This window comes from Pithys albifrons, chromosome 1 (assembly GCF_047495875.1).
Source record: "Pithys albifrons albifrons isolate INPA30051 chromosome 1, PitAlb_v1, whole genome shotgun sequence".
NCBI classification, from domain to species: domain Eukaryota; kingdom Metazoa; phylum Chordata; class Aves; order Passeriformes; family Thamnophilidae; genus Pithys; species Pithys albifrons.
In genome coordinates, this window is record NC_092458.1 from 71,460,968 (window position 1) to 71,586,913 (window position 125,946).

A 125,946-nucleotide genomic window follows, 5' to 3' on the forward strand; every position below is an offset into this window, starting at 1 on the left:
CTGTGTGAGGAGCTGCTGAGGGCACTTGGTGTGTTCTGCCTGAAGAGGATACTGAGGGGAGACCTCATCGCAGTTACAACTTCCTTGTGAGGGGAAGAGGAGGGGCAGGCACTGATCTCTTCTTTGTGGTGACCAGTGACAGGACTCGAGGGAATGCCCTGAAACTGTGTCAGGGGAGGTTTAGGCTGGATATTAGAAAAACGGTTCTTCCCCCAGAGTGTGGTTGGGCACTGAACAGGCTCCTCAGGGAAGTGATCACAGCACCAAGCCTGGCAGAGCTCCAGAAGCGTTTGGACAATGCTCTCGGGCACATGGTTGGACTCCCGGGGATGGTCCTGTGCAGGGCAAAGGGTTGGACTTTGGTGATTCTTGTGGGTCCCTTCCAGTTCAGGATATTCTGTGATCCTGTCAGGATCTGGGCACGTCGCGGCGGACGCTGCGAGTGCCGGGGCGGGGCTGAGGGCCCGGCGGTACCAGAGCTCTGCTCCCGGTGGGGCTCCAGCCGGGTAGGGCGAGCGCTTTTCCCCAGTCTTTCCTGTGTCCCCTCTGTGTCCCCTGTCCCCACTGTGCCTTCAGTCCCCTCAGAACCCCCCTCCCCTCCGTTTCCCCCCCGGGACGCCGTTCACGACAGTGTCGCGGCGGGGCTGCCGTACGGCCGGCGCGCGGCTTCCGGCGGGCTGTGCCAGTGGCGTCTGGGTCGGCGGCGAGCAGAGCCGGGATCGGGATCGGGAGGCGCTGCTGGCGCAGGTGGGGTGCCCGGCCCAGCCCGGCTTTGCCCCGCGGCTGCTTAGGCCCTTCCGTGCCCCAGGCTGGGTGCTCTGCGGGGTCGGTGCTCTCCCGGGGAAGCCCTGGCAGGACCCCTTGAGCGCCGAGCGGGAGCGTCACCAGGAGCGGCCCCGGGAGCGGCAGGGCGCAGCCGGGAGCTGGTTCCGTGCGTCTTGTCACTTGGGGCGTTGTTCCGCTTGGTTTTTCGCTTATTACGTCTTTCTGTGCTTACACGTTTGGAAAGAGCCAGGGCCGGTCGTCTTTGCACCCTCTCCTAGATTTTTGTCTGCATTGATGAGGTGACACCACTGCCGCTCCCTGGGCTTCTCTTCTCTAGGCTAAACAGCCCCAGCTCTCAACCTTTCCTTAAATGAGACACAACAGGCAACTCTTCTTTGTCTTCCTGGCTTGTTTTTCCTGGAGTCCGTATCCTTCCATTCCAACACTGGTCATGGAGTAGTAATAACTTGAAATTATGTGTGTTAAGAAGTTAATGACTCCTGTTTTCATGAGTCATTATGTTGCTTGGTTGGTTCTGTGTTGCTGTAGTGTGAGCCAAGAATTAGGAGGCTCCTACTCTCAGTTGCTTTGGTAGAGGTGCTGTGACTTGAAGGCCTCTGCAGATCCTGACCCATTTCGTTCAAAACCAGCCTATATGTGGTGTTTGGTACTTGTGCTGATTCTTGGTGTAACTTGTCGAGTGAATTCTGATGTCGTAATTGACACACCAGTTGGGTGACATGACTTGTTTTGAAGTTTGAGGAGTGGGGCATAACTACACAGAAAGAAAAGTGTAAGAGGAAAGCAGGGCATGGAAAAAGTAGGAGGTCACAAGGATGGGCTTTTGACAGAAGGAAGGTCAGAATAAGCGTCAATCAGATCTTACTGGGCAAAGATATTTTCAGAAAAAAAAAGGGAAAATGGTCTGAATAGCCTGAGGCTTACCTGACAGTGATGTCTTTTCTCAAGACAACACAGAGAGAGGACTTCATGTAAGATATCATATGGATGTCTCCCTTGTATAGTTGTGAAATGGTTTCTTGGCAATAGAAGATCCCTTCAGTGATTTCCCCCTTTTTGACAAGGAGCTGAAGGGAAATTCCTTTAACTTAGTTAGTCATACTAACTTGCAAAAGTTTGTTGATATTGTTGCCTTTGCTCTAGTTGAACTGCTGTATGATACATTTAAGAGTGCTCCTTTGCTCAGTTCAACCTCTTGGATGATCAGAAAATACACTTAACAGCAAAACTTAGGTAGGACACCATTATCCTACTTTACCTTTACCTTTTCTTCTCAGTTGGTACCATTTGTATTTGCTTAGAATCCTAGAGCAGCCCTGATTGGAAAGACCTTGAAAGATCACTTGGTCCAGCCCCTTGTAGAAAAGGGAGCCTAGATGAGATTCTAGTGCTCTGTGTGGTCGTGTCTTGAAAAACTCCACTGATGGAGTTAGAGTCATAAAATTGATTGGGTTGGAAAAGACCCCTGAGATCATCAAGTCCAACCCTTGATCCAACTCCAGTCCATTTACCAGATCATGGCACTCAGTGCCACATCCAATCTCAGTTTAAAAACCTCCAGGGACGGGGAATCCACCACCTCTCTGGGCAGCCCATTCCAATGCCTGATTACTCTCTCTGTAAAGAATTTTTTTCTGATATCCAACTTAAATTTCCCCTGACAGAGCTTGAGCCCGTGCCCCCTTGTCCTATTGCTGAGTGCCTGGGAGAATAGACCAGCCCCTACCTGGCTATAACTTCCCTTCAGGTAGTTCTAGACAGTGATGAGGTCACCTCTGAGCCTCCTCTTCTCCAGGCTAAACACCCCCAGCTCCCTCAGCCTCTCCCCACAGGGCTTGTGCTCCAGTCCCTTCACCAGCCTTGTTGCTCTTCTCTGGACCTGCTCCAGCACCTCAATATCTTTCCTGAACTGAGGGGCCCAGAACTGAAGGAAACTAAGGAAACTTTCCTGTCTAACCATCCAGGAGCCACTCTCGCAGTCACACTCCCACCACCTGAGACTTTCCAGTCTGGATCCGAAGCCCCTTTGCAGTGGGCGGCTTCAGTGAGTCGACAGGTGCCCTGCTTGGCTCCCTGCACACTACACTCACACAGTCAGACCTGGCTGCCCTACCGGCTCGACCCCAGGTTTCCCAGGGGAGAGTCTCAGATGTCTGAATCCTTAAGACAATTTAATGATGGAACAAAACACAGCACCAGGTTGAACCGTGTGCCTGGAACAACTGAATCCCTGGGCTTTTATACCCGTAGTCTGTGCATGAGGGTCTGGGGTCGTCCTGCTGAGTTCTGGCCTCCTGCTGTGTCTTTCAGTGTCCGCTGTCCTGGTTAGCCTCACAGGTCCCCATGCCCTTAGTTGTGCAGAGACTCAACACCAGTTCACAACCTCTCGCCTGGGGCTCTCACCATTTCCTGCCACCCAGAGCACAACCAGGAGCTCACAGTGCAGCTGCACACCGAGCTCTCTGCACCTCTCTGAGTGTGTTCTCAGCAGGGATTCCATCCATTGTCCTCTCCACATGGCTCCATCCCTGTGAAGAGAGAACCTCTATCCTCCTTAATAGGAACATTTTAAGTGCTGGAATACTGTGATGCATTTCCCCTCTTAGACATCTCTTCTCCAGGGAGAAAAGAACTAACTCCTTCAGCCTTTCCTCTGAGGGCAGGTTCCCCATCTTCCTGTCTTGCCTTTGGACACTCTCCAGTCAGTCTGTGTTGAACAGTGGGACCAGCATGGGACACAGTGCTCTGGTGCAGCCTGACAAAGGCTGAGTAGACTGTGATGATGGTGTCTCCATCTCGCTAAAGATGCTCCTGCAGATGCAACCCAGGATCTGATGTGCCCTTGTTGCTGCAGCAGTGCCCTGCTGACCGCCGTCAGCTTGTGCAGCAGAACCGTGAGATCCCTTTCAGCAAGGCTGCTTCCCAGACACACAGATTCAAACCTGTGCTGGGGTCTTGGGTTATGTCATCCCATGTGCAGGACCTTGCACTTACTTGCCTTTGTTAACCTTCATACATTTCTTGCTTGCCTGTTCTGCCAGCCTCTCCAAGTGTCTCTGTAGGTTGTCTTGCCCTTGTGGTGCATTGACCACCCAGTTTGATGTCATCATTGGTGAGGGTGCTTTCAGTCCCATCATCCAGATCATTTAGAAACATGGTGAGCAGTGTACGTCCCAGTATTGATCCTAGGGGACCTGACTTGTGACAGACTGCCAGCCTGAGTAAAAAAATATTGATAAATGGTTACTTTTTGTAAAGGTCAGATGTTCCTGCAGTAGTATGGGTGGTCCCGTGGTGTAAAGGAGAGCACTCTGGACTCTGAATCCCAAGGACCTGAGTTCCAGTCTCAGTGGGACCGTCCCCTGGCAGTTCAATGCCTCCCTGCCATCCCATCCTGTCAGATCTCGGATGCTCAGCAGGGTCAGCCCCGGTTAGTACCGGGTGCTGTGACAGTCCCGAGGACTTCCCTGTCACTGTCCAAGCTCGCTCGGCTGTGGCAGATGGACCTGAGGACTTAAACGGTGGGGCCAGTTCTACGCACGCTGTGCCTCACCTAAAAAATCCACTGTGCAGGCTGGAAGGGCACACCCAGGTGGGGAGAGCCCTGCCCAAATCTGCATTAGGGAAGTCTGGCCATACATACATACATACTGCAGTAGTGTATGAAATTATAATTTTATTCTTTTCTTACTTCCTTCTGTTTACATCAACAGTTTACATGAAATGATAGTGTTCTGTGAGGATGGTAAATAGAAATTTTGCTGTAACCTCCTCCTACCAAATCTTTGTGGATGGCTTTTACTTCTTTTGTTAATACCTCTAAAATACTGTTAATTTGAAGTAAGAGTATTTTACATGTATCATTAAACACTTTTGTGCAGTTTTCATAGTAACTGGATTGTGGCGTTAAATACGCTGCAATTTGTGTAAAAGGTAATGAATTTGTATTTAACCTCTCATTGTTTGTAGGTAAATCTCAATTTATGGAGGCAGGAAAGCTGAGGAGGGAGGTTTGGTGGCAGGAGAAACACTACTGCAGTGAGCCAAAGCTGCTCTCAGAGGAAGGGTTGATATTGGGGATGTATGTATGTATGGCCAGACTTCGTGAACGAAGGAAGACGAAGGAACGGAGGAACGAAGGGCACACGTGGGTGTGCCCTTCCAGCCTGCACAGTGGATTTTTTAGGTGAGGCACAACATGCGCAGAACTGACCCCACCCTTTAAGTCCTCAGGTCCATCTGCCACGGCCGAGCGAGCTTGGACAGTGACAGGGAAGTCCTCGGGACTGTCACAGCACCCGGTACTAACCGGGGCTGACCCTGCTGAGCATCCGAGATGTGACGGGATGGGATGGCAGGGAGGCATTGAACTGCCAGGGGATGGTCCCACTGAGACTGGAACTCAGGTCCTTGGGATTCAGAGTCCAGAGTGCTCTCCTTTACACCACGGGACTGCCTTATTGGGGATAAGAGCACTTCTTCATACTGAGAATGTGTGGGGAAAAGGGAGACAGGTTGGTTTTGGCCGAGTTTGTTACTAGAAAGCATGGTATCTTGAGCATGGCATCTCAGGAGTAACTGAACAGCCTTGGAGAAGGTGGGAAGAAAGGTCTCAGAGATGATCATGGTACAGACTGTTCAAGGACACTAAAGGTTTCAAGAAGAGGGCAAATAGGCTGAAAATAAGATTAATTTCAGAGAGTTCTGTAAAATTGTTTAGTGGGATGGAGAAGAGAATAAGGAATTGCTGTCTGCTGTTTCTTTGAACTCAAGAACTAGGTTGTATTAAGGGATTTTCAGGTAACCAGCTTAAAGCAGACAAAAGAGTGAACTTTCAGATGATGTGCAGAGAAGTTGTAGGATCTCTTGTATAGCATGTTGCAAAAACTGACACTGCCCTTCCATCCAGGCAATAATAGCCTAAAAGCAGAAACGTATGTTGGAAGTTATTGATTGAAAAGTTGCTAAACCTCAAATTCCTGGAGGATACAGGAGTGCTTTGAAGATGGCTCACTTTGGGCTTAACCTTGTATTTTGCTCTTGTCAGCTTCCATGGGCATTGCTGGATATTTTCAGGCTGGGATACTAGCTAAGATTCTTGAATCTTAGAATGTCAAAGCACTCAGAAGTCCAATACAGGGAAACAGAAGGGAGTATAACTTGAGAAATAATAGGCACTGTAGTTCTTCAAGTCAAATTTTTGTGGTGTAGGAAGGGATCTGAAGGAAATGACATTGTTTTCTACAGGTTTTAACCATCAAAGATACATAGTCTCTATATGACCATTGAGAAAATTCTGTGATGTGACTTTTCATCTTCTTACTGAAAGGGCACATTATAGAGTGTCTTATTTTTCCATGGTGTTATCTTTTCACTTCCAAGCAACCTAAAACTGAGTCAGATTCTCTGATTTTCAGGAATTCTCTTGGGTGCATTGGGTAGCAGTGAAACATACATTAATGGTCAAATGGTTTTCCTTGCTGTTGCTTGTAGAATTGCTGTGTTCATCATCTGGTGTATGTCCTTGAACTATTTCTTTTCCTTGTAGTAAGAACCAAACTTGAAATAAGATGAAGACATCTTGAAGGTTGGGAGTTTCCCCCCACTCCCTTTTCTGTATTAGAGTTTTATAATGTATTAGCAGAAGTGTATCATAAGCATTTTATCCTATGCAAGTCCATGTGGGACAAAGGAGTCTGTAGAATTTCCTTTATCTCTGATTTGGCTGATAGAGAAATTTAGGAATTAAACTTTTTTTAAAAAATTCATTGCATGTTTCCTTTTCCCATTTATGGACCTAATAACTGAATATTAAGCTATGTAAGGGAGAAACATTTTTAACACCTCTTCTGTAGTTACTCTGTTACTTTTGTGAAAAATCAGTTTATCATTTTATAACATGAAAGCATGAGGATGTCATAGTTGCCACGTCAGTGCTCTGCTGTCTCACTTTCAGAAATGGAACTGACTTGCTGTTACCCGTATAAGTGAGAACAGATTAATGTTTTAAGTGTATTGACTTGCTCTGCTTTACTTGGGTTGCTTTGATTTTGGTTTGACTGTGCTGCTGTAGTGGTGGAACAGCAAGCCCATTGAGGGAGGGGATTGTCCCGCCGTGCTCTGCAATGGAGCAGCCTCACCTTGAATATTGTGTGCACTTTGGGGCACTGCATAGAAGAAAGACATTAAACCATTATAGAGAGTGTCCAAAAGAGGGCAACGAAGATGGTGAAGGGCCTTGAGGGGAAGCCGTATGAGGAGCAGCTGAGGGCACTTGGTGTGTTCTGCCTGGAGAAGAGGAGACTGAGGGGAGACCTCATTGCAGTTACACCTTCTTGTGAGGGGAAGAGGAGGGACAAATACTGATCTGTTCACTCATGTGGCAAATGACAGGACCCAAGAGAATGGCCTGAAGTTGTGTCAGGGGAGGTTTAGGATGGATACCAAAAAAGGTGGTTGAGCACTGAACAGGCTTCCAAGGGAAGTTGTAACAGCATCAAGCCTGACAGAGCTCAGGAAGTGCTTGGACAATACTCTGAGGCACATGATGTGACTCTAATGATGTCCTGTGCAGGGCCAGGAGTTGAACTTGATGATCCTTGTGAGTCACTTCCAACTCAATATATGCTTCGATTCTATGACTGTGAACAGAACGGGGAGAAAACTACTGCAGTGTGTTTTGTCTGTCTTGCTTGCAAAAGCAGGAGATATGCAGGGACTTTTCACAGCTAGTGAGCATAATAAAGACAGTTACTTGGTGGTTGCAGTCCTAGAAGCTCCCACCTTTTACTTTGGGAAAGACATTTGGGCAGCTGCAAAAGTCTTTGCTTCTGATAAAGTGAGAAGTTTGCAGACATAGCTTGTATTTCAGCAAATCTGTTTCTGCCAAGATGAGATGTTCAACAAACTCACCTTGAGGAACTTTTTAATGAAATATTGAACATACACTTCTGTTGAAGAACCAGCATGCCACTGAATTCATTGACTGAGATTTCTCTTTTAAATTTTGAAAGCATGTTCTGTATTTGTATAGTATGTCCTCCCAGCTGCATTGGTAAAACTGAGCAGCTGGTAATATTTATGATAATGATCAGTAATCAAATAATTAATGTTGACATGCAAATTGTTATTAAGCTTCAGAAATAGCATCTTGTTTTGATGAGTGTGATAGTTCATGACACTGCTGTTTCAGTTTATAAATTTACAGCAAGATAATCTGATGGGTGTTTTGGTAGTTGCAGGGATGTGTACTTTTTCTAGACATGAACACTTCTCAGTAAAATCTATCAAGATTTCAATTTGAGTTATTCTTGCTTCTGTGCTATCATATGAGATGTCTTTATTTTAGGGTTGCTGTTCTGTTGCTTTTTCCATGGACTTTGATTCTCTCACCCTTTGGCCTTTGAGGGTGATAGGATTTGACCGTTCCTTGTGCAGAAAATCCTGCATTTTAGTTGTTAAGGATTAGTGACAGATTGCAAGTTTCTCTTGACAGTAGTACATATTGACTTAAAAAAAGAAGTTGAGTGTAGTATTTGCTGAGGTGATGAAAAGCTTCAGCAGTGTTTTATGCTTCAGTTTTCAGTGGAAAATTACAGAAATTTCTCCTTAGACTGAAATTAGCAGCCAAACATATATCACTCTAAGGGGTTATAGAGCTGTTACTTTTTGGAAGTTGCTTCTGTGCTGTAATACTAAACACCTCCTTTTTGTTGTTTCCCTTTTAAATCCTTTGTGAAGTGTTACATCCCTGACTTTCTATTCAAAGAAATAAATAGCATCAGCATTATTATACTCACTTAAAGCTGTGATATTAGGAGAGTAATGTATGTATGTATGTATGGCCAGACTTCGTGAACGCAGGATTGGGCAGGGCTCTCCCCACCTGGGTGTGCCCTTCCAGCCTGCGCAGTGGATTTTTTAGGTAAGGCACAGCGTGCGCAGAACTGGCCCCACCGTGTCAGTCCTGAGGTCCATCTGCCACGGCCGAGCGAGCTTGGACAGTGACAGTGAAGTCCTCGGGACTGTCACAGCACCCGGTACTAACCGGGGCTGACCCTGCTGAGCATCCGAGATGTGACGGGATGGGATGGCAGGGAGGCATTGAACTGCCAGGGACGGTCCCACTGAGACTGGAACTCAGGTCCTTGGGATTCAGAGTCCAGAGTGCTCTCCTTTACACTACGGGACCACCCAGGAGAGTAATAGCACTGAGAAATTAGTACTGCCTATTCTCAAAAAGTTTTCAGACTTTTGACAAAGCATCTCTGTATGCATTTTTTCAAGCGACGTCTTTGATTTAACAGACAGGTCATTTTAGAAAGTGAGCACTGAAGGCAGATGTCTTCATTGTTATACCCTGTAAGGCCTTCCTTGAGAGCTTGCTTTCCCACAGGAATGGAGAGGCCCTACACTAACATGAGATACCTGTCTACAGTTTCCTGGCAGTAGCTTTCCTAGTGCATCTGTTTATCTGTTATGTTTGCACCTGTACCAGCAGAAATAGTTACTGCCTCCCAGAGATTTCTGACTGAAGGTTTACATCTCCTACAGCCAGCTCTTTAAATCACCTCTGACTTTGCTGTACCGATTGTTGGTCACAAGAGGCTTAAATGATTCAAGTGCTGGTCCTTTCAGTGGCCTGTCTTCTGTGCCTTTTGGCAGGCGAAAATGGCAAAGAGCTGTGGCACAGCTGCGTCTGGAGGTGGTGCTGGTACAGGCAACACTCTGACTCAGTCGCCATGTGGCAAGTTGGAGTGGTGGCTAAAGCTCTTTCTTGTGTTTCCACTGCTGTCCTGTTGGTACAGAAAAATCATGAGTGAGCAATTCAGATCTATATAAGACCCTGTGAGACTGAGAGCAGCTGAGAATAACAAGGCCACAGCTGCACCAGACCATTGGAGGAGTTAGTAACTCCCTGGAGGTTCCTCATGAGAACTCCTCAGGTTTCTCACAGCACACCTGAGATGTTTCTGAAAACAGTTAGGGTAAGTTCACCAAAACATTGGACTTGTGAGATATGGTTTATAACCAATGGGGATTTGCAGTTATATGATGTGGGGTACAATTTAACTAATAGAACATACCTTTAACTATATAAACCGTGTAGTGTGAAATAAATGGCATTCACTTGATCACAATGGTCTGTGTGTGGTGTCCAGTTCCTCTGCCGTTTATTTATTGTTTACTGTCTTTCTTGGGAAAGCTCTGTGAATTTAACAATAATTGGAATATGAAGAGTAGAAAAACAGTCCAAGTATTCATAAAAATAAGTGTGTTTTTCACACAGAGAATTGGTATAAGAGCATGAGAACTGCAAGGAAGGGTATGTTCAGGCCCCCTCCAGGTAAGTACTTATGTAATCAGGGCTCTCTGGCTCTGAGCTTTTGGGTGATGATGGAAGCTGGGAGGGTAATACATGCCACAGCAACCTCTCTAGTAGCTGATAATCAAAACAATTAAATGAGTGGAATGTTTATGTGGATGGGAGGAGGTCCTGAAATTAGAAAGAAAAACTCACTGTATATACTTCGGGTGCCTTATGTTGATGTCTGAAGGACTAGGCTAGATGTTAGATTTTTTGAACTTTTCTAAGAAAAAGTTGTTGCTGACAGGAGTTTTTTCCCCACACTTCTTCCCCGAAAAGCACATTTTTCCCTTTGTTCCTTGTGCTTAAACTAGTAGCCTTGATGACCTTGCTAGAATGGGAACTTGTAAGCTTGATCTACAGGAAGCTGTACCTTGCTTTTGATGGAATTCATTTTGTATCGGGATGGTCCTTGAAGTGGCTTCCCCTGAGGCTGCAATGCAAGGGTAGGCTTGGTGCTGAGTGGGTAAGGAGCACTGCCCTTCAGTGACACAGCCAGTAGAGCAGCTTAGCTGTTGCTCTCTGTGTTGAGTGGTTTTGTCATGCTGTATTGGTCTGATGGGGCGGTCCCGTAGTGTAAAGGAGAGCACTCTGGACTCTGAATCCCAAGGACCTGAGTTCCAGTCTCAGTGGGACCGTCCCCTGGCAGTTCAATGCCTCCCTGCCATCCCATCCCGTCACATCTCGGATGCTCAGCAGGGTCAGCCCCGGTTAGTACCGGGTGCTGTGACAGTCCCGAGGACTTCACTGTCACTGTCCAAGCTCGCTCGGCCGTGGCAGATGGACCTCAGGACTGACACGGTGGGGCCAGTTCTGCGCACGCTGTGCCTTACCTAAAAAATCCACTGTGCAGACTGGAAGGGCACACCCACGTGGGGAGAGCCCTGCCCAAATCTGCGTTGGTGAAGTCTGGCCATACATACATTGATCTGATGTTGTGATACAGAGTTTCTTCTGGTTGCTTGTGGAGAAAAAGTGACTTTTTCTTCTATTGGATGAAGAAATTGACTATTGAAGGGAGGTGATTACTGTCTAAAGAACTAGAAATTTACCTCAGTTAAAGGTGGAAAATGGCATGGTCTCCATAGTGGTATTGAAAACTTTCTCTGCCCTTGGTGAGAACTGAAATGGTAAATAGAGTTGGGGTCAGGAAGGAGGGTTGGTCAAGGTTTCTGTGAGCTGATGAGGAAGATTTAGTCCCTAGGTAACATCCCATCATCTCTTCTGGACGTCTTTGGGGGAATTGTAGTGTAACAACTTCCATTTATTGTGTGACCTAGGTCTTGGTTGTTGGCAGTGTCTTTAATCTTTTCTGCTTCTTCCTGGTGTGGCATGGTGTTATTTTTACAGCTTTTGGTGTTTGTGTCTGCAGTGTATTACAGGCTATTTTGGAGCAAGTTTTATTCTTTGTTTAACAGATACTGTTGTCAGCAACTGTGTGGGCTGGCTTTTTTTGGCCTGCTTAATGAAAACTGGAAATCACTTTCCTTGAACTTGGCTTCCTCCCACATCCACATGGATCTGTGAAATCCAAAACCTTTATGCCTCCTTGTGGTAAAGACTACAAAGTTTGACTTTGTTCACCATGGCAAACATTGCCAAAAATAGTGCTGTAGAGTAGTTTTTGTTTTGATAGCACCTTATCAGTTTTAGACTTCATTGTGCTTGTTGCAAAGGAGATTTTGAACATCTTTATTAGTGTGTCACAGAAGTGTGTGGTGTAGCTTGATGCTTGTCCTTCTTGACAGGTTGTTGCTTATATTGGTCTTCTGTGTTCATGTATGTCATGCACAGTCATTTGCATAATTATAGTATTACTCTTGAAATAGAGGTATTTCAGAAATGTAGCATCCTGTATTTATGGAGAAAAAACTTAAAATATTGCAGTGATGACCTAACATATACCTCATGTTAAGTACTCATTTCTAAAGGGGAAAGGATAAATTATTGGATATATTTTGTGGTATGTTAACTATTAACCAACCTTAATGTGAATTAAAAGCTTGAACTCCTCTGGGATGACAGATGTGAAACTATTAAAATTGGCTGTCATAGATAGAATGGTAAGTCTGACAGGAGACATAATTAGTTTTTCTTTCTTTTCTACGTTTTATGAGATGCCAGTAAGCCCTGCATCTTTATAAAAGACAAATAGAATATAAAGGTAAGTTTTGAAGCTAATAAAGTAATGCAGACAGACTTTCTTCATCACCCCCACTTGAAATAATTGTATGTGTGAGGGGAAAGCATCACCAAAAATAAAAAATGTGTATTGTAACTTGAGGGAGCCTAGATAGTTTTTAGAGAGGGAAAGATTCAGAGGGTACCACTGCTGACTCTCTAGTCGTGGGCTAAAATGATAATTTGGGTTGAAAATATAACTTCTTTCATATTTTTAAATTTCTAGGCAACTTTTTTTTTTATTTTACATACATATATTTTTAAGAATCTTCTATATTTGGTGTACAAGGTCGTGAGTTCGAGTCTCAGTGGGACCGTCCCCTGGCAGTTCAATGCCTCCCTGCCATCCCATCCCGTCACATCTCGGATGCTCAGCAGGGTCAGCCCCGGTTAGTACCGGGTGCTGTGACAGTCCTGAGGACTTCACTGTCACTGTCCAAGCTCGCTCGGCCGTGGCAGATGGACCTGAGGACTTAAAGGGTGGGGCCAGTTCTGCGCACGCTGTGCCTCACCTAAAAAATCCACTGCACAGGCTGGAAGGGCACACCCACATGGGGAGAGCCCTGCCCAAATCTGCATTCATGAAATTTGGCCATACATACATACATATTTGGTGTCTTTGTTTGAGAAAAAACAACCTTTTGCCTGATGCTTTTGTTTCTGTCTTTCTCTTTTTAACAGTCTGGTGGTCATTCTGCCACTACAGATTCATCTTGCCCAATCCTGTTTCATTTAGTATTCAGGAGACAACAATCTGCAGTCATGATGATGATTTCTAGTCAATCTGTGTTCTAAGTACGTATTCTTCAGCCAAAATGATGATCCACCTCTTTCATTAGGACCATGTATCTCAACTACCTAAATGCTTGCCTTTATTTTTTCTAGTTTCTTTAGATCTAATAAAAAGTATAAAATCTTGTTTTGTACCTTATTTATAACATTAACCTCATTTTATGCAATGTTTATTTCTAACTTTGGTAGCATGAAGGAAATAGTAATTTTATTTAAAATATGCTTGTTATTATAGGGAAGGATAAGAGGCTAAATCTCCTGTGACAGGCAGAGTGCATATTCAGTGAAGACATGTTGACAAAGCTGATCTGATTGGCCTTTATTTGAGACCTTTATAGATTTACATGCCTGAGAGCTGCTGAAGAGTTAGAAGGGAGCTGCTGACTCCAGCTACAGTTCTTTCTCAACCAAAAGTGAAATGGAGTGTTCCGAAAGCCTGTCCTTTTCTCATCTACATCTTGTCAATGTGTTTGATGTTTACTTTTGGAGCAAATGAACTTGGGGTCTGTTTTTGTTTTTCTTTTAGTCCCATCTAGAACTATATTCACGTTACCTTTTATCTCCACTGTTTCATCTCTGTTGAGTTATAAGCTTAAGTTTGGAGTCTGTGTAGCTTGTAGACACTTTGTGAGTTGCATAGCTGAGGTTGTTACCTTCACTGATCCACAGACATGCCATGGTTAGTTACTTTATTTTAGTCAGATAAATATATTTTTTAGGATAAAAGGGCCAGGATCGTCTGTGGACTAGAACAGAAGATATCAGTCAGTGATTTCTGCATGAATTTTTAAGGGTGTTTTCCCAGGTGTTTTAGGATGGCCAGAGTTAGCCAGTGAGCTGTTTGGATCATGGAGGGATAGCAGAAAACACACCTGCATTTTTTGGAGTCCTGGATGGTTTTAGTGACTCTATATTATGCTTAACAACTCCTTCATTCTCACTGAATTATAGTCCTGCTTATTCTTTTGTTGTTTTGTTTAGTTATAAACAGGAAAATGATTTTTATATTGAAACAGATGTCTGAATGTGTTCTTAATTAATTCTTTCTTTATCCCTGCCTTTTGAATTTTAAGAGATATCATTCACATTCAGATGGAAGTCCTGGACTTGGTCTCTTTATTTGAGCTGATTTATGCTATTTTTTTGTTTGTTTTGCAATATTCCTGTGTTCAAAAAATTGTGGGTAGCAGCCTTACTTTGTTTGCATTTACATGTGTTAGAACATTTTTCACCTGAAGCTTCTAAAACAGTGGACACAGGCTTAAAAAGGTGTTTTGTCTGGGCACAGATGTGTTGTATTTTGATTTTTGTTGTTGTTATTTTGTTTTGTTTAGTTTTTTGTTCTTTGTATTGTGCCACTTTCAGTAGTGCTAGCGACAATGTTCAAAAATAGAACAGCAGTCCTACCTTGTGAATTAGCACTTTTAAAAAAATCCCAACTTTTAATCTTATTTTTCAGCATGTATTTTTGTTCTTTGAACCCTTACAGTATATTGGTCATCCTCCTGCAGACATCGTTTTCTGTCAGGACAAGAGCTGCAGATTTCCTTCTTGGCCTGTGGTAGGGATGTTACTGTCTTGTGCAGTGCACAGGCTTTTATGTAGAGACCTAATACCTGACCATGAGGAAAGATCTCAAGTGGCTGTCTAATCTCCTGAGATTTTTTGTTTAATTTGTTTAAATATTGGTCTTTTTAAAACATGAAAGTGTCATCTTGGCTTATGTTTGACAACAATTTCTGGTAAAACTTCCACAATTTCAGGATAAAAATTCCAAATTCCACCTTTAGTTTTTGTTTTGCTTTTAGTTATTTTAAAAGAAACCCCTCAAACAAGCAAAGAACCAAAAGCATGCTCAAATTTGGAAGACTTATCTAACACAAAATTAGGGTTGTAATAATATAAAATAACTTCCCTCCTGTTTAATTACTGTGTGATGTTTTGCATTTCGGGATGAAGAGTTTCCTAATGACAAGTTCTATTGAAGTAAACTTGCTTCTGAATGTCACGTTTCTGCTGAAAGTAATAGAGGGAACTTCAGAGGCTAAACCAAATATTTATGTGGCTTTTAAAAATCCTTTTCAGGAATTGAAACTGTCTGCAATGATAGTTATTTTTTTAGAACGCAGTAGTGAAAGTATTTCTGGTTTTATTTCCATAACCAGAAAGGGAGGAACATTCTGCAGCCCAAAATGCTCAGTCTTGTATACTTGTATACTCCTTCAGAGTATTTGTGGACTTCTGTAATTCCAAGCTTTTCATCTGGCTGAGATATTTCCAAAGTTGAATGTGCACAGAAATAAAGTTGATAACAGACAGTGATATCATATCATGTATTCAGTTCATGAAGGTTGCAGTAAGAGAAGGTGTCTCAAAATGAAGAAAGGAAGTCAAATGTCTTTGTGTCACTCTTACTTAGGATGATGGGATGAAATTGGTGATAGAGGAACTTGCAAAGCTGTAGCTTGAGGAAATTGAGTGTGTATTATGTTCTACCTGAATTTGCCCTTTAACATGTAATCCAGAAGTATTTTTGTTGATGTCTTGTAAAAGGAAAAGTTCTCAAATTTTGAGAACTTTTGAGAGGTGTGTCTGTAAGGAAATGCTACTGAACTCCACTTAGTTATTTTTCTTCTCTGTTCGTCTTAGGCCAAAACTAGTTCTGAAAAGAAGGAGCAGTGCAAGCTGCTAAAACATTTGCCAGGTGAAGATGCTTGCCGATGAGAACGAACACGTGGAACAACTAGAAAAGGTGATGAGCTGTCAAGCATTGAATTGGATTGTTAGCTTTTCAGCCTGTTTGTATGAACAGAAGGCTTTGAGGGCTTTAAGATGATCTCTAAAAACTTTACAATTTCTGTTTTCTTTATGCCACAATATTACCTTTTTTTAAGGTGGAAATAATTTTTTACTCATGAAGAGGAAAAATTTCTGTCATTCAGTTCCAGGTTTTATTTTTACCAAATGCAGAAGAGCAGGTGCTGCCAGAAATCATAGTCCCATGCAAAGAAATCTGGAGGATCCAAGGCTTCATAGCAGTCTTGTTTGTGGTCATTTACAGGAGAAATCTTAAGGGGCCCTCTGAATATCCCACCCTCTTAGTGTAGCCATCTGTGCACACATGTCAACAAAGGAAAGATGTGTATTGATGATGTAGTCAAACCTGAAGAAATAGATTTGACCACAGTAAATGTAATGTAGTAGATATTCTATATATAGTTCTCGTGCCTTAGTTTCTGTGAAAAATATACTGAGAAAAAATGATTATGGATGTGAGCCATGCCCTCCCTGCCTCCACCACCCCAGCCCCACCCATTCCTCCCCCACAGAAGAGAGACAGGGTAGTAAAGGTAAAATGTAGCTACGTGTGGTTTACTTTTTTTTTAGTAAGGTTTAGTAAGTAGGTTGTGATTACTTTTCTTGTATGTGGGTGATTTGATTTACTGGATCTCATTTACAAATATTTACTTGTAGGAACATTCTGTACAGAAAAAAAAGAAAAAGGATAAGCATTCAAAAAAATCTAAGAAAGAAAAGAAGAAAAGTAAGAAACAAAAATCTGTAAAGAAGGATGACTTATCTGATAGTTCTTCGGTAAGTATGAAATTTTAAAATCCTTCCAATTAAAGTCTTAAAACTTGAACCATTATAGTCTCTGTGGGGAGACATGGTTAGTAAAATTTAGACTCATTCTTACCGTTATCTGTTGGAAAAAAATGTGGCAAAATTTGTCCATTTTAATATACTGAGTATTTAATTAATTTAACATAGGCTATTATGTGAGTGCTTGTGAATTTTACAATATTGAATTCACTCATTAGGAACTAGGGGATTTGCAGTTTTTTCAGCAGAGATAAACTGAAAACAATCCTCATTCTGGATGTTCAACCATGGACACTCCCAGCAACATGAGTCTGAAGGACACAGGAATTTGAACCTTTACATAGAGTGGCACTCTGGCAAAACAGTATGGAGACTTCATTAGAAATCTGGATGCTGCTTTCCGGCCACATTGTGGAAAACATCCTCCCTGCATTTTGGTGTCATTCAGGCAGCACTTGGATTTTTAATTTTCAGAGTCAGAGAGTCTCTTTTATTGAGTGAAGGAACATGTGGCATGATGAGATTTATTTTTCAGGGACTGATATCAGAGATGGACTATGATACCAGTGTGGGAAATAACCTATGGCACAAATGTCCTGCATTTCACATGGGAGGCACCAAAAGCATTCAGGTCTCAACAGTAACTCCTAGGATACAGTACTATCCTTGCTGTAACTTTGATCCAAAGCCTGTTATTCTTGTGACAGGTTCATGCAAATAGCAAAGCAGCTGTTCAGTGGAGCACTACTTGCTTCAAGTGGCGGCCAGTCACCAGTGGTGTTCCCCAGGGGTCTGTGTTGGGTCCAGTCCTGTTTAACATCTTTATTGATGATTTAGATGAGGGGATTGAGTCCATCATCAGCAAATTTGCTGATGACACCAAGTTGGGAGGGAGTGTCGACCTGCTGGAAGGCAGGAGGGCTCTGCAGAGGGATCTGGATAGACTTGAGAGATGGGCTGATTCCAATGGGATGAAGTTCAACAAGGCCAAGTGCCGGGTCCTGCACTTTGGCCACAACAACCCCCTGCAGCGCTACAGGCTGGGCACAGAGTGGCTGGAGAGCAGCCAGGCAGAAAAGGACCTTGGAGTACTAATTGACAGGAAGCTCAACATGAGTCAACAGTGTGCCCAGGTGGCCAAGAAGGCCAATGGGATCCTGTCCTGTATCAAAAATAGCGTGGCCAGCAGGACCAGGGAAGTGATCCTTCCCCTGTACTCTGCATTGGTGAGGCCACACCTTGAGTACTGTGTTCAGTTCTGGGCCCCTCAGTTCAGAAAGGATATTGAGATGCTGGAGCGGGTCCAGAGAAGAGCAACAAGGCTGGTGAAGGGACTGGAGCACAAGTCCTATGGGGAGAGGCTGAGGGAGCTGGGGTTGTTTAGCCTGGAGAAGAGGAGGCTCAGAGGTGACCTCATCACTGTCTATAACTACCTGAAGGGAAGTTATAGCCAGGTGGGGGCTGGTCTCTTCTCCCAGGCACTCAGCAATAGAACAAGGGGGCATGGGCTTAAGCTCTGCCAGGGGAAATTTAAGTTGGATATCAGAAAAAAATTTTTTACAGAGAGAGTAATCAGGCATTGGAATGGGCTGCCCAGAGAGGTGGTGGATTCACCATCCCTAGAGATCTTTAAATGCAGATTGGACGTGGCGCTGGGTGCCATGATCTAGTAAATGAGCTAGAGTTGGACCAAGGGTTGGACTCGATGATCTTGGAGGTCTTTTCCAACCCAATCGATTCTATGATTCTATGATAAAATCTCAGTGCACTGTTAAGTGCAAGTGTGGGAAACTGGGTATGAAAAGAGGAGGCAATAGCACATACAGTACTTTATATTGTACCAAGTGACTGATTTACCTTTTTTAGTATAAAACATACTTAGTAATGAAGTAATGCATTTTTTTTAATTTTGTTTTTTTGTAATTCTATAAATGCAGTTGGTTTTGGTTTTATTCTGATAGTTTTAGCTTTAGCAGTGTTATGCAGATGAACTGCCAGTGTGAACAAGTGTTGCGTAATGTGATGTGCTCATGAAGTATGGCGGAATCTTTTGATCATGAAGGAACAATCTTCTGTGGGAATACAAATATTCTGCTTTTATTATCAATATTTTAAAATATTGAACAGTATTATATTAATAATGCTAATTAGGATTAATTTTGATTATCAGTATACTTGGTTAGTATTGCATTTTATCAAGGAACGTGTTGAGGTGCTGTTATTCTTTACATTAAACTCTCTTTTTAGGATTCTTCAGTTGAATGGGTTGAGTCAAATGTGTCACAGTCAGATGACACAGAAAAGGCTTGGAAGGTCGACAAGCCACCAGATGCTGTGAAAGAACACTTAGTGCAGGTGAGCAGGCTGATAACTACTCCAGAGATAATTCAGCATGACCAGCTGTGAAACACGCTTAGGTTTCTTGACAGCTCCTTTGCAGTGTGTTGAACAAAACCTATTTTACAGTCAAATGTCTTTGCTTAGCAAGGTAAATGCTACTTTTCATTCATTCGAAGACTTTTGTACTTAGTAGTTGTTAGTGTTTAACAGGGCACTAATCCTAATGTTGCCCAGCAGCAGTTCCTTTCATCATGTTTTGAGACTTTAACATAACAACTTGATGTTCTTGAAGAGTTCAACTTAAAGGCCTTGGCTGAACATGTTAGTTTTTCTTCATAATTTTCATGGATGTTCTGCAATTGAATGAATTTTTGCTTCTACGGTGCTTAAACAGATATAAGGAACTTCTCAGCAGTAAGGTGTATGGCATCAATACCTCTTTTGATTTTCTTGGGTGAATTCTGTGCCCGATAAGCAGTATTCTGGAAAAGGATGTAATACTAAAATGAACTGCAGTGATTTTAGTAACAAATGTAGTCACATGCCATGACATCCTTAGTTGTATGAAAATTATTTTTAATTTAGTCTCTAAATTATTTTTCTCCTGGAAAAAGTCCCTATTTCTCATTCTGAATTGGTGCACCTTGTTAAGAGAAATAAAACGGGACTCTGAAAACTACCTGAAGGGCAGTTCTAGCCAGGTGGGGGCTGGTCTCTTCTCCCAGGCACTCAGCAATAGGACAAGGGGGCACAGGCTCAAGCTCTGCCAGGGGAAATTTAAGTTGGATATCAGAAAAAAATTCTTTCCAGAGAAAGTAATCAGGCATTGGAATGGGCTGCCCAGAGAGGTGGTGGATTCACCATCCCTGGAGGTTTTTAAACTGAGATTGGACGTGGCACTGAATGCCATGGTCTGGTAAATGGACTGGAGTTGGACCGAGGGTTGGACTTGATGATCTTGGAGGTCTTTTCCAGCCCAGTCGATTCTATGATTCTATGATATCTATCTTCTTGGAAGAGTATGAAGTAATGCAGTGTGTATGTCTTGATAATTTTTACTGCAGCTCCCTTGTTTTTAAAGCTTTTTTTTGTATAGTGTATGACCTAGGCTTGTCTGGTTTTGGATGAAGAGTGTGCTTTTCACAGGAATTTCCTAGTCATCCTAGTCATACTTTTTGTATTTTAGCTTAAATTATGAAGACATCTTGGAATACATAAATCCATTTTCTGTTGAATTCAACTAAACTAGAAGATGTGTTCTCAAAGTGCACCTATGGTGTTCATGTGACCTGTCTTGGACTAGTCCACAATGCTTGCTTAAAAAAAACAACTAAGGGAAAGACAGAAACAAAACTAGAAATCCCCAAACCACAGATCTGAAGCCTAGATGGAGTCAGAGTCAGAATCAGGCTTGTTTCAGTGGTGCCCAGAGAGAGGACCAGAGGCAATGAGCTGAAACAGAGGAGGTTCCTTCTGAACATCAGGAAACCTTGTTTTACTGTGAGGGTGTCCAAGCACTGGCACAGGTTACCTGGAGAGTTTGTGGAATCTCCATCCCTGGATATATTTACAATCCATCTGGACATGTTCCTGTGCAAATGGCCCTGGGTGTCCTTGCTTGAGCAGGGATTTAGACCAAATGACCTCCAGAGATCACATGCACATCCATGTTTGTTGATGCATGTTGTTGGCTAATGTGGGCATAGGTATTATTGAATCACTTGAAGATAGATTATTTTTCAGTTTCTTCTCTTAGAGGAGATCTGAGAAGTGGCATGTTGTGTTTCACCTCTGAAACTCCCTAGTGTGTTGCTTAATATAATTTTTAAATAACAGTGAAAGTATGACGTGTAGCATCTGTTCAGATTGACAACTCAGACTTGAACCCTGTTGAAGATAGCAAGACTCTTCTGCAAGATGCTTCAAAATAGGTAGAATGTTGTCATTTTGGTTGCTATACTAGAATCATAGCATTGCTCCAAAGACTTATTTTTATAGAGTAATTGCTTATAATGTGTATGTCACTGCTTTCTTTTGAGGCTTCAGGTTTTGTGTGTATAAATGTTGTAGGTATAATGCCTCTTTTCTTTAGAGTAGTCTTCATTTTTAAAATCTCCTTGGTTTGACTTTGTAAATGCAGTTTTCTACCTGGTATCTTGGGTATAGTTCAGACTTTAGATGTATAAGTGTTGAACTTGAGGGTGCCGTTAATGCCCAGATATCCAAGGTATGAACTGTGCTCCATTACTGATTGCAGACTTCGTATGCACTAGAAGAGATATAAAGGTTGTGAGGTGTACTGAGATGTACACTCTTTGTTTAAGCAAATAATTAGAGGCCTGTACAATGTGCATATTTATTAGTGTCTTAAATATGTTGCGAAGATATATTTCAAATTATGGAAAGACATTTATGCAATTTACTTGTGTATTAAAAGGTTGAAAGGTTGGAGGTCTTAAAATTGTATTTGCTTTTCATTAAATTATTTCATACATGTTTGTAAAGCCTATAGTGTTTATTGTCAGTAACATTTATCAGTAATTGCACTGGTTTGGTTTTCACGTAAGCCATATTTTTATTGGAATTATGAACACTGATTCTTTGTGTTTATTTTAAAGAGAGAAGAATGGATGAATTTAGACTTCATGTCATTGAAAACAACATCAGTAGCAGCTGTCAAAGGTGAAAGGCACAAAGAAAAAGTATTGGAACGACAGAAAGCTCAAGAACTTGAGCAGGTAGGAGGAATTAATATATGAAATTTTTTCTGCATTTTGCTAATTGGTTCAAATATGTAAGTCTTTATTGTTATTTAAACTAAAGCCTGATGCATGGAGTCATAGTTATTTTAATTAAATTGGTCTTTTGGGATGGGAAAGCTAAATTTATCAAGCTTATTTTGTGGAGAAAGGCCTTTAAACTATCCTCTATGTAAGGAGAAAGTCAATTTTGGTAGTGCTAAGTTCTGTAATATTTGAAGGGCTCCTGGGATGTTATACTTAGTAACAGAGTGTTGATCTGGCTGCCTTCTCTATGGTGTGTGTGAAAGGAGCACCATTGTTTTGTGTGATAAAAGCTTACTGAAGTTGCTGTGTTAACCTGTAGAGTGCTAAGGCTTGTTTTTTTGAGAAGAAAGAGTTCAGAGCAGTTGTGCCTTTCATGTCTCAATTGCAGATGAACATGGAGTGGATCAGGGTCTGTCTGTGGAACCGGTTGCTGTCATTAAATGAGTTCTGTTTACATACAGTTGCTGGCTGTTTCATTTATTCATTCACCACCTTAAATGCAATTTAGTCTGGTCTGAAAACATAGTTACTGATCACTATCCAGTATTTACTTGTTCTCACATTTTATAGTAGGCCCTTTGTTCCAGTTAGTTGTGTCTGGGACCCAGATTGACCTGGACTACTGTTCTAGTGTAGTATGTGGTGCTTTGGTGGTTGTCTTTTGAGAAGGGATTCATCTTTTTGTTTTGTTCTCCACATAATTTTTTTACTGAACATTATTTCTGAGCTGTTGAAGGAACATTTAATGTGGAGATCTTAATCACCAGGATGTCAGCATGTATTATATGGTTAATGACAATTTATTTGTGTTCTTAATCCTGTAAGAATTTTATAGATTCTCCCACCCAACCACTTGCTGGCCATGCAAGTTTATACTCTTGTGTTTTCTACATCAGTGTCTGTCATTGTACCCAAAGCAGTGTGTACAACAGATACATAGAAGCATGTCAGAGTTGGAGATGAGTTGATGATGTAATACAGACTTCACACACAAGTCTCACAAAATTTATAAGATATGCTATAGAAGTACAAGCCATATGCAATGCACATATTAAAATATTTTTCTGGTTTAGGCCATGCTGTCTGAGAGAGAACTTAATCCCTATTGGAAAGATGGTGGTACAGGTTTGCCACCAGAGAAGGATGAAGCAGCCTCGGTTAAGAAATGTAAGCAGCAACTTTGGGTAATATTCTTAAATTTCTGTCTGCAGTTTCTGTTCTCTGTGTTGTTAACAAATTACTGCTAATGTTTTCGTAAGGGCTTTACAAATAATATATATATTGTTAATACATGTAATAAAGTAAAATTTGAATGAAAATTAAGTAGTGAATATTGGGTTAATATCATAGTATGTTGTTTTGCAGAATTTCTGTTCACTGGTTTTTAATCTTGAGTGCTTTGACCTTCAGTATCTTTACAGAAATTCTCCATTTGGAACTAATTAAGGGAAAGCATGATTTAACCAAGACAAGATAAATTGTTGTCAACTCATTTGGTTCCTTTCATTCCATTACACAAATTATAGTTTTAAAATATTCACCCACAGAAGACTGAGTCACATTAAAATGAAAAACATTACAGATGCAGTTTGTGAAAAATATTACTTCTGTAACCTTTTCATTTCTTTCCTTGCCCCAGGGTTATCCTGCCTGTTTCCAGCAAGCACAGTTAGAAAAACGTTTTTCATGATGTCATGAAGCATTTATTATGTGATAAGAAGGGTCCTTCTGTCAGCAGGGAAGAGTGGGGTCCATGGCTTTTTGAGAGCCTTTCCCTGTAGACAGTCTGTCCCCAAAACATTATCCTCTTGTCCACTTTAGGAGTCACAGGGATAGGCGACCTGTAAGAGGTGACAGGCGTCAGTGAGTGTATGTTCAGAGTGTTAAGACCTCTGCTCGCTTCTCAAATGGAAAGCAATTCGTCACTCATTCATTTTCTGAGAAGGGGAATTTGCTTGTTTGTGTGTAAGGGGTATGTCGGAGAATGGACACAGAAAGTGGAAACAATGAGAAGGTTCCTTAATATCATAAAACACCCCCCAACTTCTCATATACCACTTCTGTTTGTAAACTGCTAGTTGTGTTCTGTGATAAAGTAGAGAGGTATATGAGGTATAACCAGCATTAACTTCAGAAAACGTGTAACTGTGTTATTATATTAATTCTGTTTTTCGTTTGCACTCCTTCAATTTTTACATTAAATTTAGGTGAAGGTTTGATGTCACATGCAGAGTAAGGTTAAATAGGAATAATTACTTGATTTAAAACTACAGCCTCTCATTGTTTTCTACTTTAGTTACAATAGTAGAAGATGCTGGATTAAGTTGGCTGCGAAAATCATACCAAAGGATGAAGGAGCAGGCTGAGAGAGAGAAACGAAATTTTGAGGAAATTGTAGCTGAGAGATATGGGGTAAGGATCTTCAATTAAATTTTCCTCATACTAATAGATGCTTGGAAAAGATTACTTTCATGTAAAGGCACAAGTACTTAAGGTGTAGTGCAAGATATAAGGAAAGAAGCTGAAAAAACAGCCTTTGAAGCTTCTCTCATGATGAAGAGTTTAATGCTACCCAGGCTTTTATATATTTTTTTTTTGTTAAATGTTTTTTAATATATGGGATCCTACAGCAAATTTAAAATATACAGACAATAGCCCATTGTCTTAAAAGTGGTATGACTTTTTTATTCTTTCTTATAGTCAGTGGAGTTATTTCAGTCACGATTAGAAGAAGCTGAAAAAGCTGCATCCAGAAAGGAAAATTACCATAGAAGTGGAAGATGGAGGAAAACTGACTATTCTGAAAGTGAGAAAGAGAAGAAAGAACAGCATATTGAAAAGGCGACACGAGATGAAGATGATAGAAACAGGAACACATTTGGGGGCTATACTAGGGAGAAGTATGACAGGGGATGGGCACAAGACGACAAAGGTTACAGAAGAGATTCGTCTAGAGGAGACCAAGAAAGTGGACACAGTAGCATGGACTCCCTATTAAGGGGCTACAGCTCCAAAGCAGAAAAATATTCCAGTGAAAAACGAAATCAGGAAAAGAGTTCACCTCTAAGCAATATGAAACACAAATTTTTGAAACCCTCTGAAGATGATTTATCATCTTACGGTGCACGTAGAGACTACAAGTCACAGCAGTCCTCTTCCAAACTGCCAGTTCATAGCTCTTTGAGCAGCCGCTTCCAGAAACCTGATGAGGATACTACCCAGTGGACTAAAAGACACACAAAAGATAACAATGAGAAATTAATACTTGATGAAAAATCATCAGGTACTAGAGAACAAACTGATGGCAGTGGTTGGGAGAGAACTTCAAGTGACAAAACAGAGAAATTGCAACAGGAGTACCAAAGTGCTATCCCTGAGAACAAACAGACGTTATCTGACAGTAAAACATCATGCTCTAGGTATTCTGTGAACATCTTTACTTGTCTTTTTGTTGCTGTGTTTTTCATGGCAAAGTATAGCAGAAACTCTACCTCCTTTGTGGCATTATTAGAACTGACCCTATCAGATCACTTTAGGTTGGAGTGAAGGGAAGCTACAATGGACCACTGCAGGAGTAATGAACTTGTCCTGTCTCCTCAGCATATTTAAGAATTGCTAGTGATAGATATTTTCTGCTTGTATCTAATGGTAGTTCACATTGCAGTAAAATTGGCCACTTAGGCAAAAAGCCTGCAAAACAATATCTTAACTGTCATTGAATTTATAAAAGACACACTTGAAATGTTAGAAAATGCTGACTAAAAACTGAAATAATACAGCGGGGATAGATTTTCCACCTGTGAGATGAGCTCATATGCTAAAGTATAGCATATGAAAACCAGTAGAAGGTATTGATTAGAAATGGGCATTTTCTTTGGAGAAGGGAAATGTAAACTAATGGGCAGGAGGAATTTAATTTTTCCTGACTTGTTTTAGTGAAAGACAGCAAAGAGTAGTAAGGAGAGGTGGTCAGAAGAGTCAGTTGTAAAGAACTGACCTCTTGCTCTGCTCTGCTCTGCTGAAGGCCTGCTGTTCTCCAGTATGAGCAGCTTGCTGGTTCTTCCAGGGATTTGACAAGTGTGGTAATTACTGTGAATGCTCTCCATCTGCTCTTTCCAATAATACATAGGCATGTGCAAATGTATTTCAGCATCAGGATGGTTTTATTTAATTGTTTTGGAAACCTGGGCAAGTCATTATTCTTGGTTGGGGATTTGTTTGAAAACAGCATTTGATGAATATGATCAAATGTCTTCTTTCATACATGCTTATGTCAGTCATTTGCATAAAAACCTTCTTATGGTGGGGTTGTGAATTTACTTTTAATTAATTGTTAATTTCTAATAAGAAAATACCTTAAAATTATTTATTTTATCTATAATTTTTCCTATATGTAGTACTTGCAGATACCTCACTGTATGTTTCCAAAGAAAAAATGTACATTAATGAGTACTGCATGACTTACCAGCAACAGCCATCCTGGTCTACACTGTTCTTTGTATTACATATATTGGATATTTTTTCCAGACTTTACTTGCTATACTTTGATAGAAGCCAATGAAATTTAAATTTTCATTGATAGCAAGAAGAAAAGTTACTTGCATGAAGTTCACTTAATCTGAGTTGGTTTTTTTTAAATCATGAGCTTGAATATAGATCATGGCAGGAGAAATTCCAAATTCTAGCACAAACAGTTTTTACACCCTACAGGAAGTCCCACTCATAAGTGTTTGTCATGTCTTGTTTTATTCTTTATTTTACTTTTTGCCTTGGTGCTAGTTGCTGGAAAATGAGAAATATATTTTTATAGCTGTTTTGGTTACTCTGCAAGAAAAATCTTGTAGCGTTAAACCTGCGATGTACGAGACATTATTAGACATTGAAATTTAGTGGTCCTCTTTGTTTTCCTAGATACTGTGCCAGTAGTTGTTGCCCTGAAATGTCTGAAGTTTAGCACTTAAATGCACTTTTGTACACTTGTGTTTAGAATGATTCATGTCGTGTCTGAGCTGAAGCCCATGAGACTCCTTCAGCTCTTGAGTCCTGGTTTGTGTTTGACTTTGTTCAGGTACAGATTCTGCACCATCCATGGTTGTTTTCTGCCTGTCTTGAAGGGTAGGGACAGCAACGGGGGGTGAAGGAGAAGCTGATTCTTGCTTTGTGTGTGTGGTCTGTTGGCCCCAGCAAGAAGCTAAGCACATACCCAGCTGCTTGCTTATTTTCCATCCTGCAGAGGGAATCAGAAGAGCAAAACGGAGAAAAATTCGTTGTTGGATTAAGGCAATTTAACAAGTGAAGGAAAGGGGCAACAACATGTTATGCAAAGGCAGTCAGTCACGACCCGGTGTGAGCAGATTGATGCCCGACCAGTCTTTGAGCAGCAAATACTTTATGAAGACTGCACTCTCCAGCTTTTTTTGCTGAGCATGATGGTATGTGGCATGGGATGGCCCTTTGGCCCATTCGGGTCGGCTGTCCTGGCTGTGACCCCTCCCAGGTCTCTGCTCTCCCCAGCCTGCTTGCTGGGGGTGCACAGTAAGAACCAGGGAACACCTTGAGGCTGAGTAACCACTGTTCAGCAACAGCCAGAACACTGGTGTGTCATCAGCACTGTCACCAGTTCAGTCCAAAGCACGGCACTGTACAGGCTGCTGATCATGCGTGGATGGTTTAGTGTTGCTCAAAGAATCACCATCAAAGGTATTAGCAAAGATGGTTTTAATATGAATCTATAAAAATGCGACAACACAGCTGGGTGAAAAGGCTCACTCTATTATTTACTACGTGAGTGAAACATATGAAGGAAAATTGACTGAAAATTGATTTAAAATGATTTACACAGAGACCAAAGACACAAAAGGGTAAGGGAGACTCCCATTTTGTTACGAGGTTCTGAGTAGACCCCTCCTTGTCTTCTAACCTCCTGAGGGAGATTAGGTGTGGCTAGGTCCTATCTTAGTCTCAGACTTGATCAATGGTTTATATCTAAAAGATTACATCAATTAGTATCCCCTAAAGAACCACTGTCCAACATTCCAGCAAAAGGCGATCTTAGTATGATGTTGTAAAAGTATCACTTTAACACAGGTGAAATTTTTACATGGCTTCTGATATAGCAGCAGTGTGAGCTTTATTCACAATTTTAAGATGGATACAAGATTTTAGCAGTACCTGATCATTGACTAATTTAACATTTATGAAGTGAGTCAGTAGGATTTACTACAATCACAACAGTAACTCAATTACAGATCAGATATTCCCATATTCATACTGTACTTGCTGTAAGGTGTTTAAATGAATTCACGTGTGCACAGACCCAAAGAGATCTATATGTATATAAATGTATAAAAATATGTCTGTTAAGCATTCCTTTTGAGTTCAGTGCAATACTTCAAATGTCTTGGAATTTATCAGTGGGCAAGAGTTGAGCCTTCAGGAGTGGAGGGTTTCGGCTCAGGCCTCCTCATCAGCTTTCTGTGACGCTCCTCCAAACTTTGCAAACTGGAGAGTTGGCAAGTTCACCACCTCAATGCCATGGAAAATGTAAATTTCATCCAAGCTAGACCTAGTAGAACATGTAATCATTGAGCAGAAGTCAGTGATACCATTGCCTCAGTATTGTTCTCTTCAAAGAAACAGCTATGCCTTCACAGTCTATTAGTCATCTCTTTTTTTTTTTTTGTTGTTCATTATTTGGTGATTCACTTTTTTTTTAATTGCAAGTACAAGAAACTACTTTTTAGATTTTGGTTATGACATATAGTAAGTGCAATGCTAATTTTAACTGGACAAACTTCAGATTTTGGGAAATGAGATTGTGTACAGAAGTGGTTTGCTTATTCAAGTTCAAAAATTCAATTATTATGATAGAAGAGATCATTCTTTTCCTCACAAAAGAGAATTAAGCATAGGAACTGTTTAGCTGATACTTTCTTTTGCATGTGTTTTCTGTTTTAGTACTATTAAACCTAATTGCACATCTTAATATGTTAATTGCATTTCTTAGCCAATACAATTACTGAGCTGATTTATTACTAAAGTGGGGATTACTTAGGCTTGAAAAACCATAAAGCCCCTGCTTATTGACTTATTTCCAAGTTCTTTTAAGCTGACTTAACTTTGGAGATTTTGTCTGTTTGAAATACCAAATTACCTCTCTTCCTGTTCCATTCAGTGAGAATTGTGGTTTGTTTTTTTTTTTTTTTTGTAGAATTTTGTAGAAAATTCTGGCTTTTGGAACATTGCAGTTTTGGATATGTGCACTAGTTATCTGTTGAGAATAATTTATAAGCTGCTGCTTTCTTTTTCTTACTGAAGTTTCAAAACTTTTAATACATGTACCCTGTCAGTGGTGTTGTCAGTCAGTCAAAAGAAGTAAATCATCTGTGAGGTGAAGGCTTGAATTAAAGGTGTTACTGGTTCAGTTCCTCATCTCTCATGCTGAAAATACAGGTTTTAAATTTTATCCCTTGTAAAGCACAGAGGAAGTTTCTTCAGCCTATAAATCAAAGTGTTTTGGACAGTTATGACACAGGTTAATTAAAAGTGCTGATTGGATGTCCAAGGGATCTTCCCAGAGGAAAGGTCCATCAGCCAGTGTTTGCTGGAAGTAACACTTAATAATGAAACTGCTTCCAAGTTTAATTTGAGACAAGATAAAAAGCAAATCAAAACAATGTCTCAAGTCTCACAAAGTTCAGAGGATTATTCATGCACTAGCACCACATTAAAAAAGGATATATGAAGTAATAAACACCTCTTGTTTCCTTTATTGCAATAGTCTCCCTTGTTTTGAAAAATGCAGGTTAAGGAAAAGTGAGAACATAATATCTGAGGGTTTTATTTCTGGTGAGGTTAAGGTAAATTCTGCTGAGTTTTTTGGGTTTGGATTGAACATCTTGAAAACGAACAAACAAAAGCTGCTTTAATTTTCTCCGGACTGGGGAGACCTGGCAGTTAAAGATGCCACCATCTTCAAAGTTTTCCCATTCTTCAAATATGACAGGGTTTAAGTAATGGGTGAATTCTCTCTCTAATAGCAGGAACCAATTCTTATGTCTCTTTTGTGTTAGATACTTTACTTTTAGAATAATTGGCTTTAGTCTTTCCTAGGGTTAGAGAACAAAAGCTGAACTTGTTTGAAGCCTCTTCGCAGTATTTCTTAGAGACCTTATTTAATATCCTCAGAACTCCTATGCTGACCTTTTAATATTAAAATTAAGATACAATACTGTTTATTACTAGCTGTTGTTTCTGTAGGGAGACTTCATCTTTTTAAAATGGTACCAATTAATTTTCTGTGTAAACTCTATTGTATCAGCTCTGACATGATCAGAAACAGATTGTACTGAGAGCAGATAAATATGGGAAAAGAAGTAATTTTCAAGAGATGAAAGGCCATTTGGCTAACAGGACAACAACTCAAAAATGAACAGTTACGCTGGGACTGCGAAGTAAAAGCATGGCCAAAGCCAGGAAGGAGACTTAGAGTGGGTTGAAGTAACTCTTTCTGTTCCTCCTTCTCGTGCTTTTTGCCTGCTTTTACCTGCTACTGACTCTTGACTGTTTTTTCATGCTGGAAAAATGTTCATAGATAGTGCTTTTCATTTTAATTGATCTCAAAAGTAAAAGGAAACAAGACTCATAAAAATTTTATTCACGTTCTTTGGTTTCAGAGTCCCTGGCAACTTCTCACTGCAAATACATTTTTATAATGTGTCATTTTCAATTATTTTGATAGCAGGAGCATATGTACCAGTATAGAAGGCAAATAATACTTAATTCCACAGGTGAATACCACTACATTGTTTTTCTATGGGTTTAGTGCAACTGGTGTTTTACAGATCATCAAAGGATGAGCCGCCTTGGGTCCTTAGTGAAGAGGAGATGAACAGACTGGGAGCGAGGATTGTGAAAGCAGAAATCATGGGAGACATGGTAATGTCTTTGAAAAACCATCATGATTTACTGAAATTTTTCTGTAGACCAGTGATTTAATCATTTGTTTGTTTGTTTGTTTGTTTGAAGGATATTGATTCAAGCAAATAAAGACCTGCAGAATTTGGTAGGGTTTGAAGATATTGCTTTTACAGTAACTTTTGCTCTAAACGCAATGGTTCATAGACTAGAGTAGAGGATTCAGATCCCTAGGGTTTGTAGGATAAGCAGCATTTCCAAACCCAGCTGTTTTCTGCCTTTTTTATTAATAAAAAAGTAGTAATAACTTTTTATTAAGAAGGGAGCAAGTGAAAACTGTAGAGCTCCCTGTTTATGTGACAAAGTAGACAGTTTCTGGAGCTTTTTGTATTTCATCATCTTTTTCACAAGTAGGTGCCTGTGATCCTTAGCACTGCTGTATAACCATGCGTATTAAAAGTATGCTTATCAATTATGATACGGAGATATAAAACTGAAAAGAACCACATAGGCCATTGCATCCAGCTCAGCACTGAGAACAGGTGTGTAATGCATTGTTGTCAGCTCCACAAAATACCTGCCCTGGGCAAGACTGGGTCTGTGGAGCTGAGAAAAACAGCTGCATGTTTAATGCAGCTTTAGGTGGCTTGCTGGGGCGGTCCCATGGTGTAAAGGAGAACACTTGGGATTCTGAATCCCAAGGACCTGAGTTCCAGTCTCAGTGGGACTGTCCCCTGGCAGTTCAAGGCCTCCCTGCCATCCCATCCTGTCACATCTCGGGTGCTCAGCAGGGTCAGCCCCGGTTAGTACCGGGTGCTGTGACAGTCCCGAGGACTTCCCTGTCACTGTCCAAGCTCGCTCGGCCGTGGCAGATGGACCTGAGGACTGAAACGGTGGGGCCAGTTCTGCGCACGCTGTGCCTCACCTAAAAAATCCACTGCGCAGGCTGGAAAGACACGTGGGGAGAGCCCTGCCCAAATCTGCATTCCTGAAGTCTGGCCATACATACAGGTGGCCTACTTCATCCAGCAAGCTCATCCCAATGGATCAAGAATTACACTCTTTTGGAACACTCTAAACTTTGGAAGTATATACTTATATATGTTTTACTACACTAAGCATGGCTACAATGGGTTAATTCCATTCAGTAGTGCTGTCTGAAAGTCAGTTATATCAAGGTCGTAGTCTGTTAGTTTTTAAGCTGTTTTTCAAGTGCTTGCTCTGAATAGCTGCTTTTAAGGAACTGTTATCTTTTAGAACTGTTATCTTTTTTTAAAGATTAATTTTTCTTCCATCTGCTTAGTGTGCTTCTTGTGACATTTAAGAAGTAATTAATAAAACAAGTAGAACTTGAAGTGCAAAATTAATATTCCCTGAGAGCTGTTGATTCTTTGATTTATGGGAAGTTTTAGGATGTTTTGGCATTGTTGCTGGGTTAGGACATGGTGCTAATCTTTGTCAAAGCCCCTATCAGATAATTCAAATTTTCTTAGGAGAATGTTGCCATATTTTGTGAATATTTTCATTTCAAACTAATTTTATATTATTAATTCTTTTTCCACAGACTTTAGACATAGATGTGTGTATGTAACTTATATTTTAACATCTTTTCTGGAAATCCTATCCATTTGAAATCTTACCAACTTCAAATGTGAATTAAAAGTAACTTCAAGCAATGTATTTCCTGCTAAGATATAATGAGTGTTAATGATTTAAATAGATGTCTCCATGATTTAGTGTGAAGTTTTCCTAGTTAATATTAAAAAAATACACTAGTGATGAAAAATATGGTTATGAATGCAGTTATATGATAGATTTGTGAGGGACTGGTATAGTCACTTAAGATATTACTATATTGTTTAAAATATTGTCCTGCAGGGGAAAATGGTGGAAGCTCGCTATACACTAGTTGCTAAAGTGCTCCGGAGGGGAAAGTTTTCCAAAGACTCATGGAGAGCAGCAAAAATTTGTAAACTTTTTTTCTTTTTCCTTTTGCTCAGCTTCAATAGCATTACCCAAGCAGAATTTTGCATGTAAAAGTGTTTATTTTCTTTTCTACCTGACAGTAACTGTATATGAGTAATTTGACAAAAAAATTATACAGGTGTTCAGCAGGAAGAGTATAGCAACAGTATAAATAATAAAAGCCCTACTCCTTGCCTTGTTGTGTTATATTGTTCATGGTCTTCCTCTGCTCAGATTGAAAATGCAGCTTGTTTAAACAAGTTCATCTTCACACACCAGAACAGATGGTTATGTAACAGTATGGCTGGAGCTCAAGGTTGGCCATGTGGGACAAATGAACTCTGAGTCTATTTTTGTTACTGACTTGCTGCTTGGTGTTGACCAAAAGGCTTAATTTTGGGGTGGCAAGTATGGGCGTGACTGTTGGAGTCCACTGAGTAAAACTGGCAAAGAGGTCTGAGTATAAATGGTTCTATTTCACATAGGTTGATAGGTTGCCAGCTGGCAATTTTTAGCAATATTCTAAAAAACTTGTATTTATTTAATAAGCAGATGGATGAAAGAGCAGGACCATCAGAAACAATTTACAGGAGACTGTAAGCAGTTCTCCATTTCCACCTCTTGTGCATTTTAATACTCAGAATAAAATCTTAAGTGCAAAAGTTGTACATGCAGGGTGGAGAGTTGTGAAACTACATAACAAAAATGTCTGAGAGATACTGCCCTAGACCCACTGCGTGTGTGTGTGTGTGTGTAAATGTGTATGTGTGTATATATCTGAGCAAAGGATATGTAGTATAACCTTATAGGTTATACACCTGATGTGTTCAGGCTTCCTTATTTAGCTTCCTATAGATAAACTAGTATCTATACTTAGCTATGCAAAGCTTTTAGTAGCATAACTTCATAATGTTTAAGGATACTTCTTCTGGTCTTTTTATGGTAAATGTGTTTCTATACTTCACATGCTTCTATTCTGTACATTTTTCTTAAATTTTATATCCGATAAAGAATTGTGTGAATTATATTGATATGTTTTCTTTAGTATTTTGTGTCATTAGAGTTTAAAAAATATGAAAACACAAAAACCTGCAATGAATAGTAAATTCTGATATAAAGGCCTCTTAAAAGTTGCAAATGGTTGAACTAATGGAGTAATCACTTTCTTTGAAGGAATTAGCTTCAGAACTTCAAGCAGAACTTGACAATGCTCGCAAGTTGAGAGAGACTCATGGACAGATTCCAGCAAAGGTTGGCAGAGAGGTAAGGGGGAAAATATTCTCTTCTTTGCAATAACACAATGGTATGATACAGCTAGCAATTGAATTAGAGAACATCAAGTGTACTTAGGGAAATTAGAAAGTGTGATTTCATGTGAGTTACTGTTCAAATTGAATTGTGCTTTCTGTTAGTAAACAAAACTGTCTCCATTGTATGTTAGCAGCTTTTACTGGTAATGTTTTCTCAGCAAGGATATATATCTTCCATTACAAATGATACGGATACGTATTGTGTTGTTGACTGTGCTGACTTTACATAACTCTGATGTCTCTCAAGCAGGCACTTTACATGGTACTCCTTTTGAAAGATGGTATTCAAGAAATGAGTAGGAAGCATCTTCCATACCAACGCTGATAACAGCTACAAGGAAACAGGGTTAATATCCTAAGTTATGAGCTCTGTCCTCATGATAGAGAGGAAACTTTAGACAAAAACTAATGTTCTTACTCAATTTACTCCAGTTCCACAGTGAAAACTCAGCTGCAAATGAATTGAGTTTGAAAAGCCACTGACTTCTTTTTTTGAAAAGGCTTCATGTCAGACCTTATACATTGACTAGTACTTCTCCAGTCTTTAGAAGACAAACTGAACTGGAAGTTAATGTGTGGCCTGTTTCTGACAATAGTAGTAAAGTCTCAGACCTTGAATTCACAAGTATTTAAAATTACAAAAGCTCTGTGTAGGTAGACTGCTTTATTGCAGTGCAATTTGTGGATATGTTTTTCATGTATATATATATAAAAAAACCTAAATAAAGCAGATTAGAGCTGTGTAATTACACAGGAAAAATCCATTAAGATTTTAAAATTGGAGTCGAGAGTGTGTTATGGGTGGTCCTCAAAATGCTGATGGACACCTGTTCCTTAAAAACTGAGTCACGAATACCAATTCTGGTCAGCCTTGGTCTTAACCATAGTCTGATTTTTATCTTAATTTTTAATTAAAGCATTTTTAATACTAATAGTATGTAGTCATTGCAAAAGTAGCAATGTAAATACTTATGAATATGCCTTGCCTGTGCCTGTTTCCTGGCTTCCTCTAGCCTGTATTACACAGCTTTTGAGTGTGTGTGGTTCAGCAGAGCTGACAGATGCTCTGTCCTGTCTTTGTGATAGTGCCAGAGTAGTCTTACTGGTTTTACACCTTCAAACTTTTGGAGTTCTGGGTCACAATGTGTTTGGTACTCCTGTGTATTAAGGGCCAGCTATATCACACTGTGTGTCTAAACAGCCCAGATGTTCAGAAATCATCTCATAACACAAGAGAAGCTGATTTGTGAAGGTGTGTTTGATTCTGTATGAATTAGCCTTTCTATAGCATTGACCACTCAACTGACAGGCTCAGCCAGTTCAGAGAGATGCATTGCAACTGAGATACCTGAAGCGGTTTTCACAGAAATGGTTATCCAAATGGGTGTCCCATTGTTCCCAAAGTTTGATAGCTTTGCCTTCCCTACCAATAACAAACATGAAGTGTTTTGTTTTGGGTGGATCTGTCTCTGCTTCCTTGGAGCAGCATGGCCAGTGTCGTGCTGGGAGGTCCTGAAACGTGGCTTTGCCTTACTTTAATTTCTGTTGAAAGAAATGGGGAGATAAATCAGGAAGCAGTGAAAGCAATTTTGAATGCATCTCCCTGGGAGGTTTTTTTTCTTCTTGATTAGTTGGACATGGATCAATTTCCCAATTCAGTGATTCAGTGAAGACTTGGGCTAGTGTAAGGGTGTGTATGAGTGGCTGGAGTTTCTACAGAGGACAGGATCAATTCTTTTGGCAGTGGGTTATTCTGCCTCAAAGTGATCAAGAAACTACAGACTTAAGGGACTGTAAATTGCTAGCTTAAATCCTGGTTTAATTTTTTTTTGTTTGTAAGTGAGAATAGGCAAATCTAGCTTTTACAGTTTGACTTAGTGACTAGTTTTGTAGTTTGTTTGACTTAGACAAGAATTTTACTCCAAATACATGGTTTTGAAGTACAGTTTTCAAAACCTGATGTTTGAGGTTTAAAGATCTTGCATTTCTTGGCTGATATATTTCACCAAGTCTCAGCTTGGTTAGAGCCCCTCTGTTGTTCACTGCAGGCTGCCTTAAGTAGGTTACCCTATAAATTTTAGTGTAAATATGGTTAAAGTATCTGTTAATGAAATTTGGGGTCTTAATGGGTATTGCACTTAAATATTTAAGTCACAGTTATACAACTACAATGAATGCACATACAAAGATCGTTTTAAAATAATGAATTAAAATGTAGATTGTGTTTGCTTTGTCTTTCAATTTGAGCAGGAGGTGACCTTCAGAGTCTATGGAAATCAAAAACTTTTGATTTCAGTTGTGATAGAATGAAATTATACTTATTTTCAGATGCTTATGTCTACTTTGTCATGGGCATTTTGATAAACACAAGACTGCACTTTGATCCCTGGTGAAACTGTAAACAGAAGGCTGCTGTGTTTCTGATGAAAATGAGTACTTATTGAATGTAAGACCAGAGCAGAAAATTGTGGAGACTTCAGCATTTAGTAAACAACTTTTAGATATTCATAGTTTACCTCTTAAGTGCAGTTTGTATTTCTGTTACCTGAAAGTGCTACAAAACTGTAGATTTGAATACAATAGTTGTAAGGATGTCACCTCTGCCATGTGGCAGTACCAGTCACAACTGATATAATGTGTGCTTTTATTCAGTATTTTTGTTTAATGAAATATATCTAAAACATTAGCACTCCTTTGAATCATATAATTTTCAATGGTTTTTGATAGTACAAAAATGGGGAGGTAAAACTTTAAATGAGGAAGAGCCAGAATATAGAATGTATCAGTTGGACGGGACTTAAAATGATCAACTCTAGTCCAACAACCTGGTGGTGAATGAATAAAGTATAAGAGGATGCATCTTTTAAAACTGTTTTCAATCTCAAATGAAGTATGTTTTAGTAAAAAGCTTTTTAACTCTAAGTCTGTTTCTGTGTTCCATAGCACTCAATTAGTATGCAGGAAACAGAAAATAGTCTCTGCTGAGCAAATGCCAGAGACGGTTCTCAATATGATGGATTGCATTGAAAATACAAAATCAATACAAAATTGAATGAAAGCTAGAAGGTGGTTCTTTAAGCAGAATAACATGGTAGAGGGTATACTATCACAGAGTATTTAGAAGAAGAGAATTCTGAAAAATAAATACAGGCTTTTCTGTCATGCTTTTGAGAATATGTAGGGACAATATGAATAATTTCAGCATAGCACATCTTCATTTAAATAACTGAATTTTCTATGGAAGTCCATCAGCCCTTGGTCTAGTATGATTATTTTAATAAATATATTTAAAGGATAAGGAATAAAACAGTGATTGAGTTATATATATGTGTACACACATTCTCTCTTTTAAATGTATTCCTCAGGATAGAGAAAAAAAATCAGAAAAATATCTAATTTTTCTGCTGAAGGGTGTGTAGTGCCTCTGTTATACCTCTTGGGCGTACAACAGATCTGCAGAGCAATAGTCTTGAATTTTGGCAGGCACAGCATTTCACTTTACAGTAAGCATATGACTGTTATGATGCTGCTTTAAAAGAGAAAACCTGAGTACCTGTTGCATCTCTAACAGTTTCCAGTCCATTGCTTGGTCATGTGGGGTGAAGAAAATTTATAGTGCAAGGAAAATTTAATTTAGTGACTTTTATGGCATAACTGAGGCTCGTCTTTTAGTGAAAACCTTCATAATAGTAAGAGCTTCATGCACTTTAAATGCTTCTGCTATTTTTATTTAATTATACTTCTTGAGTATAAATAATAAGGATGATTAGGTTTCCAACACATCTTATCTGAACGCAAATTCTGATGGATTGAAGGTCTGATAGTTAATTTGGATCCTTGAAATGCGTTAGAGTCCAGACTTAGGGAGAATTCTAGGGAAGCTAGCTCAGTATAAATGATTTTTTTTAAAAATTCCTTTTGAAGAACTAACGTCATTTTTCAAAAAGGAAACAGAATACAGCAGTTCAGCTAATATCTGAAATCCTGTTTATGATAAAATTGCATCTATTGTATACCAGTGTGTAGAGTTCTTCATCAGGATACACAGAATGGAACATGCTGGATCTTTACTCAGAAAAACTGTTTGCAGCACAGTTATTATCCTGAAACAAGTAAACCATATGACAGTGGGAGTAGATGAGAGCAATCAGGTGTGGAACAAACCTGAAATAATATTCTAATAATGAAGACCGGGAAAAACAGGACTGTGTGGTTTTTTCATGTATTTTCAAGATTGGCATTTTCACAAGTAGCTTAAAAATGATAATGATACCTTGGAAAAAGCATTATCTAAAAGTAAAGTGGTGTGTCTGTGTGCACATGTTTGTTTATCTATATGTGTATATGCATATAAAATTTGGATAGTGATTACTACTTTGGAATAGGAAGTGAAAGAAAGAAGGAAAATAATCACTGCTTCTGTTGTGAGGAGTTTTTTATTAAAAAGAAATTCCCAAACCAATGCTAAACAAGCACAAAAAAAAGCAAAAGCCAAATCACCCTGAAAATTAACATTCAAAATTGCAGGTGTGCCAGGATGTTTAATTTTAGGTTTGGGAATTGCAACTATAAACACAGATGTTTTTCTGCAAGAAAAATATTTGGTTGTCAAAATTTACCCATATTATATTTTAGTAACACATGGTTGAGTGGCCTTTTATGCTGACTTAACCAATGCAGAACTGAAATACAGTTGTAGTAATGCTTGTAGACTTATATAAAATATAAAGAATCCTTTAAAAACTATTAAAACTGCTTTGCAGAAAAGTGTAGTTGAGGCACTTATATAAAAACTAGAAAGCTGGGGATTAATGATCCTCACTAAATGCACAGTAAAAATCTCTGATTTTATTTGGAACGTCACATGGCGGGGAAATACAGCAACAGCAACAGATGGCTCATGGCCAGTTTGCTCTCAGATGTTTTCAGCTCATCATAATTTCTGATTCCTGCTGTTCCATCACACTTGAATCTTGAGTGCAAGATGGCTGTGCCATTCCTTCTTCAGCAAAAGTTTGTGTTTTCCATAGGGAGTTGACTAGCTCTAACCAGAACAGGGAATAAAGAACAGCTGCAGAACAGCTTCAATATCATTAGTGCATTTTTAAAAAATAATAGGGACATGCAGTTATTGGTCAGTGTATATTTCCTGGACCTTCTTGTTGATGTAAGTAAGAGAAGACTACACAATTATTTGTAAGGCAAGAGTGTATTAAGACAAAGTGTTTTAGCTTCCTAAATGTAATTTATAAGAAATTGGCTTTGGCAATTAAAAAGTATTGGAGAAATTATATCAGTAAATGATGGAAAATAGTTTCAGTACATGTAAAAAGTATAGAAGGGCAGAGTGGCTAAAACTTTGTAAAGTCCAAACTGACAGTACAAAAGCTTTGAAGTATGCTTTGACACCAAAGCTGTATCCAAGTGCCATGCCATACTCTTCTGTAGACTAGTTCACTTCTGTGTTACAGCCTACTTTAGATTTTCTAATGCTTCTCTCCACTGTATTAAGCACAAGGTCCTGATTATGAAAGACCTGACTTTCTGATCTTGTGAAACCTTTTTAAAATCCCATTTCTCTATTATCCTAATACCTTTTGAAGTTGTAATAGTGATTCTTATTAATATGTTCACTGAGTCTTTCTTGAAATACTAGATTTTTAACCTAGTTAGAAGTTTGGTCTTGCTTTCCTTCCTCATGCTGCTATTTCTCTTAAGCTTATTTTTTCTGCTATAACAAACCCAAATCAAAGAACTTTTATACAGTGGACTGCTGTTATAGACCTCTGACCATTTTAATTTTATCTTGATGTGAGATTCAAACCTCAGTCTTGCTAAGGATAATGGCCTACCCACTGGTTTTATAAGCATTACCTTGAAGGTTACAGTGCTATTATTCACAAGTGGCAAAGCCTGAAGGGTAGCTTAGATGCTTTATATCCTGTTATGAGGACTCCAGGTACTGGCTACATCAGCTCCTCAGTGACAGGACACGGTGCCCTTACAAATAGCCGGCATTGAAGGAGGCAGACTGCTCCTTCTAGAGGTGATTGACTTATCCTTCTGATAACTGGTGATCGTGTGCGAACACAACCTAACAGAACCTAGCAGAAAAGTAACTGAAATGGGAGAAGGAGCAATGGAAAAGGAGGCAATGGATGGAAGAAATAGCTATGTCAGTCATGCTGAAAAGTATCTTCTAGACACTTACTCAATATTATAATGTAAGGTCAGACTTTTCCAGTAGAGGAATAAGACAATATTCAAAACATTTCCATCAGCTGTAGACTGTAAGAAAAGGAAACAGCTGGCATGCTTAGTGCAGCATTTAATTTGTCCATTTAAAGCATTTGGTTGTAGACGTTTGTTCCTTGCTGAAGACTGTTGCTGAGTTTTGTTATACCACTTGAGGGTAGGTCTTGATAAACATTGCAGACAGCTCTCAATTCATGCAGCATCCAGCTCTTTGTTGGCTCAATAATTTAAAAAAAAGTTTGTTTTTTTCTGGGTCTGGTTGTTCCCTACCTTGCAATATACTGACTGTTAAAATGTTATTTTATTCCCTTTAGCTATTAGCATTGAAAAGCAGTTCTAATTAAGTAGATCCTATCTGAGATGCTTGGCCTGATTACTCCCTTTGTTTATGTACTCCAGTGTCTGTTCCTCAAGTTAAGGTATGCACCTGGTGTGGCAGAGCTTTTCTACCTCCTCCTGCTGGGTTATGGAACGGGCAGCATCTCTGGAGAGTTCAAAATTTTTTTTCAGAACTGCAGTTTATTTATTTATATATTAAATGTAAAGTTTTTATGTTTTAAAACCAGACTTGTCTACTTTGTTTTGTTCAGTTGGGTGTGAATTGCTCTATCGCGGTTTGTACATTTGGTGAGAGCAACTGTGTATTTTGCATATTTAATTGGCCTGAAGTAAAAAATCATGTTCCTTAATTAATGGCAACATGCAATTCCTCTCTTATTCTGGAAATGCACTTTTTTTGTTCATGTCAGAATGTAAATTTTATCATTCTTTTAGCACTCACCACAAGATTCAGGGGTAGTGACTGAGGCTTTTCTCCAGTTTCAGCTTTAACATTTAGTATTTCAAGTACTTTAATGTATATTTTTAAATCTATGTTGTACGTATATAAATAGAGATATTATTTATCTGATGATAATTATTAAGTATTATATCACAACCACCATATAGGTGTTAGTTACCACATGCCATGTCATATAGTCACAGGAATGCAAATATATACATGTATAAAGAAAATACCAACAGATAAAGTGAGAGCATTAAGTATATTTGCAGTTACATTGGTATCCACACTCCTTAAATCCTTCCAAAAAGTCTATTACTTCTGTGAGTCATGGCTTTTTCCTGCAAAGGCCGTATCCCAGTATGCCATATTTGTTCAAGTGTGGAGGAATTTGGGTTTTTATTATACTTGTGTGAGCTTGTCCATTACAAATGTTAGATGCATGGCTCTGGAATACCCAGAATTAGCCTTTGGTACATTTTTAGGAGTTTATATTGTATTTTATACTTTACATTATTTTTGTACTAGGACCTATTAGAAGGATATAATGCATGCTGAGGGATGTGGACATTATATATTGGAATTCATTTTTGGGAGCCCTAGTAAAAATCTTTGCTTCCTGGCAGCTTACTTGAAAACTGCTTTTACTGATATTTCAATTTAAAGATGATTTCTAAAGTTTATTCTTTTTTTTTGGTTTATTTTTTTTCTATTTTTAAAAAAAGGTTGTTGAATAGAAAAATCTTATTTAGAACACAAATAACTTATTTAATACTTGAATGTCATCTGATAATGCTATAACCATTTGAGCATCTTTTTTTTTTCTACCAGAAAGCTTTCTGCTTCTGATGTGTTTAGAGGTAGCTTTAACAATTATTGTTAGTAAGATCCTCATAAAAATCAACTTTTGCCTTGCCTTTTTATGTTAATATAATTAAATTTCTATTGTTATGCTGTGTTTTTAATTCAGTTCTATTTAGACAGGGTTTTGACTTCTGAAGAGTGTTTTTACCTCTAATAATAATGTCTTCAATTTTGTGTATAATCATGTAGGTCCTGGATCCATTGGATTCATCTTGGTTCTTAGTATGCATTTACTGTTAGTGTCTAATATGACTGCAAATTAGTTTTCATTCTGTCCATAATTAGTTAACTTTTTCTGCTTTTAATTTCTCTTTGATGAACAACTTCTATTTTTTGTACCTTGTATTCTAAAGCTAAAAATTAATTTTTTACCTTTTCGTTTTCTCTTGATTATTAAATCTAAATATGTTATGGGCGGTTTTACATGCCTTGTGTCAGGACTCAGCACTCTTTGAAATTCAGGGGGAAAAAACCCCAAACCCTCAGAAAACACACAAAACCTTGTCAGCTGTAGACTTCTGACACAAAGAATTCATTTGATATAATATCTACTGCTCCCCATCTCTGTCCCTGTAACAACTCATTCCATGATTCAGAAGTTACTCTTCTACTGCCTGCATGTTAGTGTGTTGGCATGCAGAAATAAGAAGAAAAAAGAAAGTGCAAATGTTTTTAGGATCTAACATTTTGGAGCCTGCCTTCAAAGGCAGATAAAGTCTGACATGTAGAACACCTTGTGAATTCCATTGATTTTTGGAAAATACAGCCTGCACATTAATGGCATCCTTCTTGAAGTGTCTGTATTTTAAGAATTTTAGTGAAGACAAATCTTGAGGTGAATGTCTTTAAAAGGAATTAGATGCTTGTAAATTGACAGAAGAATCCGGTGTTTACTATTCATTGCAGTTGTTGAAGCACTGCTGTTGTAATATCTATTGGTTCTTAAAAGTCATGTATACAATGAGGTTAAATTTTAGAGACTGGAATGGAAAAGTCCATCGTTTTTCTTGTCTCAGCAACACAAAGATGTGGGGAAGGAAAGACCTGCTTCACCTGAAGACAACATCTTTTTGCAGACCCAATAGGGGCAGCAGACCCCTTTGCAGTGAATAATCTAAAAAGTAACCATTTCTGAAGGCTCCTGTTTATGTGAAATCCTCAATCAGGTGTGTCTTTGCATTCATTCCTGTTACCCGCTGCCCCTTCTGTGAGTGGATTTGACCAGTTCTCTTGGGAGAGCTGCTCTATCCTTGTTTGGCCACATCGTCCACATTTGGGACAAGGAGGTGTTTATCCTCTACAAAGGTCTGCTTTATTTCAAACTAATTAGCAATGCTCTGGATTTTGAGTTTGCACTGCACTTTCTATGATTGCGTCCTCAGCTTCCACAACGAAGAGAAAACTTTAGCTTATGTAGACACCTTTTTGGTCCCTAACTTTTACCTTCATCAGCTTGGAAAGGTAGACTTTTCTTGAAAAAATGTAGTTAAGCTGTTGAAGCTGGCATACTTCAGTATCTACAGATTTTTCATACTTTATTTGGGTTACTGAATCAGGCTTTCTGTAGTCAAAGATGGCAGGTATAAAGCAGTATGATAGAAAGTAACTTCAAATTCAGATTAATAAAGTTGTTTATAAGATGTGACAAAGACTGTTCTAATATCAGATTTAGTAGTGACTCCGTTATGTGCTCTAGTTTGATCAACTGATTTACCTAAACATCTTTGAAGTGTAATCAGGAAGTTTTCAGGCTCTGAAAAGTTTGTTAAATTATTCTTTTATATTTTAGAAAGTTAAATACTTTTCTGGTGCAGAATTTCTGTCTTTTTGTGTTGTGTGTGTTGTGTGTGTGTGTGTGTATGTATATTTATGTAAGTTTGAGAACACCGCTGTGAAGTGGGGCCCTATGAAGGGCCTTTCATTAGGACTGGTTCTGTGGTTTTTTTGAGGACTGAGGTGAGACTGGTCATTCTGTTTCCCAAGTGTTTCTTCTTTACCTTTTTGAGGATGACTGTGTACATTCACCTTTTCTCAGGAGCATCAGCCACTATGCCTCGGATGTGATCGGGAGAGACCTCTTTTCCCATGTGATATATGCATCTCATATAGCTCCATAAGCTAGCATATTTCAAGTTGCTTAACTGGGCTTCAAGCTGATCCTTTTGCAGGTATACTTCTGTCCTCCAGGCTCTGCTGGTGGGCACTGGGGCCTGAGAAGCCCAAGGACACACCTTGCTAGTAAGGACTGGCAAGGTATTGAGTGTCTTAGCCTCTTTCGTGACCTTTTCTCTCTTGATGGCAGACCTCTGTTGTCCTTGCTTGTCGGCAATTATGCAGTGTGCTTTGTTTTTTAGATTTCTTTCTAGTTTCACGTTCAGCTGTGGTTTTCCTAATTCTATCCTTCTATGCCTGGAAAGTGCTTCTGGGGTCCTCCTGGATAACTTCTCAGATTTCACCTTCTGTTAGCTTCCTTTTCATTTCCTGCGCTTTGTTTGAAGTTGCCCATTTAGCCAAATGGGGATAGTGGGTTAAATGGTCCCTTCTCATCCTCTGTAGAAGTTTTCCTTGAAGATCAACCATCTTTCTTTGGCATCTTGTCATTCATGACCATCGCTCATGAAATCTAGCCAAGCAGATTGCTGAATAAGATGAAGTCCATTTTTCTATAATCCAGGATTTTTCCTTTGTTCTGTTACTTGTCTTCCTCACTTGTCTTATAATCTTAAGCTCCACTATCTTGTGGTTGCTGCAGCCAAGGAAGCAACTGACTTCCATATCCCTGATTAAGCTATCTTTTCTTTGAGTAGAAAATCCAGTAGAGCAACACTCCTAGTTCGTTCATTCAACATTTGTCCTCAGTTCTTTTGAAATCTGTACTGCTTGTGCCCTATACTGAGTTGCTCTTCCAACGTGAACTAGTTGTTCTATTCCACCCTGAGGATGGAGGGTAAGCATGTGAAAGCTTCCCTTGTTGCCCTGTCCTGTGTGTGCCTCTTGCTTCACGTCTCCAGCACCTCAGGAGCTTGCTTTAGGTTTAGAAGATACCCTGCTCATGATTTCCAAGTTTCTTTTGGTATGTAGAAGCTGTAATTGAATACAGCTTATGTGAGGTTGATGGGTTTACCATCCAAAGGCAAATGACTTATTTGACATATGTCAGGTAAATGCCTGTTATTGTTTCCATATATTTTGGCACACAAATAGATGATTTAAATCATTTCGGCCTCAGTCTACAATTTAACTTGACCTAAATAATAACTGTACATCTATTCATCTGTTTCTTCATCACCGTAGAGAGAAATACTTGTGTTGAGCTGTTTGTATTTCCTGTTTTGCATATCCTACAATCAAGATTTAAAATAATTTCAGTATTACATTGTGATAAAAATGATCTGTACCTGGTGGTACGTGCAATGCAGGAAGCAAAAGTTTGATCTAACGGGAAGTGTGGAAAAGCAGTAGCTAATGTTTTGGCTAGTTCGGTAGCCAAGTTTTGAAACAAAACAAATACATTAAACACAGGAAAACGCCCCATACCCTTAATCCACACAAAACCTAGAAGTGCTCATATCATGCGGCTTTTCAGGTGGTTTTCAGGAGTACACTGGTATAATGATGGTGTTGTATTTTAATTCAATATTATCTGTTTAAGTCTTCAGAAGCATTGTATGTCTCCTGGGAATGAAGCTTTATGAGAAAAAAACAAATAATGCAACTTCATTATTTGGAAAATATTTAGTAACTCTGCACTTAACTAGTTGAATATATTTTTAATATTCTGTACTTTTTGAATATGAAAAAGAATGCCTTGTTAGGGTAATGCTGTCTGCTTTGAATTATAATGAACACACAAAATGTGAAGAATCTGTTATTTAATATTTAGGATTTAAAACCTTTATTTAATGTGGTTTGTCTGTACCATCTGTTTTAAAATATGCCTTAAAACCTGACACAGGCTTCAAGCCGTCAAGAAGATGAACAAGTGGTCCTTGTCAGAACAGATGAAAGTGGAAGGGCATGGCCTGTGACAGGAGCAGCTGAACCACAGGAGCTAACAGGAGGACGGAGAAAGCGACAGATGGTAAGTTTTACACATATGAGTATGAAAGTGTAATTATTAAATGATTTTGTAGTTTTATGACGCCATAATTAATGAGTGGCTTATCAGAATGTCCGTAGATGGTTAAAAAGTTCCTTTCAAAGATGATTGTAATTAAATGGTAGGGTACATATATATTGAGCATATATTAAGTTTATTTTCAGATTGTATTTCCCTAGGGGTCACTTTACAGCTTATTTAAATACACATTCATGGAAAAGTAGGTTTTTCAAGTTATTACAGTCTCTTAGCCACATAGTTTATATTAGTTTAAGTTATGTAAATAATGAAGATTAGCAGAGTTCAGTATTTCCAAAATAAGAAAGATTTTACAGAGATACTCAGGTCTCAGGGGCTAATTTTACTTTTCTTCTAATAAAAATTATGGCTGCTGCTGATAATAATAATCATGACCTAATCTTTGTAACAAAGTGCTTTGGGGAACAAGAAGCTTGGAGTGTTTTATTCTTAGGATAATTGCTTGCAACAGTAAATAAAGTACTATTTTGATCTTTTTGAGATAAGAGGAGATGACAGTACCTCATATTTCTAGCAAGCATGCCCTTGATTAGTAGGACAGATAATTTTGCAGCACTGCTGTGGAGGAGTGAAAGGTATGAGAGAGTGAGGAATTGTTGTCATTCTCCTATTGTTTCCGTTTTAGAAAATGCCATCTTGCTTTATGTTAATGACCATTCCTTAGGCTCCTTCAGAATTTAGTTTAGTCCTGATCTAAAGGACATCTCTGTTCTCTTGTGCACTCTGTCTGAGATAGCAACATTTCCCAGTATCGTACTCCTACAGGTTTTCAGTACTCTCTCTGATTACTGTGTCTCAGTAGTGTCTCTGACTTTACAAAAACTTGTAAATTGTCAATAATGAAAATTACTTTTTAGAGTATTTTTGTGAGCTTATTTACTGTTTCAGTGAATTACTGTACATGTTTCCTGAGTGGTAATGTTGTAGCTCTGATACCTTAAGGATGTGAAGGATACAGTGATTGTGGAAGAGGCTACATTTTTATTTAGATATAATGATGCAATTGAAGAAAGGGGAAGATACTCTTTTCTGTAGATGAAATGAAGCTGTCAGCCCAGTTGTTTCAAATGTACTTAGGTTGATTCATGATTCTTTAAACTTGTTGAAATTATTAGCATCTAAATTTTATACCTTTGTCATTAGGTTAATATTTATTTTTAATATGTTTGTTTCCAGCTCCCTACTCATGTAGATAAAGAGAGAGTAAGGTATTTTCAGGATGATGATAGTATGAACCTGAAGGATTTGGTCAAAAATGAGAAGATGAGGACAGCAGAGGATCAAAACTCACTGTTCATGCGTATGGCATCAAAGGTAACATGTTGTGTGTGGGTGTTTCTAATTAAACATGTCATTATTAGAAATATCAAGGAGGACATGAGGCCTGAGTCCTCTGGCTGTGTTGCTTTTGACTGAGAATTCTTACTGTCTGGAGTAATAATCAAGTCTGTTGTAATGACATCCTGGTAGATGTCCTCAAAGTGATAGAAACCTGCACGCAGGCAGGAAATGTGGTGTGTTCAGTTCCTTCATAGATGTGTTTGTGCTGTTCCTTTGCCTGTGGAATTTGTCATGGTTGAGGTGAACACTTTTAAAGCGCATTGTGTATGAATAGGTTATTTATGCCAGCAAAGCAGGTTTTCCCCAAATTAGTGATGGAGAAAAGCACCATTTTCTTTGTGTTTAAAATGTCACTTCTGTCTAGAAGTTACAGGAGTCATTGAGATTTGAAGTAAACTACCCGAATTTCAATCAGGATGTCTTGGATGATGAGCTAATTCATGCTTACAGGCCACACAGATTTATACAATACAGTTCCATGAGCGATTCCACTTTTAAGAGCAGCCAGCTCAGAGAGATACTGCAATGCAAATGGAACGATTACTTTCTGTCATCCAAACTGAGTAGTAAAGCATACTTTTTGTCCTTGATATGGCAGTGTTTGATAGAGATGATTCCCAATAGCTGTGAAATGCAGTTTCTCTAGCATGCTCCATATTTTACTGGATTACTGCCCCACTGTTTTGTGCATCATTAGGCAGTTTTTGAAAAAGCTTTTTTGCATGGAATTAGGTCTCATTACAGACAAAATTTTATTTTTCCTTTATTTAGAAGCAGACAAGATCCTGGGGAGTAGGTTTTTGTTTGTTGCTTTGGATTTTCTTTTTTTTTCTTTTTTTTTTTTTCAAAATTAGGCTTCTTCAGATGAAATAATTGTGAAAGTCATAATATTGCCCAGTAGAAAATATTTAGCCTGGTGCCATAAACCTTCTGACAGGAAATTCTTCTGGAGAGATTATCTGAACTTAGTGTAGTTTATGCATCTTTTCCCTCAACTGCCTCAGGTAGAAGTTCTCATTCTGTCCCACTGGCATACTAAAAGAATTGATGCCTTGGTGGTCCAGTTAAACAAACACATCTTCTTGCCAGGATTTGATTTCTTTCTTTACCTTCCTGTCCAAAAAACCCCAAACACAAACCCCTATTTTAAACACAAGGATTTTTCTTCAGGACTTGTGCAGTAATACAAACTGTTAGCTATAATTTACAACCATATCTGTCATGAAAACATTTACCAGTAAGTAAAAGCTTAAGGACACAATAAAACTTTGTACTGTCCACAATATATGATAAATAGCATAACAGAGGGGAATGCTGTTTTCTCAAGGACCTTATTGATCTGGTATTGTTTTGTCTTCATTAAGTATTCTCATTCTGAGGGATAACTTTTGTGATAAATGATGCTTGGGATGTGTGTGTATGAATGTCTATATTAAAATATAAGTGGAATAGATTTTAAGAAAATTCTTTGACTCAAATCTAAGCATTGAAGGTCAATTTGTAAATCAATATGAACATGTCTTTCTAAAATTATTATTAATGTGCTCAATTTGTTCTGTGTTTAGTGTTTTCATGTGGTTGCTTCCACTGAACAGTTTAGAGGGTGGCTTTTTGTGCTCTGACTTTTCAGAGACATATAAATAAAAGGAGGCTAATTTGAGCTTACTGAGTTTTAGTAATAGCAAGGGTTTGCATTGTCCCTATGAAGACATAGCAAGGAGTGCTTTAAAAGGAGAAATGTTTTTTTCTTGCTTCTGTTTTTTCACATGCACATTAAAGGCCAGTCAGACTTCTTTTTTTTCTGAGAAATCTGTGTATTTATACAGCAATCTGCTTGTCTTGCCCTGAAATTTCTAAACTTTTAAAAAACTATTGTTTGTGTATTAATATATTTATTGATTCCAAGTTTCTTCACTACAAACTGTAAAATAACTTTTGACTCTTAGAGCATTGAACTGTTGTTCAGCTGCCCTTGGTTTAATTTTTGTATTTTTGACAGTAGATTAAGTAACTAGTAATGCAAGAAAGACTAGGAAACTTGAAGGGAGATCAAACATTTCTATATTATTTTGTTTTGTATGTCTTCAAAGGAAAAAATTCTGATAATTTTGGGGGTGTTTTTGTTCTTTTTTTTCTATTCAATTTTGAAATGCTGAGCATTTTCCAAACTCTTGAGGACTGAAACACTTAATGCAAGAGCATCTATGTGAGGGATTCATTCAGCCCAATATTCTCTGGCTTGAGACTGCAGTGACTGCATAGGAGAAAGAGAATAAGAACAGATCACACTTCCAGTGATGCAGCTTGTACTTTCCTGGCATTGAGCAATCTGGAGGTTTTAATGGTACTTATCTGGCATTTTTGTCTGGTTTATGGATAGTTATGTGAATTGGGGGTTAGACTGAATATCCACTGTTACATCCTTTTTGTGGCTCCTCATCTCCCATTCTATCATCTGTACCTGTTAAAAGGCATGAGCTTTACTTATTGAATTTGCAGAAAGCAAATAACTGAATCCTGTATATGTAATGTCTTGGGTTAGCACTCTCATACCTGCAGCCAGTTCCTGGTTACTTGCACTATAAGGATTTCTGAGACAGTGGTAATACTTGATCAGTGTAGGAGTGGTGCAGAAATGGCCTGGTCCAGTATGTAGCTGTTTTAAAGCAAAAAATTCTGTACAAATGAGGGTGAACTTTGGGAACTGAGCTTCTGCATCCATGTGGTGTAATTAAATGAAAAGTAGCGTTTAACTTCTATGGAGAAGCAATTATGGAGAAAAGTGGAGTTTCTTTAGAGGGAGTTTAAAATGAGTACATAAGGGTAAAATGTTTGCAGATAGATGTATGTCACTGGTGAAAACATTCTAAGGAGGTGAACAGCCTCCCAAAACAGGATAAAACTTTGATTGGTTTCATTTAAAAATAAATCCAGGGGTGAGTAACAGAAGTCAAAAGAGCTCCTGGAGGTTGAAAGAAAAATCAAAATCAGAATCCAACCATTATTTAAAAAGTACTTCTTATGTCCATGTAAGGAGAATGAAAAAGAGCTAATCAGGCTCAGAAGTCAGCTTTGATGAGAATGAGTGAAAAATTATCTTGAGAGAATTTACATAATTATTTTGAGTTTGCTAAAAAGTAAAGAACTAGGAGTTAAATTCCTTGAAAGCAAGAAACCAGCAGGAATGTGGTGTTGAAAAACCTTATCACAGTATAATTAGAGCATTTAGGAGAAAAAAATACATGCTAGAAGGACTAATGAACTATTTGCATTCATACCCTCTATAGACGATATCAGAGTGATTGTTTTGCATGAACCACACGGAATAAGTGAAAAAACTGTCACAAGTTAATGGTGTCAGTAAAATGAATTTTAGTTCAAATTTATAGAAATCCATTATTTTAAAATGAAGGTTGAATTTGAGATGAATAATAACCATTGACTAAAACTGACAATTCCTCGCTTAAGTGAGGAAGTGAAAGAAGTCAAATGTGCCATTCTCAACTATGAACTGCTGAGTGGAATCTTTTTTCATCCCAAGGAGCAGAAGATGGCAAGTATAAGGGCAATATTTAAAAAGAAAACAGAAAGCAGGATTAAATAGTAAATTTTTATTATAAAAGGGGGTTACCTTTTATGTGGATTCATCAGGAATTTCTTCTGTTCAACACATGCATAAACCATCTAGAGGAAGAGATACTTTATGACCTGAGAATTGGTTATAGTCACGTAATTATGCAGGACTGACTAAAACTGTAAATCGTAAATTGTAGACTTTCAAACTACAAAGCTGGGATTTTTTGACATTGTGAAACATATCTGAACTGAAACTTAAGATTCATTTTAGAGAGTTTCTTGAGAGATGTACGTATTTTAGTGAGTCATCTGTCCTATTTTAAATGCCGTCTGAAAGACATTATGGGTATAAAAGGAGTTAAGATGTCTAGCTCAGACACAGGAGATTATGCTATAAACCTCTCAAATAAACAGAAAGAGATCCCATCATAGGTATTGAGGCAATAAATTTGGATGAAAGTCAGAGTTGAGAAACGAAAATGATGGTAATTGTTGAAGCTGAGTGAAGCCATGACTGTGCATATACCCAAAGAGGCTGTTGCTGTTTAAGAGTCATTGTGAGTCTGCAAACATCATCTCATTGCTGGTGTGATTAAAACAAGAAACTGAATTTTGGAGATGGTCAAAATTTAGGACTGATTTAAAGCTTATAAGGCTACTGTAGTGTATCCATGGTGCACCCATATCCTGAGTGCTACTCAAGCTGGTAGAGCATACACTGTGCTCAGAGGCACAGAACAGTGGCCATTTGAAGAAAACCAAAGTAAAAAAAATTTCTTCAGCTCAGGGGATGGGTAGCAGAAGGCAGCTGCTAGACTAAAACAATTAGCATAAAAGTTTAATAGAAAGCAACTAGTTTTGTTTCTCATAAGAGAAGTGGTCACTGAACACAGTTTGACATGAAGGAATGGCTTGGAATTTTTTTTGTTAAGAAGGAAATTGTAGAATTCATGCTGTAGAGCATGAGATGCTGTGGAGGCCTTAATTGTGAGTGGGAGCAAGAAAAGGTACAGCAACTGTAAAATACTGTTTCATTAATAAACACTACATAGGGAGATCTAGGTAGGCTTTTGGCTGTGGATTTCCACAGTGATATGCTGAGAGCTGCAAATGTGTAGCAGAAACGTCACCTCCATGAGCTTTGCTTCTGCTTTTCTTCATACGTTTCAGCCATTGCTGGAGATTGATTTTGCAACATAAAATGACCAGACTGGGTGAGCGAGCAACTTAATTTAGTATGTTCAATTCTAAAGGCTTTTTTCTTTTGTTTTTTACTTGTTTGTTTTGTTTTTTTAAGGATAAAATTCCTTAATAATGTTACACAAATGTTTTTCCTGGCTTATGCAACTGCTTTATTTAGTTTTAGAAGGCTCTGAAGTTCCTACTGACTTCAGTGAGCTTTGGGTCAGGTGCTCAATATGTTTCATTTGTTACTAGATAAAGATGTACTATATCACATTATTGTATTAGAACAAGCTTCTTGAGTGAATGCCTAGCTCTGGACTATATTTTTAAGATTGAGCTATATTATTTATTTACTAGCTGAGTGTACTGGAGCATGGTGCTCAAGGTAGATGTTTTGTTGATTACTGTTGCAATGTCCAAATTTTAATTCATGGTACTGTAGTCCTTCAGTCCCATGCAATGTCCCATTTAGGTTTTGAAGGTATTTTTATTTAGCTTTCATAAAAAGAAGCATCATAGATGCCAGTTCTTCTCTGTTAAGATCTGAAATGCTTTTGGTAGTTTCTGTACAGGTGATTCCCAGCTCTTGTCATCACAAAATGTGATGCTTTTCCCCAGATGGTGATTGTTTCTTGATCCTAAATTAAGAAACAGACTCCTAGGCATCCTGAGGTTTCCATGTCTTTCCATGCGTTCTTATTCACAGCATAACAAGATCAGTGTTAGCACTGAAGTGTTGGCAGCAATCTGAATAATTTGAGTGTGATCACAGATGTTCTAGATGCTTTATTTATGTACCTTATAATCCTATACTATATAGAGTATCTGCATTATGATCTGAGGCAGTGAGATAGTCTTCAGAATTCTTCCATCTCTCCTTAGTGTTCTCAGCAAGGTGTCCAGCAGGAAGTCAGTTGTCAGAAATTTGACACATATAAATTACTTTCTCTTTGTGCCTTCATTTGAGAAGTGGAAAAATCGACAAAAACTAATCTGTCGTATTTCAGAAGAAGAGCAGGAGGAAACTGTTGCAAGTCTGTAAATGATACTCTACCTAGGATGGATGGGAGAAGAGAGATCCTGTCCCTTAAATTCTGTTCAATAGTTTCATTCATCTTCTCAGTCTGAACTGATGGCAGCACTATTATTTCCTTCATGGGTTTTCCCGGGGCTTTTATCACTTTCCCAGACTATGCCAAGAAGAAATTTCCAGCCACACGGCTGAGTATGGAGGAAATTGGTGCTGCTCTCACAAATGGGAACAGAATAAGAAAGTCAGGCCAGCATGTTTTATAACTTCTAACATGCTCTGCTCTAGATGAGTGTTACTTTCCTGATACTTAGTGCTTTAATGGTATTTCAAATGAGATACAAGCTAGTTTTTATGAATCTCTGAAGATACTGACGTAACTGCAGTTTTTTAAAGGGAGATGGAGATGCTGAAATAGAAGAATTTAATTCATGAAAGGTTTTACTTTCTTAGATGGGACTTGGAAGAAATGTCAGTACACAGACCCAGAATCTGTTATTCAGAAAACCTCTGTCTAATCCCTTTGGCATGTGAAAGTCTATATAATGTTTATTTCATATGTGACTCCCACTTAGATTCACAGACTAAACATTTACTGTGATCAAGCCATACTCATTACGTCTTTTTCCCATCAGTAAAGTTTTTTTTCTCAAGAGTTCCACAAAATCAGATGGAGAGAATATGCCATCTCCTTGCTATTTGTTTAGCTGTTAGTCTTCGTTTTAAATTTAGATTCTGATTTAGGATTCCCCTGTCCATTCTCCTTTTCCTGGTCATGGTTCTGATACAACTCTGGTGTGCTTGAGGCTATTTCCTCTTGTTTCCTTTTGGCTTCTGTTCCGAGGAGGTTGATGTGGGCATCAGTTACCTCAGGCAGTTTGAAATACAACCTGTCCCACAGACATCCCATGCATGCTATTATGGCAAATTTATTAATATAATGAAAAAGGCCCAAATCTTTAATTTACAGTGACAAAAAAGCTTTTTTAAAATAAAAATTTAACAACATTAATCTTTTTGATATATGGAAAAGAAAGGAGGCCTCAAAGTCTGATTCTTTAATGTTTTACTGTTATGTCTAAAGGAAAAGAACATCTGTTTGAAGTTACTGTGTTTTTTCTTTTAACTTTTTTCAGCTTGGAAAGTGGTTTGGGTTCTCACTGCTTTAGAAAAATGACTATAGGATTCAAAAAAGTCAACAAAACATTTCAAAACTATTGTGGGTTTTTGAACATTGCGGTTTTAGAATACTGAGTATGTGTGAAGTCTGATAGCATTAAGTACCCTGTCTGTAGTTCCTTCAGCCCTTGACTGTTGTAAGTAGTTCAGTTTTCCCAAATTCACGCTGTTAAAACTTACGTAATTCTTTCTCTTATGTCAGTAGATGCTTGTGGGTGTATAGAGACTGATTTCCAGAACGTTACCTCAGTAGAAATTAACTTCTATTTGTATGCGTAAATTCTACTGAGGCATTTCTTCTCTTTTTAATTATGTTTTACTAAAAGAAACTGAGAACAGTTATTTTGTGTTGTTCATTAGGCCATTTTAATTTTGACCATAAAGTAATTTTTTTTAAAAATCTCTGCAGTAATCCCTAACATGAATTTCAGCAGTGAAAAATACAAAACTTTATTAGTAATGCTGACCTTCCTTTATGGATTTAGCCCAGAGATATGCTGGTATTAAAGGTTTGCAAAAAGAGTTTGCATGTTGCCTTTCCTTGGTTTTGGAGTCTGTAAAATAGAAAATTGGTTTCAGCTTTATCATTTTTCCTTGCTGTGCAAAGCGACCTGTTGCACAGCATTGCATTTCCATCACCATAAACCAAAATAATAGTCTAGAAAAAAAATGGGAGGCTAAAGTGAAAGATGTAGAGTGCTTGCTGTTGTTGTGTAATAAACCTTTTTCTGCTTTTTCTTCACATGGTGAAGCCATTCCAGTACAATATTTAATAGAGATGATAAAACTCTAACAAAGCTCTGGTGCACTGTTGTTTTTTACATTTACCTAGAGGTCATGTCTGTGGTGTGCTGTAAAAAAAATAATATGAAAACCCAAGAGAAAATAATTTCAAACACCTTGTTCTGTGTTCTGCTACATTTCAGTTCAATGCACTAAACAGTTTTCTGTGAATATTGAGTGGACACAAAGTTAAAGCTGTTCCTGCATGTGGAAACGATCAACAGTAGTAACAGCTGTGGATTAGGAAAGAAAACCAGGGAACAGTAAGAATTGTCAAGATGCAGCTTGTATTAAATGAGTGCATAAGCATTTAGCATTCTTCTGGAATTACGTTAAAATTACAAGATTTGTTGCAAATGAAGACTCGTGCATGAGTCTTTTCTGGGCATTAAAATTATGACCAGGAGTAACTGTAAAGTTAAATGATAATCAGACTTTAATAGCAGAATTCTATGGCTGAAGGTATTTTGTTTGGCTGACTCTTCAATTCATTGACTTGCATAGAAAGTATTATCTGTTCTAATAGCTAATTCTAGCAAAATCTGCAGTTTTAATTTCAAATAACAGAAACAAACAAAGGAGCTCAGTCCCTAACTACTGCACAGTAAGTACTCTGTTGTTTGTTCATTGCTTGACCTCTGCTGCTCAAAGGTGATCCTGAACTACCTTTTGCTCATCGACATGAGTCAGTGACATAGGCCTTAAAAGCACTCTGTGCACTGGTATGTCAAAATCCTTCAATACTATGTATTTAAAATACTGTTTATTTCACTGGGATGATAGCTTTTGGAAATACCTGTTTGCTGAATTATATGTTGAATTAAACCTACAAATTCAGATGTCTGTGCTCATAGTGAGATCAGAATTGTAATAAAGTTTACATTATAAAATTCTGCCTTGATTTGGCATAAGCAAATGCTATTTGAGATTAGAAAGACTTTTCAGAGGTGATTTTGTTGGTAACAATAGGTGCTAAATGCTGAATAAATTTAAGTGTGATGAGATGGAGTCTTATGTCACTCAGGTTTCTATTCTAAAATAATAGTTTATTCTTCCATATTGCCGCTTCCCAAAATATATTATGATACAACATTCCACAAATATTAACTCTGTCATTTGAAGTTGAAGACGTCAGTGTTGCCATGACAATTTAAACCCAAACTGATACGTTTTATACAATCTATAGACTTTTTTTCCTCACAAATTTTCCAAGCAGATGCACTTTTATTAGCTTATATGGAAGTAACTCTAGCTGTGATTGCGTTAGCAAGAAGACAGGAAAAGCAGAAGTTCAATAGTTGCATACAGAATGGAACAAGAAAATAAGCAGAAAAATAACAGTACAAAAAGCTGAAAATAACCAACCCTGGAACCATGCAGGTGTCTTTTGTTACTGTGCTAATTGTGTTTAATAGAATTTCCTGGTTTGTCCCCAAATTTCAGAGGAAATTTGAAGAGGGGGGAAAAAGTGTACTTGAAGTATTATATAGGTATAATCCCTGATGATTAGTAGTTGTGTCTCTTAGCGTTTCAGTATCACAAAGATATTAAATTTGTAAGTAGGGCTTTTTTTTCCAAAGGGCCACCCAAAGAGCAAGTAAAAGCAGCAGAGCAAGTGATAAAAGCCACAATGCCCAGTGCACTTCAAATGTGATGTGTAGGCAGCCAGCAGTGTATGAGACTCCAGGGGTTTTATGTGGAATAAGAAGAGCGGAATTGGTTTAAAATTAAACTATGAGATACAGTTCCAGTGATCTGAACATACGTTGGCAAAAACGTGAGGCTGACCTTACAGTATACCTAGTACAGGTCTGCAAGAGTTACTTTAGGAAGTAGCCCCATGCCAAGGTGCCTGATGGCTTCACTAACGTAACAAATTAAAAAGAACATCAATTATTTTATAAACAGAATGTTATATAATTAAATTATTCATATAATATATTCATATTATTCATGGTAATTACCATGTTGACGATTCAATTAGCAAATATAACATTGTAATTTTTCCTTCTCTCAAATCATTCTCATGTATGCATAGTCAGACGCTGATTTCTTTCTAAACCAGTTAGAGATCTCGCTCCTTTTCTTAGGTTTTGGCCACCTTTGCACTGTATTTCAGCTGGGCAAATGAGATCCCAAAGGGCTCTTAAGAGAAGTTTGGACGCCTTCCCTGACTGTTGTTTAAATGTTTGTGTAGTACAGGCCTTTCTTGGTGAGGGCAAGCAAAATTGTGGTGCTGCTCTGCTGGTTAAACCAAAAGTGCATTCTGGTTGTGGAAGACAGACCATTCTTTATTAGACACAGCGGGGTATGGATATATAGTTACCAAAGCTGAGGAAGACACTGAGGTACTTAACACCTTCTTTGCCTCAGTTTTCAACAGTAAGACAGGTCATCCTCAGGACAGTTGGCCTCCTGAGCTGGTAGACAGGAATGGGAAGCTGAATAGCCCCCTTGTAATCCGTGAAGAAGCATTTAGTGATCTGCCGAACCACTTAGATGCTCACAAGTCTATGGGACAAGATGGGGATCCATCTTAGATGAGGGAGCTGGCAGAAGAGCTTGCCAAGCTGTTCACCATCATTTTATCATCAGTCCTGGCTAACCAGGGAGGTCCCAGACTGGAATTTGGCCAGTGTAATGCCCATTCATAAGAAGGGCTGGAAGGAGGATCTGGGTAACTACAGCCCTGTCAGCCTGACCTCAGTGACCAGCAGTGTTACGGAGCAGCTTGTCTTGAGTGAGACCACACGGCAGCTACAGGTGCTGGGGGATCAGACCCAGTCAGCATGGATTTAGGAGGGGCAGATCTGGCCTGACCAACCTGATCTCCTTCTATGACCAGGTGACCCGCCTAGTGGAAGGCTGTGGATGTGGTCTACCTGGACTTCAGCAAAGCCTTTGACCAGTCTCCCATAGCGCACTGCTGGAAAAGCTGCAGCCCACGGCTTGGACAGGGACACTCTGCTGGGTTAGGGACTGGCTGGATGGCCAGGCCCAGAGAGTGCTGGTGAAAGGAGCACTGTCTGTTACTGTCAGTTACTGTCTGGTCACTAGTACTGTTCCCCAGGGATCAGTGTGGGACCCAGTACTGCTTAATGTCTTTACTGATGATCTGGATGAGGGGATCAAGTCCATCATTAGCAAATTTGCAGATGACACTAAGTTGGGGGAGTAGGAGGACTCTACAGAGGAACTTGGGCGGGCTGGATAGGTGGGCAGAATCCAATGGGATGAAGTTCAATAGGCCAAGTGCCAGGTCCTGCACTTTGGCCACAACAACCCCCTGCAGCACTACAGGCTGGGGACAGAGGGGCTGGAGAGTGGCCAGGCAGACAAGGGACCTGGGAGTTGTGACTGACAGGAAGCTGAACATGAGCCAGCAGTGGGCCCAGGTGGCCAAGAAGGCCAATGGGATCCTGGCCTGTACCAGCAACAGTGTGGCCAGCAGGACCAGGGGAGTGATTCTTTCCCTGTATTCGGCATTGGTGAGGCTGCACCTCATGTCCTGTGTTCATTTCTGGGCCCCTCAATTCAGGAAGGACATTGAGGTGCTCGACTGTGTCCAAAGGCAACAAGGCTGGGAAAGAGTCTGGACCACAAGTCCTGTGAGGAGTGGCTGAGGGAGCTGGGATTGTTTAACCTGAAGGAGGGTCAGAGGTGATCTTACTGCTCTGTACAACTACCTGAAAGGAGGTTGTATCGAGGTGGGGGTCGGTCTCTTCTCCCAGGCAACCAGCCACAGGACAAGAGGACGCAGTCTTAAGCTGTGTCAGGGGAGGTTTAGTTTGGACACTAGGAAGATTTTCACAGAAAGAATGATTGGACATTGGAGTGGGCTACCCAGGAAGGTTGTGGAGTCACCATTGGTGCTTAAGGAAAGACTGGATGTGGCACTTAGTGCTGTGGTCTAGTAGGCATGGTGGTGTTCTGTCATAGGTTGGACTCAGGATTGCAGAGGTCTTTTCCAACTTAATTGATTCTGTGATTCTGTGATTCTGTCAGATTGATGGTAGAAATGACACAGTTGCACAATTATGCTGTGTGACGTGGAAGGCAGTGTCATTTTGCCTGGTGCTAAGAGTCCTAAAACTGCCTATGTGTTAATTGGTGCTTGCCAAAAGAGAAGGGAAAGTTGGAAAAAAAGAGGGTTCATAGGAAGTAACAATGTGACACCTAATCCCAGTACAAAGTAAGTGAATTAGGAAAAAGAAGACTGGGGACTGTAGAGGTGGTCTGGCTTAAGAGCATGTCACTTTAGCTCAGCTCTTGACTTTGGCCAGTGTCTGGTAGAGAAACAAGAACTTCAGGTGCATTGCCTTTATAGATACCTGAATTTCCTATTTTAGGAATTTTAGACAATTCACTGATGTTTTGTAGGATATACCAACTTTAAACTGATACATCAAAGCGACTTTTTGCTTCTTTCTGGTCTCTGTGCAGCACCTGAGCAGGAATGACAATACCAGGCAATATAAGCACAATGAGGGAGCTACATACACAAATTCCAGAATGCACTGATGTTCATGTTTAGCAGGTGTGATGCTGCATTTGTGATGCAGAACAGCAGCTTTCCAGCAGCTCTAATACGTCAGCATGATTCTTTCTTTGGATGTGTACTAACTCTTGTCTTTTGAATGGAAGAGGATATGTATGAAAGAAATCAGTTTTTAAATGATTACTTGCTTTCCTTCTGGCATTTTGGAGAATGCTTTCTTCTTGTTCTTTCAATTCCCCTTTAACTTTTTTGTAGAGATTTATTATAACCAAATAATGCAATTGGCAGAACACATTGGCCACCTTATTGTACAAGTAAGTGTAAAAATGTTTTAAAAGAGAATTTCCATTTTCTCCCCGAATAACTTTTATAAAGAGGCCAGTAGTTAGATTAGCAACAGATTACTCTCTAATCTGCCATGGTAGCAGTTACATTTTATTTTATTTCATTTTTGACGCATTGATATTTGGCATTTGTAGGACTTGAGGGGTAATCATATTTAAGGAATTTTGGCCTTGAATTTTTTTTTGTTTTCCATAGTTGCTGACAAGGAATATGTCATGTTCATTGCTATTATTCCAGTATTGCAGACTTAAATGTCATTAGTGTTTGTTTGGTTTTCTATTTGTTTTTAAGACAGCAAGCTCACTACCCTGGACTTTGAGGGAGACTTTGGGCACTTTGAGGATCTGCTTGGTAGAGTACCATGGGATAAAGCCCTGGAGGGAAGAGGAGCCCAAGAAGGCTGGTTAATATTCACAGGATTACCTCCTTCAAGCATAGAAGTGGTGCATCTCAGCATAGAGGAAATCAGGCAAAAACATCAGGAGGCCTATGTGGATAAACAAGGAGCTCCTGGACAAATTCAAACATAAGTCTTTCTGAGGAGAAATACCTGGGGGGTGTGGTGTTTGTGGACAAGAAGTTCAACATGGCATAGCAGTGTGTACTTTGCAGCCCAGAAAGGTAACTGTATCCTGGGCTCTATCAAAAGCAGTGTGGCCAGCAGGTCAAGGGAAATGTTTCTGCTCCTCTGCTCTGCTCTTGTGAGATCCTGCCTGGAGTGCTGCATCCAGCTCTGGGATCCTGAGCACGGGAACAACATGGATCTGTTGGAGTGGGTCCAGAGGATGGCAATGAAGATATTTTGGGGGCTGGAGAACCTCTCTGATGAAGACAGGCTGAGAGAGCTGGTGGTGTTCAGGCTGGAGAACAGAAGGCTTCAGGGAGACCTTATAGTACCGTCCAGTACCTAAAGGGGGATTATAAAAAAGAACAAGGGGTGATGGGTTCATCAGAAAGAGAGAAAATTTAGTTTATATTTTAGGAAGAAATTCTTTACTATGTGGGTAATAAGGCACTGGAACAGTTTGCCCAGAGAGGCTGTGGATGCCCCATCCCTGGAGCGTCCAAGACCAGGCTGGATGGGCCCCTGAGCAACCTGGTCTAGTGAAAAAGGTGATCTTTAAGGTCTCCTTTAACCCATACTATTCTGCGGTTTTATGATCTGTTGGTCATGACTGTACCAGGAGAAACCAAATTGGACTTTCAACAGCACTTACTTTATCAAAGTTTGCTGCAGTTTTTCATATGAGAATTCTGTTTTGGGTTCCAGATATCATGTAGTATACAGCAATTTATCCATGTTGGAGAAAGGCATCTACCAGTATGTTTAATGAGATGGATATTTTATTTTATCATAAGGGAATCTGTGGAGTGCTTAGAAAAGTATTATTATTTAAAAGCAGTTGTGCATAACAAACCAGGAATTTCTGTGACTACTTCTAAGTGCAGTGGGGTTTGTGCTGCATGTGATACTCCTGATAGCCAAGGTGTTGTGATTTCCACTCTTCCTTTCCTTTCTAGTCTGCCAGCTGTTATGTTTCCTGTGTATTTCCATTCTCATAGCAGAGTTCTTTATTTAAAAAGCAAACCTTTACATTTGGTAATAACAAAATGGTGCTACTCTATAAGAAATGCTTATTGGTGTCTCTTCTGCTGAAAATCTAATTTTACCTTTTTCATACTTATATGAAAGAAGAACAGAGACTTGATTTTTGACTCCCAAAGGACTAAATATTTTTCCAAAGCTTAGGAATCTCCTGTTTATGTTAAATGTAGAATTACAGCATTTCAGTAAAACAGAAAAAGAATGAACTACTGAACTCTTGATTTTAGTCTACAGTGGCTTCCAGCAGGAAATGCACTGAAGCAGTTAAGTGTATTATAGATGAATAAAATAATATTAAGGACACGCCTCCTCAGTTGTTTGGTAATGACAGTACTGAGCATATTTAAACTAAGCTGTTGGTCTGTATTAGAGAACTGCAATATTTGGGAAAAGCAAGAGCTGTTGTTTGTGGTTTTTTGGGGAAATTTACTTACCTACCCTGCAAAATAAAATCTGTCTTATCAGATTTTCTACTCAGACTATGGCGGGGTTATTTGGAAGATTTTCTTTTATTTGGAGACTGCTTCAATTACGATAGCATACCTTCCAAATGCCTTCAGTTAACATTAGTCCTTTGCCAGGGCTACCCCAGTCAGTATTCTAAAATATATTAGGATTTGTTGTGAAGACACTTGTACCATTTCTTTACCAATTCTTGGAGCAAAACTGCTCATGCATAAATATGCCAAGATCCTGATGAACCAGCATTCCCGCTATAAAGAAATCTGTAAAAGCATAGTGGGTTTTTTGCCCCTGTCATTTTAATAAGTAGGTGACTGAAGCTGTTCAAGGTAAAATTACAATCAAATGTGGCATAAAAGTATTGCAGCACTGGAATTTCACTTAAAGTGAAAAGACTTAAAAATTTCTGAATGCTCTTTACATTTGTTTTACCTGTAAGTTTTGAGTGTTTAGGGTATTAAAGATAATTTTAAAGTTGTGTAGAATGGTCAAAGCAGAAAAAGGAGAAGTACTTTGCCAAGTCATTTAGAAAGTTAGTCTTTGTAACCATGATTTGCTAAGTCTTGATGTAGGCAACATGTCATGGGATTTGTTTATCCCCCCAAAAAATTATAAAGCCTAATTTTATACATATATATATATATGTTCTATGAGTTATGAAGCTTACTGAAATCTACTGTCATTTGAGTTTGAGTCCCATGACCCCCATAATTTCCTTTCCATTCATTGTCTTGCTTCTTTACTATGTCCTCTGTGTCATTGCGTCTCCTTCCATTCCTCAGTTTATGTTTATAGACTCCATCCCTCTTAAATGTTGTTTAGGTGAGGGGTGAGACATATTCAGTATGTGTGGGTTTCCACTATTAAGATCCTGTAAGATACCACTCACCCTAAAGACTGTCTTCATGTAAAATTTGGTATTTTCAGAGTTTCCTTTTACATGTGGCACATTTAACTAAAATATAGCAATAAATGAACAAACACAAAACCTGCAAATCACTCAGCCTTGTTTCTAGTAATGTGCTAGTTGTGTTTGTTATTCATATTTAAAAACAAGTGCGCTCAGAAAGACTCAGTATAGAAGGCAAAGACATTGCTTCACAAAGTGACTTAGTACTGTTCACTTGATAAGAAAAACTGTTGGCATATTTTCACAGTGTGAATATGAGGTGCAGATTCATGGTCTGTTCACAAAAGATGATTTAATGGTAGTTGTAATAGGAGAGGAGGAGGAGAAAGGAGAGGAAAAGATATATGATAATATACAATAAAAAAGAATTGTGCATCTATTTAAAGATAGCTGAAGGTATGTCAGGATAATATTGAAATACCTAGGCCTTAACTTGAAATGGAATATAGTAATATACTCTTCTCACTGCTCTCACACATCTGCATTTTGATATCTGTGCTGTCTGACATTGTGTGTGACTTCTCTCAGGAGATGTACCTGGTGATTGCTTCTGCTGCAGCTGCCATATGAGGGGAAGAGTTGCTACTGCTTACGTACTTTATGCTTTTCTCAGTAAAGGATACTACAAAGAGCTACGTATTTTTTCTTGCCTGTTTATATATATGAGGAATTTTTCATTGTATCTTTTCAGCTCATGGAAAAAACTGACAGAGACTACTACACTCTGGATGACATGTTTGTTTCCAAAGCAGCCAAAAGAGCACGTAGTGGGGAAGAGGAAGAAATACAAAGAAAAAAAGCAATACGGGAGCACCAGCAGCTTGCTGCACGCATGGAAAAGTGCCCATACTGCTTTGATAGCAGTGAACTTTCTAAACATCTTATTGTTGCAATTGGCACCAAGGTAAGAAAACAGCAATTTAACACAGGGGTAGAAATAAAAAAGAAATTATGTTAAGAGTGCTTAAAATTAAGAAACAAATCAATTCTATGGAATTATTTATGGTTCTTCATCTTATTTTCTTTGCTCTTCCAATTGATTCCGCAAGTTCGTCAAGGGTGAGGGAGAAAAAGATACAAATCTGTCATGAATCTTAAAGCTTATCTTTGATACCAGAACTTCACATTTGTGAAAGACTGGAGTAATAATAAAAGATCTCGGTGCAGAGATTAGACTGTAGGTAGATTTATAGAAGACTAAATCACACTTTACTGGAGGAAATTTGAACTGGTGAAGAACTATATCTTGATATCAAAGAAAATTAAGTGGAGAATTCCATTTTTAAGCTTAAAATCCTTTGACATAGACAGAAGTTTGGTTTGGAAAATTTCCTATTTCTCCTAGTGCTTTTAAAAGTTGCATAAATACTTGGATTTGTAATCCCTGAAATGTCTCAGTATAGCCTTTTTTGTAATTTTTTTCTCCAAAATTTCTATTCATCATTGATGTGTTCATTTGATCTGAACCTCTTTGTAGACCAAGGAATTAAATGCATCGATGCATATTATGGCACATTGTGTTTTTTTTTTAATAGAGATTATATATATATAAATTCATACAGATCTATGTGCATATGTATGTATGTAATCTGTGCTTATGTATCTAATATATAAATACATGGAGTGTCTTGGTTTTGGCTGGGATGGCTGGTTTTCTTCCCAGTAGCTGATACAGTGCTGTGGTTTGGATTTAGGATGAATATAATGTTGGTAACACAGTACTGTTTTCAGTCATTGTTAGGTAGCAGTCGGGGACTATTCACCTTCTCATAGTGCCCTGCCAGTGAGAAGGCTGGAGGGGCACAAGATATTGAAAGGGAACATAGCTGGGACAGGTGACCAAAATTGATCAAAGGATTATTCCATACCATGTGACATCATACTCAGTGTATAGATGAGGGAGAAAGCTTGCTGCCAGGGTCCACTAGTTGGAAAGTGGCTGGGCACTGGTTGGTAGGTGGTGAGCAATTGCATTGTGCATCACTTGCTTTGTATGTTGTCATTATTGTTGTTGTTATGATGATTATTTAATTTTCTGTCCTTTTAAACTGTTTTTATCTCAACCCACAAATTTTACTTTTTTTCTGATTCTCTCCTCTATCCTACTGGGGGCAGGGAGTGAGTGAGCAGTTACGTGGTGTCTAGCTGCTTGCCAGGATAAAGCATGACACGGAGCATGCATTTTACACGTGTATATATGGGTGTGGGTGTGTGTGGGTGTGGGTGTGTGTGGGTGTGGGTGTGTGTGTAGGGTGGTCCTGTGGTGTAAAGGAGAGCACTCCGGACTCTGAATCCCAAGGACCTGAGTTCCAGTCTCAGTGGGACCGTCCCCTGGCAGTTCAATGCCTCCCTGCCATCCCATCCCGTCACATCTCGGATGCTCAGCAGGGTCAGCCCCGGTTAGTACCGAGTGCTGTGACAGTCCCGAGGACTTCCCTGTCTCTGTCCAAGCTCGCTCGGCCGTGGCAGATGGACCTGAGGACTGAAACGGTGGGGCCAGTTCTGCACACGCTGTGCCTCACCTAAAACATCCCCTGTGCAGGCTGGAAGGGCACACCCATGTGGGGAGAGCCCTGCCCAAATCTGCGTTCGCGAAGTCTGGCCATACAAAATACAAATATGTGTGTATATCAGAATGTGTGTATATATGGATGGATGGATGTATATATACATTTGTATATATGTATATATATGTATGAAATGTTTTAGTGAAAATGCATACTGGTATTTGTCTATATTAAAAATTTTTTGGAATAAACTAAACAGTGTAATTTCATAGTAGTTATGAAACTGGTTGGTTTATAAGGCTGATATTACTGCCTTGGTGGTGAAACTGCTGTCTGTACACTAGTAGTTCATTTGAGCTACTGGTGGATAATGGGACCTTTTAAAAAACACTAAAATTGCTAATACCTTGCTGTAATTTGTAGGTAATGGGTTCTATTGGTTTGAATTTAGCAAATGATAAATTTCTTAGCTTCAGCAATGGGAGGGTTTTTAATGCTTGAAAAATGGGCACTTCAGTTTTTGTTTGCTTTTCGTAGGTGTACTTGTCTCTACCAAGCAACCAGTCCCTTACTGAAGGTCACTGCCTGATAGCGCCTCTACAGCACCATACTGCAGCCACTCTTTTGGATGAAGACATCTGGGAAGAAATTCAGGTCAGCTGAGAAACTGTCTCCTTTTCTGACAGTTTTAAAAAATAATTTTGTTTTGAATAGTAATATACTTATCAGAAGCACCTATTTTCATAATTTGTGGTCTGGCAGCTCTTCTCTGATTCCACTAAGGAACAGAACGTTCTTGCATTATGGATGGAAATAGTGGTCAAATATTAACAGAAAAGAGAGACAGGGTAAATATTTAAGGAAATTTCTGATTCATAAGCACAAAGAAGTTTCCTGGAATGCTGCAGAACGTGCATCGTTGGAGGTCTTTGAAATTGTGTTAGAGGAACATCTATTGGGGGTGAAGTAGGTACAGCCGATCCCTTACACAAGTGAAATAACTGACTTCACAGGATTTTCTTCGGAGTGCCAAGGAAAAGAAAAGTATAGTCAGAGCAGGCAGATCATTTAAAATGAAATACAAGCTGAAAATATGTTGTTTACATATCTTCAGTTTTTTAAGCTAATCTGGGTTTTGAGTGGATATCAATTGGAAGAGAACTATCTTACTCTTAAAATCAATGTTAGAATCCAATTTTCTACCTTTCTTGAAAAGAATTATTGGAATAAAGTGAAAGGTTGTGCTTTCCAACTCCCTTATGAAGACATTTTGAAGATTTGGAGTTCTGTTTTATTTGGAGATGGAAAATCAAATAAGAGATGTAACAAGCCTAAGAGGTTCACTGTGATTGTCAGTCCTCCACTCTCTGCTATCAAGATTATTACAAGGGGAAAACAAGTTGCAACCTCTTATATTGAAATATTGGATACTATTTCAGAATAGAAAAAAGCTTCAGTGTTGCAGTTGCTGAGATTTAAAATTGGCATAATTTGAAATAGTTTATGTAATGTTGGTCTTGCCTCAAACCTGGCAGATAGCTTCTCTGACTTTTCAAATTTGCTCTCTCATTGATTCTCATGGCTGAGCGTAATTTCTATACAGTGTTTTCTAGTAAACTGTGTTCTTCTCCAACCCCTTCCTCAACCCAGAGGAACGAAAAGGAGTTCTCTTGTGTATGACAGAAATGCCTAAGAAAGCTGGAATTCTAAAACTGATGCCAGAGATATATTTCATATTTCTGTAGCAGGGCAAAAAAATGATCAAACTTTAAATATTCAACAACTGTTGTATGGAACACATGTTTTAGCTAACTATTTTTGTTGGGGTTTTTTCTTTTTTTTTAGGATATGTTGGAGTAAAGCAAAAAAGGATTCCTCTATACTGTATGCCTTCAAATGCTTGAATTTAACATATTGCGTCGTTTAGGCTGATGGGCTCACTTGCCAAAATAAATATGCATGTAATGCTTTTAATATAAAAAATATAAATCTTTGCATATTCTGTGTTGACTGAACCGTTGCATATATTAATGTTTCATGCATCAGACCATAAGCCAAGCCTTCTTATTTGTCCTTTTGAATGGTTTTCTCCTTTGCAGTTCTAATTATCCTTGATGGCTTGGCCTGCTCAGAATTTGAGGGAAAACAAGAAAATGCAGTTGGGGAAATGTTAGCTAACATCTTCTGATATTCTAGGCTTTTTGGTGGATTTGTATTTCAATTGATATTGCAGGGTAACAACTGTAAGTAATAGTCTTTCTCAACCTCTGGTTTCGTGTTTCTTTTATCACAGTTGTATGCTTCACTGTATTTCAGAAATAGAGATCTGGGGGCCAGAGCAAAGAGGAGAAGACAACAAGCTATGAATTCAGAGTAGCCTGTTTCTCTGTGCTGTAAAGTCCTGTGTCAGTTATGGAACACTAGGCAGTATCTTCTAGCTGTGTTTCACTGGATGCTTTAGGGGAATGATGGTAGTAGTGTTTTCCTGTCACAGTATGGAGCAGCTCATTAGTGAGATAATATTGAGGGCACTAGGCCTGCTTTGAAGAGCAGTTAAGATATTTGGCCATTTCTTAGCCTTTTAGTTTCATTCATACTGTGCAAGATGGCAGGGGGGTGGGGAGAAGAGAGCTCAATTTCTAGACCTGTTTCACTTAGAACCCAGTAGTGATTTTGCTTTCCATCTGTTTTACTTCAGTACTTGCCGATGTTGGTGAATGTATTTGATTCTGCTAGTTTGATTCATCAACTGACTATTTATATTAAGATACGCAATCAAATCTTTAGATGAGATTAACCTTTTAATGGTGCTGTTTGTATTTCTGAACATTATTAATTGAAAAAAGGTTGCAAATAGGACAACCTGTGAGTTATGTGAATCATAGAGCTATGGTACCTCTGATCTGTGAGGCTCCTACAGTTTCTGTGGTTTCTTGGCTTATACTATGGATATGATAAAGGGAACATGCATAATACAGAAATCTTCATTTTTAAAAAGCACTTTTCAAGATCTTGAGGAACCTTCAGAAACATTCACCCTGCCAGAAAGTCAGATCTTACGCTTGATAATTTAGTTCAGCATCTACATAATAGGCTAGAGAGTAATGCTTTTGCATATCTTGAATGCAGATACCAACTGTCAGGAGTCCTGAAGCAGGAAAACCAACCTGCTTTGCAGAAAGGTGAGTCAGGCGTGGAAGGTGATGGGCAAGGCAGGTGGTGGAGGCCACCTCACTGACAAGGCACAGTCTCATGGTACCCAGGCCAAGAGAAGAGAGCAGTTCTCGTGGTGGTAGACTGGGTCAGATGTGACCCAGAGATGGCCAGACGAGTCTGCAGCAATGACTTAGGTTCAAGGTGAAGCCAGGAGGATTCTGGAAACCTAGCTCAGGCAAGGAACAAAAGTTAAGGTGAATTTAATTGCAGCTCCTGAGTGGCAGGGGCCAGGCCCACACTTCTCACCACCTGCCAAATGTATTGAGTATTGTGTTTGGTTTGCTTCCATACAGTGAAGATGGTGGTTATAGCCCTGGCTTTCGAGACCATGTTACTATTTTAATTAAAGATCAAAAGGAGTAGTGAAAGGGATGATGGTAACTGTAGCAGTACAAGCCAAGACATCACCTTCTTAGAAATTGCAAGCTTGGGATCTACTGTTGAAGTTATGTTTTTTTATGGAGCACTGTAGTTATGAAGGTTAACATAGTTTTCATTTCAGCAGTAAAAATATATGATAATACTAAAACTAAATTTGTAGTGTGAATTATATTGTGTATTTCACAAAAGTTTTCTGGACTTCCTATGTTGCCCTAGGAAATATAGTGCATATTAAGTTGCTGAATAATACAGAATTTTCCTAGTAAGATTGTTAGTTTTCCATTTTATTGTTAAAAATACAGTATGTTAGTGAAATATTATAATGTATTGGAAAGCTTTGATAAGTTAATTTAAATTACATGTATTTTTTCCCTTCAAACAGATGTTCCGAAATGCATTGGTGAAAATGTTTGAAGCTAAAGACTTGGACTGTGTGTTCCTAGAAACAAACATAAGTATGAAGAAACGGTATCATATGGTATATGAATGCATTCCTCTTCCAAAAGAAGTAGGAGATATGGCTCCAATATACTTTAAGGTACATAAAAATGTTTTTTTCTGAAGTCATTTGAATGTATCATAGTTCATCTATTTCTGGAAAACCTTATGATATTCAAGTACTGTTTTTGAAAAGATGAATTCTTTGATTCTACTTCTTGATTCATTCTTTGATCATATTCCTGGATCTTAAAACAAGCCCTGTGAGGTAATTCAGTGTTTCAGGTAGTCAGTGGAAGAGCTGTATGTCACTGAGCACTTGTTGCAAGTCCAGTTGCACTGACCAATACAGAAAGTGAGAGAATTGCTCTAAGGATTGCAATACTTCTCCCTTGAGTCCTGTGGTATAAACTTAAAACACCTTACATGTGCCTTGGCAAGCATAAAATAGCAAAATGACGTCAACTGCTTTAAAAAATAGAAGTGTATATATTGTTTCATCCCCATGTTATTTCAATAAACTTCAGCTTTACATATCTTAGATCTCTGATGAACATTAGACAGCATGATAGATACTTCTATAGCTTTTCTGGTTTCTTTCCCCTAACCCTGTAAGAAGAGGTTCATGGAAGCTTTTATCTGTAACTTCAGACAACTTCAGCAACTGGATCATGATTCACCTTTTTTCTGTAAATTATTTTATTTGTTCTTTGAAATATTAATTTTGTTTTCTGGAAATAATGTGACTTTTTTTTTGATGAAGTGGAGCAGCAGTATGATGAACAGCAATACAGTAACTTTTAACACATTTGAAGCTTTCCACCTGTTGGGTCTGAGTACTGTGCTTCACGTTCTGGTAAAACTTGTGTTTTGTCTGAGTACTCAAGGAAGGAGGAAGAACAAAATTTAATGCTTCAAACTTTTCATTCATAAGTTTCTGCCATTAAAATACACAGAAAATGAAATTTAAAAGGCACCTCTACCACTCTGTACCATGGAGAATACAGAGTCAGCTTTAAAGGCTTTTTAGGGTGGTCAGCCTTCTAAGCTGGATGCTCCTCTTACTGTTTAAAAAAGAAAACAGATTAGGGTAATGAATTTATAAGAGGTTTTGTATGGGACAAGTGAAAAGAGAATGTGACCTTATAGTTGGAATTTGTTAGAGATAATTTGTGTCAAGCAAAATTTAAATCTCAAAAAAAAGAAACACAGAAACTGAATTGAGTCTGAAGATATTAAATGTTGTCTATATAAAGTAAAGAGATGTGGAAGTCAGAAAGGTTACTGAAAATAAAGTTGCTTTTGTAAGAAGTAATTGTTACTTGCAGTACAATGTACTTCATTACAGTTAGTTCTTTGCTTGCTCTATGCAGGACTATTTTCACATTTAGATAAAATGATTTTACAGAAAGCCATAATGGAGTCTGATGAAGAGTGGTCCATGAACAAGAAGTTAATTGATCTTTCTTCAAAAGATGTTCGGAAATCTGTAAGTAATTAAATTGATTGAACACTGAATTTCTCAGCAGTCTGCTCATTTTTTTCATTACTAACTGTATCAAAGAGAGAAGAAAGGGAACACAATTAGATTAGTTCATCAGAAGATGGCATAGGTATGATGAGAATTAACAGTCTGACTGAACTCCTAACTGATATTAGGAAATAGATTCTCATTTATTTCAACAATTGGTGTACTAAGCTGCAAGCATTCATTGAGAACAAAGCTGACACTTTGAGGACATGTAACAGCATAATTTTCTAGATTAAGAATTAAAGTAGATCAAAGATTTGCAAATTACTTTCCTGGAAAAGTTACGATGTTTGTTTTTCATTGACCTACAACAGTCATTTGTGTTGCTGAGTTTGTGAAGTGAAAATATAAATAGCATTATCTTTTTTTTCTAAAACAAGGGAACAGTGATCTTTCTGTCTCCTGGATACTGAGCTGAAACATCTTTGTATAAACAAATCTTAAAGGAAAATGCTGGATCTTTTAGGTTCAGAGATTGTTCCATCTTTTTAATATTGAAGTGGAAGATATGTGTTATACAGACTTACCACACTCGATTTTTGATAGTGTTTTTTAGTAAATATATCACTTTTTCCTTAGAAAAATTGTACTTTAGGAGAAAGGGGAGATGAGTTTTAATAAGAAGACACGAAGCCAAATACAACAAAGAGGGTGATTGAGTTCAGAAGAGTAAGGGATGCAATTAATTTGCAACAAGGGTTTGGGGAAGACTTCAAAACTAAGGTGGATGTAAACAGAAGACAAAATAAGTATGTTTGGGATATCTTCTACTCATTGCTATTTTGGAACCGGAAAAACCAATGTCTGTCACAAATAAGTGAAGTATAGTTTTCTTTACACATGGTAAGGCATTAGGACATCAGAGTTCTTTAAGAATCGTCCTAGTTGTATATTTTTATCACTATTGTATACTCATTTGAAGGTAGGCCAGTTTTCAGATTAAGTCAGTAGAGTTCTTTAAATTATTACAGTGTATCTGAATGTAAATTGTTACACAGTTGTGTGATTTTGGCATTACTTTAGGGTAATAGAAATCAGGAAGATCAGGCAGTATATTTTAGAGACAGAGCTGAGGTTTGGGAAGTTGGAAAGTTGTATTGGGAGAGGGTGGTACTTGGAAGAAGGGTCAGACATGGCTGAGACATCACCTAATGGGTGGTTTGTGTGCAGAAATTGTGACTGTGGTGTCCAGAGGTAGAGCCAGAGCATCCAGCCCTTGCACAGCACCAAGGGTTTCTCTGCTTCTCCTTCTGCTACCCACAGCAAGGGAGCTGGGAGTGTGCTGTGGGCTGGGAGGGGACACAGCCAGGAGAGCTGACCCAGCAGCCAGCACTGTTCAGCAATAGCCAAAACACTGGCAAGCTGTCAACACTGGTTTAGGCACAAGTCTGAAACTCAACACTGGCTGCTGTGATGGAAATTCACTCCATCCCAGTCAGAGTTGATGCTTTGCTAGACACAAGTAAGATAAAGCTGACCTTTTTCTTAAGGTGTCACCTGCCAACACATTTTTCCTTGTTTGATAATTTTTTAAGACCGTTTAAAATGTTTTTTATTTCTTGCTATGCTACATTGCTCCTCTGTATTAAATCTTAATTATTTTTAGAGTCAATTTTCAAGCAATATATGGAACATGCCTCATGAAAATTGTGTAGCTGTTTGGATTGTAGCAGAAGAAACGCTTATGAATTGGAGGCTTTGTAAATCTTATCAGTACAGGAACATTCTCAACAATTAAAAGAGTGGGAAATAACTTGTTGCAGTGAAACAGCAGAAATTACTTGCAATACTGTAGCAATAAATGGATCCACTTCTCTCTGTCAGCCTAGAAGGTCTTTGTTGTGGCAGGATATTCTGCTTTTCCTCTGTAGGCTGACTGAATTATTAACTTAGCTGATTTGGCAAGTTAGTGATAACTTTCAGTCATGTAGAGGGGATTTCTTGTAATGTATTTTCCATGGAAGTGTTTCCCCTTCCGCCTGACAGTCAGTGTTTTCACTGGGTAAATATTTCCTGTTATCACTCACCATCTTACCTTTAATAAATACAACTTGCTAGGGATTGTCTTAAAATTTCTGCTAAATCCATGTAATTCAGAGATGTGGAGTCAGGGAGACATTTGTTTTGTGTGCCTACTCTTGCCTGGTCCATCCCCAATGTCTTACCTTGTTCTACACGGTGGCCTCTGGAGGTCTTGCCACCCAGTAATCATCTCTTCCCTGTCTTTTTGTCTAATTGCTGTGTGTTGTTCTTTCCCCTTACCTGTTTGCTTTACTGTTTCTCCCTTGCAATGTTATGCTACATGTAGTTGTTTTCAGAGGGGGATTAAAATAAAACATTATGATATCAACTGCAAAACTATGTTCAAATTCATTCCATTGAGGGAAGATTGACTAGATGCCAACACTTGGTTAAACATCTGAAAATGTGGTTTTGCACATATAGGTTCCTAAAGGATTGCCATACTTTTCTGTGGACTTTGGCCTTCAAGGAGGATTTGCTCATGTCATTGAAGATCAACACAATTTCCCTCATTACTTTGGGAAGGTATTGTTATGTAAAAGATTAATTTACCAATTATACTTTGTTTTGGAAAATTTAAGTAATAAAGCAGATGCTGCCAGAACAGTTACTTTGATGTACCCTATCTCAGTTTATTATCTGTCTTGATGAGTCATTGTAACTTGGCTTGTTGAATAAAGGAGCAGTTGGCTTTTTCATTAGCTGATACTCAGATTGTGATTCTAGATTCATGTTTCTTTGGAATTAATAGGAACTGTAGATATTTAACATTATACATAGATAATTATAGATGGAAGATACTTGCATCTATTTAAGAGTTTTCATGGCCATGGTATTGACAAATAGGTGCACTGACTCCTGCTTGTATAAATTAGGGTGCATACACATACAGACTCACAGACAACTGCTACAAAAATCCTTATCTGGTTAAGTTACTCCTTGTGGTATACAGTGTGCAGTATATACAGGAAGAGCTGTAATATTTAAAGAATCAGTGTTGCAAAAACACTTAGAGTGATTGGCTAGAAATATAACACAAGAAAGAGCAAAGTGGGCAACTTTCTTTTTCTGAAGTTACCTTAGTCACAAATGTACTAATACATCAACAATCTTGCAATGTTAGGATATTTAAGCAGTACAGCAGTGTGCGTGTGGCTCGGCTTCACGAACGCAGATTTGGGCAGGGCTCTCCCCACATGGGTGTGTCCTTCCAGCCTGCACAGTGGATTTTTTAGGTGAGGCACAGCGTGCACAGAACTGGCCCCACCGTTTAACTCCTGAGGTTCATCTGCCACGGCCGAGCGAGCTTGGACAGTGACAGTGAAGTTCCTCAGGACTAGAACCTACAGTACCCGGCAATTCCCAGGAGGTCTCCCATCCAAGTTCTTATCTGGGGCTGACCCTGCTTAGCTTCTGAGATCTGACGGGATCGGATGTCAGGGAGGCATTTAACTGCCTAGTACAGCAGTATGCTGTGCTTAAAAGAATTTTGCTGAGGCAACCACCTAACAGCTACAGTTCTATTTTTTAAATTGTCTTATTTTTTAAGTTGGTATATTTTTTAGAATTTCAAGTTTTAATTAGCACTTGAAGAAAACTGACAATCTTGTAATTTGAAAATACATATTTCTTTATTCCGTTGTAAAATAGCCTTAAGGAGTATGGTAATTTTGTATTTACCATTATCTGTTTTCTTCTACTTGCAAAGGAAGTTATTGGTGGCATGCTGGACTTGGAACCACGGGTCTGGAGGAAAGGAATCAGACAAAACTTTGAAGAACAGAGGAAGAAGGTGTTGCAGTTTGCACAGTGGTGGAAACCATATGACTTTACCAAAAAGAAAGAATGAGAGCAACCCTGCAGTCAAGGACTATATAAGCCATAAATTACATCAAAGGATACTTCATATGTTAAGAATAGCACCAATGTGGTTTGCATTGCTAATATATTTTAAAATACAGGATATTGTTTAATTGCTGATTATCTGTTTCTGGTTTGGACATTGTGGGTCATGTGAACCTGCAAGCCTGATAAACCAGAAGTATACAGTGGGTTTATTTTTTCATTTTTCAGCTGAGCCAAAAGAATAATATCCATGTGGCTATTGGAATTCAAAATGTAACTTTTGCTTTTGGAGTTTTTACAGTCTTTGAGACAACAGATACTTTTTTAATATTGTGTTTAGTAGTGCTTAATTATCATGGTGACCTTTTGTAGAAAATGGTGTACATTTTAATAACATTTTCATTAATACAAATACATTGTTACAGAAGAAAACTGTACAGAAAATAATTTTCTGTTCTGAGTCCTTGTGGTCTTTAAGTTGAGATCATTGTGGTAACACAAACAGTCATGAAAGTGTGGTTGATAAATGTGCTGCTGCCCCCCTGCACAAGAATTACTTCAATTTTTCATACTTTCTTTGAAGCAAAGGATAACAGTCCATGGCTGGTGCCAAATGACAACTTCAATGGTAACAGTTACTTTGGATAACAATAAAAAAAAACAAAAAAAGAAAGGGTGGAAGAATCTTAAGGGGAAACATTCTGTGCTGACCAGCAAAGAAAATTGTCACAGGGATCTTCCCAGTTGACAAGTGCCACGGGTGGTTTGCAATAACACATTGCTCTAATAGTTTTCATCAGAATCTGTGCAAACTCCCTGCTGGTTGTTCTTGCTTGTGATGCTGTTAGCATTGATAGGATCATGTTGTTATCAGAGGCAAGAGTTCCACTTTAATTGATTGTTAAGCATGAATGTCACTAGGAAATGCCTGTCTGTTATTTAGAGGGCCACTGTCCACTGTATTATTTGCTAGGTTTTGTTTTTTCTTTTGTGTTAATGTTACAAAATGGGGTAAGGAAGAATGAGGGGGGAAAAGGATGATTCTTGCAGCAGTGTCTGCCACTTTCCATGGAAATCCAGACAGAGCAGGCTTGGGTTTTGCCCATGCAGAGTTGGGAGAACGAGGAGAACAGGAGACAAGGACAGAAGCACATGGATAAAAATATTGCCACAGCGTCCTCCCAGTGCACAAAGGAAAGGGTGCAGACTTGTGAACAAAAGGCTGCAGTGCTGCACAGAAGGGTTTCCAACAGCAGATGGAAGGCCCTTGGCATGGGAGAGGTTAAAACATTGTGGAAGTGTGTCAGCATGCTTCCTGATCTTTTCCCGCTGAAGAATTGCTCTGTTCAGCTCTGTTAACTATTGTGAGTTGCTCAGGTTAAGAAAGGGATCACTAAATGCTACAGAGTCGAATAAGTGTTCATTTCTAGTCCCTTGGTTGTCTTTTGCAACTTTCCTGAAGAGCCAGTACTTTCCCTGTTCCCTCCCCTGCTGCCATATTTTGGCATATAAGTCTGTTAGAGATAGAAATCTACTGTGTTGTGAATTTTTTTGTATGATCTTTGTAAATTGGTGTCAACTGCAAGAAAAATAACTTTAAAATAAGCCTTCATGACAATTTTCATGATTTAATGTCTTATTTATATTGTGTTCACCAGGAAGCCATGGATAAAAGGGACAGTTTTAACTGTTCTCCAGTAAGTTTTGGTCTTCCTTAGGCTACTGGGGAGATTGCATAGTAAATAGAAGGTGAAATATCAGCTGCTAGTAGTTGGTTAGAATGTGATTATGCTGAACCAAATTTAGGTAAAGTTTAGTCTTTGGCTGTGTAAACCATGACTAAAAATTGTTTTCTCTGAAAGGTATATTGCCTCAAGTCTCTCAGCTGCCCCCGGGAGGATAGCTGGAAGCAGCAGAGATGACTGTCTTCTCAGGCCATGGAAAAGTGTTTATCCAGTGCTGTGCTGGAAATGCAGTTTTTCTAACTGATATCACTTCTCTGAGAATTTGTGTTCCTCAAGGGAAGCACTGTGTTTCACAAAGGATATCCAACTCACATGTAGGAAAGTCCTCTGATTTATGTGCATGTATTATTATCCTGGTTTCAGCAAAACTACTGATACTCTTTGGACAGAAAAGACTCTGAAATACGGAATAAGAGTAAGTCAAACTAGTGATACAGGACAATGTTTTTTACCCTATTAGAAGTTTCCAGAATGGGAGACTGGGCTTACCACATGTGCTGAGAATAGTATCTTCTTGTAATTGGGCACAGAGCAGCCATGCGTATCTTCTGGTTAAGCTGTTCCTCTTCATAAATATCTCTAAATATTTACAAGGCCATGACAGTCAATACTGCTTGTTAGGGCACTTGTGGAAGGCATGGTATGCTTAGACTTCAGTCCTTATAAATACTGTAAAAATATATATTATAAATATTAAAATATTTTAAATAAACCTCTTTCATCCAGAATAACACCCAGTACCCAAATTCTTTGGCACTAAGGGGTGGAAACATAAACTCAGGGAGAGCAGAGATCGAAAGCTAGATTTTTACATTGTTGCAAATGTGCATTTCTGTACTCTTTTGTGTAACCAGGGAGGAAAAGGATCCTCTCTCTTCAAGTGAATCTATGTGTGTGATTTAACAAATATTAAAACATACCTATGTCCTGCCCTGTCTTACAGGAAGATCGTGTAACGTGCTGCTACTCATCTGCACAGTATATGGCTTAAAATGAAATCTTTACGTAGTATCAAGTCAGCTTTTTCCGTCTCTCAGGATTCCCCCTTCTTTGTATTCCTCTGCTATGCTGAAGGAATTGTGTCCTCTCACTTTCATTCCATGTCTCTCAGCAGTTTCAGGGAAGGGTGCTGCACCAGCACAGCTGTATTATTGCTGTTCGATCAAGCCCTGGATGAGGCCTGTGCAGGAACTCAGAGTCTTTATTCAATTATGTTTGCTGCAAAATTCTCTTAAGAGAGAACCAGAATGGATGCTGTAGTTAAGCAGATTTTCTCCCTCAAGCCTTTGTACCTTGAGATTTGTTGCCTGGTCTGTCTTGAGGTTAAAAGAGCTAAACTGCCTCCAGTGAGATGTTCATTTTCTCTGCTTTTCTCAGACTGTTCTGTTCATGGTGGGTACTCCCCAGCCCCATGTGGTTGCTGTAGAAAAGCTGCCTGAAGCATGAGTCTTCCTGTTAAGGAACCACATTTGGACATTATTATTCTTGCTCAAATTGAAGGAAAGCACCGTGAATTTGTACCACACCATTACCTACAACATGAAGTGCAAAAGCTACCGTGGTGTCATTATTGTTATCCATAGCCACTAGTTGATTGATGTCGGGTGATTGCCTGAAGTCATCTGCTGATGTGAACTGAGGTAGTGAAAAATGAGATTGTTGTAAGCTGGGGTGAACTCAGTGGAACTGAAGTGGAAAGCAAGACTTCCTGCTAGTTATTGGTGTTCTTCTAAGTAATTAGTTCTCATTTATGCCCGTATTCCTCTTGCTTTTCCCTTCTCCTTTTGTGTTTTGTTTTGGAGTAAGGCTGTGAGATACTGCATTTAGTGCAGTTTTGTTGTAACAGTGGTGGATTGTTACTTTGTACTTGTTAAAAGACGTGGAAGAAAACAATGTGGATTTTTGTTGCTTTGCTAGAAAAACAATACGGCAACATTCAATCTTAGGTGTATTTGGGCTGATTTATTTTTTTCCAATTGGTTCATGAATCCAAAGAAGTTATTCTCAGAGTCAATCAAACGTGATTTAATGAGATTTTACACATTGAGTTCAACCAACTTGTTTTACATTTCATACAAGTTTGGAATGGTTAATAGTAACTCTCATGGCAGAAGTTCACCAGCCTCTTGAAATCGGTGAAAGAAGAAAAATTTTGATGGGTCCTTTGAGAGTTCTTGAGCATTTCCTGTTTTCTGTATTTGTCTTTTTATCATTAAAGTGTGTTTTTCTAATTCCAGCTGGACTGTGGATGAAAAGTCATGGAGACAGCGGCTGCTGTATATGCTTACTTTAAAAGTAGCTGGTTTTGAAACAAGATATTTAATACCCTCTCTAAAAGACCTGTTTTTAGTCCTCAGAAATCAAGACCAACTAATCCAATATGAGGTAACAGATATTAGAAATCCAGTCTTGCAAACATCATAGTTCTTGTGAGCATATTGATGTAACTGTGTGGTAAAACTACTTTTCTAGATGTTGCACTGTTTTATTTTGTTAAAAGTGAGAAGGAAAGATGACATACTTCAAGGAAGTCATGCTGCTACACCCTTTACAGGGTTGTTCCCTTACAGGGAAGTTGGTGTAAATTTTACCCCCCAAGTTGAGAACCACCTGAAGTTAGTTTTAAAAGAACATTTAATCTCTCCTTGGGTACCAGACTTCGAAGCTAGTAATTCAGTCACAGGATTGCCCCAGGGAAATCTTTGGCAAAGAGTTATCTATCATTGCCAAAGTTGATGCATTTGTAATTTTAAACATGGTATCCTGCTTGGTGATCAATCTTACACAACTTCCTTGCTATCTTTGTTTATTCTGAGAGTTATGATAAGACGTCTGTGAAGTACTGGAACTATATTTTAAAAGGACGGCATAATTGCAGGAGGTCTTTACCTACAAGCATCTTTACCCTGCCTGGCTCCTAGGTGTGACCTAAGCACTGTGCACAGAGAGCCCAAAGGCACATCATGCAATGCAAAATGAGTGCATTGGTTACTTTAGAGCTCTTGATGTGTGAGTAGTTGTAAGAAGTTCATTTCTTGGTGCCCAAGCTTCATGTGCCCTTGTACATTTAGTCTGAGGGCAACTGGCAGTCTGAACTGGCTCTAACGAGCCTCCTTTAAGTTCTGTATTAGAACTGAAAATGCATCAATTAATTATTTTAAAATTTTTAGATTTGTAAAGCAAGTACCCTAGGGCATACATGCAGTAAAACTCAATGTTAACAAAACCCCACAGGCATAATCAACCTTTTAGAATAAAGTTGAAGGCATTCTTCACTGTCTTTGAGGGTAATATTTTTGTTTAAGATTCTCTGGTTTGTGATTTCTAGCCACTGATGCACAACTCTTGGTCACGTGCCACTCTGGAATGAGAGATAGGTGCAGTTTGATTTTGAGATCGGACAAGAAGACTTTTCAAAGTCTATCCCAGCTCTTTCTGCTATGATTTTAAGATTTTATTTAATTCTGGTATTTTATGTGAAAATGTCTTGGAGCAGCCATTGTAAAACAAGATATGAGCAGCTAATGGCTGATAAGTATTTAATGGGTCACAAATACAGAGTTGCCACTGTACAGCTTCTCCATCAATGTTGTCATGGGTTTAAAGGGCTTCATTTGGGAATGCCAGTGGATCTCTAATGGCTCTAGATGGTTTTCATAGCCAACTCCAGGTGTGTGCTTTGTAGTTGTTTGAAAGCATTACAGCTCTTCCAGCTCTTCCACTGTTCTGTCTTTTAGTGCAGAACAACTCTTTGTATGTTGGACCACAGTTCAGTAGGTCTGAGAACTTGCCTCTGAGGTGAAAGATGACTAACAGTCTTACTGGCTTTATGGATGATGGCATCTGCAACTGGAATTGAGTATGTAGCCTTTTAGTTTAGAGTTAACATGGACAAATGGAATCAGAAATGATGACCTTGTGCTCTTTCAGCCCATTTCTCTTCTTTCCTGGCTGCTATCACAGGACTTAGATTTTCATTATCTTATCTAAGCTGCTCTTTCATTAGGTAAGTCATTTTGGCAATACTTGTTAAGACTTAGCAAGTACTTGCTCGGACTGGCTGGTTCAGCCACTCAGACACTAAAATTGACCAGACTGTAGTACAATATTGGATCTTTGCCTGAGTCACCCTCTCCCAAGGTTAACTGTGAGGGTTGCTAATGTTACATAGTTGAAAAGGTACAAAACCTGGCATGGCTACTGTTGCATTGATTACACTTAGAGAAGAACTGCTGAGTCTTAATATGATTTCACTAGTTACACTGGGATTTACACCATTAAATGTGTCAGAATATGCCCCTTATCATGAAGAGAAGGTAGTTTTAAGTATGTGAAAGGATTTACAACTTTACTTTTTCATGTACTTAATCTGCTAGTACTGGATTTATGAAATGTATTTAGTAAACCTGAAGCCTTGCAGAAGTGGTTTGTGGCATTCTTAGAATCAGAGGAAGAAGACAGGAGAATTCATGTACATTTTTGGCATTCCTAGATCTCTTTTTCATCATGAAACATCTGTATTCATATTTTTAATCTGAATTTTCCATGATTCCAGTTCAGTGCTTTTTGTCTTGTCTGTTATGAAAGCACAAACCATTATTTCAGCCTTTGGAGGCTCCTTTTATGAGTCTAAAAACTGCAGTTAAGTTGTCTCCAAATTCTTGTCTTCAGGTTAAACCATGCATTTTCTTTCAATGTTTTCCTGGAGGTTATTTTTTCTATTCTTCTCATTCGTTTTTGCTCTAGAGTCTCTCTGGTTTATTCAGATGGGAGGTGATGGAAGTCTCCAGACATCTCAGTGAGATGTTATCGTTGTATCTGTTATGAAGAGGTTACTGCCATTCTTGGAGAATATCCTCCTATTCAGACACATCTTCCCAGTGCAGTTTGCCTATTTCAGAAGACTATGACATAGTGAAGCCTGTGACTCTGCAATCTGCAGATCCTTTCCTGCTCTCAAGTCATCAGTTTGCTATTACAGCAAGTTATACCCAAGTCTGGGTTCTTACTCTTTTCTTTTTTGACTTTGTGTCCTTTTTATATACCTTTTTAATTATTTTTCCATTTTGCTGAGGTAATTTTGAATGCTACTTCTACTTTTAAATGATTTTTTTTACATCTTCTGGATTCATCTGCAAAATTAAACGGCAATGCTGTATTGCTGCAATTAGAAATTGATGCCACATCCGTGTGCACTCTGCAGTGTTTTTGTTTTGGGTCCTGCCTAAACTGTTTCCCTGGTATCACTTTTACTGTTGCTGATGGACTTGCTTCAACTTCTGATCCCATTATTCCTGCTATGGATCTGGGTGCTATGGTCATTTCAAGCAGCAAATGCAATAGGAGGGGTTACTTTACCAGAGTCAGAAACTTGTATCATCTGGGAAAGGTGAGATGGAAATGCACTCCAGGATTATATCCTGTTTTTCCATGGGTAGAAATGGGCTGAAAATCAGACATTGCTGTGATACCATTCCCATTTACATCATCTGCCTATGATGCTATGCCCCTCCCATGCTCTTGCACGCTCCCAGTGCTGTGGGAACAGAGGGAGAAACAGGGAAGGCCTTGATGCTGTGCAAACACTGCTCAGAAATGTCTGAAACTTTAGTGTGCTATCAGCACTGTGTTGGTGACTGATATAAATCAGTGCAAGCTTTGCTCTTTGCCCTGGACAGATAACAAGAGGGTGACCACCCAGCAGGAGTTTTGAGAGACTTGGTTTAAATTATGTGCTGTGTGTTCTTGCAGTGATTTACAGACAGTTTGGTTGAATAAGTATATACTACTGGTCATTCCTAGAAACTCTGGGGAAAATGTCATCTGTCATTATAACATCGATTCAGAATTTCAAAAGCCCTAAACAGCTTCATATGCTTTAGAAGATAGAGTGGGCAGAGAATTTGTTTATTGCTTCTCAAGAGATATCTGTCCACCAGCTCCCCACTTTTATTGATATGTAGCCTTCTGTGGGAAGCTTTTGAGTTATTTTCTCTTTAGAGCAAATATATTTTGACCAGTATCAGAACAGAAACAGATGATAGGGAATTTATCTCACCCGCGAGTTCTTGGCTCTGTATATAGCTGTCTGGAAGACTGTGGATAAATAGCATTTTAAATTTCCTACGAAATATGAAACCTTTAAAAAATTTTTTTATAACTGGGGAAAAAATAGCGTCCTCCAAGGAAATCTTAATCCTTAGGACCTTGATCTTTACAGATCTTTGCAAACATTAACTGTGTATGTCTGAAAGCTTTGGCAAACACAGCTCCCTCTGCCAGCTGTGAATCTACTGTCCCTTTGGACTGAGTGAATTTACTCCCACGTCTCTGCACATTCACTGCTCCAACCCAGTGCTTGGGATTTGGGTTGCTTAGAGCACCTAGAAGGTGCTCTCATATCCCAGCTCCTTATGCACCCCAGAGGTCCCATTCACTTCAGTTGAAAACATAATCCTTGAAGTCTTTTTTTTTTTCCCCCATGAACACTGTTTAAAATGAGTTATGACTGCACAGTCATGTATTTTTAGCTTCTGTGCAGAGCTTCCAAATCAAATCTCGATGGGAACTGCTGTGCGATAATTTTGTTGTCTTCCTCTCCGCTAATAAAAAACAAGGAACGTCTTGTAGTTAAACAGTGTGGTTTTCTTCCTTAGTATATTTTTTATACCAATCAAACAGGAATACGGGTAGATGAGAACAGTAATATGATTCTGGTGTATTAAATAATTAAGTTAAAAAAGGTCAGTGAGTCCCTACCCAACAAAACAGCAGTGCTAGAAACCTTGGATTGTCTTTTAATGATGAAAAGTGAGGATGTGCAAGAGGGTTGTAAGCTGGGTAGTGCAGTTGACACAACAAAGGACAGGATGCCATCCACAGGGGCTGGACAAACTTGAGAAGTGGGCCCATGAGAAGATCATGAAGTTCAACAAATCTAAATGCAAGGTGCTGCACCAGGGTTAGGGCATTCCCAGACATGAGCATAGACTGGTAGAATAAGTCACTGAGAGTAGCCCTGGTGAGAAGGACTTGGGGGTGCCAGTGGATGAGAAGCTGGACATGAGTGGACAAAGTGCACTTGCAGCCCAGAAAGCCAATTGTGTCCTGGGCTGCATCCCCAGCAGTGTGGCCAGCAGGGTGAGGGAGGGGATTCTGCCCCTCTACTCTGCCCTTGTGAGACTCCACCTGGAGTGCATCCAGCTCTTGAGTCCCCAGCACAGGAAGGACATGAACCTGTTGAAGTGGGTCTAGAGGAGGCCTTGAAGATGATCAGAGAGCTGGAGCACCTCTCTGATGAAGGCAGGCTGAGAGAGCTGTTGTTCAACTAGAGAAGAGAAGGCTCCAGAGAGGTGTTATAGCATCTTCCAGTATCTAAAGGGAGCCTACAAGAGAGCTGAAGAGGGATTTTTTACATGTAGTGATAGGACAAGGAGGAATGGATTGAAACTGAGAGTAGGCTTAGATTATCTATTAGGAAGAAATTCTTTACTGTGAGCATGGTAAGACACTGCAACAGGTTTCCTGGGGAAGTAGCAGTCACCTGTGAAAATATTCAGGGCCCAGTTGGATGGTGCGCTGGGCAGCATGGTCTAGTGGGTGCAGCCCTGCACATGGTAGAGGGGCTGGAAGAAGATGATCTTTAAGGTTGCTTCCAACCCAAACCATTCTGTGATTCCAATTCACCATTTTCTAGCGCTTGATTCACAGTAGAGTTGCACAGTATGTGCATTTACTGTGCCATTAGGATGCTCACTTCTCCAATCCCATCTTCAAGCTTCTTTATCATGCTTGGTTTCAGTGAATTGCTGATTTAAACATTAATGCCTTTTTTAAGGTATCAGAGATGTCAAAACATATAATCTAAACTAAAAGGAAGGGGGTAGTTTGCAAGTTGTTTGGCCATCTAGGGACAGAACCAGGCTTCATTTACGTTGAAGATCAGATATCAGTGGCAACATTGCCTTCCCACTGGTGTCTGCCACTTTTGTCTGCAAGGGCTCTGCAGGGAATAGCACAAAGTGCAGAAACAATGAAATTATCAGGGTCACGTTTGCATTCAAGATGATGAAAAAAAGAGGTTTTTTAATTTGGGAGAAACATTGAAAGGGTTTGAATCAAGATGCTGAAGGATGAGCAAAATTGCAAATACATGGCCTGTTACAACTCACACAGGTAGCACTGACAATAGTTGCAGCATCCTTAATTTGTTTAGGGAATGTTAGACCAGCATATCTGAATGTGTGATGTCTTCTCCAGCCAGTTATGGCAGTGCCTGAGGTGCAGTAGCATACCCTGCTCTGGGCTCCACAGCTCTGGGATCTGGGATCTGGAGCTCTGGGATCTGGATCTGATCAGAATCATACCACATCTTGCAAATGTGGTATGATTCTGTTTTGGAGCAATGGAGTGCACTAAGTCATCCTCATTGCCTATGGCCTGTGTTTTCTAGGAAATCTGCACACTGTTTTGTTTGACAGTTGTTATTTTGTCACAGGAGTGTAGGATTAGGAAAGGGATATTTTTGTCACCAACTCTAGGGGACCAATCCACTAATATTGCTCTTAACTATCCATATTACAAGTCATTTACATAACAAGTCTAAACAAAAACAGATTAGCAGAGATTCAGGAAAACTGTAAACAATTGCAATTTTACAGGAAAAAAACAAGAGAAAATGGTATATTGGAGTTTTTTCTTGCAGAACAGATGCTGCTTGGGAATAGAGTATGAGTCATAATACAATGAGGCAAGAAGTCAGGCAACTGCTAACCATGACTGTGGGTGAAAAAAAAGCATCTGTACAGGTTTCCAGTGTCACTTATAGATGCAGAACATCTCCCATCTCTTTCTGGAACCTTGTTTTGGTGTTTCACAGGAAACAAATAATCCAGGAATCAGTTTTACACAAAAGGAGACCAAATTCAGTGGGATTACTTTGGGAAAAAAATTGTCAGCAACCTTAAACATCCAGCAATTAATTTCCTTTAACTGTAAAACTCTATCTTAGGGTCCCCTGCATAAAAGACTGTGTCATTAACCAGTATGTTGCTAGTAACAATACAACTCCTTTTAATAAAATCTTTTGTTAAAAGAAATCTTTGTTTCTCTGCTACTCATATGGTTTCCTTTGCATTTATCATCAGATGATTCCTCAGTTCTCATGCTACAGTCCTATGGTGTTTCACAGATGTGGCTGCATTATTTAGGACAATCAAATTGGGATATTTCATTTTCTTAAATTAGCCCATATGCATTATTTGGGTTACACATCTTTGTGCAACTTCTGGTTGATGTGTTTTAGATGATTTCTGGCTATGCAGGTTTCATTGCATGTTTTTGTTGTTGGTTTTCTTTTTTTTTCTTTTTCCTCTGTAAAACATGTCCTAGAGCATCTGCTAAGTTGAGGGTGCCAACAAAGGTGCTTCTCCTGCGTGCTGTTGTGCTGAGCTTCTCTGTGTGTGGTTGCCTCTTAGGTAGATTGGCACTGCCTGATCCTGGGCACTTCTCAGAGACCTATACTGTTCTCTTCCCTAAGAGGTGGGGTCTCAGGGATCTGTTTATTGGAGATGAGGTTACTGGTCATCTCCCTTTTCTGAAGGGAGAACCTTGAGATCTTGGGGAATAATCTAAAAACTATCGCTCACCTTCTCAGGGAGCATTTTGCATCTGGATCAGCTTATTAAGGATATTTACTAATGAAACCCCAGTATGGTGACAGAGCAGCCAATTATTTTTTGTACTGAGTTTCCACTTGTTTAATGACTGACAGCAGGACCTTTTAAAACTACAGGCCTGACAACTTTGTGTTAAATCTGTTATTTCAGTTTAGTCTTTAACAGCATGTCTAAACCCCAACCTGAATCCCCAAATATAATCACATTACAGACCAATTATTCTGCTCGCTGAGTCACTTTGTCAGTTTGACAGCATGCCTAGCAGAAAATTTCGATTCCTTTCAATTCTTTGATTAAAGAAATGAATTAATTCCGAGTTTTATTTTATTTGGAGATATAAAGTCTGACTCTCCCACTGATTCATAGCCTCCATTTGAAGACAGAGAGTTCTCTTCTGCAGTAAACGTAGTGAGCAGTCACAGTTGTGGGCAAAATCCTACTTATGACCATGTTGGGACACAGATCCCTGGCCTCCCTATATCTGAGGGCCAGCTCCTAGATTATTGCTTGTATTGGCCAGATGTTAGCCTATATTTCACTCTAGCAGCCATGAGTGGCCCATGCAATAAGTAGGCATAAAGAGGGAGTTGATCCTTATGTAGTATGTCTTCCTAATGGAGTTGATCCTTATCTAGTATGTCTTCCTAATGGATTATTATTTAAAACAAATATACAAAGAATATAAATATGTGTAAACAGAGTTTGGAGGTGGGAAAGAATGTTTTAGACTCAAAGTTAGCAAATATAGTGTTTGACCTTTGGAAGATTTGGTTGCTTAGAAAAGTCAAGAATCTGCAGCAGTGAAGACTGAGAGCTGTTAGAAGAATGGTACTGTCATAGTCTCTGATACATTTTTCTACTCATTATAATGGGAAAGAAATAGTATTAGCATTGGCAGTTTGAAACTGTTTCTCAAATACAAAAAATACATTATGATTTAGAATTTAAGCAGATGGTATTGCATTGTGAATATTGTGTTGTATTGCTATCAGCATGCTACAGGCTGAATCCATTGTTGTGCTGGCTCTTGCCCAGTCACATAATTATAAGGAGTCACAAAGTGTTAAAAAGCGCCAAATCCCAAAAACCCACAAAGCAGGGGAAAGGTCCTACTTTTCACTCCCAGTTTGCTAAGGAGGAAGGACCCACAAAGATTAAAGCTGGTAGTGGGGCTTCCACTTAACACTGTGCAGTCCCTCCTGTGTAGATGTGGTCAGCACAGGGCAATGTTTGATCAGAGGGATGATATGCCAATCAAAATTAGGGAAGGTAAAATTACTAGAGATCTATATAAGGACATAGGAATGTCTAGGGATAAAATCAGAATGGCTAAGATGTGAAGTGAATCTAGTGACCTGTAGGGTCATGGGAGACATGGAGAGAACCTTTTGCACCTGTGCTAAGAGGAAGCCAATGAAATCAATGCAACATTCCTGAGTTAGGAAGAATGTCAACTGATGGTGCAAAAAAGATATGAAGTAATTTTGACTTCCAACTGCACAAAAAAATAATAATTTTGACCAGACTCTAAACACAATTAAGTTTTAAAAGGAGAAAATTGTTGTCATGAATAAGGAAAGAAGAGGTAGAACAAAATGTTCAATAACTTACATGCATGTCAATCTCTGAAAAATCAGCAAGAAACTATCTGGATGCTGTAGAATATTTGGGGGAGATGTGAAAATACTACTACTGCAGACTAATAAATATTTACAGATACATCCAAATATAGTATATGTAAAATTGCCTAGACCTATGGCCCATAATTTTGTTCCTACTCTCAAAGACTTTTCAAAAAAAAAAAGGCAACCAAACTTTCAAAGAGAATACATTTTTTATATTCTCTTTATGGGAATCTTCACACTTCCTTAAAAAGTTGCCTTTTCCTCTAAGCAAAGCTTGCAGTAATTCTACTTTGGTTTTTCTGTCATTATGCAGTCCAAATAAAATTCATCTGTGAAAAAGTTCTTTCAGATACAGCTTTGCTGCCAAGAAAGAGAGTATAATTTTCACTATCCTCTTGGGGTTTGTGCAGCAGAAAGGTTGTTTTGAAGTGCACAAAACCTGCTCATTGTGCTGGATAATTTTGCACCCTCCTGTGGTCATAAGGCTCCTTTTTTCATCCCAAATTCCCTGAAGTAGATAAAATACATTGCTGCAAGAAGCAAAATGTTCAGATTCAGAAAGCCATCTGTATGCTCTCTTCTTATAATCAAGTAATCCACAGCTGTTTCCAAAAGGATATATTCCAATAACTGCAATTTTATGAAAATTTTCCCCTTTCCACAGTACTCTACTACTGCTGGGAAAAAAGTCTCACCTGTGACATTCAGTTTATGCTTAATAACTACCATGGGCAGACAGGAGTCCCGCAGCATTTTCTTGTCACCTTTGAGAAGTTTTGTAGCATCACCGAAAAATGTCCCTTGGGATTTAACAAAACTGAGCGGTGGTTCTGTATCTGCATATTCAAGCATCTCTCTCCCTTCTGTTGGAAACAAATCCTCTGAGAGGAGAAATTGCTTCTGTGCTGACAAAAGTTTTGTATTCTTTCCAAGGTAGCCTCAGCAAGAGGTAGTGAAGTTCTGAGCACCTCAGTCATTGCCTAGGTTTGTTCCCAACTAAATCACAGAAATGCTTGAAACTTTGTTCGTGTGTGGAAAGAAATATCTTTGAAATGTCCATCAGCATTCTATGGAAGAGAACCTGATATGCAATTGTGGATTGTGGATGGATTTCAAGCAAGACCCCTTGGATTCAGTTTTCACATTGACCAATTTACCTCTCCTCCTCTGAGGAGCCACTGAAGGCAATGTTACCCTGGCTGGCTAGCAATCCTCAGCCCTTTGATTCTTCTATAACCATCAGAGTTTGCTTGGAAATTAATTCTGCAGTTTGATTAAGAAATGCATCAAAAATTGCACACTTTTCACTACTCAGTGGTGAGATGCAAGGAGTAGAGTATATCTCACCTTAAGTTAAGAGGGGTAATTTAGCACCAGAATAGGGAAAATGTCTAAACTCCTTTTATAGTCAGTATAGTAAGTGGAATTGAGAGTGATTCAGTCTGTTGAGTGTGGGTGGTGTTTTTGGGATGAGTCAGTGTACTCCAAGCCATGTCCTGCCTGGCTCTCCATGAGCTGTAATGGGAACTCGGACACCTACCTCACACATAGACACCTGCATTGTAGAAACTTGAATTCAGGAAGGCTGGATTGTAGCCTATATTTTAATGCAGCAAATGGTCATCATTATTTTTTACTTCTATATGGGAGTTATATTCTATCAAATATAACTTTTCTACAGTTAGTCTTACAGCAGCCATCAGAACAGTATTGAATTTTCTTCTTCTAAGATATTGGCCAAATTGTGTCTTATTAAAGGTGGGAAAGTTTAATGTTTCACATGCATGTATGTATGGCCAGACTGTGAACGAAGATTTGGGAAGGGCTTTCCCCATGTGGGTGTGCCCTTCCAGCCTGCACAGTGGATTTTTTAGGTGAGGCACAGCGTGCGCAGAACTGGCCCCACCGTTTCAGTCCTGAGGTCCATCTGCCATGGCCGAGCGAGCTTGGACAGAGACAGTGAAGTCTTCGGGACTGTCACAGCACCCGGTACTAACCGGGGCTGACCCTGCTGAGCATCCGAGATGTGACGGGATGGGATGGCAGGGAGGCATTGAACTGCCAGGGGACGGTCCCACTGAGACTGGAACTCAGGTCCTTGGGATTCAGAGTCCAGAGTGCTCTTCTTTACACCACGGGACCGCCCCAATGTTTCACATATTGAATGTTAAATGTTTGTTAATATATTTTGAAGTTCTAGTGAGGAGTCCTCTTTCTGAAGCCACCAGATCTTAACTGAGACCACCCCCCAAAAGCTGGGGATACGTTTTCATATAAACCACTGGTTATATTTCAGAAGTCAAAGGGATTGGACAACATCTCATAGGACTTGCAGAAGAGAAATATTTTTCTAAAAGCACATTAAAAAGAACCCAGGAACTTATGCTCTTCTAACTTGTACCTTGGAACTGGAAAAAAAATCAAGTAAATATCTAAGGGTGAGATACATGGGTAAGAAAAAACAAACAAGAAAGGATTTTGATAATTCTTTGTGACAGCTTTTTAGTTTTGTGTTTTTGTTTTGGGGTTTTTTTTTTGGTTTTTGGGGGGTTTTTTGAATGGTCTACAGAGGAAGCAATAGATGTGATATATGTGGAATTTTCATGGTTCTGTAACTCCTGTGTAATACTTCCATAAGTAACCTATGAGGATAATGAAACCCTGAAATGGTCATACATTCCACTGTTCAACATGTGTCTTTGGTGTCACATAGTGCTGAGATCCAGATGATCAGTATGATGCTATTAAATGTCATGTGGTTGTTATGATGTATGATTTGTAAAACCTTAGCACAACCCTGAAAATGTGAAGAACAGCAAGGAGGTAATTTTGGCAGAACAGGAATTATTTTGATCTTGTATTCAAATCCTCAGTCAAGATGAAGGGCCTCAAAAGACCATTTTGCTCAAGATGGGATGAGGCATCATGTGTAGCAACACGTGATGCTTCTGGAGTGTAGTTTTGCTGCCTTTCACATGAAAGCAAGATGATAACATAGAAGAGGTGATAGAAAATAAAGAAGGATGTAGATTCACGGAAGCAATCACACCCCTCTTTCTCCTTGTCCCCTTGCTCTTAATGAAAGGAACATGAGAAGAGCAGCATACCTGATTTTTTCTTTCCTTTCCCTAATTAGGTTAAATTTAAACATGTATTCTGCTAAGGCCCAGCTCTCATGTTCTTCTTGCACAAATGGTGCTACATATTCCATTCCCTATGTTACAGCAGTAGCCTCTCCCTCTGGCTAGTTAAGCCCCTCTATCTTTAATTTTTGCTGACTTTTATGAACCATTTAAGGACTTTTTTTTTTCTTTTCTTGGTACAGGGCCCTGAACAGGTGAGATCTCTTGCTTCACACTGTAGTGGGTAACACATGATCTGATATTCTCAGTCAAGTCATCAGAAATCCCAAGGGCAGAGTAGCTCTGGTCTCTGTATTCATGCTGAGCACAACGAAGAAGAGGAATTACTGGCATGGAGTTCTGGGCTTTTATGCTGACAGTGAACCTATTATTTCAGATAGGATATGTATCTTTGGAGGATCTAGTGTTCCTTATGGCTCATATTTCTGGATGCACTGCAAGAGCATCAGGAAATAAAAGATTTAATAAAAATAACATACAGCTGTAAAGGCTGAGAGTCTGGTTATGGATTCATGCCAGCCCATATTAGCAAAAAAGTCTCTTTTTTTATAAACTATTGTCCAAAGGACTGAGAAGACCCCCTGGCTCCAGACTGAACAGCCCACAGTGTGGCATCTGTTCTCCACAAAAAGTGACACAGATATTTCCCTAAGCTTGAGAAGATTATATATTGCTATATGAATCCTGACTGCTATTGCAGTTGCAATTATAGCAGAATAATCTTTCTGTATCCTTGTGTTTTGTTGGGTATTTTTTTTAATAACTTTATTCTGGTAGAATGGCTCAGGACTTTGTAAATGACATGCAGTGATGTTTCTTAGCTTGCTCATTCCTGATTATATTGATTTCAGACTGCTAACTCACTTTTCCATTAGCATGATGCTTTTATTGTCTAATACTTATTTCTTTGATGAAACAAAAGTGATTTTGAATAACAAAGAAAAAAATATTATTTTATTACTACTTGGGTCTCCAAGAGGATCAGAAAAGAAATCCTGTGGATATACAGAGCAGGAACAATTTATGTTCCAAGTACATCATAAGGGAAAGGAAAGACTGTCAGCCTTTTATTTAGGGATAGGAAACTGAGACACAAAAAGATACCTTTTCCTGTTATGCTACAGTTGGGATTATGGATACTTGTATTCAAGATGATTGTTGTCTGTTTTCAATTCTTTCAGATTTGAGCATGAGACAGGCTGGCAAATACACAACTTTCAACTACATATACCCAAAGCGTTTTGCTTAGAAAATGTATTCCCTCCTTTGGTGAGACAGAGAGAATTGGAACTCAAGCCAATGCAATCCTGTTAAGACAAAAAATCTGTTTGCTGATAAATGGGCCAATAAAGGACCTACTCAGGCACAGCCTTTAAGGTATCAGCCTCAGCATTGTAACTGATAAGAGAGGAAAACCACAATTATTGCAAGTGTTGTTTGGTATGTGAGAGCAATTTTGAGCCTATGTAAAACTTACTATGGGATATCTGAAGATGTTTGTGGCATTATTACATAACATTTATTATGGGAAGTTTAGGGGAAGGGGATAGATCAAGGTAAATGGCTGAGAAACAAGCATGAGACAATGAGGCCTCACCCTGGCCAGCATTCCTGTCCCATTTTTGTATTAAATCCTTTCTCGAACCATTCTTTGTAGTCTCGCTATGCTGTTTGTGAAAGCTGCAAGGTCCAAGTGCCAGCATCTGGAGAAGGATTGAGGAGGTCTAGGTGTCAGCAACTGTGTATGAGAGATCTAAATGCTAGTAACCTGAAAAATCTGAGTGTGCAAATATTTCTGTGGTGAATTGAATCCTGTGTGTATACATGCATATGTTTGCCAGAAAACTTTGAACTGGGCTAGCTGGAGGAGACCTACCTCTGGCAAGATTTGAGGTCTGAGTTGGTGGCTGGGTATGGGGTCCTGTCTTGCATGGATGTTAGGAGGACTGAGAGACTGTCCTGGTATTTGAGGGCCCAGCAGGTGTGGAGTGTCCAGGAGATGAGTGTGTGAATATGTGCATCTCTTTGGCTGGTGTGCATAAAGCTGGGTGAGCCACTGGGTGGGAAGAAAGAGACCCACAAACAAGCTAAAGGGAGCCCAGGTTTGAGCATGAACGTTGAGGGATGTTCTGCAGACATTTGAGGATTCAGTGGATGTAGACATTCCTGTGAACTTGGACACCAAAGGCATGTGTATTTTCACTACTGTTTTCAGTCCTGACCAGCTTGAGGAGAGGGATGGGACTGAGCCATCTGTGCCTGTAATATGCACATTGCTGATGTTTGCTTGGCAAGGACTGTGTTGTCTGTGGCAGTCTGCCTGGCAGCCCACATCAGTGTCCTCTGTGTGTGCATGTGTGTGTGTGTGTGTGTGTGTATCAGGGATACTCTCTCAACCCCACTACTGGCCAAACCTGCAAGCAACTGAGATATTTGAAGACTACTTTGTAGGCATTCCTGAAGGCTCTATGTATATGGTATCAAAGGCATGGACTTAATTACATGACTCTCTTAAAACAGTGGCCATATGTTATTCTGCTTCCTCTGGCTGCTAAGGTCATGTCAAAGGACATGTGTTATTTTGATGAGTTATTGAAAACGTACTATCCTAAAACTCCCACGGCACCAAAAGTAATGGCTCATTGCCTATGTTTCTTCCTTAATTACTAAGTTCCTGTGTGGGGGTTTCAATTTTATGACAACAGATCTCACCAGCATCACTTTCATAATGACTCTGTTCCTTGGCATGTTTGAGCTCAAGAAAGGAATTAGGCTGGGGTTAAAATATTGCCGGTGGGGTTTCCAGTGGTGGAAAGCTTCATCACCCCTAGCTCCAGCACCCACTGGCTCAGAGCTGAAGAGAAAATGGCTGGAAAATTCTGGGGAAACTGCTGTACATGCCAAGCAAGTGAGGCAAGAGAACTCTAAGACTTAAGGCAGAAATCGATGATGTATGTGGTGGTACAGGCAGAACCATATAATGAAAATTACCACTTCCAGGTACATATTCCATCATCATACTCTTCCCACAGTGCTGCTGGACCCAGATTCTTTTTAAAAAAAAAAGCTGGTTTACTCTGTAATTTTGAAGCCAGAAGGAATTGTAGTTATCCAGTTGACTGATGTCCAGCCTTTATCTGAAATTTGCTAATAAAATAACCTCGTTTTTCTGACTGCCTTTAGTTACAGCCTAATATCTACTCCTACCTGTGGCAGAGCCTTGATTAATAGCTTTGGTGCTGATATTGCTTCTGTGATAGGAGGTCCTGCCAACCTGAAGAAAAGCTAATCTCAAAAGAGAGACAAGGCACAAAAGGGGAAGCTACTCTTGGAGTGCTGCAAAAATTGATCAGAGAAGACAAAAAAGGAATTCTGATGGCCCTGAAAATATGTTGTGTGAGCTTACTCAGGGTGCTTGGAGAAAGTACAAAAATCAGTTTTGAGTATAAGAAGGAAAATGAAACACTGGAAGAGCAATTCACAGAAGTTGAGAGTAAATGATTTCCCTCTTATTTTCACCCCTGATTGGCATGAAGATTAAGAGAGACAAGAGTTTTTAAGAGATCTGAGTCACCTCTTCTAATCTGGGGGAGAAATATTCTGCAGAGTCCCTTCTCCTCAGGGTGTGCTTCCGGGAATCACTTTGCTTAACTGAGGAGGCTTTAGGCCTTGCAGAAAAGAATTGCAATTGCATTAAGTTTACTTATGGCCTTAATACAAGCAGAAGAAAATGTGTTTGAGGTAATTGCTGAGCTTACATGCACCCACTTTTGATGATTTTAATTTCAATTGGTGGCATGTTGGATAATTAAAATGTTATCCTAATTAATCTGGACCTACAGATCATAGTGCCTCTGAAATGCATTTTCTCCATTAATTAGTGATTTTCAACAGTGTGTTTAGATACAACAAAGTCTGCCTTTTCCTGGCAGGAGATTTGCTTTACCTTCTTTTAATGGGATTTTCTGAAAGACTTTTGAAATTACTTTGTTCAGCCTTGAGAAGAGAAGGATTAGGGAAGATCTTATCACCATGTTGCAATCTTTAAAAGGTGGCTACCAAAAAGATGAAGACTCCATTTTTGCAAGGAGTCATATGGAAAAGATGAGGGATAATGGGTATGAGTTACTCCTCCAACTAGACATAAGGAAAATTTGACACTAGGAGAACCATCAGTCATTGGAGCAATCTCTCCAGGGAAGTGGTGGATTCCCCACATAGGACACTTTTAGATTCAGCCTGACAAGGTGTTGGGCCATCTCGACGATTTTGCTGAGAATGGTTGGACCAAGTGATCCTTGAGGTCCCTTTCCGACCTGGTATTATGTGATTTTATGACTTTTCAGCCCAAGAAAATTACACGAGTGTTGGAATTGTTTTATGTTCTTTCTCCCTGTTGCAGTTATTGGAAGATGATTATCTGAAACTGCTACAAGAAGCAGAAAGAAAGAGGTGTAATAAAGGCATCAGTTTAGGTTTAAAACATGTTCTGTACCTAAGTGGAAGAAGCAAGATGAGACTAAGTAATGTTTAGGGCCTTAATACAAATGACAGAGGTGCATTTAGACAAATATGTGTAAGAAGACAAGCAGTATTTAGAGAAGAAGGAGAATTGGGCACTTAAGGCAGTAGTTGTTTTTTTGACAGACCTTTCTGATGAACTTGAAAAAAATATCTGCATATTGAGACTTTGGTATATGTACTACAACTGCAATCAAGACACAGATTTTAGCAAGATGATGAAATTACTGCACCTTCTTGGTGTCTTGTTCTGGTAAAACCAGATTTCCACATATTTGAGACTTGTAAGCACCACAGGAACAGCAAACAGTACTGTCTGCTTTCTTCATATAATCAGTTTTCTATTTTTTTTAATATATAGTTGAAAGTCATGCTAGAGAGAACAATAATGAGAGATTTCCCCCTTACTATTAAGATTCTGCCCCAACACTATTACCAACAGTATCACCATTGCAGGTTGGTACTCGTAAGCTTTCAAAAGATGTCCTTATCCTCTGAAACAATAAGAAACCGTATCCTCCCCCAGCAAAATAAGGTGCATAGACATCATAGCTTAGACAGAAAAACTCTAACCTCCTTTGCTAATATATTCTGGTTAAAATGTGATACTGAAACGGATATCAAATGTCCAGGTGTCTGTGAAGATCAGCAGTGTTGGAGCTGTCTTTGCACGCTGGTGGGTGAGTGGCCTCCCTGGAAATGTGTACTTTCCTCTTCTTCAGCAAGGCCATCTCCAGCCCTTGGCAGGGGGCCAGATTCTTCACAGGCACATGAAGGAACCTGCTCTAGGTACTGGCAATCTGCATGGGTGGTGTGGTGTCTCTCCACTTCTCTCCCCGGGACAGCAGCATTTGAAAGTTATGCAGCAGACTAATTATTCCTACATCATCTTCTGAATCCTGCACAAGGAAAGCAGCTCCTCTCCATGGAAATGTCCCCTCAAACACTGTGGTGAAGCTGAGAAAAAGAATGAAATCTCCAATACAGCAATGAGTGTTAGAAAATGTGTATCTGAACGGATGGCTGAGGCTGAGCTCTATTTTTCCTAGAAAATCAAAGAGAAAATATAAAATGTCAAGGGATAGAAAAGGAAAAAAAGGAGAAAATACTCAGACCAAAAGAAAAGGGAGAAAATATTCAGACCAAAAGAAATGATGGCTCACACTGGTTTTCCTCAATATAGATTATAGCCCTTTTTTTACTAATGGACTTTCCAGAGGCAAAGGGTTCCATCAATTTGTCTTGAAATAACACTTGGCAAGGTGCAAAGTGTCTATTATAATCTCATTTGATAAACTGTTAGGCCACTTAAATATGCTTTCTATTTGATTTATCCACTGGAAACATGTGCTTTAGAAATTCATTAACCTCCCTTCTAATTATGTGGATATAGGCAGCACTCTGCTATGGCCCTGCAGAACCATAGCACCAGAAATTTTGTTCTTTTGCTCAAAGTACATGTTTGTTTCTGAAAAGAGGCACAGAAAGGTCAGAGGGATGTAGTTGTTTGTACCCTCCCTTGGATTTACTGGAATAATTATTTCTTCAGTGTTAGCCATTACTTCAGTACAGATTTTATTACAGGTCAAAGACACACACTTGTGGAAGCAAACGCAAATCTCCTACTAAAATGAAAAATAACAGATAAAATCAGATATTTCTTCTTCAAGGAAAATATAAATAAGTACTTCATTAAAGATGTTCTCAGAGGAAATAAACTGGCTTGAAAGAGTTCTGAACTTCAGGAACATTTGTTCAACGTGGAGCCAAGTTCAAACTTTGCAGTGCTGGAGATACACTACAGTTTTTCTGAAGAGAACGTGGCAGGCTCAGAGGATGAAAATATTGACAAACACAAGAGAGCTTCTGGGCTGCAACATCTCCCAACACAGTTTATTTTCCAGTTTAGAGTGGAGTCCAACACTTGCTGCTTTTAAGGAGGAAACAAACTTTCCAGGACAGTTTTGGGGCTGACTGCTGCTACAGAGGTAGTTTGCTTGAAATGCCCAGTACCTAGAGGTGAGTTTGTGCTGTCTGATATGAGCACTTTGCAAAGATTTGAAGACTGCTATTTCTCCGCTTTAGTATTCATCATTTCAGCTTATATAATTTACAAAAGCAGATTAAACCCACTCATGTGAGAATTCGCAAAGGGGCTTGTACTGCCTGGATCACGTGGCAGAGATGTCCAAAGGCTGCTAATGAGCCAGGGGAACCAAACCTTGGAATGAAAATGGTGAAGATCAAAATGTTCTGTTCCTTCCTTCAGCACTCTTGAGAGAAGCACTAGGAAGATTTCAAGGGCATTTTTCATCCTGCTCTATTTTATTCCTCACATTTATTCTCTTACCCCAGGATGGGTGTTGCAGGTGTTTTGACAGCTCGGGGTCAGGCCCATGACTTCTAAGAAGTGCACTGTCACCTCACTTAGCCAGTGAAGAGGATGCCTGCTAATGTGTGTGCTCCATTTGCAACAAAGATTAGAGCATGGCCCATCCTTTGGCTCCCTGGTTGCACAGTCTCAAGTGCCACACAGACCCTGGGCCATTGCAGGGGTTTTTAGGTATTAAGTTGTTCATCAGAATAGACAGTAAAAATGAGACAGAGCTCCTCCAACAGTACACAGGCTATCAGGTGCAAATAATAAAATGTGAATGCTGCTCCAAGCAGCTGTCACAACAATGCTCCTGCTCTCCACGTACCTCTGTCTTGTGTGATTGAAGAGGGAGTTTTGAGGAAAAGCAGGCATTATCCTGCATCTCGTGCAGAAGAAAGAACACGTACAAAGTTCTGCATAAAAATTCGGTGTAGAAGAATGTGGAGGAGCATCAAGAAAGCAGTGCTGAGGCCCGGAGAGAGAGGGCTAGGGTCAAAGGTGGCTCCATCTCTCTGTAAATGTTCTCTGAACTGATATGAGCATAGTGCTGCCTCTGTTCTGGACTGGATGCTAGATAGCCGTGTTGAACAGTGCTACCAGTCCAGAATGGTGTTGCATTCAGTTGCCTTTACTACCTGCTTCCTTAACAAAGGCTTTAACTTCAGAATATCCTCTGATGAACTTCTTTATTGTAGTGCAATTCCACTGGCACTTTTCTGACTGAATCATTTTGTATTGGACAAGTAATGCGGACTTTCTGAGATGGAAAGTTGGTTGTTTGGGTAGAAAAAGACCATCCTCCCTCCACACATTCAACAAACCTGTTCTAGGAGAACCCTGGGTGTTATTTTTAGAGGTAGTTTTGTTCCCCAGATGCTCAAACCCATGCATCTGTGAATAACTGATGTTACTTCATTAACAGTTATTGCTGCACATAAACTATGTATTTTGAGAAAGTGTGGCTGTGAATATCTTTATATACAATTTTGAGAACCATGTGTGTCCTCCTCAATGAATTGGGAGAGAGTAGATTCTGCTGGTTATTTTTCATCAAAGGTGCCTAAAGGCAAAAAGACATGAAGTGAGGGTTGTAAGCTTAAACACCTTAACCCGCCCTTGCTGTGCATGAAGGTAAGTAACTGCACAAGAAGCAGGACCATTATTGAACAGCCTTGGGTTTCCATCTGGTGTTTCATTCAGGTTTCCCTGAGAGGAGAAGGACTACATACTACTGTGAATGACCAGAAAGTGAGTGCTTGACATGAGCATTGCCACTTTGTGGTGGGCTTGCCACTGGGGTTTGCTGTTGTGAAGAAGTGGCATCCACAGTACAAAATTTGACTTTAGTCAAATAATGAATTTGAAGGAGTGGTGGACAGGGATGTATCTTCCAGCATTTCACTGCTAGATCTGCTTTGCCCAGAAATTGGGATATTTATTATCCAAGAGGACCTGCCATGGCATTTGGATTCAGCTTAATCAAATGTTTTTGTTATAATGGAGAGGGGTAAGAACTGAGAAGAAAGACCATGAAATTATATTTAAGACTAGTTTTCTTGCAGGAACTGCCTGTGTAGACAGAAACTCTTTCATGTTTAATGCCATGTAAAATGCTATGTATAACAACTCACTTAACTGAATGAGTAACAAGTAATATGAAAGCAGTATAATAATACAAAGATAACATAAAAACTCTTGAGACATTCATGACAAGAATCCCATCTTTTCATCTCAGTGTATTTCAGAGTACCCTAAGGGAGCCTTTTTTCCAGAAGAAAAGCTGACTTGTGAATTTTCCTATTGTATCTAATTGTAAACAGAGATTTCTGTAACAGAACATTGAGCTGCCTTGAGTGCCTTTATCTCTTAAAATTGGATATCCATACATGAGGATGTGTGACCTTGTTTTTAGGTCATGTACTCAGTGATTCTCTTTTGATCTTAAATCTGGTACTCTGCTGGGATAATAGATGGCTCTGTGGGGCTTACCAGTTATAGGTATGGAATAAGAAAATTATGTGGTAACCAACCAAACAGGCAATAAAAATATGATTGCTTGGAGTTTCAAATGTCTATTTTCAAAATCTTGGTAGAAAGCGTTAAATATGCTTGTAAATATACCTGCTTTAAGGCTTATCCTAGCATCATGCCAAGTGGCAACCAGTCTGTTTGGATGCATAAGGGCACAAACATCTAGAACATCTGGAATCCCAGCAGGGATTAAGTAAAGATAACCATTGTCTGTGTGTTCAGCTGTGTGCACAGAAACTTTTGACTCACATGTGTTACTGAGGACCATTCTCAATCTTCCTAAGCAAGAATTACTTATCAGAGAGAACACTGTAGCAAGCAAATTTCAAATACAGGAGTATGGGGAAAGTCTATGAACTTTACAGAGCTGAGGATATTCTTCTTTCCTCTTATGTCTTTCTCAGATTTCTGCCTCCTCTTTGTACTCTTGGAACTGAGGAAAGGGTTGGTTGTTGAAAACTTTGCAATTCGCTCTGGAACTCTCCCTATCCTTGCTGTTTGTTCCTTTCTTCCTTGAGTCCTTCCTGCACATGTCCATCATAATTCTCTGCAGCCAGCTTGTTCCTGCATAGTACTCTGTGAGACTTGGGTTTGTGGCTACTTCCTGTCCCGTACTTGTTATCATGGTCAGTCCTACCACACAGTGTATTGCCTGCAGCCCCAGAAAGTGGGACAAAATATGAACTCCAGAGAAGAGCTGAGCAGGAGGTTTTGATGCTGAAGGAGATGGTGGTGAGTTCAGGAAAGGGACCTATACAGTGGCACATTTCTGATTTCATTACATTACTGTAATGCAATTACTGCAGTCTTTGAATCAAAAATCATCAGGGTGCCTCTTTTGCACCAGGCACCTGGAGATGTTGAGATACTGTGCTGAGCAGGCTGGAAAGGACAGGCATGGAGCTGGGGTCATGACCTGCATGCATTTGAACTTATTTGTGGGTGAATGAATGTATGATAGTCATCCCCTCACACCCATTATAATGGAGATAAGATAGGGTTCCCATTCCTCTGCTTTGAAACCATGGTTTCTGCCCGGGCAGATGATCCCCCTTCTCCTACTTCACTCTTCAGTTCTTACAGTCCTGCCTCCTGCTTTACCAACAGGTGTGGGGGCTCCGTCACAGGAATTTGGTGGTTTATAAGTTGGTTATAAGGCTTTACCAGAATGAACAAAAAGACCCAGTGGGAATCAGTGTCAATACCAGGTGGAGCAACCAGCAAGCTCAGCAGTGCCTACAGAGCTCCAGACTTTCTGCCTTTAAATGTTGGAGGAGAGTGATCAGCCGCAGGCACCTGGTGAACCCCACTGAAGAGTCAGAGGGGCCACCCCCTTCCCAGAAGTACTTGCAGACAGGTGGCAGTGAGCACCCACAGGGGCGTGGGACTCAGGGACGCTGCAGGGGAGAAGCATTTGGGGATGTTGTACTACTTCTTATAAAGTGTTTTAAGGGAGTTGTGCCAATGGTCCAGAATTATTATGTGACACTTAGGGGAAGGATCAGAGGTGGTTCTGCTGCAGGAACTAGTGTGAGAGAAAAAGCGATCAAAGTGGTTGGTCTGGGTGACATCTGGCTGGTCAGCATGTTCCTCTGACCAAACCCTGCACATCATCACCACAGCCTATAGTCTTACTAAATATTCTTGCATAATAATAACTATTTGTTACTACTAATACTAATTATTCTGACATTTTCTACCCTGACTTTCTGTGTGGGCACACACTCTATTCTGAGCACGTGAGAGAGACTACCAGCAACTTTCAAGCCAAACAAGGAGGCAGCAGCACTTGAGCTGAGTGCTGGCAACTGGAATGGAACCAGAGGCTGGAGGGTGCCAGTGCCAGCACCTGGAGAAACTGGGGCCTGAGGTCAGCTCTGGGGCAGAGTGAGTGGTTAATGCCAGCTACCACGGAGACACATTTTCCATGTGTGAGTACCAATTTCACTAGCAGATGTTAATCCTGACCAGCAGGAAAGGAACTGTACCTGCCATTTGTAGTGAGAGCCATTTGTGAGAGCACTGTGTGTGTATATGAGACTATTCAGGTGTAGACACAGTGTAAAGAAACTGCTCTCTGTGTTCATCAGTGGCTGGCTGTGTGTGTGTGTATGTGTGTGTGCTTACGTGTGCACATCCTGACAACGTTCTCAGCCTTGCTACATCTAGACATGGGAACTAGCTGTAGCCATGGGATTTAGCTCCCCTTGATAGAACAGGAGAATAAAACATATACTGCTCCTTGTGCAAGGACAGATTCAAGGTTTAATGCTGTACAACTTTGTAGATACTGGCATGGGGTAGGGATCAGGCTTACTGACAGCAGAAGACTCTAATGTCATTGAGAGATGTGTCATCCCTCTTTCCTTGGGGTGTCTCCACCTTTGTCTGGAGCCCACAGATGGCCCCAGAGGTGCAGTTGCTGCTCCATGGGCCAAAGTGACCCCCTGAAAGTCCCCAGCCCTCCAGGTTTGTCCCGTTCGAGCAGGCGAACCTCACATTATTGACTGCCGTGTTGTCATGAAAGAACTGCCACTCATCCACACACAGTGAGAAGGAAACCAGCTTGTTGCTGGAGCAGAGCTGGGCCTTGGTCCAGTCTCCCCACCTGCCAGAGAAGAAAACAACTTGCCAGGACTTGTTCAGCTTCTCCTGTGCTGCCATCAACAATGCAATGTGCCTGGGATCCTGGCAGTCCTGGAGCAATCCTGCACCCCTACACAGAGATGGCAGGTTTCTAGGAGCACCTGTTTCATTCTGCTTCCTCATTATCCCCTGGATGCCCAGCCACCACCAACCCTGGGCTGCCCTGTTCCTGCAGAACCCCTTGGCAATTTTAGCTACTTACTGTGTCCCTGTTACTTGATGTGCTTTTCAAAGTAAGCATTTGAGGAAAAGGAGAAAGTACAGATTTAAGAACTGCATTTTTTAAACTCTCTTTCATCTTTGAAAATACTGTTTCTTTCCCTGGGACCAGATCTTTACTGTAAGACCTTCATATTTTGAGGCCAAGGAGAACTCACAAACCTCTGCAAGCAGGGCAGTGAGCCACCTTCACAGGGGCGTGGGTGCTTATGAAGCTGCTGCCCTGAAAGAGGATGAGAAAGTGAAGACTACTTACCACCCCACGGAGGACTCAATGACTGTGCCATCTGTGCAGAGCAGGCGGATGCCATTCAGAGCTGTGTCATCAGCAAACAGCCAAAATCCCTGGTAGGGCTGGACCTTAGAAGAGGGGAAGAAAATGGGAGAGGTCAGCATCATTCCCCACTTAAAAGAAGTGATAAGGTGAGCCCTTATGATGAGGGGTGGTAGGAGGCTTTGGGTATAGAGATAGTGCAGCTGAGCAGGGTTGTGAGGCAACTCTATAGCACTTCTCAGGAAGCTCCTTTTGCTATTGCCCACCTCTGTTTTTCTCCAAATGGTGCCTGTTGTCCCAGGTCATGCCCACTTTCTCACCACGTGCTGTGATACCCAGAGCTGTTGTGCTGGCAGGTGGGACTTGTCCCAGCCACCTGGGAACAGGATCTGCTGTACTGACCTCAGGTCTTTTTCTCACCCAATGGACTCCTCTGCCAAAAAGTCAGTTACTGGCAGGGAGCCTGGAGAGCTACTCTGCACTAGAGATTTCTTGCTGAGAAGCCTGCATGAGCAACGCAAATACAATGCAAACTGCTGCAATGGGACAAAGTGCTGTGGCCAGCCCTGCTAAGACCAGAACAAAATAACATTGTTTCAGAGTAGGCTTTTTTTTCCCACTCTGAAGAAGGAGTGAAATCTTACCTTCAATTCAAATCCCTTAGCGTAGCCACTGGGGCAAAACTGTGCATGCCCCCAAGAGCCCCAGGGGCCTCCATTTGGCACCTGGAGCACAGACTCGTATTGCCGTGTCCCTGTGCCCTGGAGGCAGCAGGAGCCCAGCAGGCAGAGGGTAGCCAGGATAAGCAGCTGCATTGCTGGGAACATGCTCAGGACCTCGCTGCATGGAGGTGATGGCACAGGGGAATTTATTAGCCAGGAGAGTGGGTGGGAGTCCTTGGGGAGTGTCAACAAAGCTCATGGGGAGTGCTTGTTGTTGCTATGTACTGCTCCTGTTGACTGCCTGTCCCTCAGTGGTGAGGCCGCCCTTGACAGGTGGAAGGGCTGTCACTGGTATGCACTGGCTGGAGGACTTGCAGGGCTATGAAAACTTGTGGATGTGAGGAAAGGGAAGGGAAACAGAGCTCAGACTATTCCCCAAGAGTCTGCTGTGGTTTGTAGAACAGTCCTAGCAGTGCTGCCAGGTGGTTGTTGGAGAGAGGAAGGGGGAAAGAGCAGTGGTGGACTGGAAGGAGAAGAAACCTCTGTAGGAGGTGAGGCAAGATTTGAGATGGAGCAGTTTCAGGGTCCTACTCACCGTTGAAGTCCTCTGTTTCCTCCTTACTTTCATTCTTTCCTCACTGTCCCACTGAGACTGAGGAAAGTGCCTGCACTGCAAGCCATCCATTTTGCTCTGGAACATGCATTAAGTATAGACGACTAAGTGTGTCAAGGTTTCCTCATGGTGTGAGTACTCCAACTGCCACCCAACTCATGTGGCTTTTGCTGAACTCACTTCAGTTTATTCACGTCTTTCTTGTACTGGGACAGGAGAATGGGAGCAAAACTGCATGCATACACACAATCCCATGGAGTTGTGCAGATGCAGCTCCCAGCTGCTCAAGTGTATCTTTAGGAGGTGTGAACATCCAGAGAGGTGGGAGTGTTCATGAATTCCTTGTTCCTCCAAAGGCACTAGCTTGAGAAACAGCAATATTGACAGCAATAATTGAGGGTATCCTGTGTGTAGTTGTAGAGTAGGATGAGCTGCTCCCAGTCCATTGAAGAGTCAGTGATGATGCCACCTGGAGAGTTGTACTGTGAGGTTTATAATACCAGTATATCAGAATATATCAGCATTTTATATATATGTCAGTATATACCAGCACTGTAAGCATGGCCAGCATAGGAAAAAAGAGTTATTGCAGTCTTCAGTTGCTGAGGATTGGAACATCCTGCTTCTGTAAGAGGTCTTTTGTGCAGGTGAAGGAGAAATTGTTGCCTTCAGCTGAAACCCTCTAATATTATCAATTAGGTATAGTTGTAAAGGTCTTCAGATACAGCATCCCAAAGAAGACAATGAGGATCAAGATGTCTTGCTCTGTTTGAGTCCCTCTTATTGACAGGCCTGTTTTCTCTGTCTTCCACTTTCCCACATCTCCTATATCCTTTCTGCCAATCAGTCTGAGCTCCAGCCCAACAGTCCTGCCACTGTAGGTGGGAGAAGGGAGATCCTGGCAGCAAAAAGACCCTGCTCATCATCTTTCATGATTTTTTTGTTATCCTTTTGGGCTGTCTGGGGAGGAGGTGGCAGAGACAGTGGCACTGGGTCAGTGGTTCTGGTGTATTCCAGCAGAAAGCAGTGAAAACCATCCATACAAGTAATTAACAGCCTGTGGGAGAAAGCAAACACTGCATGCATTTCTACAACTTCACCATGGGGAGCAAGAAAACATGAACAACTAATCTCAGCTTTATATTTCCCTCTCCTGTCTCTCACTAATTTTTAACCCTTCCAGAGTGATCAATCTTTTTGAGTCAAAGAATTTTCACTCCCTTCTCCCACCCCCCAAGCCCTTTTCCTACAGAAAACCTTCCCAGCTTTAGGAGTAGGGAATGGACTGAAATGAAGACAGTGGGGTCAGTGTTAGCAGCTGAATTTATGCTGCTGGAGTGCAAGGCCAATGAGTACTTTTGGGTAGATGTGCTCATACACTGAACTACTCTGAGTATCCAGTGATGTCTCTAATATCTCTGATAATTAACATTCTATCATCTGGGGAAGCTCTTTCTCTTCACCCCCTGCTTCTTTTTCCCTTCATTTGACATGCAGTAATCCAATCAGCCAGGAAAAGAACCAGGTTGCAAGACCAGGCTGGGCGGATTTTTAATTATCTTACACTGGAAAGCTGGGGTTTGAACTCAGTGAGTCTGGCGACTTCTGTGCTGGTTAGGTATGGCAGGTGGGTGGGGGGACATCTTATGTGACATACACCTTCTTTTAATCAAACTATTGGAAGGCAGGGTGCCATTAGACTCAGCAATAGAAGTGAAGACATGACGGCCAGCACGGACCAAAGATCAGTTCTGTAGTTTTGCAAACATATAAATCAAAAGAAAATATCTGAGGTTGTTGAGGTTTGGGGTTTTTTGTTTTTGTGGGTTTGTTTTTTTTTTTTGTGGGGTTTTCTTGGGTCTTTGTTTGTTTGTTTTTGCTCTTGTGTTTTTTTTGTTTTGGTTTTGGGTTTGTTTTTTTTTTTAACAACTTAAGTCCACCTTCCTATGATAAAAAAGAACTGCGAGTTACACTGAAGACAAAGTATTTGAAAGCACTGCAGGTGCTCAAAATAATCAGAAATCAGAATAGAAAAAGGTAATCACAGGCCCAAAACATCAAGATTAAAGAATGAAGTGCTTGCAGTAACCTTACTGGCATTGCATCTACATTGCAGGTTAGGTGATTCCCACTTTCCGTAGGCCAAAACATATTTTGTTATTTACTGCCCATTTATAAGATGATGGGGCTCTCCAGAAGCTGTGTTCTCAGTTGAACTTCTCTAGCAATACAAACACTCTTAGATGTTGATGAGAAACCATTACTTTAAGTTGTGTGGGGGCTGAAAACGTTCTTGCAATGGCCTTTGTAATGTCTTTGGAAATAAAGCCAGTAGATTGTTCCCACAGCTGAAAACTAAAGATAGTTTTTTGATAAAGGACTTAGTGTCAAGAATTCTTTGGTGCTGCCAAGGGAGTCAGTCAGCTTTTGAAACTGACTGATATAGTACTCCTGTTGCTGTCATGTCAGTTTAAAAACAGATGCAGTGGCTCAAAAGATGTCTGTTCCCCCGTGGTCATCCCTGGGTTGCAGAGTCACAGCTGCCTCACCATGGTCTGCACCATGGGCTGCAGGGGAATCTTCACTTCAGTGCGTGGAGCATCTCCTCCTCCTTTCTCCATCCTTGGTGCCTGCAGGGCTGTTTCTCTCATATTGTCTCACTCCTCTCTCCCAGATGCTGTGCAGTATTTTTGTATTTTCTTAAATATGTTATCACAGAGGTGCCATCAGCATCACTGATGGGCTCAAGCCTTGGCCAGTGGTGAATGTGTCTTGGAGCTGGCTGGCATTGACTCTGTCTGACATGGGTGCAGCTCCTGACATCTCATGGAAGCCACCCCTGCAGTTCCTCCACTGCAAAGACTTTGCCACATAAATCTGTCAGTTGTTCCCTGCTTTTGGGAAAGTGAGGTAGGACTTTAACCAATTTTATTTACTACCTCAGCAAAGTAATTGATCAGGTAGACACATAAATCCAGTACACATTGGCAGAACCCACTGAAGCACCTAAGCTGGAATAAGAGGCCTATAATTAGTCAGATCCAATCCTTGAGAAAATTTTTAAAATTAACCACTGTATAGCTTTCCAGTAATTTTAAATGACGTTATCCGTCACTTCTATGACCTTAGTTCTTCCAGTTCAAAGATGTCTTAGACCTCTTGAGTATTTATTCTCAGTTCTACTCATTAATTGCTATTCATTCTGTGATTTTTTTCATCTCTCCTCTAAAGTAATTTTGTTTTCTACCTAGTCTTTCTTAAGATCCTTAACTTCTAAGAATGACTGGTACGACCTGAACACAAAGTTTCTTTCACTATGAGCATTGAGCAACTAAATAATTGAAAAATGGCCGTGTCAGCTGGTCCGGCAGATTTTCTCACAGGCTCCCGAATCTTTGATGTGAAGAAACATTGATAGTGTTAATTCCCCTTGCCATTTGTTCCTCAAAGTACTTTTTGTCTGCTGTGTTTTCACATGCAATCTGTCAACAGATATGTTACTTCTATTTTTTCCATCTGGTCACAATTTTAGCATTCACTTTCTCCTGCAGCCTCTCTTGCCTTGTGGTTTGACATTGCCTGTTTCCTTTTGCCCTTCCTCAAGTACATGTCCTGGTCCTGTACTTCCAGCACCATAACCTTCAGACTCCTGCTGTCAGTCAGTCTACAGGTTCTAGGGTTTCCTTTGAAGACTGCCTTTTGGCAGGAAAAATGAAGGACTCTGTGCAGGGCCTGTATCTATGGTTTTTCAGTCAGCAAAGGGAATAGGGAGACAGGAGCTACTCTGACCACTCCTGAGGATTTGGTGACAGAGACCTCCAGCATCATCTTAGCCCCAAGATGCAAACAGAGAGAGAGGGTTATACTGCAGCTGTCAACATGCCCCAAGCCAACACCATTCTCCCTCTACTAAATTACACCAATTACAGTGTGAGAAAGCTGGAAGGCAGGTCAGCTTTCCAAGCAACTTGCTTGCCTGCTGCCCAGCTTGCTTCCACCTGGTCAGTGAACAGGCTGCAGCTGGGGCAGGGACTGAGAGGCTGATCGTGGTCCACAGATGCCCTGGAGAGATTACTAGGAGGGTTTTTCTGAAGATCTGAAGAGAGAGGAGAGTGCAAAAGAGATTTAAAATTAACTGAGATTTAAGTGCTTCTCTTTGTATATCAAATCTGACAAGAAATTCCTTACAGGTGGTGATCCCTGGAGACTTTATCACTAGAAAATTTTTGTTGGTATTTCATACCAAGCAAAGCCATAGCTATCCTGGCATGATGTACTGCTGCCACCTCTTGCAGACTTTGAAGAGTGAAAATATACAAATTTGACAAAAGAATGCTTGGTGGGGAAAAAAAGCCTTCAAACTTGTCTGGATATGACCCTCAGAAACTTAATCTTTCTTTGAAGTTATCCCTCCTTTGAGGGGAATACTTGGGTTCTGTCAAAACCCATGTCTGCTGAGATCCTGTCTGAGACTGAACTGGTATAAAACTAGATATATGGTAGTGTTACTGACATAACTGTGACAGCAAAATGCTTCTCTTCTTGTTGTCTTCTGAGTTAATTCTGAACACATTTCTTTCCTGATTTATGATCTTCCTCCCAGTTTACACAGTCAGTTCTTCACTTTCATCAATTTCCAGACGTTATCTCATCCCTTCTCTTTCATAAACCACACAGATTTATTCTTTTGAACTTTTTGCACTTCTTTCTGATATTTTCTGTGTTGTCTGGGAATTTTGGACATTTGTATAGTTAAATCCCCATTACTGTTGTCTGCAAAGTCTCAACATTCTTCTTTTATTACAGCCATCCAGTCTAAAAATTTTTCTTTAATAATATCCCTTCAGTCTCAAAATTGAGTTTCAGGTATTCTTTTAGCTGTTATACTCCAAGGGGCTGTTTGCTGAGTGTAAACAGAAGGGGAAAAACAAAAAAAAAAGAAAACACTTCCAAGGAAAATACCTCAATCAGAAATTAATTGGCCTTGTGAGACTGGATAGTGAAAGTACAAGGGCAGATGGGAGATCATGGAAAAGAAGAAGATTTTTACTGTCATTGCAAATCCCTTTTATAGCAACAGGAGGAAAAATACAGAATCTTTTTGGTAGTCCAGCAGCCTCCATGGGCACAGCAGGGACTGAGCTGTGGTGTGGAGCCCCTTTGTCCTGAGCATGCAGGAACAGGGCAGGCAGAGAACAGCTGCAGCAGGTTTGCATGTCGACAGTTCATCTTGACCCTACTGAAAAAGCAGTCAATGGGTAGCCCTTACCTTTGGAAATGGGTGAATTTATACTCCAGCAACAAAGGGTAATGCAACCTTTGTAGCCATTGTTACTGTCTGCTCCTGTGTCATCTGAGAGCAGCTGTCAGGGTAAGAAGACTTATTTCTCAGTACAGCAGTAGGACAAGAAAACTGTGCATGTTTGCTGAGGAGCTGGAACAATAACTTTTTGAAGTTCATAGATGGGAGAAGCGGACATTAGACTGGATGTAAATTAGGTCCTCAGTTGGCCAAACAAAGGTGCAGCCAGAAAGTTTTTTTCTTGTTATGGTCCCATTTGCAGGACAGATGATTTTTTCCTTTTGACCCCTGTCATCAGCAGTGTCCCCTTTGGTGGGCTCCCCCAGGCTTGCTGATAATCTTTGCCCCAGCCACTGCATGCACCAACCTCTTCCTTCTTTTAGCTCCTCTCTGAGACACTCTGGAATGTGGGAGGTGGTTTTGATTTGGAGGCCATGTAACATGCCCACAGCAAAAGGACACTTGCTGCTGTCTCTGACCACTAAGATGAAGCAGATGATGTGCATTATGTGTTACTCTTTTTTGCCCTCAGATGGGAAACTAGTAATAACCTGAGTTTAGCTTTGTTTCCTTGTTTCTCCTGCCTGGCCAAATCCAATTTCCACTGTAAAGCTTCAAGAAGACCGAAAAGGGTGGCCTCTGGGAAGAAAGTCAGGAGCAGGGAAATGCCAGGCCAGGTCATTATTAATGGTTTTCTATAAAATAAATAACAAGCTTATTAACTTTGTAAACCACAGCAAGCTGTAATAGGCTGCAAGTGCTTTGGAGGACACAGCTTGAGCTTGACAAATGGTCTTTTCAAATTGAAGAAATAGTTTGAGAAAAATAGGTTGCAATTTTGCAGGACAGGGGCGAGCTCTCGCCTTATGCAGAAATAAGCAGCTGCATGAGGAAAATACCTGCATTAACATCACTCTGCAGAGGTCTGGGAGTCACAATGGATCAAAGGCAGCACAAGAGTCATCACCGTCAGGTCGTCTCCATGCCAAGATATATGAAGCAAATTATGACCTACAAAACAAATGGAGTTATTTTTCTTCTCAGTATGTGTAAGCCCCCAGTGGGGATGCTCTGCTTAGTTGAGGGCACTGAGCTTCCAGAAGGATGTGGCGCATTTGGATAAAGTTCAAGAGAAAGAACAAAAACAGTCAGCAGTCTGGAAGACATGACCTGTACATAACGAGCGTGAGAGTCAGTATCATGTAATCAAAATGTGGGAGGATAGGGGAGAGGGAGTCGTGGGAAGAGCAGTTCAATTAGGAGTCTGCAGCTAGTGCTGCTGTGGGAGGATGTGGGGAGGACAGTGCAGGAAGCTCAGGGGAGAAAATCTACCCCAAAGTTTTCTGTCTTCTTTCTCATTGGGCTGCCTCAATGCTGAGTGGAGACAGACTGGGAGCCAACTGTGAGGGGCCAAGGTGGGCTTCGAGGAGAGTCAGCATGGCAAGGAGGCTGGTGGCTGTATGGGAATCCCTGTGCAAGTGGGGGATGTAAGAGGTACATTGGAGAGTTTGACACTACTTTGTGGACTTAGAAACCATATCACAGTAGGAGTGCAGTCACCTGGGGTCTTGAGGGAATGGGAAGGTCAGCAAGTCCTTGTGTCCAGAATTACAAACAGCTCATAGCTCCTGCAGGGGCAGGGCAGGATAAGAGCCTGCAACGATATAGAATATTGGTGCAAAGTGGAAGGCCCCTGCCTGGCTGAGACAAAGAAAAGTGTCTGCAGCAGTCTGAGACTGGCCACAAGAGTGCCCTTGACAACAATAAAGCCCAGGGAGGTTGCCAGATCTCTGTCACTGGAGGATTTTTGACAAACTTTGAGCAGCAGGTGTGCATCTGTGGTGATTAGCGTGCCATGGTTGCTTTGGGGAAGGAATGCACTAGAAGACCTCCTGAACATCTCTCCAGACCTGTTTGCTCCAACTGAATGATTAGTTGTGCAAGTTGAGAGCCCACCTTGACCTTCAGCTGCTGAGCTGTGGCAGAGTCCCCAGGAGCTGCCTTCTCCTCTGGAGACTCACTGGGCATTTAGCTGCTCCTAGGGCCAACAGGGAGCCAAGTGGGAAGAGCCTCCTGGAGAGCAGTGCATCTACCATGGGCATGGCTCATGTTCACCACAGGGATTCTGCAGCCACACTCTTTGCTGAAATATCATTCAATGGGGGTGTGAGCGAATGGACTGGGATGGAAGGGAGTTGCCAGTTCTCCCCCTCAGCCAATAAAGATCATGTCATATTTGTCCGTAGGCTTGTTGGGGACAGCTTTCCCTGGGGTCTACCTTGCTGCTTGCTCTGGCCCTTGCACTGCTGTGTTCCTGGGCAGCCAAGCCTCCATTGCTGCTGTGAAGAGCAAAGTGTGAAATGTCAAGTGACAGGCCATTACCAGAGCCTCACATCAGTAAATGGGTGAAGGCTGCTGCCAAAAGCCTTGTTACATTGCATTTATTTTTTCTGTATTTTCAGGGTAAAATTGGGAAAAAATCCAGAATACAAGGAAGGACAGTTGAAGAGCTGGGATCTAACTGTTTACACACACTATTGATGAGGAATATAAGTAACCAGGGTCATATATATATTACAGCATGTGATGCATTTATTAGATTAAGTATGTGAAAATATTTATGGAATCACATATTATTGCATGCATTATGTTTTACTGTGAATGTGAGCCTGTTCTGAATTTCCTATCCCCTCTGCAACTGGCCAGTAGACTGGAAGTACTAAATAATCTTCAAACTTTATTAATACAAGCTGTACTAGAGTTTGCAGATAAGAAACTGTTGGACATCAAATTCCTGCTGCCTGGGGAGTCCTTTTCCTGACCAGCAATGTGAGCCTAGCAAAGGGTAAATATCCCCCAAGCAGCAGTGAAGAAAACAAAGAAATAAATTTTTCTTAGCACCTACATGCAAGAAATGCCATAAATCCAGTTTTCTGGGATACTTGACACTTCCCTCTAGCTACAGCATTGTTCATGGAGCTGGGTGAGTCCAAGTGTGCCTGCCTGCCTGAGTGCTGGCACAGATCTGGCCTGGTTTGCATGTAGGAAACACCCTCTCAGGCCGGCATCGGCTCATTTTCAGCTAGGGATGGGAGGTGAAAGGACATTTTTTGAGTCAAAGAGGGAAAAGGAGAGTAGAAACAGTGGTTTACTTGTCTAAACTCTCTCTCAAAAAGAAAAACTAACAAACAAACAAACAAACAAACAAACAAAAGCCCCTCTTTGAGTTTCTCTGCTATTGCCAGACCTGGACTAATTATTTAAGTGTACAAGAACAAAGGAACAGAACTTACATTGTTTGTGTAACAGGCAAAAAGACTGGAACACAACAAAAATCACCTCAGTTCTGTGCATCTTTTGATTTACATGAGTGTCTTAAAAAAAATTGTCAAAACTGAAGTTAACACACCACATGGTTTCAATACCAATCCACAAAACAGGCTATTTTCTATTTCCTTCTCATGCAGGCTATAAAGATGAGGTCCTGGACCTTATCTTCTGCCTTGCCCTTGTCTCTCCTCTCATCAACTTGTTGTCCCCAGGCTCCAGCAGAACATTCATTTCTTGCAGCAACAAAGAGAATGTAACAATTCCAAGCAACTTGGGAGGGAGAGACCAGATTAGATTTGCATTAATTTATGCACTAAGGCTTCTCTTTGAGGAACTTTTAACTAATAGATCCTTCACTGGCAGGAGCTAAGGTCTAGTTACATGATAAAATTGTACAGATGTGGCCACAGAAGAGACACACACTTAATATTTTTCCACAGTGACTTGCCCCAGTTTAGAAACAAAACTGTCTCTTTTTTTTTTCCTAAAGTGATAGTGGATATTGCACCCATTGTGCCAAGAACTTCCTTATTTGGAAGAGAGAGGACAAAAATGTGCTTTTGCTCTCTTGCTCACTGGAAGCAATAGGAGAAAAGAAGACCAAGCTCCTGGGTGAGTGACCTGGTGAGTGTCTCAGTTTGAGCTCTGGCCTAGTGATAGCACAGCCAATGCTCCTTGACACATAGGCTGAACAGGTCCTCAGTGACTTGTCCTGCCTCCCACTGTCACAAGGCTGTGAAAGGGTGGGTAGTTTGCATATCAGTGTTTTCCATTTGCAGCTTACCTGTGCTCACCCCACTGCCTGGCAGCCCTAGTGGGGAGCCCTTGGCAGGAGGAGGGTTCCTGCAGTTCAGAGGAAAGGAGTGAAACCTGAGGTAACCTCAGATGAAAAGAGAATTAAGTACTTGCTGAACAAAACCATCTACCAAGGAATGGTTCTGTGGTGGCAAACACTAGAATAGTGCACACAGGCAGGTTCTGGAGGCAAGGCAAGCACAGTGTTACAGCTAGGTGTGTATAGGTGTATTTCTCTCCCTTTGAGGAAAATCAAAGAAGTCCTTGTGATAGCATGTTTTTCCTCTTAAAATTGTACCTATTCTTTGCCAGCACAGTAGTACATCTCATAGCTTCAGCAGAGGACATGCAATTTTCTAGCCTTGCCTAACAGTTGCTTGCTCTGGGCAAATATATTCAAACTTTCTGATATTGCTTCTAATTATTCACTGCTATGAACAAGTTCAGATCTCTGCAGATAGTTATCCCATCTTCCCTCTAGGCATCAGTTATCTAGACCATAGTGTTTTGTCTCTTTTAAACTCTTCCAGCAAGGGAATGCTAGGGGATTTCAGTTGCTTGTGGCTTTTCCAGTCTATAACCATTTGTGCAGAAATTTTCCATTTGTGGTTGCAGTGCCTGTCTCAATGTAAAAGTTTCTCTCAAAAGTTTTCTGCAACATTGATAAGGCTACGTCTTGAGGGAGACAGACAGAAAAAAATATATATTAAAATGGCAGCTTACTTCTTCTATAGTAGTGATCCCCACTCAGATGGTAGAAGTTTGCACCATGAATTTGCAAATTTAAATACTACTGATGCTGCAGTGTGTATTGCTTGAGGGGTATAGCTCCTTTTTAAAATTACTTAGAAATTTAAGTACTCTAAAAGGTACATTGGAAACTCAAGAACTAGTGTAGCATGAGTAACCAATTATTTGTTTGACTTAATATTTTTATATAATTAATTTAGTACTGAGGACAAGATGGACTTAGCAAAGTGATGCAAGAGAATCTTTATTGAAGGGGCCAAGGGCAGCAAGACTGGGACACAAAGGCCCACTTCAAAAGAACCTCATACACAGGAGTTTTATCTGAGTGCAAATAAAGAAGGGACCACAGTATAGGAAATAGCTGAGAAAGGGATATTTTTCAGCAAGGCACTCATTCTTGCCAGGAATAAGAAATGAAGCAGGAATACAAGAGAGTAGCTGAAGGGCCAGGTGTGTTTGCTCAGGCAGGGTGACACAGTGGCAGCCAGGGACACCCAGACCTGCTGCTGGACTGCCATCCACATAAACCTGAAGAAGTGAAGAGAACCACTGAGAAAAGTCTTTGGCCTGCAGGTGATGCCATAAAAATAAAGAAAGATTTCTGCTTTCTTCTCTCTCTTTGCTGTTTTCTGAGATCCTTCCTCAGGGTGGAAGGGACCACCCCCCAGGCACTCGCCCTGGTGTTTCCTTTGCACCTGCACTGAACATGACGATCTCTCCCATGTCTAGTGTGAGTGTATTATGAGGGATGAACACTGTTATGAGGGATGAAAACTGGTGGAAGAAATGGAAACAACAGTGTCAAGCTTTCAAGGACATGCCAAAAGCAGTGTGACTGGCAGATGCAGTGTGGTAGATTCTTTTGAGCAGTGAGGTAACAAAGCAGAGCCTGGCATGGTCACAATGAGTCTTTTATGAGAAGCTCTTGGGTTGTCTGAAAATCTGCGTGTGGCAGCAAAGAAAAAGAGTTAGGTAGGTTTCCTGTAGGATTCGTGTAGGAGATAGGCAGTGGGCAAAACCCTGTTCTGATCACCAGTTCTCTGTTAATGCTTCATTTGTCAGCTACAGTGGCAGACTTTAATGGGCACTAAACAAACTCAGACTTGCTGAAGACTTTAACTCTATTTTAATATATGCATATAAATATACAGGCATGTATAAAGATGAGCTGTCACTCATATGCACCTAGCTTTGCTGAGAAAAGTTCTCAGGACAGGTGATTTTCATGGATACCCACACAGAAATTTCAAGTCTATTCAGAGACTGGCAGTGCCCATGAGTGTGGGGTGTAACTCTGCAGTGAATTCAGAGAATAGGGATTAGGAAGCTTATGCCTATTGGCTTCATCCAGAAGGAGAATGGTACAAACCAATCCAGTGCAAGTAGGGATGTGGATAAGTGGCTTCGCTAAAAAAAGTAAAATACCATTGGAGTCTTACAGAAGCAGTAGATGACTCAGAGGAAACTGTGGAGAAGAGGAAGAACAGCTGTCCTGACCAGATTGCTCAAATCTTCCTTTCAAATGATTTTCTGTTGGTTGTAGCTTTGCCACATCATAAACTTCCTATGTTGTGTACTTGTCTGTTAAACTTAAGGTTCAAGTCTCTCAGAGAAGGAGACTATGTAAAAATACATAATTTTGCACTGTTTTAAAAAATCAACATTTCAGCAATATGTATTATTGGTACAATGTGAGTATTGCTGCAACATCATCTGGGGACCTGATGCACACCTTTCTTGGTGCTGGACAGAATGGACAGATGCAGCCTTCCCTATGTCTGAAATGCCACGTGTGCTGTACACAGACACTTTACTGTCAGAACTTCCCAAATCAAATACAGAAGGGCCAGAAATCAGATATGGGAAATGTAGAAGAAATAGGCATACATGGCCTGAAACGGGAGGTGGGAGCTGGAATGAGGGAAAACATTTGCCTTTTCTAGGATGCAGGATTCCTTCATGTCCAACATCTCTTCCACAGAAAATCTTCTCCCTTCCCAATAGCTGTCTGCAAGCAAGTACTCCAGGTTAGGACATGTGGGAGCTGCAACAAGCCATTGGAAGAGTGGCTTCCTCTTACCAGCGAGCACTGTTCCATCTTCTGCAGGTGGGCTTCTATGAATGCACAAGGTTGGGGGAAGAGGTGGGAGTGGGTCCTGTGGTTGCACAGAGGACAGTGGACATGTGGATTATACCCTCTCCTGGACTGGCAGTGGCTCCTCTGCTTTCTACCCATGGCTGTTTTGGCTTACCCTTGGTTCTCTCCATGTTAATGGTCAGTACTCAGGTGTGAGGAGAGAGACATCTGCCTCTTCCGGTTTCATTTCCACTACTTTTTCTACCTCCTCAAGATTTTCGTGCTCCCTGCAGCCCTCAGCATCACCCGTAACAAAATGAACCAGTGGGATGTGGCACATATGCCCCATCTAATATTACAATTTAAACGATTATGGGATATTTGTTCATCTTTTCCTTTCCAAGTTTTTGGTCAAAGGACAAAGTAGAAAATGTTGCAAAGTAGACTGGGTTTTGGCACTGGGATCATGTACAGGGAGTCAAGGTCTAGATATGGTCAGTCTGGGATGACTGGAAGCAAGAAAGGGCCTGGGGACTCAATCCTGAGCCTTGACTGAGTGTGAATGATGCCTAGGGCACCTCCATCATGCCTCTGTTGGTGGTTCAAGGTGGATCATTTCACTCATTCATAGTTGGATTCCCAAACATTGGTTGTTTTTTGAGTTGTTTAAAATCAGGCACTATGGTTTCAACTTTAGAATGGAGTTTTCTACAAGCAGTTGTAGCTTTGCCTTGAATTATTAAATCCTATGTAATACCTGAAACTTTGAAATTTAGTCAAGGAAATCTGGCACTCACAGTGAATTGGTTCTTTTGTCTTTAGTTCATGCACCTTAGTGCCTGGACTACTGTGTGGAGAAATGTGAAAGAAAGGAGTGTTGTAGAGCCCTTGGATACCTCAGTGAAGTAAACCTGACCTTTCTAGATCGGGGTTTTAACAGAGTATAAATAATAAATAGGTCATGCCCCAAACAGCTACCATTGTTTGCAGGTGGCAACCAATTCTTGCTCTTGATGTCTGTGACAGAAGTGAGGCAAGAGATGGAGGTTCAGATCAGTGCATTTGCAGGAGCTGCAATCAAGCATATAGCAGGTTCAAAATGACAGAAGAAATACCTATTTATAACCCAGAAGGGTTAGCCTTCATGTTTTCACTCCAAACTCCTCTGAGGTACAGGATATCTTAGGTTAATCTGTGCCTAACCAGTGCTCCCCCTAGTCATCTGTTCCTGACAGAGACCCCAGAGTAACACATTAGCAAAGTTGATGCTTACACGTGATTTACCTTCTGGTAGTCCAGAGCCTTGCACATGGGTGAGTCCAGATCCCCAGGCAAAGGCAGTGAGTCCAGATCATTGAGGCTCACATCATTCTGGGACAAAACTGAAGCTGTATCAGGATCAGGGCTGCCTCCCAGGTCATCAGTTCTCTGGTCAGTGATAAGGACTTTGGGACCTTGATTTAAAGGCTGCTCATTGAACAGCTTTTAAGGTGTTGCAAGCTCAAGCACAGAAAAGCCCTTTAGCACTTGCTGAAGTCTAAGAATATAAATGATGTCCAGAAGATTAATGCTGGGCTTAAAGGCTTTGCTGGATCAAGGTACCTTACAGCATCAATTCCAGAAGTGGATGGCTAACTGTAGTAGACAATATCTGTTTCAAGGTAAATTCTCTGGATCATCATGACTGCCTGTGGAGAGTTCTTGAGAGATAGAGAGAGAGAGAGAGAAACAGAGAGAGAGAGAGAGAGAGAGAGAGAGAGAGAGAGAGAGAGAGAGAGAGAGAGAGAGAGAGAGAACTTTTCCTTGAGTTTCCCAATCAAGAGAAGCATTCAGACTGCAGTGGCCAGCAATAATTTCACATGGTATTTCCCAATGACCATTGCTTATTTCTGCCTTGTTCTGGACTGGAAAGGGATTTTAATTCCACGTGTGGGTTTTCTGGAAGAACACAGACTCTCTCATATGGGTCTTCGCCTTCAGGTGATAGCCTCAAGACTCTGTGTCAAAACATGTGGCATAGTAGAGACCATGACATTGCCTGACTTTGTGTGTAGATCAGAGTGAAATCTGCTCTGCTTATGAGCATGCACCTTCGAGCGGTGGCTAAAGTATTTTTAACCAAACCCTGAGTCACCGTAGGAGACGCAAAATTTTGATATAAGAAAAAGACCTTTACATCTATTAAAAACTTTTAGACATTTTGATGCCAAAGAAAGACATGCTCTCTCCTTTCTTCTCATCCCTCTCTTTACCTGTATTCAGGATCTGTTAATAAAGTCCTAAAAAACAAAAGTAACTTTGACTGATCTGGTATTTATCAAAATAATATAAAAACATTTGATTTTATTTTCAGAGCTTTTTGCAGTTTCTTTTTTTTTCCTTTCTTCCTTCCTCCTTCTCTCCCTAACCCTAAGCAGACCTTGGTCTGTCCTTTTTGTCTTGGTGTTCTTGAGCTGGCACACAGAGCCACACTACCACTTCAGGCACAGCCAAACCCCAGCCACACCACACGCTGCCATTTTCTACTGGACAGTTAAAGAGGGAGGAAAGGAACTGAGGATAGTCAAGATCCACCAGTAGGAGCCTGGGCAAAGTGACATCAGGGACAAGAGCAGTTGGGAGGTTGTAGCTCTCTGCAGAGGACTGTGAGAGTCTGTGCGATGATCTGGGACCAAAGTACCCCTGCTGGCGTTGCTGTTAGCACCAGACAGCCTTCCATGGCCAAGCAGTGGTGACTGGCTTGCCTCTGTAGTGCTGACTGATTTGCATCCCAATGCAGAGTATGCTGTAGCTGGTGGCAGCCTGCCCCCACCAAGGGAACCATTTGGTTTACCGGAGAAGAGATCCCAGGTATGCACTAGTGTGTCTGTAGTATATAGAGCCAGGGGAGTGTGACCCTGACATAGAGCAGGAGGATGGATCACTTTGGATATGCCACAACACTCATTTTCAGGCAACTGAATAGCCTGTGGCTATGGTTAAGGCTCAGCTTCCTGAGAAATTTCCCCAGTGAATTTTCAGAAAAAGTTGCTAGAGTTTTCATATGTGAACTGATCTTTAGTTGAAGAGTTGCAATGGGTGTAAATTGCCGTTTGATCTCTGGCTGTCAGTAAATCTGCACTACAGGACTGTCTGTCTCTCTTGCTCTCTCTCTCTTTGCTTTTTTTTTTTCTTTTTTAGTTAATTAACTATTTGAATCAATGGAAAAAATTGTTGAAAGGCTGATTCAATTATAGAAACACATATTGAACCATATTCCACAGGAGGCTGTTCTAGGTCTGCAATGACTCAATATTTTTATTAATGACTTGCACAGAACAATACAGAGTTTGCTTGTTAAATTTATAGATGTCATCAACCTGGGAGATGCTGAAGACCTTAGAGGATGGGGATAGAATTCAAAATACACACAGGTGCAAAGTATTATAGTAACAAGAACAGACACCCTCAAAGAGGGTTGAGAGAGAGTAACTGGTGAGGCAGCAGTTCTACAGGAAGAAAGGTGCCAGTCCCACCTTCACAATCTAATTGGGCATTTTAACTAAACAATCAGAAAAATTTCACCTTGGAAGCATCATGTTGCAGTGGCAAGGTCTCTGTTGAAAAGCTGTTCAAAACAGCATTGCACTAGCTGAGTACAGTTCAGAAGAGATCAGCAAAAATTATGAATGGTCTAGAAAGCAGCATATGTGGGATTAAACCTTTATAGAAAGGGTCAGGTATCAATATCAAATCAGACAATGCCTCGGTTTATGTTCTTAGCCAGTGATGTCCTGTACCCTGGGCAGAAATGGACTGAGTTGTCTGCTCTGGCTTTATCTGCAGGTCCCAGCTGTTCTCTTTACAGCTCCCCTCCCTCTCCTTCCAGCACACCTGGACTGCTGCCAGACAGCAGCTCCCTCCATTCCCATCTGCCATTGTACAATCCTGCCTGAGCAGATACTCCTACCTTTTTAGCTACTATTATCTGGTCCTAATTTGTGAACTTCCTTTCTTGCCAATTCTGGCCCCTAGCACAGCCTTAAAAAGAAGTGAATGTCTCAGTGTAAAGAATGTAAACAACCATGAGACATAAGCAAAACAACTTCTTTGGGACTGGCCAGGGTCTCTGCTTGCTTTCTGCTCAGCAGGTATCTTAAGGATATTTGATTTACTTTCTGGCTCCTATGCAGGTAGAAATCACAATGAGATCTCTATGACAAGTGGACATTTTATGTGTTTTCTGTTCATGTGTGGTCAGGTAATGCTTAAATTAATTAACTATGAAGTAAAAGAGCAGAGATTCTCTGTCAGTATAGTGAGTGTGAGACAACAGTACCAAACTGTTGTGAAAATGACAAGAATTGTACTGAAGTACCTAAACAAAAATACAACCTTCAAGCCATGCTGAATAATCCTTTTTCTCTCCTAGGCATATTGGTTCATCTTAGCTGGGATATTTGGTACAGTTCTGCATGAAGAAATTCTGGGAAGCTGCAGACCTGCTGATAGAAGAGAGAAAAAAAATCCAAACCAGCCCCACAAACACCAGATCTCAAAAATGATTTAAGCAGTAGGACTGAAAAAACTGAGGTTCTTTACTAAGAAGACAAGACTGAAAACAGACTTCAAGTGTGTAAATAGTAGTGCAGGGAAGAAACAAATAAACTATATTATTATAAATATGAAAAAACACCAGTAGCTTACATTTCAGGAGCTGTTAGGAGAGCCAGTACAACAGTAAGAACAGTTGAGCACTGGACTGTCTTGCTTAAGGAATCTGTGGTGTGTTTATAATTGAAAGTTTTAAAGTACAGGCTGGGGGAATATCCTTTGGAAGCACTTGGCTGTGGATTGATCCTGCCTTAGGGCTGCAGGTACAGACAACCTGTTTTACTGCTTTTGTTCAGGTTCTCTACCTCAGATTTGTTTATAGGGAGGATTGTTCTGTGGCAGTCTCTGGAAAAGTAAGCATTTTGCCATGCTGGCTCTCAGACAGGAATTGGAAACGGAAAGAAATTGAGAAATCCCACAACAAGGCAGTTTGTCTTTCAAAAGAAGGTGTTAAGCCAATATAAGTAATAGTAAACAAAAATGAAAATAAGCAAATAATGGATAAGGCTATAGAAAGAAAACATACATAATTCATAGATGAAGGAAAACAATCCTATTCATAATACAGAAATTAAAAATGGGAGAAACTGTAAAGATTATAATTTCTATGTTAAAAACACTAGTGGATGCTCAGCCTAATAAATAACTAAAATGTCTAAGTTACCAAGGAAAATTTTTATATGAAAACTAGGGGCTACAGGCAGGTGGGGAACTGCCTGAAAATAAGTTCACAACAATAGGAGCATCATCTTCTCTGGGAGGTCTTCTTTACATCCCATCACTAATGTGAAACTATCTCCTCTTACATCTGAGAAATGGCTATACTTAGTCTGTTGTTTGCTGTAAAGGTTCTTTCTCTGCTCATGTAACTAGAAAATCCTGGCTCTTGTATCACTTCTGATGTCTCTCCCTTGCATTTTTCCTGGTATTCTATTTTCTATTAATCTGAGTCAATTCTGCAAGTGAGAAAATGAGGACCAGACAGCACATAATTTGATTACTCATTTTCTCTTAAACATTTGCCCATATTACTGAAAACAAATTCTCATTCAGCACTACTGTTTTTAGCCTACAAAAGAATAAAAATAAACTGAGGTTATAAAACTAGTCCAGATGTGGATAATGCCTCCCTCTAGTCAGCAGAGAAGAATGGGTATTTTTTAGGGAGAGGTTTATTTGGAGATATCCATTTCTCTCTGTTGTTGTTCTGTCGTCTCTTTCAGCAGCTATAAATGGAGCTCACTGCAATTATTTCAGATGAAGATATTCACACTATAGATGCCTATTTTCATTCAGAATCTCACCCCTTGTTTCTAAATACTCCAACTGTTTGCTTATTCATACTTTCATAGAATAGATTCTTTATTGCCCATTCATGTTTCTTTGCAATAGGTGTGATTTCTGTGTGATTTCTTATCTACATCCCAAGCTGCAGGTGAGGAAGGTTTGACAGAGCCAAGCTATGTGATTTACAACTGATTTATACCTAACTGTAATGGTCAGTTTGACATTAGAGCTGCTGAGGAACATGGCTACCGAGAGATGATGGGTAGCAACCACTACCTTGGTAACAGTGTGGAAGGAGTAAATGACCTAGAGCACACAGAATCACAGTCAATCAGCCAAAAACATCCCTCTGTACTTATTTACATCTTCTTTGATGGATGGTGTTTAACTCCACTCTGCTTCTGAGTTCCTGGACACTTGCTGCCTTCAACCCTTCCTGCAGCTCACAAAATACAACACTGAAATGAGCAGTGGGATCCATCCCAGGGTGATGAGGGAGCTGGCAGAAGAGTTTGCCAAGCCGCTCTCCATCATCTTCCAACAGTCCTGGCTCTCTGGGACAGTCCCAGATGATTGGAAGTTGGCAAATGTCACCCCAATCCACAAAAAGGGCTGCAAGCAGGACCCTGGCAACTACAGGCCTGTCAGCCTGACCTCCGTGCCTGGCAGGGTTATAGAGCAGATCATCCTGAGTGTAATCACACAGCACCTTCAGGGTGGGCAAGGGATTAGACCCAGCCAGCATGGGTTTAGAAGGGGCAGGTCCTGTCTGACCAATCTGATCTCTTTTTACAGTCAGGTGACCCACCTGGTGGATGAGGGGAAGGCTGTGGATGTGGTCTATCTGGACTTCAGCAAGGCCTCTGACGCTGTCTCCCATAATATACTCCTGGAAAAGCTGGTAGCCCATGGCCTGGACAAGTGTACCCTCTCCTGGATTAAGAGCTGGCTGGAGGGTCGGGCCCAGAGAGTGCTGGTGAATGGAGCTGCATCCAGCTGGTGGCCGGTCACCAGTGGTGTTCCCCAGGGGTCTGTATTGGGTCCAGTCCTGTTTAACATCTTTATTGATGATTTAGATGAGGGGATTGAGACCATCATCAGCAAATTTGCTGATGACACCAAGCTGGGAGGGAGTGTCGACCTGCTGGAAGGCAGGAGGACTCTGCAGAGGGATCTGGATAGACTTGAGAGATGGGCTGATTCCAATGGGATGAAGTTCAATAAGGCCAAGTGCTGGGTCCTGCACTTTGGCCACAACAACCCCATGCAGCGCTACAGGCTGGGCACAGAGTGGCTGGAGAGCAGCCAGGCAGAAAGGGACCTTGGAGTACTAATTGACAGGAAGCTCAACATGAGCCAACAGTGTGCCCAGGTGGCCAAGAAGGCCAATGGGATCCTGTCCTGTATCAAAAATAGAGTGGCCAGCAGGACCAAGGAAATGATCCTTCCCCTGTACTCTGTGTTGGTGAGTCCACACCTTGAGTATTGTGCTCAGTTCAGGAAAGCCCTAGGGAGAGAGTCTAAAGGAGCTGGGGTTGTTTAGTCCGGAGAAGAGGCGGCTTAGAGGTGACCTCATCACTGTCTATAATTACCTGAAGGGAAGTTATAGCCAGGTCGTGATTGTTCTCTTCTCCCCAGGCAGTCACCAATAGGACAAGGGGTCTGTGTTGGTTTAAAAGTAAAGTGGCAGAAGAAATGGACCCACCACAAGAGAGATTATAAATCAGAGTTACAATTTAATGAAAGATATTACAATAAATACACCAACACAAAGAGAAATTGCTTTCAACTCACAAACCCCAGCAGTATAACCCAGTATCCTGTGGCACAAACCCATAGGGGTTTGTTAGCCCTTATGCTGAGACCCGTGTGGCTCCTCCGAGTCCAAGGCAAAAGGAACTGAAAAACCTGTTAGTGCAGGTGATGCCTGTAGACTGGTTGAGAGAGGTGATCTCCTCCTGTTGAGGTCCTGCTGCTCCTCTGGATCCAACAAGTGGTTCCCAAAGTCTTCTTGCCCCCTGCTTATGTACTCTCAGGGAGCACCCAGTCCCTTCCCCAGGGCGGGGACTCACACAATGGGTGATTAACTCTGTGAGTCATGGGGTATCCCTGAACTGTTGATGGCCCATTAGCAGCCACGCCCCCTCAGGCTGGGTGTGAAGGTGCTAATGACTCCCTGGGCAGCTGCTGCTAATGGTCCATTGTCCTTGGGAAATGAATAGAGGGGGTAGAATACACAGCTTTGATCACCCCCCACACATTGATAACTGGTTCCACCTGCTGAACTAGGACAGGGGCATGGGCTCAAGCTCTGCCAGGGGAAATTTAAGTTGGATATCAGAAAAAATTCTTTCCAGAGAAAGTAATCAGGCATTGGAATGGGCTGCCCAGAGAGGTGGTGGATTCACCATCCCTGGAGTTTTTAAACTGAGATTGGACGTGGCACTGAGTGCCATGACTGAGTAAATGGTTTGGAGTTGGACCAAGGGTTGGACTTGATGATCTTGGAGGTCTTTTCCAACCCAATTGATTCTATGATTCTATGATTTATGCTGCCTTGTTCCTGTCCTTCTCTCTTTCAGTTCACAGAATCACAGATTCAGAGAATGGTTGAGGCTGAAAAGAGGCCATCTGGTCCAGTGTTCTCTTCAAGCAGGGCCAAGTAGAGCTGGTTGCTCAGGACCCTGTTGCTCAGGCTTTTGATTTTCTCCAATGACAGAGACTCCACAACCTCCCTGGGTGACCTATGCCAGTGCTCAGTCTTTCTCACTACAAAAAACTTTATCTTGAAGTTCGGAGGGAACCTCCCATGTTTCAGCTTGTATCCATTGCTGCATATCCTGACACTGGGCACCATGGAAAGATCCTGGCTCTCTTGTCTCTTCAGGTATTTATAGACATGGATAAGATCCTACCTGAGCCTTCTCTTCTCTAGGCGGACAGTCCCAGCTTTCTCAGAAGCCCATCTCATAGACGAGGTGTTCCAATCTCTTAATTAACTTTTCACCTTTCATTAGACTCTCTTCAGCATGTTCATGTTTCTTTTGTTATGAGAAGGCCAAAACTGGACACAGCACTCCAGGTGTGGCCTCACCAGGAGTGAGTAAAGGAGTAGTAACACCTCCTTACAGCTGCTGGCAATGCTTTGCATGATGCAGCCCATGGTTCCAGTTCTCTTTTTTGGCCACAAGGGCCCATTGCTGGCTTGTGTTCAACCCAGTCTACACCAGGATACCCAGGTCCTTTTCTTCCAAACTGCTTTCCAGGTGGCTAGTCTCCAGCATATGTTCGTACCTGAGGTTGTCCCTCTCTAGCTGAAAGACTTTGCATTTCTCTTTGA

The 125,946-nt window shown here is 40.2% G+C and overlaps 2 protein-coding genes across 4 annotated transcripts; one reads left to right on the forward strand and one right to left on the reverse strand.

The window, feature by feature from the left end:
- Nucleotides 1–658: 658 nt before the first annotated feature.
- Nucleotides 659–79,154, forward strand: CWF19L2 (CWF19 like cell cycle control factor 2). 3 transcript variants are annotated; one of them, XM_071554936.1, is made up of 19 exons: nucleotides 686–747; nucleotides 13,016–13,129; nucleotides 15,776–15,878; nucleotides 16,601–16,720; nucleotides 18,977–19,084; nucleotides 21,688–21,807; nucleotides 22,929–23,022; nucleotides 24,152–24,267; nucleotides 24,556–25,274; nucleotides 30,699–30,792; nucleotides 33,910–33,999; nucleotides 45,902–46,027; nucleotides 47,261–47,398; nucleotides 63,691–63,903; nucleotides 66,044–66,160; nucleotides 69,486–69,641; nucleotides 70,950–71,030; nucleotides 73,518–73,619; nucleotides 74,803–79,154. In XM_071554936.1, the coding sequence occupies exons 3-19, from the start codon at nucleotides 15,837–15,839 to the stop codon at nucleotides 74,941–74,943; spliced, it is 2,577 nt and encodes an 858-aa protein (XP_071411037.1). In that variant the 5' UTR covers nucleotides 686–747; nucleotides 13,016–13,129; nucleotides 15,776–15,836; the 3' UTR covers nucleotides 74,944–79,154. The 3 variants fall into 3 exon arrangements, with proteins under 3 accessions (XP_071411029.1, XP_071411047.1, XP_071411037.1); XM_071554928.1 differs by lacking the exon at nucleotides 13,016–13,129 and having other exon boundaries at nucleotides 659–747; nucleotides 74,803–79,153; XM_071554946.1 differs by lacking the exons at nucleotides 13,016–13,129; nucleotides 70,950–71,030; nucleotides 73,518–73,619; nucleotides 74,803–79,154 and adding an exon at nucleotides 70,915–70,947 and having other exon boundaries at nucleotides 659–747.
- Nucleotides 79,155–102,371: 23,217 nt separating this feature from the next.
- Nucleotides 102,372–104,012, reverse strand: LOC139679523 (vitelline membrane outer layer protein 1-like). The gene is made up of 3 exons (XM_071571332.1): nucleotides 103,842–104,012; nucleotides 103,180–103,283; nucleotides 102,372–102,666 (listed from the first exon to the last, which is right to left on the reverse strand). The coding sequence occupies exons 1-3, from the start codon at nucleotides 104,010–104,012 to the stop codon at nucleotides 102,372–102,374; spliced, it is 570 nt and encodes a 189-aa protein (XP_071427433.1).
- Between the last annotated feature and the right edge of the window lie 21,934 nt (nucleotides 104,013–125,946).

Excerpts from the sequence above, each read along its gene's own strand:
- CWF19L2 (XM_071554928.1), top strand. The coding sequence starts at position 15,837 with ATGCTTGCCGATGAGAACGAACACGTGGAACAACTAGAAAAG. Across the intron at positions 16,721-18,976 it reads ACTTATCTGATAGTTCTTCG|GATTCTTCAGTTGAATGGGT; the intron begins GTAAGTATGAAA and ends CTCTCTTTTTAG. Across the intron at positions 21,808-22,928 it reads AAGCTCAAGAACTTGAGCAG|GCCATGCTGTCTGAGAGAGA; the intron begins GTAGGAGGAATT and ends TTTCTGGTTTAG.
- LOC139679523 (XM_071571332.1), bottom strand. The coding sequence starts at position 104,012 with ATGCAGCTGCTTATCCTGGCTACCCTCTGCCTGCTGGGCTCCTGCTGC. Across the intron at positions 103,284-103,841 it reads CTAAGGGATTTGAATTGAAG|GTCCAGCCCTACCAGGGATT; the intron begins GTAAGATTTCAC and ends CCCTCTTCTAAG. Across the intron at positions 102,667-103,179 it reads ATTGAGTCCTCCGTGGGGTG|GTGGGGAGACTGGACCAAGG; the intron begins GTAAGTAGTCTT and ends CTTCTCTGGCAG.